Below are 144,179 nucleotides of genomic sequence, written 5' to 3' on the forward strand. Positions count from 1 at the left end.
GGACACACTTGCTGCTGGTGATGATCATCTTTGCCGTGAGGCCCGTTCTGTTTTTCTCCTGCGCCCCATGGCTCCTTGTTACACCCCTGCTTAGGTAGCCACATTTTATACAGTTAGGTCCAGAATTATTTGGACAGTGACACAGTCTTCATGATTTGGGCTCTATTTGAAATGAAACAACTGAGATGCAATTGAAGTGTAGACTTTCAGGTTTAATTCAAGGGGTTGAACAAAAATAACCTGTGAAACGTTTAGGAATTGTAACCATTTTTCTACACAACCTCCTCATTTCAAGGGCTCAAAAGTAATTGGACAAATTAACATTACCATAAATAAAATGTTTTTTATTTTTAATACTTTGTAGTGAATCCTTTGCAGGCAATGACTGCCTGAAGTCCGGAACCCATGGACATCACCACACGCTGGGTTTCCTCCTTTGTGATGCTTTGCTTGGCCTTTACTGCAGCGTCTTCAGTTGTTGCTTGTTTGTGGGTCTTTCTGCCTTAAGTTTTGTCTTAAGCAAGTGAAATGCAGCTCGATCGGGTTGAGATCTGGTGATTTACTTGGCCAATTCAGAATATTCCACTTCTTTGCCTTAAAGAACTCCTGGGTTTCTTTCGCAATATGTTTTGGGTCATTGTCCATCTGTCCTGTGAAGCGACGTCCTTGCTGCATTTGGTTGAATCTGAGCAGAAAGTAAATACCTGAACACTTCAGAATTCATCCGGCTGCTTTTGTCTTCAGTCACATCATCAATAAACACTAGTGACCCAGTGCCTTTGGCAGCCATGCATGCCCATGCCATCACACTGTCTCCACCATGTTTTACATAGGATGTTTTGTGCTTTGGATCATAAGCCGTTCCAAGCCTTCTCCATACTTTCTTCCTCCCATCATTCTGGTACAGGTTGATCTTAGTTTCATGCTGTTCCAGAACCGGGCGGCTTCTTTACATGTTGTTTGGCAAAGTCTAATCTGGCCTTTCTATTTTTGAGGCTGATTAATGGTTTGCACCTTGTGGTGAACCCTCTGTATTTGCTCTCATGAAGTCTTCTCTTTATGGTAGACTTAGATACTGTTACTCCTACTTCCAGGAGAGTGTTCTTCACTTGGGTAGATATTGTGAAAGGGTTTTTCTTCACCATGGAAAGGATTCTGTGATCATCCACCACTGTTTTCATTCGTGGACGTCCAGGCCTTTTGGAGTGCGCTCTTTCTTTTCAAGAAAGTACCAAGCAGTTTATTTGGCCACTCATAACATTTATGCTATCTCTCTGATGGATTTCTTCATTTTTTTCAGCCTAATGATGGTCTGTTTCACTTGCATTGAGAGCTCCTTTGACCTCATGTTGTGGGTTCATAGCAACAGCTTCCAAATGCAAATGCCACACCTGGAATCAACACCAGACCTTTTACCTGCTTAATTGATGATGGATTAACGAGGGAATAGCCCATGCAGCCCATTAAATAGCCATTGAGATAATTGTTCAATTACCTTTGGTCTCTTGAAAAAGAGGCAGCTACATATTAAAGAGCTATAATTCCTAAGACATTCCTCAAATTAGGATGTGAATACCCTCAAATTAAAAATGAGAGTCTGCACTTTAAGCCCATGTTGATTATATAATTGTATATTCAATATGTTTTAAAAAAAACGCTAAAATGCCAAAACTTGTGTCACTGTCCAAATAATTCCGGACCTAACTGTAACGTAAGACTTGTTAATGAATTGGAGCTCCCGTAAAGCTTGGTTCTTTATCCGAGTGCAGTATTATTCTGTAAATCCAACATTAGTGGGATCTGACAGATCCCAGATTATCAGACATTCTGTACGATTAGATGAAAAATAAACAAGTTTATAAAATGTCCTTGTAGAAGTAGCAATCCGGGAGTCTCATCATAGCTTCTCCCTCCTAAGTCTTCTGCTTCTTGTTTTCTCAGATTCCAGATTATCTTACAATTTGGGGTCGGTTAATCAGAATTTTGCGGAATACTGAATTCCAGATTAAAGGAACTTTACTCTTTTTTTGTATTACACACATAAACCAACACTCAATCACCGGTATAAAAAAAGACAAAGACGACAAGAATAAGTAGTAAACAGCGGAACCGTTTATTATAACAAATATCCACAAAAGCAGCAGAAACAGATTCAAAGATCTTACAAATATTTTATAAAGGTCCAAAACATGTAGAGAGTTTGTTATATTTCATACATTACAGGGGTTCTCTGGCCCTACTACAGCATTGTTATATGGGGGCACTCTTATACAGGACCCTTATTAGTCAGCGGGAGCCCAGAGCAGCTACAAAAGACGTCTCTATAGATAGATTATAGTAACTCACATCAGTCCCTGTCCCCAGAGGGGCTCACAATCTAATTTCCTCATCGCACTCACACACCAGGGACCCTTTCACTTCCAGCACATGGGAAGGATGCACCATTTTATAAAAAAGCGACACCCCACGCCATTGTGGCACCAAATACTAGAAAGAACATCAAATTACTCTATTAATAAAAAATACAATTTCTTTCTTATTTCTGGATAAAGCTAATTTTTCAAATCCTAAATTGACCAATGCCTATCAAATCTACACTAATTTCCTTCTTAACAGGTCAACTAGATCACTACGGACATTGTATAAAGAGGTCTATGAAGAAGAAATTTCAGAAAGATTTGTATAATTCTTCACTGATAGGAATATATTTGAGAATTTCTGCAATTTGCCTTTTCTGTTTATCAGATTCATATCATTTTGATTATTTTTATTGCTTTGTATTTTTGATTTATATCTGAATAAGTAGCTTTGTTCCTTTCTCACAGTCAGGTAGCTGCTGTAAAGGCCCATTTACATGAGGAGATTATCAGGATAATGTACTTTATATAAAGCATTCTTATAAAAAAAAATTATTATTTGTATCTGAATGTAAATATAACTGGGGATAGAATTGTCCCTTATAAATGGGCCTTTACTGATCTGCTCTTTCACTCCATGACTAAAATTATATTCACTACTGGACTTCACATATGGATTTAAGCTTATAGAAATATATAACAAATCATAAGCTGCTTTTCTCACTATATGAATATGTATCATCATCATCATTATCAGAAGTGCATGGTTTTAACCCCTTCAGGACACAGCCGTTTTGGCCTTATGGACGCAGGCAATTTTTTCAAATCTGACATGTGTCACTTTATGTGGTAATAACTCCGGAATGCTTTTACCTATCCAAGCGATTCTGAGATTATTTTCTCGTGACATATTGTACGTTACGTCTGTGAAAAAATTTGGTCGATAAATTCAATAGTTATTTGTGAAAAACACCAAAATTTATAGAAAATTTGCAAAAAATAGAATTTTTCTAAATTTGAATGTATTTGCTTGCAAAACAGATATTAATACCACACACAATAGTTACTAGTTAATATTCCCCATATGTCTACTTTATGTTGGCATCGTTTTTTGAACATCCTTTTATTTTTCTAGGACGTTACAAGGCTTAGATTTTTAGCAGCAATTTCTCATTTTCAAGAAATTTCCAAAACCTATTTTTTCATAGACCAGTTCAGTTCTGAAGTGGGTTTGAGGGCCTTATATATTAGAAACTCCCCATAATTCACCCCATTTTAAAAACTTCACCCCTCAAAGTATTCAAAACAGCATTTAGAAAGTTTCTTAACCCTTTAGGCATTTCACAGGAATTAAAGCAAAGTAGAAGTGAAATTTACAAATGTAATTTTTTTTGCAGAAATTCATTTGTAATAGAAAAATTTCTGTAACACAGAAGGTTTTACCAGAGAAACGCAACTCAATATTTATTGCCCAGATTCTGCAGTATTTAGAAATATCCCACATGTGGCCCTAGTGTGATAATGGACTGAAACACCGGCCTCAGAAGCAAAGGAGCACCTAGTGGATTTTGAAGCCTCCTTTTTATTACAATATATTTTAGGCTCCATGTCTGGTTTGAAGAGGTCTTGTGGTACCTAAACAGTAGAAACCCCCAAAAAGTGACCCCATTTTGGAAACTACACCCCTCAAGGAATTTATCTAGTTGTATAGTGAGCATTTTAACCCCACAGGTTTTTTGCTGAATTTATTGGTGTATATATTGGTGTATATATTCTGTGAAAATGAAAATCTACATTTCTTCTGAAGAAACATAGACATTTTTTAATTTTTGCAAAGAATAAAGGAGAAAAAGCGCCCCAAAATTTGTAAAGAAATTTATCCTGATTACGGCAATACCCCATATGTGGTCATAAACTTATATTTGAACACACGACAGCCCTCAGAAGGGAAGAAGCGCCATTTGGGTTTTGGAGCTCAAATTTTGCTATAACGGTTTTCGGTGCCATGTCCCATTTGCAACGCCGTGGAGGGACCAAAACAGCGAAAACCCCCCAAAAGTGACCCCATTCACTATCAGAATCCAAGAGAGCAAATGCCTCTTCAGTGGTATATAACTTGCGTGCCATTTTTTACGTATATTTTTTTTTTACTTATTTTTTGTAACACTTTTAATAAAAGTAACAAAGAAAAAAGTCCACTAATCCATTGATCAATACATTTATGAACAACCCTAAGGCCCTGTTCACACAGAGTTTTTTTAACGAGTTTTTCGGCGCGGAAACCGCTCCGCAAAACTCGTCAAAAACCGCCCGAAAATGTCTCCCATTGATTTCAATTGGAGTTGGACGAGCTTTTTTACCGTGAGCAAAAAAAACGCATTGCGGTAAAAAGAAGCGACACGACCTATCTTGAGGCGGTTTCCGCCTCCAAAACTCCATTTCAATCAGTCAGAAGAGTAAAAAAAAAACACCTCGACGAGTGTTTTGACGAGTTTTTGGCAAACCACTGTGCAAAAAACGGCTGGAGCAGTTTTTGCAGGAGGAATTTTCCTCCTGCAAAAAATTCTGTGTGAACACAGCCTAACAATGAATCAATGTATTTAGAATTTACAGACGTGTCAAATATATGAAGAGATTTATATAAGTATATGTGTGTATACATGTACGTATATATCTATTTGATGATATAGATATATAACATCCCTAATTATTAATTTTTAGTATTAACAAATTTCAAATATATGTCTACATATAATATATATTACGTGTGTGTGTATGTATATATATATATATATATATATATATATATAGACGTGCATGTGTATATATATATATATATATCTATATGATTTTATAGGTATATATATATATATATATATATATATATATATAGAGAGAGAGAGACAGATATATATATATATATATATATATATATATATATATATATATATATAAAATCATATATATATATATATATATTTATATACTGTGTGTGTATGTGTGTGTGTGTGTGTGTATATATATATATATATATATATATATACACATTCTAAGCCCTAATTGATTATTAATTAACAAATTAATTGTCCTAGTCTGAGTACTATCTACCTAAACTATAACTAGCTGCCTACACTAAACTATCTATGTGGAGGTGGTTTTTGTGTGTTTCACAGTCATTGTGTCTTTATATGAGACACACAGCAGCTGCTCGGCACAGCTTCTTCTCCCCCACTGTCTCAGAACGATCTGACAGGGAGGGAGGAGAAACCTTGTAACAAACAGCACGATAAGTTTATCATGGTGATCACGTGATCAGGACCGACACCAATCCGGTCCTGATGTCTTCTCTCAGCACTTAGGCTGCTAGTAGCAGCGTGTGCTGAGAGATTCAGAGCACAGGGAGAGCGCTGTGCACGCTGTTCTGACACCACGTGAATTAACGGACTGCAGGAGAAAAGCCCAGCACGGCAGCCCGTTAATCTACGTGGGCTGGTCGTGAAGGGGTTAAACACAAGCACAATTCTCAGCAGTGACAGAATACAGCAGGAGAGAGGCAGCGGTGCAGCTGTGGGGGATACAGAGGTCACATTCACAACTGGGCCCTGACATCTTGTGGGCCTATAGTTCACCCAACATAAAGAAGCAGAATTATTAGCAGGAGGAGCGATGATTTCCATTCACATAGTTATATAGTTACATCGCTGGGAAAAGACACATGTACATCAAGTTCAACCAAAGCATCAGAGAGGATGTGGATGAAGGTAAGAGGTAGCGGTACATTTTAGACCATTGTTTCCTCCTACTGATCAAGAGGAAGGAATAAAACAAACTCATATCTGCCCAAAAGGGAAACATTTCCATCCTGATCCTATGTGGTGATCAGACTGGAGAATTGTTCATACAAGAATTCTATACATTTAAGTAAGTGTGGATTTTGTTTGCTGTAAGAAATGATCTTTGCCTTTTTTGAAGCCATCACCTGTCCCTGCTGTGACCAGCTCCTGAGGTGACTATTCCCCAGATTCACCGCTCTTACAGTAAAGAAGACTTGTCACATCTGGAGACTGAACCTTATTTTCTCCAGATGGAGGGAGTTGCCCCTGGTCTTTTAAGGGGATTTTAAAGGGAACAGCTTTTCACCATCATTTTTTATACAGGCTATTTATATACTGATATAGATTTATTATGTCACCCTTAGACATCTCTTCCCAAGACTATAAGGCACAACTTCACACTTATCCACATGAAATCTCATTTGCCAAGTGGATGCCCAAACACTGATCAGGAGGTGATGTGCAGGCAAGCTGTGGACTGCGTACTGCTACTGAAGCTGGCAACTCTGCACTTACTTTGTACGCCACTTTGGCTGGCGGCTCCGGCAGCGGCACATGTAAGACCCCTTACAGAACAGCATTGTAGAACGCATCTAAACCCTGGAGGGCGCCGACTACAAACAAGGAACTCTTCTCCTGTTTTAGGGGTGGCTGCAGGAGGAAAACGTTTACTACTGGAAGGGGTGTCATTGAACCTTTCTTTTTTACCTAATAAGTATTGAGAACCAGTGCAACAAAGAAACTTCTCCATTCCAAAACGCAAGTTACAACTTTAAGGGAGGTTTAACTTTCTTGCTTTAAATCAGTTTACTTTCAGAATTCTCTGATGGGTGGTGGAGGGGTAAAGAAGAAGAACAATTGGGGATTTAACTAAAATAACTGATCCCACACAGAAAGTAAGTTTACAGGAGAGCACAATTTCACAGATGGCGGAAGTAATGGTGGCCTCTAGTACGGACACTCTGCAGATACCGCCAGCGCTAATAAAAAAAAACAATGGAGGTCGTGATGCAAAGGATGATGCCTGAGAAGCGCAAACAAATGAAAATGGATTTTAAAGAAGTAAAAGATGATTTGATCAGTTTGAACACTAGATCTAACCAATTGGAATATCAGACTACATGCGTTACTCACAACCTTAATGTCCTTCTAGGCCGTAACCTATTCATGGAGGAAGAGATAAAGCTATATAATAATAATAATCTTCTGGACCTAGAGAATAGGTCTTGTTAGATAACATCCGTCTATTTGGAATACCAGAAAGTAATAAAAATGATCAGCTTGAACGATATATTTGGGAATGACCTTTGCTTTTCTACCAGAGGCAAGTTTTTCGGAATAGACTTTTGAACGCACTCATAAAGTGTGGAGATCTCCAGGAGCCCCGGAGTAATCACATATCTGTATGTGTGTAATGTGTATATATGTATGTGTGTAATGTGGATATATATGTGTGTAATGTGAATATATGTATGTGTGTAATGTGGATATATGTATGTGTGTAATGTGTATATATGTGTAAGTGTGTAATGTGGATATATGTATGTGTGTAATGTGTATATATGTATGTGTGTAATGTGGATATATGTATGTGTGTAATGTGGATATATATTTAAGTGTGTAATGTGGATATATGTATGTGTGTAATGTGGATATATGTGTAAGTGTGTAATGTGGATATATGTGTAAGTGTGTAATGTGGATATATGTATGTGTGTAATGTGTATATATGTGTAAGTGTGTAATGTGGATATATGTGTAAGTGTGTAATGTGTATATATGTGTAAGTGTGTAATGTGGATATATGTAAGTGTGTAATGTGGATATATGTATGTGTGTAATGTGTATATATGTGTAAGTGTGTAATGTGGATATATGTAAGTGTGTAATGTGGATATATGTATGTGTGTAATGTGGATATATATGTGTGTAATGTGAATATATGTAAGTGTGTAATGTGTATATATGTGTAAGTGTGTAATGTGGATATATGTATGTGTGTAATGTGGATATATGTATGTGTGTAATGTGGATATCTGTAAGTGTGTAATGTGTATATATGTGTAAGTGTGTAATGTGGATATATGTATGTGTGTAATGTGGATATATGTGTAAGTGTGTAATGTGGATATATGTATGTGTGTAATGTGTATATATGTATGTGTGTAATGTGTATATATGTATGTGTGTAATGTGGATATATATGTGTGTAATGTGTATATATGTATGTGTGTAATGTGGATATATGTATGTGTGTAATGTGGATATATGTAAGTGTGTAATGTGAATATATGTAAGTGTGTAATGTGGATATATGTGTAAGTGTGTAATGTGGATATATGTATGTGTGTAATGTGTATATATGTATGTGTGTAATGTGTATATATGTATGTGTGTAATGTGGATATATATGTGTGTAATGTGAATATATGTAAGTGTGTAATGTGTATATATGTGTAAGTGTGTAATGTGGATATATGTATGTGTGTAATGTGGATATATGTATGTGTGTAATGTGGATATATGTGTAAGTGTGTAATGTGGATATATGTATGTGTGTAATGTGTATATATGTGTAAGTGTGTAATGTGGATATATGTATGTGTGTAATGTGGATATATGTATGTGTGTAATGTGGATATATGTGTAAGTGTGTAATGTGGATATATGTATGTGTGTAATGTGGATATATGTAAGTGTGTAATGTGGATATATGTATGTGTGTAATGTGGATATATGTATGTGTGTAATGTGGATATATGTGTAAGTGTGTAATGTGGATATATGTGTAAGTGTGTAATGTGGATATATGTATGTGTGTAATGTGTATATATGTAAGTGTGTAATGTGGATATATGTATGTGTGTAATGTGGATATATGTAAGTGTGTAATGTGGATATATGTATGTGTGTAATGTGGATATATGTAAGTGTGTAATGTGGATATATGTATGTGTGTAATGTGTATATATGTGTAAGTGTGTAATGTGTATATATGTATGTGTGTAATGTGTATATGTATGTAAGTGTCATGTGGATATATGTATGTGTGTAATGTGTATAGATGTATGTGTGTAATGTGAATATATGTAAGTGTGTAATGTGTATATATGTGTAAGTGTGTAATGTGGATATATGTATGTGTGTAATGTGTATATATGTGTAAGTGTGTGATGTGGATATATGTAAGTGTGTAATGTGGATATATGTATGTGTGTAATGTGTATATATGTATGTGTGTAATGTGTATATATGTATGTGTGTAATGTGGATATATGTAAGTGTGTAATGTGGATATATGTATGTGTGTAATGTGTATATATGTGTAAGTGTGTGATGTGGATATATGTATGTGTGTAATGTGGATATATGTGTAAGTGTGTAATGTGGATATATGTATGTGTGTAATGTGGATATATGTATGTGTGTAATGTGGATATATGTGTAAGTGTGTAATGTGAATATATGTGTAAGTGTGTAATGTGGATATATGTATGTGTGTAATGTGTATATATATGTGTAAGTGTGTAATGTGGATATATGTATGTGTGTAATGTGTATATATGTGTAAGTGTGTAATGTGGATATATGTGTAAGTGTGTAATGTGTATATATGTGTAAGTGTGTAATGTGGATATATGTAAGTGTGTAATGTGTATATATGTGTAAGTGTGTAATGTGAATATATGTAATTGTGTAATGTGTATATATGTGTAAGTGTGTAATGTGGATATATGTGTAAGTGTGTAATGTGGATATATGTATGTGTGTAATGTGGATATATGTATGTGTGTAATGTGTATATATGTGTAAGTGTGTAATGTGTATATATGTATGTGTGTAATGTGGATATATATGTAAGTGTGTCATGTGGATATATGTATGTGTGTAATGTGTATATATGTATGTGTGTAATGTGTATATATGTATGTGTGTAATGTGTATATATGTGTAAGTGTGTAATGTGGATATATGTATGTGTGTAATGTGTATATATGTGTAAGTGTGTGATGTGGATATATGTAAGTGTGTAATGTGGATATATGTATGTGTGTAATGTGTATATATGTATGTGTGTAATGTGGATATATGTATGTGTGTAATGTGTATATATGTATGTGTGTAATGTGGATATATGTATGTGTGTAATGTGGATATATGTAAGTGTGTAATGTGGATATATGTATGTGTGTAATGTGTATATATGTGTAAGTGTGTGATGTGAATATATGTGTAAGTGTGTAATGTGGATATATGTATGTGTGTAATGTGTATATATGTGTATGTGTGTAATGTGGATATATGTATGTGTGTAATGTGGATATATGTGTAAGTGTGTAATGTGAATATATGTGTAAGTGTGTAATGTGGATATATGTAAGTGTGTAATGTGTATATATGTGTAAGTGTGTAATGTGAATATATGTAATTGTGTAATGTGTATATATGTGTAAGTGTGTAATGTGGATATATGTGTAAGTGTGTAATGTGGATATATGTATGTGTGTAATGTGGATATATGTATGTGTGTAATGTGTATATATGTATGTGTGTAATGTGGATATATGTAAGTGTGTAATGTGGATATATGTATGTGTGTAATGTGTATATATGTGTAAGTGTGTAATGTGGATATATGTGTAAGTGTGTAATGTGGATATATGTATGTGTGTAATGTGGATATATGTAAGTGTGTAATGTGGATATATGTATGTGTGTAATGTGTATATATGTGTAAGTGTGTAATGTGGATATATGTGTAAGTGTGTAATGTGGATATATGTATGTGTGTAATGTGGATATATGTAAGTGTGTAATGTGTATATATATGTGTAAGTGTGTAATGTGGAAATATGTGTAAGTGTGTAATGTGGATATATGTATGTGTGTAATGTGGATATATGTAAGTGTGTAATGTGGATATATGTATGTGTGTAATGTGTATATATGTATTTCTGTAATGTGGATATATGTATGTGTATAATGTTGATATATGTATCTGTGTAATGTGGATATATGTATGTGTATGTATGTAAAGTGTTTAAAGTTTATATACTTGTGCCAATGTCTGTGTAATGTGTATATATGTATGTGTATAATTGTAGATATATATATATATATATATATATATATATATGTATGTATCTATGTGTAACATGTATGTGTATGTAATATGTATACATATGCATGTGTATAGTGTGTATATGCGTGTCTATGTGTGTAATGTATATATATGTATGTATCTATGTGCAACGTGTATGTGTATAGATGTAGGTGTGTGTAATATGTGTATATATTTATGTATAAGTGTGTATGTTTGTTATGTAAATATCTTTATAATGTGTATATATGTATGTGTGTATGTGTGTACAATGTGTATATATCTATGTTTATGTGAGTAATGATGGATACGTCTCCCGTAGCCCCTGGGCACAGCGCTACTTTAAGCGCTGAGCCCGGTGTATCCCCTGATGTCACTGTGCATATAAGGACAGTGACGTCAGGGGCTTTAAAATGAATGTAAGGCGCTCTGGCCTGAGACTCTTTACCCTAACTGGAACCCCTTAAGCTTAACACCTTAACCCCGTAATTCTAATCATAACTCTTACCCTAAGCCACCAACCTTCGAACCCTAACCCCCTAACCCTATTGCCTCACCCTAACCTCAACCCCTAACACCCTAAGCCGCTAATCCAAACCCTAACCCCCTAACACTAACCTAAACTTAACCCCAACCCCTAACCCAATCCCCTAATACTAGCCCCCTAAACCATAACGTTAACTCCCTAAATTTCTAACCCTAACCTGCTAACCCGCTAACACCTTACTCCAACCCTACCCCTAACCTTCACCCTATTCTTAACCCCCTAAACCTAACATCCCAACCCCCTGAACCAAAAACCATAACACTCTAACCCAAATTCCCTAGCCCTAACCCCATAACTCAAACCCCTAACCCCTTAACCCTCACATTCTAACCTTAACTCTTACTCTAACCCTATTCTTAACCCTAAACCCCAACCCTATTGCCTAACCCTAACCTCAACCCCTAACTCCCTAAGCCACTAACCCTAACACTAACCTAAACATAACCCCCTAAACCCAACCCATAAAACCTTGATGCCAAACCTAACCCTATCCCCTAATACTAAACCCCAACCCAAACCCATAATGTTAACTCCCTAACTTTCTAACCCTAACCTGCTAAACCTAACCGCAAGCCCCTAACCCTAACTTCAACCCTACCCCTAACCTTCACCCTAAAACTCTAACACCCTAATCCCCTAACCCCGCGGCCAAAAACCTAACCCCAACCCTATACTAAAACCCCCTAAACCTAAGTCCAACCCTAACACTCTCACCCTAACCCTATTCCTAACCCCAAACCCTAACCTCAAAACCTTAACTCTAACTCCCTAACCCCGACCTTTACCACAACACTACCCACTCACCCTCACGTTAACCCTATTCATAATCCCCTACCCTATTTCTAACCCCTAACAATCTAAACCCTTCTCCCAATTCCTAACCCTAACACTAAAACCCTAACACTATTCTAAATCCCCAAACCTAACTTCTAAATCCCAGCCCCTAACTCTAACCCCAATCCTACCCCCCTCATCCTAACCTTTTCCTAACCCCAAACGCTAACACCCTAACCCCCTAACCCTATTCCTAACCCATTATGGCTCTGGCTGGGGATTTTGCTCCTGGAAAAGCCTTAACCCCCAACTCTCTAACCCTAATTCTATCCCAAACTCTAACCCTAAACCCCAAACCTAACCCTTTGACCTTAACCCTATGCCTAACTCTAACCCCCAACCCTAACCTCTTAACCCTAACCATATCCCTTAATCCTATTTCTAACCCCAACCCCCTTTCCAAAACCCTAACCACTTACCCTCAACCTATTCCTAACCCCGAACCCTAATCTCAATGCCTTAACTCCCTAACCCCAACCCTAAACCCTAACACTATTCCTAAACCCATAATACTAACCCCAACCCATAACACACTAACCCTATTCCTAACCAATTACGGCTCTGGCCGGGGATTTTGTTCCCCGAAAAGCCTTAACCCACTATACCCTAACCATAATTCTAAACCAAACTCTAACCATAAATCCCTAACTACAACCCTAACAACCCAACCATAACCCCCATCCCTAACCTCTAAACCCTAACCTTTTTCCTAACCCCCTATCCGTATCACCTAACTCTAAACCATTAATCCAAACTCCAACCCCCTATCCCTCTAACTCTAATCCCAACCCAACCCTTTAGCCTTAACCCTATTCCTAACCCCCAACCCTAACCTCTAAACCCATTCCCCTAACACCAACCCTATTCCTAAAACTAATCCTAGCCCTAACCACTTACCCTCGCCCTATTCCTAAGCCCCTAAACCTAACACCCCAACCACCTAAAGCAAAAACCCTAACACTCTAACCCTAATCCCCTAGCCCTAACCCCATAACCAAACCCCTAACCCCAGAACCCTAATTCTAACACTTACCCTAACCCTCTAACCCTATTCTTAACCCTAACCTCACAACCCTATCGCCTACCCCTAACCTCAACCCCTAACTCTCTAAACCGCTAACTCAGACCCTAACACTAATACAAACATAACCCCCTAAACTCAACCCCTAACACCTTAACTCCAAATATAACCCTATCTCCTAATACTAAACCCCTAACCCAAACCCATAATGTTAACTCCCTAACTTTCTAACTCTAACCTGCTACCCCTAACTTCAACCCTACTCGCTAAACTTCACCCTATAACTAACCCACTAAACCAAAAACTCTAACTCTATTCCTACTACTAATCCCCTAACCGTATCCCTTAACTCTAACCCTAGACGGAGCCCCTGAGGTCAATGTCCACATAAAACAAAGTAACATTAGGGGCTTTAAGATGCCGGAATCCCCAACCAGAGAGTCAGCAACTCCCTGGCTGGGTATTTCTCTTCTGGAAAAGCCCTAACCCCTAACCCTAGCCCCTAACCCCAAAACCCTAGCCCCTAACCCTAACACCCCAACGCTAACCTCTAAACCCTAATGCTAACCCCCTAACCCTATCACCCTAATTCTAACTCTTAGCTTAAATTTTAACCCTCTAACCTAACCTTAACCCTAACCTTCTAACCCTATTCCTAACCCCCAAACCTATCCGCTAACTTTAACCCAAACCCTAGCCCCCATAACTCCCTAACTCTAAGAACTAAATCTAACCGAACCCTAACACTCTAACCCTTATTTCTATTCCTACCCCTAACCCACTAACCTCTACTTCAACCCCACCCCCTCATCCTAACCCTATTTCTAACCAATTATGGCTCTGGTCGGGAATTTTGCTCCCGGAAAAGACCTAACCCACTAACCCTATCCCTAATTCTAACCCAAACTCTAACGCTAAACCCCTGACTACAACTCTAACAACCCATCCCTAACCCCCAAACTTAACCACTAACCTCTAAACCCTAACCCCATTCCTAACCCTCTAACCGTATCCCCTAACTCTAACCCGTTAATCCGAACTCCAACCCCCTAACCTTTTAACTCTAACCCCCTAACCCTATAGCCTTAACCCTATTCCTAACCCCCAACCCTAAACTCCAAACCCTATCTCCTAACACCAAACCTATTCCTAAAACCAAACCTACCCCTAACCACTTACCCTCACACTATCCCTAACCCCCTAAACCTAAGACCCCCAACCCCCTAAACCAAAAACCCTAACACTCTAACCCTAATCCCATAATTTAAACCCCTAACCCCTTAACCCTAGCCACCTAACCCCCTAATTCTAACCCTGTCTTTTACCTTAAGACTCTAACCCTATTCTTAACCCTAACCCCAACCCTATAGCCTAACCTCAACCCCTAACTCCATAAGCAAATCACCCACACCCTAACACCCTAACCAAACTTATCCCCCTAACCCCAACCCCTAACACCTTCACCCCAATACTATCCCCTAATACTAACCCAAACCCTAACCCATAATGTTAACTCCCTAACTTTCTAAACCTAAACTACTAACCCTAACCGCAACCCCCTAACTCCAACCCTACCCCCTAACTTTCTCCCTAAAACCCTACCCCCTAAGCCTAACCATAACACTCTCACTCTAACCATTTTCCTAACTCCTAAACTCTAACACAACCCCTTTCCCCTAATCCCCAAACCCTAACCTCTTAACCCTAGCACCCTAACCCTCAAACCCCTAACCATTTGACCTTAAACATATTCCTAACTCTAACCCCCAACCCTAACCTATAAACCCTATCCCTAACCCTAACCCCCTATCCCAAACCCTACCCCCTAACCATTTACCCTCACCCTATTCCTAACCCTCAATCCTAACCACAAAACCCTAACTCTAACCCCAACCCTTACCCAACCCTAACCCCTCACCTTAACCCTATTCATAACCCTTATCCCTAACCCCATCCCCTATTCCTAAACCTTAACACTCTAACCCCTTCTCATTCCTAACCCCAACCCTAACACTATTCCAAACCCCCCAAAGTTAACCTTTAAACACTAGCCCATAACTCCCTAAACCCAACCCTACCCTTTCACCTAACCCTATTCCTAACCTTCTAATCCTAACCCCAAACGCTAACACCCTAACCCTATTCCTAACCCATTATGGCTCTGGCTGGGGATTTCGCTCCTGGAATAGCCCTAACCCCTTACTCCCTAAACCCTATCCCGAATTCTTCATAACCCTCAAACCTAACCGCTAACGCCAACCTGCGTTGCCCCTGACATCTGTCCATATATGGACAGTGATGTCAGGAGCAGACCTGGAATCCCAGGCAGAGTGCCAGAAGCGGCTCTGCTCCAGGACTCCAGCTCTGGGCAAGCCCCTGACATCACTGTGGCAGCACCTACAGAGGGCACTGTGGCAGCACCTACAGAGGGCACTGTGGCAGCACCTACAGAGGGCACTGTGGCAGCACCTACATAGGGCACTGTGGCAGCACCTACAGAGGGCACTGTGGCAGCACCTACAGAGGGCACTGTGGCAGCACCTACTGAGGGCACTGTGGCACTACCTACAGAGGGCACTGTGGCAGCACCTACAGAGGACACTGCGGCAGCACCTAACCCCAACCCCCTACCCTCACCCAATTCCTAACCCTTTTCCAAACTTAACCCCTAACCTCTAAACCCTAACCCCAACTCTACTCCCTCATTCAAAACACTAACACAAACCCCAATCACCAAAATCTAACCCCTTAACCTTATCACCCTAACCCCAACCCCTTAACCCCCTATCCCTTTTACCTTAACCCTTTTCTTAACTCTAACCCCTAACCTCTTAACCATAATCCTATCCCCTGACTATATTCCTAACCCCTAATCCTAGCCCCAACCCCCTATCCACAACCCTACCTCCTAACCACTTACCCTCACCCTATTCCTAATCCCAATCCTGACCCTATTCCTAACCAAAACCCCCAACCCTAACCTCAAAACCCTAACTCTCTAACAGCCTAACCCCAACCCCACCCCCTCAGCTTAACCCTATACAAAACCCCCTACCCTATTCTTAACGTAACACTCTAACTAACACTAACTAACTAACACTCTTCCCTAACACTCGAACCCCTTGACCCCATTTCTAACCCCAACCCTACAACCATAACAATATTCCTAACCCTAATCTCTATACCCTAGCCCCTAACCCCAACTCTTACCCTAACCCTACCCCCTCACCCTATCCCTAACCCTAAATCCATACCCCAACACTAACAACCCAACTCTAACCCCCAACCCTAATCACTAACCTCTAAACTATAAATCTATTCCTAACTGTATCCCCTTATTCTAACAATAACCCAAACCTTAACCCCCTAACTCCCTAACACCTAACCTCAACCCTACCCCTAACCCCAACACCCTAAACATAACCAGAATACTCTAACCCTTACCCTATTTCTAACCCCGAACCCTAACCTCTAGACTCTAACCCTATCCCCTAATCCCCTAACCCAAACCCCTCAACCCTAACTCCCTAACCCAACCCCCTAAACCTCTAACCCTAACACTGTAACCTTAACCCTATTCCTAACCCGCAACCCTAACCTCTAATCCCTATCCCCTAACGCCAACCATATTCCTAACCCCAACCCCCTCACCCAAGCGCTTTACAGCAAGCGCTCTGGCCAGGTACTCCTGTATTGACAAAGACATTGACATCACTGTTCACATATGGAGAGTGACATGAAGGGATTATTAATGCGAAAATCCCCGGCCAGACGGTAGGCAACACTCTGGCTCGGGATTACGCTCCTAGAGGAAGCCCCTGAAGTCACTGTCCATACATGTACAGTAACGTTAGGGGCTTTAAGATGCCGGAATCCCCAAATAGAGCGTCAGCAATGCTCTGGCCAGGGATTTCTCTCCTGGAAAAGCTCTATCCCCAACCCCTAAAAGCCTAACCCTAATGCCTAACCCCCTGAAACGCTAACCAAGAACTTTACAGCAAACGCTCAGGTCAAGGACTCCTGTCTTGAGAAAGACCTTGATGTCACTCTTCATATATGGAGTGTGACGGTAAGTGCCTTGTAATGCAAGCCCCTGACATCATTGTCCATATATAAACAGTGATATTGGGGAATTTAAGATGCCGGAATTCTCAGCCAGAGCGTCGGAAATGCTCTGGCTGGGGATTCCGCTTCTGGAAAAGCTGTAACCCTAAACTCAACCACTAACCTTATAACCCCCTAACACTAACCCTCTAACCCATAACCTCTACCCTCTAACCCCTTAAATCTCTAACCACCTAAACCCTCACCCTCTAACCCCCTAACTACAACCCTAAACTCCTAACCCTCTTACTCCCGAGTCCCTAACCTTAACTCCAACCCCTTTAACCCCAACTCCTAAACCCCTAACCCAAACCCTCTAACCCTAACACTATCCAAGTTCTTTACAGAAAGCGCTCTCGCCGGGGACGCCTGTCTTGAGAAAGACCTTGACGTCAATGTTCATATATGGAGAGTGATGTGAGAAGGGCTTTGTAATGCGAGATTCCTCGGCCAGAGCATTGACAAAACTTTGGCCGGGGATTTCGCTTCTAGAGGGAGCATCTGACGTTACTGTACATATATAGCCCCCTAACAACTAACCCTAACCCCCACCCTAACCCTACCCTTAACCCCCAACCCTTACCACTAACCTCTGAACCCCAACACCTAATCCTAACCCGCTAACCAATACCCCTTTAAAATAGCACCCTAGCCCCAACCCAACACCCTAACCCTAGCCCCAAACTGTAACTCCCTAACCCTATTCCTAACTCCCAACACTAGCCCGTATCCTATAAACCCTATCGCTTATCCACAACCCCATTCCTAACCCTTTAATCCCAACCCCCTACCCTCAGACTATTCCTAACCCCCTAACCCAATTCCCAACCCCCAACCTTAACCCCTGATCTCTAAATCCTAACCCCAATCTTACCCCCCTCACTAACCCTATTCTTAACCCCCTAATCCCAATACCCTAACACCTAACCCCAACACTCTTACCCTTTCCCCTAACCCTATTTCTAACCACTAACCTCTAAACCCTAACACAAACCACGTATCCCCTAATCTACAAACCCTAACCCCTTAACCCTAGCGCCCCAAACCCAACTCTCAACCCCCTAAACCTAACCCTTTAAACTTAACCCTATTCCTAATTCTACCCTCTAACCTCTAAAAACCTATGCCCTGACTCTATTCCTAACCCCTAATCCTAACGCCAACCCCCTATTTACTACCCTACCCCCTAAGCTTCACCCTATTTCTAACCCAAACCCTAAACCTATTCCTAACCCTAACCTCAAAACCCTAACTCTAACTCCTTAACCGCCTAACTCCAACCTTTACCCCAACCCTACACCATCACCTTAACCATATTCATAACCCCTAGCCCGTACCCCTACCCTATTACTAACCCCTAATACTCTAACCCACTCACCCCATTCCTAACTCCAACCCTAACACTATTCCTAACCCCTCAACCTAACCTCTAAACCCTAGCCCCTAACTCCCTGATCACAACTTACCCCAACCCTACCCCCTCAACCTAACCCTATTCTGAACCCCCTAATCCTAATCCCAACCATTAACACCCTAACCCTATTCCTAAACCATTATGGCTATGACCAAGGATTTCACTCCTGGAAAAGCCCTAACCCCTAATTCCCTAACCCACTGACCTTATCCCTAATTCTAACGCAATCTCTAACCCTAAACTCCTAACTCCAACCCTAACAACCCAACCCTAACCACTAACCTCTAAACTTAAACCTAACCTATCCCCTTACTCTAATCCCTATCTCCTAACCCCCTTACATATATGGCCCCCTAACAACTAACCTCAACCCCCACCCTAACCACTAACTTCTAACCCCCTAACCCAAACCCCTTTAAAATAGCAACCTAACCCCAAACCCCTACCATTCTATCCCTAGCCCCAACCTCTAACTCCCTAACCCTATTCCTAACCCCCAACACTAGCCCCTATCCTCTAAACCATATCTCTTAACCACAACCCCATTCCTAACCCCCACCCCTTACACTCACACTATTCCTAACCGCCTAACACAATTCCTAACCCCAAACCATAATCCGATATCTAAATCCTAACCCCAACCCTACCCCTATTCCTAACCCCCAACCCTAACCTCAAAACTCTAACTCCCTAAACCTAACCTCCTAACTCCAACCCTTACCCCAACCCTACACCATCACCCTCACCTTAACCCTATTCATAACCCCTAGTTAACCTATTACTAACCCCTAACACTCTAACCCCCCTCACCCCATTCCTAACTCCAACCCTAGCACTATTCCTAAACCCTCAACCTAACTTCTAAACCATAGCCCGTAACTCCCTAACCACAACACTTACCACAACATTACCCCATCAACCTAACCCTATTCTGAACTCATTAATCCTAACCGAAACCCCTAACACCCTAACTCCTGGAAAAGCCTTAACCCCTCATTCCCTAACCCACTGACCGTATCCCTAATTCTAAACCAATCTCTAACCCTAAACTCCTAACCCCAACCCTACCCTAACCATTAACCTCTAAACTTATTCCATATCCGTATCCCCTTACTATAATCCCTATCCCAACTCCAACCTCATATATGGCCCCTTAACAACTAACCCTAACCCCCAGCCTAACCCTATTCCTACCCTCAACCCCAACCCTAACAACTAACCCCTAATCCTAACCGCCTAACCCAAACCCCTTTAAAATAGCACCCCAACCCCCTACCACTCTAACCCTAGCCCCAACCTCTAACTCCCTAACCCTATTCCTAACCCCCAACACTAGCCCATATCCTCTAAACCCTATCCCTTAACCACAATCCCATTCCTAACCCCCACCCCCTACACTCAAACTATTCCTAACCCAATTCCTAACCCCCAACCTTAACCCTTGATATCTAAATCCTAACCCCAACCCTACCCCCTTAACCCTATTCTTAATCCCCTAACACCAACCCCCTGACACCTAAATCCAACCCTAACACTCTCTCCCTAACACTATTTCTAACCACTAACCTCTAAACCCTAACACAAACCCTATCCCCTAATCCCCAAACAACTTAACCCTAGCACCCTAAACCCAACCCCCTAAACCTAACCCTTTAACCTTAACCCTATTCCTAACTCTACCCCGTAACCTCTAAAGCCTAACCCCTGACTCTATTCCTAATCCCTACCCCTAACCCCCTAACCACTAACCTTCACCCTATTCCTAAACCCAACTCTAACCTCAAAACCCTAACTCCCTAACCCTAACCGCCTAACCCCAACACTTACCCCAACCCTACACCATCACCCTTACCTTAACCCAATTCATAACCCCTAGCCCTTACCCCCTACCCTATTACTAACCCCTAATACTCTAACCCCCTCACCCCATTCGTAACCCCAACCCTATTCCTAACCCTCAACCTAACCTCTAAATCCTAGCCCCAAACTCAATAACCACACTTACCCCAACCCTACCCCATCAACCTAACCGTATTAGAACCCCCGAATCCTAACTCAAACCCCTAACACCATAACCCTATTCCCAAGCCATTATGGCTCTGGCCAGGGATTTCACTCCTGGAAAAGCCCTAACCGTAACCCCTAATTCCCTAACCCACTAACCGTATCCATAATTCTAACCCTAAACTCCTAACCCCAACCCTAACAACCCAACCCTATCCCCAACCCTAACCCACTCACCCAAGCGCTTTACAGCATGCGCTCTGGCCAGGTACTCCTGTCTTGAGAAAGACCTTGACATCACTGTTCATTGATAGAGAGTTACATGAAGGGATTTGTAATGCGAGAATACCCGGCTAGAGGGTAGGCAACACTCTGGCTAGGGATTCCGCTCCTAGAGGGAGCCCCTGAGGTTACTGTCCACATAAAAAACAAGTAACATTAGGGGCTTTAAGATGCCGGAATCTCCAACCAAAGCATCAGCAATGCCCTGGCCAGGGATTTCGCTTCTGGAAAATCCCTAACTCTAACCCTAGCCCCTAATGCTAACCCCCAAACCCTATCACCCTAATTCTAACTCACCCTAAATCCTAACCCTCTAACCTAACCTTAACCTTCCAACTTTAGTCCTAACCCCCAACCCTATCCCCTAACTTTAACCCAAACCCTAGCCCCCCCTAACCCTAAGAACTAAACCTAACCCCCAACACCCCAACCCTAATACTCTAACCGTTGACTCTATTAATACTCCTAATCCACTAACCTCTATACCCTAACCCCTAATCCTAACCCAAACCCCTAAACAATTAAACTCCAATTAACAATTAACTCCAACCCCTTAACCCTAGCACCCTAACCCTTTAACTCTATTACTAACTCTAACCCCCAACCCTTACCCGTTACCATGTCGCCTAATTCTATACCTAATCCCAAAACCTTAGCCAAAACCCTACCCACTAATGACTTTCTCTCACCTTATTGATAACCCCAAACCTAATCCTAACCCTCAACCCTAACATCAAAACACTAACTCCCTAACCTAAACGCCTAACCTCAACATTTACCCCCCTGAAAATCATAACACTATTCTTAATCCCAAAATCTAAACTCTAACCCTAGCCCCTCACTACAGCACTTACCTCAACCCTAACCCCTCACCCTATTCCTAAGCCCATAATACTAACCCCAACCCCTAACCCTATTCCTAACCAATTATGGCTCTGGCCGGGAATCTTGCTCTCGGAAAAGCCCTAACCCACTAACCCTACCCCTAGTTCTAACCCAAACTCTAATCCTAAACGCCTAACTACAACCCTAACCCCCATCCCTAACCCCTAAACTTTACTAACCCTATTCCAAACCCCCTAACCGTATCCCCTAACTCTAACCCGTTAATCCAAACTCCAACCCCCTAACCCTTTAGCCTTAACCCTATTCCTAACCTCCAACCCTAACCCCTAAAGCCTATTCCCTAACTCAGACCCTATTCCTAAAACCAAAACTACACCTAACCACTTACCCTCACACTATTCCTAACCCCCTAAACCTAACACCCCCAACCCCCTAAACCAAAAACCCTAACACTCTAACCCTAATCCCATAACTCAAACCCCTAACCCCTTAACCCTAGCCACCTAACCCCCTAAGTCTAACCCTATTTTTTACCCTAAGCCTCTAACCCTATTCTTAACCTTAACCCCAACCCTATTGCCTAACCTCAACCCCTAACTCCTTAAGCCAATCACCCAAACCCTATTCCCCTAACACTAACCCAAATTTATCCCCCTAACCCCAACCCCTAACACCTTCACTCCAACCCTATCCACTAATACTAACCCCCCTAATACAAACCCTAACACATAACGTTAACTCCTTAACTTTCTAACCCTAACCTGCTAACCCTAACTGCAACCCTGTAACCCTACCCCCTAACCTTCGCCCTAAAACCATAACCCCCTAAACCTAAGCCCAACCATAACACTCTCACCCTATTCCTAAACCCTAACCTCTAAACTCTAACACAAACCATACCCCCTAATCCCCAAACCCTAACCCTAGCACCCTAGCCCTCAACCCCCTAACCCTTTTACCTCAAACGTATTCCTAACTCTAACCCCCAACTCTAATTTATAACCCTACCCCAACCCCTATCCAAAACCCTACCCCCTAACCACATACCCTCACCCTATTCCTAACCCCCACTCCTAACCTAAAAACCCTAACTCTAACTCATTAACCCCTCACCTTAACCTTTTCATAACCCCTAGCCCTAACCCCCTACCCTATTCCTAAACCCTAACACTCTAACCCCTTCGCCTCATTCCATACCCCAACCCTATTCCAAACCCCCCAAACCTAATCTCTAAACCCTAGCCCCTAACTCCCTAAATTCAACCCCATCCTTTCACTCTAACCCTATTCCTAACCCTAACCCCAAACGCTAACATCCTAACCCCCTAACCCTATTCCTAACCCATTATGGCTCTGGCTGGGGATTTCGCTCCTGGAGGAGCCCTAACTCCAAACCCGAATTCCATCCTGAATTCTAATCCAAACGCTAACCCTAAACCACTAATCCTAACCCCCAACCACTAGCCTCTAAACCCTAACCCTATTCCTAACCCCCTAAACCTTTGCCCAAACCCTAACATCTAACCCTACCCCTAACCCAACATCTTAACTATAAACCTAACCCTATCCCCTAAGCATAATCCCCTAACCCCAACCCCTTAGCCCTAACATCCTAACCCATACCCCAACGTCCTAACACTCTAACCCTAACCCCAACCTCTAACCCCTAACCTTTAAAAATATTCCTAACCCCGACCCTGAACTCTAAACCCTATCTGCTAACGCCAACCCTTTTACTAACCCCCTAACCCAAACCCTACCCCCTTACTCTATTCTTAACCCCAACCCTAACACCATCACAAATCGCTTTACAGCAAGGGCTCTGTCCAGGGACTCCTGGGACTGTCCTGAGGAAGACCTTGACATCCCTGTTCATATATGGAGAGTGACATTAAGGGATTTGTAATGCGAGCATCCCCGGCCAGAGCGTAGTCAACACTCTGGCCGGGGATTCCTCTCCAAGAGGGAGCCCCTGATGTCGCAGTCCATATATAAACAGTAACATTAGGGGCTTTAAGATGCCGGAATCCCTAAGCAGAGCGTCAGGAAAAGCCCTAATTCTATCCCTTAACTCTAACCATAGCCCCTAACCCCTTAACCCAAACTCTAACACCCCAACCCTAACCACACAAACCTCTAAACCCTAACAACTAACCCTATCCCCTAACCCACTAAACCTTACCACTTAACCCTAGCACCCTAACCCCATAATTCTTAGCCTAACTCTTACCCTAAATCCCAACCCTGATCTTCTAACCCTAACCACTAACCCTATTCCTACCCCTAATCCCCAACCCTAACTGCTAAACCCTAACCCTTATCCTAACCCCTTTAAAATTGCACCCCAACCCCCTAACACTGTAACCCTAACCATATTCCTAATCCCCAACCAAAGCCCCTAACCTCTAAATCCTAACACCAACCCTATTCCTAACGCTAACAACTAACCTCTAAACCCTAACGCTATCCCCTAACCCTAGCATCCTAACTCCAACTCCCTAACCCCCACCCCTTAACCCTAACACCCTACCCATTTAAACTTAACCATATTCCTAACCCTAACCCGCAACCATAGCCCCTAACCTCTAAACCCTATCCCTTAACCCCAAACCTATTCCTAACCCCAACCCACTACCCTCACCGTATTCCTAACCCTTTTCGAACCTTAACCCCTAACCCCAACCCTACACCGATTCTAACCCTGTTCCTAACCCCAACTCCTAACATTCTAATTTTCTAACCCGCTAACCCAAAACCTAACCCCAACCCCTAACCCCAATCCTACCCCAACCCTTGCCCTAACCCTATTTCTAACACTATCCTCTAAACCCTAACACAAACCCTAATCCCCCAAACCTAACCCCTTAACCCTAGCACCCTAACCCCTTAACCCTTTTACCTTAACTCTAACTCCAACCCTAAACCTAACCCTATTCCTGACCCTAACCACTAAACTCTAAATCCTAATCCTATCCCCCAATCCTAACCCCTAAACCTAGAACCCAAACCCCTTAACCCAAGCACCCTAAGCCCCTAACCCTAACACTATTCCTAACCCCCTAACTATAACCCCAACCCTAACTCAAACCACCTCACCGTAACCCCAACTCTAACCCTCTATCCCCTAACCGAGAGCTTTACAGCAAGCACTCTGGCGGTGGACTCCTTCCTGGCTTGAGAAAGAACTTGACGTCAGTATTCATATATGGAGTGTGGCGTCAAGGGCTTTGTAATGCGAGAATCCAAGGCAATGCTCTGGCCGGGGATTCCGCTCTTGAAAAAACCGTATCCCCTAAATCCCAACCCCTTAACCCTAATGCCTAACCCCCTAACCAAGCGCTTTGCAGCAAATGGTCATGTCGAGGACTCCTCTCTTGAGAAAGACATTTATGTCACTGTCCATATATAAACAGCAATGTTGGGGACTTTAAGGCTATGTTCACACAGGGTATTTTGCCGAGTTTTTTGACGCAAAACTCGTCAAAAACGGCCCGAGAACGCCTCCCATTGATTTCAATGGGAGGCGTCGGCGTCTTTTTCCCGCGAGCAGTAAAACTGCCTCGCGGGAAAAAGAAGCGTCATGCCCTATCTTCGGGCGCTTCTGCCTCTGACCTCCCATTGACTTCAATGGGAGGCAGGAGAAAGCGTATTTCTCGCTGTTTTATGCCCGCGGCGCTCAATGGCCGCGGGTGAAAAACGGCGCGATAATTGCCGCGAAAATCGGCGTGCAGGGAGAGGAATATCTGCCTCAAAGTTCCAAACGGAATTTTGAGGCAGATATTCCTCCCCCAAAATACTCCGTGTGAACATAGCCTTAGATGCCGGAAATTTCAGCCAGAGCATCGGTAAAAATGCTCTGGCTGGGGATTCCACTTCTGGAAAAGCTGTAACCCTAAACCTAACCCTATAACACTAACCCTCTAACCCTAACATCTACCCTCTAAACCCCTAACGACCCTAAACCCTTACCCTTACCCTAACCCTCTAACACCCTAACTCCAACCCTAACCCGCTAACCTCCTAACCCACTTACTCCCTAAACCCCTAACCAAGTTCTTTACAGAAAGCGCTCTCGCTTAATATATCCACCTCTGCTTCAGAGGATTAGCAGGCCTGTGTCTGCTGTCATGCAGTGATGACATGATAACTACCTACACATGATTGCTATAGCCAGTCACTGGCCTCAGCATTGACGCAGCGGTCACGTGCGTGAAGCTGAAATTTCATCACTTCAGGACAGCTAAAATGAGTGGCGAGACCACCGGAGCGGCAGGGATATACCAGGTGAATAATGTTTCCTCGTGTGTAATGGGTAAATGTATTTGTGTAATGTGCATGTGTGCGTGTTTGTATAATGTCGATATATGTTTGTGTGTAGAGTGTAATGTGGATATATGTGTTTGTATAGTGTGGATATATGTATGTGCTTAATTTGAATATATGTAAATGTATCTGTGTAATGTATTTATATGTACGTGTGTGTGTGTAGGTGTGTGTGTGTATGGAAGTATGTATGTGTGTGTGTGTGTATGGAAGTATGTAGGTGTGTGTGTATGGAAGTATGTAGGTGTGTGTGTGTGTGTGTGTGTGTGTGTGTGTGTGGAAGTATGTAGGTGTGTGTGTGTATGGAAGTATGTAGGTGTGTGTGTGTGTATGGGGGGGGTGTATGTGTGTGTGTATGGAAGTATGTATGTGTGTGTGTGTATGGAAGTATGTATGTGTGTGTGTGTATGTATGTGTGTGTATGTCGTGTGTGTGTGTATGTCGTGTGTGTGTGTCGTGTGTGTATGGAAGTATGTAGGTGTGTGTGTGTGTGTGTATGGAAGTATGTAGGTGTGTGTATGGAAGTATGTAGGTGTGTGTGTGTGTATGGAAGTATGTAGGTGTGTGCATGTATGGAAGTATGTAGGTGTGTGCGTGTATGGAAGTATGTAGGTGTGTGTGTGTGTGTGTGTGGGTGTGTGTGTATGGGGGTGTGTGTGGGGGTGTGTGTATATGTGTGTGTGTATGGAAGTATGTATGTGTGTGTGTGTATGGAAGTATGTATGTGTGTGTGTGTATGGAAGTATGTATGTGTGTGGGTGTATGTCGTGTGTGTGTCGTGTGTGTATGGAAGTATGTAGGTGTGTGTGTATGGAAGTATGTAGGTGTGTGTGTATGGAAGTATGTAGGTGTGTGTGTGTGTGTGTGTGTGTGTGTGTGTGTGTGTGTGTATGGGGGTGTGTGTGTGGGTATGGGGGTGTGTATGGGGATGTGTGTGTGTATGTATATGTGTATGGAAGTATGTAGGTGTGTGTGTATGGAAGTATGTAGGTGTGTGTGTGTGTATGGAAGTATGTGTGTGTGTGTGTGTGTGTATGGAAGTATGTAGGTGTGTGTGTGTGTGTGTGTGTGTATGGGGGTGTGTGTGTGGGTATGGGGGTGTGTATGGGGATGTGTGTGTGTGTGTGTGTGTGTGTGTGTATGTATATGTGTATGGAAGTATGTAGGTGTGTGTGTATGGAAGTATGTAGGTGTGTGTGTGTATGGAAGTATGTAGGTGTGTGTGTGTATGGGGGTGTGTATGGGTGTGTGTGTGTGTGTGTGTATGGGGGGGTGTGTGTGTGTGTATGTGTGTGTGTATGGAAGTATGTATGTGTGTGTGTGTATGTATGTGTGTGTGTGTATGTCGTGTGTGTGTGTGTGTCGTGTGTATGGAAGTATGTAGGTGTGTGTGTGTATGGAAGTATGTAGGTGTGTGTATATGGAAGTATGTAGGTGTGTGTATGGAAATATGTAGGTGTGTGTGCGTGTATGGAAGTATGTAGGTGTGTGTGTATGGAAGTGTGTGTGTGTGTGTGTGTGTATGGGGGTGTGTATGGGGGTGTGTATGTGTATATGTGTGTGTATGGAAGTATGTATGTGTGTGTGTGTGTATGTATGTGTGTGTATATCGTGTGTGTGTGTGTGTGTGTGTGTATGGAAGTATGTAGGTGTGTGTATGGAAGTATGTAGGTGTGTGTGTATGGAAGTGTGTGTGTGTGTGTGTGTGTATGGAAGTGTGTGTGTGTATGGAAGTGTGTGTGTGTGTATGGGGGGGTGTGTGTGTGTATGGGGGGGGGGTGTATGGGAGGGGGTGTGTGTGTGTGTGTGTGTGTTTTTTTGTGTGTGTGTGTGAGTGTGTGTGTGTGTGTGTGTGTGTGTGATCTTTAAAGACTAATGCTGCCCCTTCAGATTTGTATTTTTTATAAGTCCTCTTATCTTGTCATTTATTGTCTTTTTAACATTAGAAGCAAGCTTTTTCTAGTTTCATTTTAGGGTTTTTTAATACTTGTTACTTATAAGATTATATTTTACAGTGTAATTACTTAAAGTACATGTAAAGCATTCCCATGTAGTGTCTGTATATTTATTTGACAATAGTTGCTCCCAGTCTATTTCCTCTTGTGCAGCCCTCAACCGGGAGAAATTGGCCTTTTTAATATGCAGTCAGTGTTTTACCCTCCCAGCCTGTTTGCTTTTAAGGTTCTGTTCATGTGGAGTTTTTTGCAGGCAAAAAATTCTGCCTGGAAAAATCAGCTCTGCCTTTTTTTAAGTGTTTTTTTACCACACACGTTTTTTGACACAGTTTTTGATGCGTTTTCCTACGTGGTTCTTTATGCCAATTTTAAAGCGTTATTTTTATCTCCTTCTTCAACAGGCAAAGGAGAAAAAACTGCAAGCATTTTTTTTTCCCTAAAACCGCTTAGGTCGCGGCCGTTCACAGCATTTTTCCGTCTCTCATTGATTTCAATAGGGTTCTTTGAGGCGGAAAACAAATCTAGAAAGGTCATATCACATACGTAGTGGAACCATTATACCCTCATGTTTTCTCCTTCTTTAGTAGCGTACAACTCAAGTGCCAACTTCCATTACATGATAGTGTCTCAACAGGACTCTTTCTACAATAGATCTGGGGGTCGGCCAGTGAATACTTTTTCTCTACGTTCAGCTTAACAACAATACCAATGATGATGATGATGATGATGATGATGATAATATCCCTGCCTCTTTTCTATAGTAGTCTCAGTACATGTTTTAATATGATATCATTGATAAATGAATAATGAATTGAGTATTTCTCTAGCTGTGACCATCTCATGACTATCACCACATATGGAGCATCCTGCGCACTGACTATTACTAAGCCTCTCCATATTTCTCAGCATTTTCTGCTCCTTTACCCTGGGATCATATAGTCAGAAGTAACATATAAGTTCTCTCCTCACTGTTCAGACGTCATGGGTTTTCTGCTAGGATGGACACACCAGTATTTACAATGTGTCTCTTCTTCTAGATGTTTGTAGGAATCTTCTTGTAGCCAGGATCTCCTTCTCTGTGCTGGTTGGTGTCTTCTAGATGTTGAAGGTGGTCATCTTCTAGGTATATGCAGGAATCTTCTAGCTGCTAACTGGGGTCTACGTGTTGTCAGGACTCTTTAAAATCTCAAAGACTGGGATAAAGATCTCCTGAAAAAGAAACAAGAAAAATATTTTGAGACAAAAAACTACAAATATATAACCTACAAAGAAATTGATGCTACCAAAAAAAAGTGTAGAAAATGGAAAAAATCTTTTTTGGAATAACAATGAAAAGCTACATGTCAATACAATTAAATTAAAAAGACTCCACAAGACTCTACAGAAGAAAAGGACAGCTCATTGTGTGACTCACAAAGAAAATAATAATTAGATAAGACCCCATGGCTGCACAGACCTGCGTAATGTAGGTCATATAGAAATACCAAATGGTATGGAATAAACAACTATACAGTGCAAAAAAGCAGTCAGCGCATAAGTAAGAGCAAAAATGAATCAACTATTAAACAAGTATGGAGGGATATAACATACCCATAATAAGGTTGTTCAGGAGCACCAACACAGGGAGTGCCCACCCAGACGCACGTTTCAGCGCTAAATGCCTTCATCAGGGAGTGGCGCTGATAGTACACACACAGTATTTAAATGAACGCTAGCCAATGGTGCTTAAAGATATCCAGGTGATAGATATATATATATATATATGCCCATAAATCAGATCAGTGCACTCACTGTTTACTATTGGTGGCAATATGTGGTCGAGTACATGGCCGGACTCCAGAAACGGCAACAACGAGACACTGGGGCGGAAACACATCAGCGCGTCACCTGACGCGGTCACGTGTGTCAGCAACCCAGCCCGTCATGGGTGACGAATCGGAGGCCGGTCAGTCACAACCAATCAGAATGCAACCAGTGATTGAAGGCATGAAAAGCATTCAGAAGGATATTAACCCTGTACGGGCAGTCCAATAGTGATACACTTCATGTCTGCAAGTCTAAACCCAAAATACAGAGAGACAAGATAGTTATACAGATATATTGCACATGTATCATACAAATACATATAAATATATGGCCACAAAGTGATGTGTGATGAAGAGTGTCAACGTGTAGGGAGTAATCAAGTGTGGAACATTATTATCAATTATAATGTGTGAAAAAAGAGCAATATATACGTGCCAAAAGGAATAATCCAGTGCACAACCTGAACATAGTAGGTAAGTGACAGGTAAGAAATGATATTAAACACAATAAAGTGTTGTTTATATAGAACATGTGTAAGTAAAAGAGTGAAAAGGTAATAAATGTATAGTGACAAAATAAAAGAAATACAAAACGAAAAATAAAATAGTGTGAATAGGCGTGTGCGATGAAAAAAGAAGAAAAAAACAACGTGTGTATTATGCATCAAAAAATAAAATGGACTACAAGTGCCATGCACAAAGCAGATTTTAGTTACATGTCGATATATCTAATACAACAAGCCTCAAAGGTGCAGAATATAATATGCAGTGATCTGCAGACAGAGCCCGCTTTTCTATTGTTTGTGAAGATCATCAGAAGTAGGAAATCATTGTTGAGGGTGAAGATCATGACAACCCGAAAATTGCACAGTTGACATAGTCAACACAGGCAGCGTAAACCATATATCTAATCTGTATACATAAATAAAGAAATGTAGATCAAAATCAAAATAAGAACATAAAATCAAAATAAGAACATAAAATCAAAAATACCCGACTAAAAGCTTTGGTAGCAGTCAGAGAAATGCAGCAACACCAATGTTCTCATTGAGACCCCTCGGTTGTGTTGTCTTAAGCCTCCATATCCACTTGCATTCTGATTGCAAAAGCCTCTTTTTACATCTCGTCCTCGCATATCAGTATTGATGTGATCTATTCCCTTCACTCTCACAAGTCTAGAGTTACACGCATGATGTAGGTGAAAATGTTGTGGAATCGTCTTCAGCTGTTCCATATACTCTACTGTTTTGGCATTTTCAATGTCTCTAACAAGTTCTCTTACGCGAAAGCGCAATTCTCGGGTTCTCATGCCAATATACATTTTAGGGCAAGGGTAAGTTGCATGATAGATCACACCTGTAGTGCCACATGTAATTGGCCATGTGATCTTAACATTTTTCAACCCACTTGAGTCAACAAAACCTTGATAGCGTTCAATATTAGGGCAACTAATACAGTCGCCGCAAGGGTTACAACCCCACTTAGGACCAATCTTTCCAAAACATTTACCCGGTTTTTCCACTGTTCGGTAACTGAACTATTGTGTCACGTAAAGAACGCGCTCTACATGGTGCAACAGCAAGATAATTTGGTAGTACTTTCTGTAGAATTGGATCATTGAGGAGCATCGGCCAAAATGTGTTTGAGGTGTCCCTCATTTCTGACCAAATGATACGTGTTCGTAAGTCTTACCTTAGGAGAAATTCCTTATTTTTAGTTACAGTTTGTAATAGCTGTGCACGAGGGGGAGCTGTGCACGTGGTCTTCAATGGGCTTTATTAACATTGCGGCAGCGGCTGCAGCCCTGTTGAGCAAGTCTCTTTCTTAACTCAGTCGTGCGGAATTTCAAATCTTCATGAGTTGAACAAATTTTCTTAACACGCAGTAATCGTCCAGTTGGTATAGCTTCGATGGTGTGGCGGGGATGTGAAGACGTGGCGTGAAGAAATGAGTTTGTTGATGTATCTTTACGATGCAAATCTGTCTGGAGACAACCATTATGGTTCCTTTTAGTTAGTATGTCCAAAAAATCTATCTCAACATGATTCCACTTGCATGTTAATTTAATGTTACGTGTATTATAGTTAAATACACTGATGAATTCCATTAATTCATCCGAAGTCCCCTGCCAGATCATGAAGATGTCATCAATGAACGGGCCCAGAAAAGGAGCTGGTTCATTGATATCTCATGATCTGGCAGGAATAGGTCCCTCTCCCACAGCCCCAGGAACAGGTTGGCGTATGTGGGTGCACAGGCTGCCCCCATTGCCGTGCCCTGGAGTTGCAGGTAGAAGGACCCATTGAACGTGATAAAAATTGTGTTTGAGAACAAAGTCCAATAGGGTTAGCAACAACTCTGAAAAGTCTTTCCTATATTGCTCATATGCAAAAAGGTGGCCACTGCATGCAACCCATCCGAAGGCTGGATGCCGATATATAGTGACTCAATGTCACAAGTTACCAAAATATGTCTGTCATCTAAATGAATCTCTTCAATTTTAAACAACAAATCTGCAGAGTCGCACAGATATGAAGGTAGACATTCCACTAATGGTTTTAAATGGTGGTCGACCCATTTGCACACCTTCTGAGTTAACCCCCCGGTACACAATATAATTGGCCTACCTGGAGGGTCCTTATGAATTTTGGGTAGTAGAAAAGGCGTCTGTATCGTTGGCTCAGTCACAATCAGTGCCTCCATTAGGGACTTGGAGAGGACTCCGGCATCCATACCATCTTGTAGAATGTGGATCATCTTTGCTCTAAAGGATAATAAAGAATTGTATGTTAACCTTCTACAACAAGTGGAGTTTTTTTTTATTTAGTTTTTTTTTAAATTTATGTATTTTTTATTTTTCCAAACATAACAAACAAGCGAACAACAATTCAACAATATTTCCCATGGCAATAGCATCTCTGAACACATATCATTATTTTGCATATTATATAATCTACAATTTGTATAAATTACTTCAAATGATCCTAGTTGGAGCGAGGACAGAATTAGAGATTTTAGCCCAAAGACAAATTGAAAAAGTGTCAATATTCATAGGAGATGAAACACACTAAATAAATCATAAAGAAGGGGGAAGGGAAGTATAGAGGGGGAGGGGGAAGAGGATGGACACGTGTATCCCCATCGTTACCACAATTCAATACAGATATTTAAGGAATCAGATCATGATTGGTGTCACACCAGACAGCTGATGCTCCAGATACCAAGTTGTGGAGCCAAAGCATGCAATCAGTTTTTGTTTTATATGAAGTGGTAAGAGAGGTATAAAGTTCTCCCACAACTTAAAAAAGGCTTCAGTTTTGTGCTCTTTTCGATGGGAGGTTTCCACCCAATCCATTCGGAAAATAGAAGATATTTTTTCTAGGGAAATACGATGTGTGGGGTGTGTATTATTTATCCAAACCTGGAGAATGGCCTTCCTAGCACCCGCAGAGACATAGTATAACAGTTGTTTGTGATGTTTCGGGATAAAGAACATGGAAGGTGGCAGTATCCCAAAGAGACCCCACTTTTGGGTTGAGTGGCATGGTATGGACAGGGTGTTCGACACAAAATATTGTATCTTTCGCCAAAAGTCAACAATAGTTGGGCATAACCAGAGACAATGTAATTGCGGTGCTCCACACTTTAAACACGAATGGTCAGAGGAGTTACCCATGAGAAAGCCCCTATAAGGGGACACGTCAGCCCTATGGGCTATTGTAAAAGACATCTCCCAGGACATGGCTGATGGGAGGTATTTGGCAGCCATAGTTACAGATGATAGGACATCGTCATGAGTTGTTTGATCTAAGTGGTCAACCCAGTAAGATACGCCTGATCTCGATTTAGTGTAGTCCAATGGCTGTCTTAAAACGTTATAATAGGTAGTGATTAGTCTTTTTCGGCATTGATGAAATGGAGTTAAGTGACAGAAGAAGTCATCCCAGTCTTGGTCTTGTAAGTGTCTAATGACCTTGTGAGCATAGCTACAGGCCTGCATGTAATAAAATGGGTGTTGGCCCAAAAAAATCATATTGTATACGTAGTTCATTAAATGAGTATGGACGACGAGTGAGCATGTTAGTTATCTGATTAATACATGTCAACCCCTCCCCCCCAACCCATCCACGAAAAACCACATGGGGGTTGGCATTTTGGAAGTCAAAGTTATGGACCCAAGGAAGAAGTAGGAAAAATCTAGGGTTTAAACCTAAGTGTTGCCTGACCTTGGTCCATGTTTCCAGGAGGACATGACTAGGGGGTTAGCCCGTTCATCAGGTGATAGAGCCGAGTAGGGAGTGTGTAAGAGGCATGTTAAGGAAATGGGTTTTGAAAATTGTTGGTCCAATGTAGAATCAGAAAAGCAGGAGCTGCCGGTTATCCAATCTCCAATCACTCGTAGTTGAGCTGCCATATTGTATAAGTGAATCTGTGGAAAATTAATCCCTCCATTTTCATGATGTTGCTGCAATATGCATAGGCTCACTCTTGGTCTCTTTTGGTTCCAAATGTAGCCTCAAAAGAGAGTATTCAGCCGCCTAACGTCAACTGGTCTCAAGTATATAGGCAAGGATTGTAGTAAGTATAACAATTTAGGGAAGACAACCATTTTTAATAGATTAGCCCTACCTAAAAATGATAGAGTAAAGTGCCTCCAAGCCATGAGTTGGGATATTCCCCCTTCTTGGTGAAAGAGTTTCTCAAATATTCGCAATGTTTCTCGTTCCTCAACTGTCACACATAAATCGCCTTCCTCTTTAAAATACCATTTCTTAAAGATCAAAGATTGTGCAAAAAATTTACTGCTGAGAAAAGATCAAAACAGGAGGCGGGAGAAAAGGTCAAGACTTTGTCCAACAGTGTGATGTCACCTATAGATAATTGATGCATAGAAATGTTAATGACCTTCTTGTGATGTCTTGGATTTTGTTCCAATCCCTTATTCATTTTTCTCCTACTGTTGGACGACTGATTTTAGTTCCGTTTTCTTTTGTATCTTGGTAAGTCACGTGTAGAACTTACGCTACTACATAATGTCATATCATGGTGACCGCTCTGTGATGACAAAGATCACATAGAAGAGGAAAGACTCAGTGATTCACCATTTTCTCTCCGATTCCATCAATATATTTTCTTCTGTTGAAAATCATTATTATCACATATCAATTTCTTTGTTTTTCTGCTCTCCATTTCTTTTCTCCAGACGAGGCCTTGTTGATCCAATTGTGTTTTAAATGTTTCTAAGTCCTCTTTGGACATCTCTGCTTTTAATTTTTGCTGGATCTTTTCCAGCTCGTTATCCCTGTTTTCTAATGAGGTGTTATTGAGTCCAATAAGAAGCTCCATCACTTTAAATGAACACGTACTGCAGTTCTCCTCCCATTTAGATGGAAAATTCACATCTTCAGTTGGAAATGATGGGAAAACTTGTATGCGTAACCCCCTCGGTATAAGGTTCTGTTGGAGATAATTTGCTAGGAATGCTCGGTACCACCAAACTTTCATTCTTTTATTTACAAGGCTTTTGAAGGAGTTCTGCGGCTCCCTAATATTTCTCTGACTGCCAACACCTGTGGCTGTGGAGTCATCTTTAACCAGCCATGACTGTTCTCTGGCTCTAAAATCCATAGTTGGGTTTCTGGCACTATCTGTAAAAACACAGAAAACAAACTGATAAATAATCCAAAAAGACAGCGAGGATCTGAAATCCCAAATGCAGGTGCACGGCCTTTATTACTAGTAAGGGGGGATCCTAGGGTGAAGTCCTGAGCACATCAATATATATATATATGTATAGAAGATAAAAATTCGAGGCACTCACCGCTGTTTCTGTAACTTCCGACCATGTCATCAAGAAGTGACCAGGAAGCAGCATGAGCACAAAAAGCTATAACTGGGTTTGGGGGCAGAGGCGGATCATCGTTAGGAAGGCTCAGGCAGCCGACCAAGGCTCCCAGGGGGCCCATGGCTGCCAAGCCCATAACATTTATTGGCTGGGCTGCACGGGCCCCCTCAAGCCCATTGGCGCCTAGCACTGGAGGGGGCCCCGATACTAGCGACAGCCACATTCACTTGTATCTGCATCCTCAGGACGCAGATATGAATTAATGATATAGGCTTCAGGCCAAGTTAGGACTGCAGCCTATAAGGTGCTGGGAAGACTCACTGGGCAGGCCGCTGTGATGACGTAACTGCATCACGCTGATATGAGCATGCGTTCTGCCTGGAGACAGTGCAGCGCACCGTCCGTCGCGGGAACGGGGCAAGGTAAGTACAATGTTTTGTTTTGGAGGCAATATATGTGGCAATATACAGGGGGGTGATTGCTGTGTAGCACTACATACAAGGCGAGCGGGGATATGTGGCACTATAAACAAGGGGAGAAGGGGCTGTGTGGCACTATATACAAGGGGAGGGGGGATGTGTGTGAAGCTATCTACAGGGGCTGTGTGTGTGATGCTATCTACAGGGGCTGTGTGTGTGGCGCTATCGACAGGGGCTGTGTGTGGCGCTTTCTACGGGGGCTGTGTGTGTGGTGCTTTACTTTACCTTCTGTGAGTCACTAGATTTATAGAGAATCTGTCTCCTCTCCTGACATGTTTTTTATAGGAAATCCTTGTCTTTCACAAAATATCTTTGTGCAGTCCAGGACTGATAGACAATTGCGTGTTACCATTCCCCTTGTCAGGAGGATGTGTCCCTGCACAGTCTGATACTGTCAGTATGTAGGGACGCAGCCCTTTGACAAGGGGAATCGTAACATCCATCTGTTAATGCTTGCACAAAAAGGTAGTGGCAGGGCGGCGGAGGAGTAGGGGGGCCCCATGTTTGGGTAACAGCCCAGGGCCTATGGCCTACTTAATCCGCCACTGTTTAGGGGGCCTCGTTCTGGAGATAGGCGCCGGTCACAGAGGTGGGACTCCCATCTATCTGACATTTATAACATATCCTGTGGAGATGTCATAAATGTCCTTCATGGGAAAACCCATTGAAGGGGATAGACAAATCTTACCTGTCCATACAGAAGTGACATTAATACATTGGGAGGAGCTTTCAGTTGCCGGTTAGTTGTCCGTTCTATGATGGTTGGAAACCGAACAGTTTCTATGGCGATGACGTAACATGGGAGCCCTGCATGTTGTCCAGTGGGAGCGGAGTCTGTTTAGAAAGAGAGAAATCCAATATTTATTATAATATTACAGGAAAAGGTATAGTAGGGGATAATGTTTTATCCATAGCACCTTAAAAATCCTGATTAGAGAGCGGACCCTGTCCCATATATACATATAACTGAACAGTACATTATATACAGTATATATGAGGACAGTAAAGAGGGAGTACAGTATATACAGTGAGGACACGTCCCATATATACATATAAGTGAACAGTACATTATATACAGTATATATGAGGACAGTAAAGAGGGAGTACAGTATATATAGTGAGGACACGTCCCATATATACATATAACTGAACAGTACATTATATACAGTATATATGAGGACAGTAAGGAGGGAGTACAGTATATACAGTGAGGACATGCTCCATACATATATACACACGACTGAGAAGTACATTTTGTTTCCGGACAGTCTGCAGGATATTTATGTAGTGGAGCCCCCAGCAAGGCACCTCCGCCCTGAATATGTGTAGATAAGGGACTCCAGCAGATCGCTTGTTAGGTCCATGTAGAAGCTCAAACACTTCATGGTCCTTAAGAATAAGTTGGGGGTGATGCATTGTCACAGGCACAACTAGAGGTACAGGCCTGGTTATCCATATTTGTGCCCCCGAGTGGCCACTATTTTACCACTGATCTCTATAAAATGGCAATATAATAGGGATTTTCCGGTTTCATGTAACTAGATGCTTAAATTTCGTATAATGAAAAGTTCGGCAACTTACTAATTCCTCAGCATTTTTAAGATATCTGTTTGGGGTCAGTGAATGGGAATATTCTTGTTTATATTCAGGAACATGCCTGATATTTCTCGCAGCTGATAGTTTGCTACAATTGGATCCATTCTAGGTCAGGATTTTCCTCACTGTTTCTGCTATTCATGCCCTCCGGCTTACTCTCTGCTCTGTAGAAGTTCCAGATTTGGGGGTGGGTTGTTGTTAAGGGCAGATGGGTGAAATGTCCCAGGCCCGCTTGCTTCATCATCTTGGAACATACAAGCAGAGCAGCCCCAGGCTACTGCACATGCCCAGAAACGTCTTGTATTATTCCATGTGCAGCACTAGGTGGGGAGGGGGCAAGTGCCAAAAGAACGTTTACCCAACCGTGCACCACAGATAGAGGCTGCCATTGGGGTTGCATACGGTTTATTTACTTACAGACGCAAATCCTAAAAACCTAGAAATTCAAGGTACTGATGTCAGCTTTCTGTCATTTAACCACTGGGTGACATACATATACAGTGCCATGCAGTTAGCACAAAGTACCGTAAATGTACAGTACTTGGATGGTGCGGGAAATAGCGTAGATCCCGGCACGTTACCCCTCAGTTGCTGTGGTCAATAGTGGGGCATCTACGTGGGTAAACAGATGGCGGGGGCTTCTTCTGTCACCATCAGCGCAATCGCAGGTTTCTGATAGGTGCCATGGCAACCGGGGGCCTAAACAAGGCTCCCAGGTCTGCCATGTGTGAATGCTTATAAAGCCATGCCATTATGTACTCAAGGCCTTTGTTGCAGAAGTTTTGTTGTGTTACTGGTTGCCCTTGGATCCGACCATAACCCATTCCTCTGGCTATGGTCGGGAAAAGACACATCCCGACCATAGTATGGCTTTGTGGTCGCTTTCAATGTTCTCATGAACACGCTTTATTTCGTTTGCACTCCGGAACATCCAATTATTCCCGAGTGCTTGGTGTGACTACCAGCCTGTAGCTGCAACTGCGCATCCGCAACAGTAGCGCTGCCCAAGTCCCCGCCTGCACTCGGGAACTGGCAACTGTTCCCGAGTGCTTCTACTAAACTTGCATTTCAGCAAGACTGTATGTACCCAGGAACCGGCGACTGTTCCCAAGTGCTTATTCTAAACCTGTATTTCAGCGTGCGCTACTGCTCATGCGCAGTCACATCGCTGTAGAGGACGGTATGTACCCGGGAACTGGCGACTGTTCCCAAGTGCTTATTCTAAACCTGTATTTCAGCGTGCGCTACTGCTCATGCGCAGTCACATCGCTGTAGAGGACGGTATGTACCCGGGAACCGGCGACTGTTCCCAAGTGCTTATTCTAAACCTGTATTTCAGCGTGCGCTACTGCTCATGCGCAGTCACATGGCTGTAGAAGACTGTATGTACCCGGGAACCGGCGACTGTTCCCAAGTGCTTATTCTAAACCTGTATTTCAGCGTGCGCTACTGCTCATGCGCAGTCACATCGCTGTAGAGGACAGTATGTACCCGGGAACCGGCGACTGTTCCCAAGTGCTTATTCTAAACCTGTATTTCAGCATGTGCTACTGCTCATGCGCAGTCACATGGCTGTAGAAGACGGTATGTACCCGGGAACCGGCGACTGTTCCCAAGTGCTTATTCTAAACCTGTATTTCAGCGTGCGCTACTGCTCATGCGCAGTCACATCGCTGTAGAGGACGGTATGTACCCGGGAACCGGCGACTGTTCCCAAGTGCTTATTATAAACCTGTATTTCAGCGTGCACTACTGCTCATGTGCAGTCACATCGCTGTAGAAGACTGTATGTACCCGGGAACCGGCGACTGTTCCCAAGTGCTTATTCTAAACCTGTATTTCAGCGTGCGCTACTGCTCATGTGCAGTCACATCGCTGTAGAAGACTGTATGTACCCGGGAACCGGCGACTGTTCCCAAGTGCTTATTATAAACCTGTATTTCAGCGTGCACTACTGCTCATGCGCAGTCACATCGCTGTAGAAGACGGTTTGTACCCGGGAACCGGCGAATGTTCCCAAGTGCTTATTCTAAACCTGTATTTCAGTGTGCGCTACTGCTCATGCGCAGTCACATCGCTGTAGAAGACTGTATGTACCCGGGAACTGGCGACTGTTCCCAAGTGCTTATTCTAAACCTGTATTTCAGCGTGCGCTACTGCACATGCGCAGTCACATGGCTGTATAGAGGACGGTATGTACCCGGGAACCGGCGACTGTTCCCAAGTGCTTATTCTAAACCTGTATTTCAGCGTGCGCTACTGCTCATGCGCAGTCACATCGCTGTAGAAGACGGTATGTACCCGGGAATCGGCGGTTGTTTCCGAGTGATTCTAATTTACTATTTCAGCGTCTGCTACAAGTACTAGGACTGCAGTAGCTTCGCTGTTCAAATCTTAGCCGTCACTTGGGAATTACACCTCTGAGTAATCCAGAGCTAGAAACCAGCCTGATAATTATCAGTAATTAATAATAATATTAATTACCAGTCCTCTGATTCCTCCATTGCCGCTGACTGGAGGATTCTATATTTTGCTTCTCTTCACTTATAGACATCTAGAAAAGAAAGAGGTGCTATAATACGTTCCTGGTATATGCTATAGATGTACTGGATCAGTAAAGAGATGTTAGTGTGCCTGGTTTCTGATAAAGCTCAAATAATTTTTAAGGGGCAATTAAATCCGTTCTGGGGTACATTCTGCGGAGCCAAACTAGAGATCCCACCTCAAGTCTTCCTATCCAAGAGGTCACACCGACCACCCCACACTGACTATAAGCCACAAGTATCATGGAATTGTCTCTGACCACAGCCCCTAAATTATTCACCAATCACACCAAAGATCAGATGTCTAGAAGAAATAGCGCTCTCCTTCACATCTGTATAACAGAAAACCATTCTACAATCTATTCAGTGGACCATTTACATCTCATTTATAACATGGGCCTAAGTGTGGCCTAGAGAGGACACCGTATATCTAATATCATCCATCAGGAAAAATATTACACATTCAATAGAGACCTCACATGCGCCAAGTTATGACACAAAGTGATATCACTAGTAGTGAAAATAGCCGGACACTGACTTGTGACTTCTGGCCAAATCACTAGAGAGGAAAAGAAAAGGAGACGCGTCAACTAAACTGCGCCATTCACAGGAAAAATATTAAAACCCTGCCCACACAAACCCTACAAAAATGAGCCTTATTTCAGGGGAGACTTTCATGGACACAGCTGATAACCAGAAAGATTGTGTAACATACTGACAAACAAAATATACTGGGCTCGATAACGTCATTGTCATTACACATAGGGATTTCTACATCAGGAACTCCTCAAATAATGATGATATCTTGTTACTAGCCGGGATGTAAGGGGCGTCTGGCTGCAACATTTATCACCACATTCATCGCTACCTTTAAAATGGTGGATCTGACGGCAAGTAGAGTGTCCTTCCTTACCCTGCCACAAATGGAGCATTTTATAGGAGTTCTTCCCATCGTAGACATTTATGGCATACATCAGAGCTGGACCCGCCATAAATGTCTAAGATGGAAAAACCCCTTTAAGCTGCACACTCGTCTGTAAGAGATGAAACACTACTCTATGGCCAGAGGTAGACAACTGACTGTTAGAACGTCCAAATGTCCTCAAGAATATCCTCCAAGAACAAGAACTCCATAAGAAAACTCTTCTGCAAACAGCAACCAAACCGCATCTGACCGGGGAAATCCAACTCAAAATCACTTTATTACCAGAACTGTATGAATTATTTCTATCACAGCTACTTTACTTAGTCATAATACTTTCTATAGGAATTTTATCAACATTTCGGCCCCATTCACACGGCTGTGCCCATAATCACGGCCTGTGATTGTGGGCACGGCCAGCTGCCGATGGCCGCGGGCCACAGTTTCGGGCCGTGCTCTCATACAAAGTATGGGAGCACGGCCCATAAAAAACGAAAAGTAGGACATGCTCCATAATTCACGGCACGGTTCTACGGCACAGACAGCTATCGGTAGCGATACGGAAAGGTTTCTGCGGCCAATAGAACCAGGCGGTTCTGTTTTTTTACAGTCATGTGCATGGGGCCTTAAATTGTTACTAAACATAGTGACATGTCAGAAGTTTTGATCGGTGGGAGTCCTAGCACTGAGACCCCCACTTATTGCTAAAATGAAGCAGCAGAAGCGGCAGGGTGAGCGATGTACTGCTTTGTTTCTGATCGTCTTCCCTCGGAAAGTTGAGCAAACGGTGTACAGACTCAGAGTTTACATTTAGTCCGTACAACGCTCACTCAGTTTTCCGTGGAAAGCCAATCAGAAACCATGCGGCACAGCACTCACCCAAGCGCTTCTGCCGCTTCGCTGTAGCAGTCGGGGGGGGGGGGGTCTCAGTGCTGAGACCCCCACTGATCAAAACTTCTGCTATGTCACTTTGATATGTTAAAAGTTTAGTTACACTTTATCAGCCTCACACAAGACTAAAAACATACCTTTACCCAACTGCCCCATGACAATCACAATACCTAAACGGCTCCAACGCCAGACACAAAGTCCTATAAATTAATCAAATTAATCAGTTCCGCGTTTTTTTCTGCCACCCATTGATTTCAATGAGGGGTCAGAGGCGGAAACCGCTCCAGGAAAGTGATTTGGGGCATTTTTTTGGCGCTGATTCCGTTGCGGTTTCCGTGTGAACCGACCTGTGGAGCATTCACCATCTTGATTCTCTGAACTTGGAAATAGACACCTGAAAAAGAAGAAGGAGGTGTGAGAATACATTCCTGGTAAATGCTATCGATTTCTATATAACGCCGATGTCTGTAAGAAATCCATGAAATAAGATGTTACTGCAGCGTGTGATCCTACAACTACAATCTATCCGGATACTTACCAGTCGCTGATACTAATCATAAAGGGGGCAATTTATTAACACTGCTGTTTTATACACCAGTCTTAATAGAAAAAAAATTGAACGTAAAGTGCGACACATTTATTAAGAGGCAAAAGCATTTTAATAAATGTGTTGCATTTTTCTGCTGGGCCGTGCGGTAAAATTGTGCAGCAATGACCACACCATGCACCATAGCATCCCTCCCACGTCTCCCATAACATAAAAAAACACATACTCACCTCACCGCTCTTCTTCTCCCCTCCATCTCGTCATCATTTCAGCGCCGCTCATACATAGTGGATGCCGAGAAGTGTCAGAGCCATATATGCAGGAGCGGATTACAATGAGGGCAATGTGGGCACTTGCCCAGGTCCCGAGGCTGAAGGGGGACCAGTTCGCCCAGGTTTTCCCGAACTGGTTGTTAAAATTACAGCTGGTTCAGAGAACCGGGGTGAAACAGGACTTTTTACCCAATTGTATCCGTGTCCTTAGGATGCAGATACAACTGATTACTATTGCACTGGCTTTTTTTTCTGTGGGCAGCATTGGGGCAATATCTACAGGGCACTCTATTTACACTGGGCAATATCTACAGGGGGCATTTTGACTGGCGCGATCTACAGGGGGCAGTGTGACTGGCACTATTTACAGAGGGTATTGTGACTGGTGCTATCCACAGAGGTTATTGTGACTGTCATTATTTACAGAGGGCACTGTGACTGGCGCTATCTACAGGGGGCATTGTCACTGGCACTATCTACAGGGGGCATTGTTAGTGTGTGTGGTGTTTCAATGAACGCTGTGTATAGGAATAGAGACAGCAGCAGCGGCGCTGTCTCTATTCCTCCCGGTGATCATGTGACTGGTCACATGATCGCCGGGTGCCGTTAGTGACAGACTGCTGCTGGGTCTTACTAGACCCAGCACAGCCCAGTTAGTGACAATCGTCACTATGAGAGGGCTGATTTCCCCTGTAACTGGGGCTGTTGTGCAACTCCAGTTACAGTGGAAAAGATGGTGTAAAAGAAAGAAAAAATATATATAAAGTTCCCCAAAGGTCTTTTTTGACCTTTGAGGGACGGACCATAATAATAAAAAAATAGTAAAGTACAAAAAAAATAAAAATAATAAATACTCATAAAATACCCACCCCAAAAAAATACCGTTCCCCCCCGCCAATCATTGTTGTAACGCTAGCGCTGACCCAATTACCCCAATATAGACATATAATATATTAAAATTCACGGTAGACAATGACGATCACAAAAAAAAGGTCTATTTTAGGGTAAAACTATGTTATTACCAAAAAAAAAATAGCTGAAACGTAAAAAAGCTTATTTTTTTACTATTATTTTCAAACTTTATGAATGAAAATTCTAAAATGGCAAAAAGGTGTGTATAAAAACGATAAAAAAATAAACCTCCATTGTCTACGGAAAAAACGTCGCAAAAATAACGTCGTTAGCCCAACAAATAAAAACGTTATAGCCATTTAACTAACACGTGCTAAAAACGGCTAAACGGTGTCTGGTCCTGAAGGCGCAAAATAGCCCGGTCCTGAACTGGATAAGATCTTCTGGGGTCCTGTATCTAAGCCTACATTGTTAGGCTTAGATACGGGGTCTAACAAACAGTGTCACACATGGAGCCTGTATCTAAGCCTAACACAATGTAGGCTTAGATACAGGACCCCAGATGACATTCCTTTTATTCCTGTATAAGGGTATGTTCACACGGCCTATTTACGGACGTAATTCGGGCGTATTAACCCCTGAATTACGACCAAAATTACGGCTTGAAAGCGTTGGCAAACATCTGCCCATTGAAAGCAATGGGCTGACGTTTGTCTGTTCACACGAGGCGTATATTTACGCTTCGCTGTCAAAAGACGACGCGTAAATAGACGCCCGCGCCATAGAAGTGTCATGTCACTTCTTCAGACGTAAATGGAGCCGTTTTCCATGGACTACATGGAAAACCAGCTACAGTTACGTCCGTAATGGACGCGGCGTTCAAGCGCCTGCACATGCCGTTACGGCTGAAATGACGGGGCTGTTTTCTCCTGAAAACAGCCCCTTAATTTCGGCCGTTACGGACGCTGCCGTGTGAACATACCCTAAGATTAGTGTTTTGGGGCCCTGTATCTAAGCCTAACATGTGGTATTCTTAGATACATGGCCCATGTGTGACACTGTCTGCTTGGGTAATGTTACTAAGGCTACCTTGTGGTAGGCTTAGATACATGGTCTAACAGTATCACACATGAGCAGTGTATCTAAGCATCCCTCTTTTTTTTTTTCCTTAGTTATTAGGTGTTTTTTACAGGTTGGGTCCTTGGTACTACATCAAGTTCAAGGACGACTTCAATGACACCTTTTTTATTTGTAATAAAATCGTTAACCAGTGTTGTGTGTGTTATTTTATTACAATATTTTTTCTATGTCCTTCTCATTTATTTAAAAATGTATTACTAGTGCATTATTAATGGCCACTGTCTAACAGCGTCCATTAGTAAGGCTTCATGCACACTAGCGTGTGTATTTTCCGCGCGTGAAAAACTTGCGTCAATCCCATCCGTGTGTTTGCGTTAGGGCGGATTAACACGAACGTGCTATACGTCCGTGCAACCCGCGTGGTATTCACGCTTGTGGCACGGACCTATGCAAGTCTATGGGGCAGTGCAGACAGTCCGTGAATTTTACGCAGCATGAGTCCGCTGTGTAAAACTCGCGACATGTTCTATATTTCTGGGTTTTTCGAGCATCACGCACCCATTGAAGTCAATAGGTGCGTGAAAATCAGGCGCAGCACACGGAAGCACTTCCGTGTGACGTGCGTAATTCACGCAACAGCAGTAAAATAATGAATGTAAACAGAAAAGCACCACGTGCTACAAACATCCAAACGGAGTGTCATAATGATGACGGCTGCGCGAAAACCGAAGCCGCGCATCCGTATGAACATGACACGGAGCGGTCAAGTGCATTTTGCGCACGCAAAACGCCACCGTATTTGTGTGCGCAAAACGCACACGCTCGTGTAAATCCGCCCTTATGCATCAGTGTGCTTTTCGATTGTCATGTGTTATTCACGCACTCACAAAGCCAGCCCATTTTTTTCTTCTTTTTTACAACAAATTGCTGTGTAAATCACGCACCAAACACGTGTGCGGTGCGTGGTTTTCACGCATGCATTGACTTCAATGTGAGTGTAGGTGCATGATAACGCACCAATAGAGGACATGCAGTATGTTTCACGCAGCGGACTCTCGCTGCCGGAAAAGTCACGCATGTGTCAACGGCCCCATTGAAATAAATGGGTCGCGTGTGTTGTGCGTTTTTTCAAAGCACAGCACACGGACGTGATTCACACTTGTGTAAATCGTGCCTAAGGCCCCATTCACACCAGGGTGAATCTCGTCCGTGTGCTGATCGTCGAAACCACGCATAGCACACACGCGACCCATTTATTTCAATGGGGCCGTTTTCACGCAGCGAGAGTCCGCTGCGTGAAACATACTGCATGTCCTCTATTGGCGCGTTATCATGCACCTACACTCACATTAAAGTAGACGCATGCGTGAAAACCATGAACCAAACAAGCGTGTTTGCTGCGTGATTTGTTGTAACAAAAAAATGGCCTTTCTGAGTGCGTGAATAACGCATGCCACTTGCTAAGCACACTGATGCAGAACGCACACAAAGTGACCCGATTCATACGCGTTTCTCACGGGCGTCAATCTTACACGCAAGTGTGCATGAGGCATAAGACGGGGCTGGACGAACACTAAGGGTATGTTCACACGAGGGCGTCCGTTACGGCTGAAATTACGGGGATGTTTCAGCCTGAAAACATCCCCGTAATTTCAGCCGTACAGGCATGTGCAGGCGCTTGAACGCCGCGTCAATTACGGCCGTAATTAGCGCTGCTATTCATTGGAGTCAATGAATAACGGCTCCAATTACGGCCAAAGAAGTGACAGGTCACTTCTTTGACGCGGGCGTCTATTTACGCGCCGTCATTTGACAGCGGCGCGTAAATATACGCCTCGTGTGAACAGACAAACGTCTGCCCATTGCTTTCAATGGGCAGATGTTTGTCAGCGCTATTGAGGCGCTATTTTCAGACGTAATTCGGGGCAAAAACGCCCGAATTACGTCCGTAAATAGGCCGTGTGAACATACCATAACCATCACTATGACCCGGTTACCCTCCGCCACCAGGGGCACTGGGAATAGCATACCTGGGTAACATCCAGTAGCTGACCATCGCTAATACTGTGGTTGCCACAGCGCTGGCTGTTATTATTAGGGGGGATTCATACGAGCGTGTATTCGGTCCGTGCGGGCCGCGTGGTTTTCACGCTGCACTCATGGACCAATACAAGTCTATGGGGCAGTACACACAGTCCGTGTATTTTGCGCAGCGTTTGTTCGCTGCGCAAAATACGCGACAGGTTCAATAACTCTGCGTATTTCACGCATCACGCACCCATTGAAGTCAATGGGTGCGTGAAAACCAGGCAGTTCGCACGGAAGCTCTTCCGTGCGAACTGCGTGTTTGCGCAACAGCTGTCAAAAGGATGAATGTAAACAAAAAAGCACCACGTGCTTTTCTGTTTCCGAACATCCAAACGGAGTGTCTTTGCGATTAGCGAAGCCGGACAAGTGAACCGAACTTCACCAAGTTCGGCCGAACTCGTTTTGGCCGAACCCGGCAAAAAAATTATCGGTACGCGACGTCAGGAGATAGTCACTGTCCATGGTGCTGAAAGAGTTAAACTGTTTCAGCACCATGGACAGTGACTTCCGATCCCAATAAACATGAACCTGTAAAAAAAAAACGAAGTTCTGACTTACCGATAACTCCCGGCGTCTTCCTCCAGTCTGACCTCCCGGGATGACAATTCAGGCCAAGTGACAGCTCCAGCCAATCACAGGCCAAGCACAGGCTGTAGCGGTCACATGGACTGGCGCGTCATCCAGGGAGGTGGGGGCCGATGTCGAGAGGCGCGTCACCAAGGACGCGTCACCAAGGACGCGTCACCAAGGCAACGGCCGGGAAGTTCTCGGTAAGTACGAACTTATTCTTTTTTTCAACAGGTTTTTCGATATTGTGTTCGGCATTCACTGTCGAGGGTGCTGAAAGAGTTAGCTCTTTCAGCACCTTGGACAGTGACGGGCGTCGACTAGCCTCATCTCTATGATGGCGGCTGCGCGAAAATCACGCAGCCGCGCATCAGACACGGATGACACACGCAGCTGTCAAATGGTTTTTGTGCGCGCAAAACGCAGCGTTGTTTGCGCGCGCAAAAACGCAACGTTCGTCTGAATCTGTCCTTAGGGCACGTTCAGACGTGGCAGAGTTTTTATGCTTCAAATGTTGTTGCAGATTTAGGGGAAAGTACGCAACGAATCTGCACCAATATTTGCAGTTTTGACAGGTAATTCAGACGTTGCAGAAAACACAGCGGACCTGCCACTGATTTCGGTTTTTGCATTGCAAAGGCTGAAATACTTTGTGCCATTCCACTTCTCCGCAACAGACAGTGCATGCTGCGGCCTGAGATTTCTGCACCGCTGCCTATCGTCCGCAGCCGAGTTCCCATCAATGTCTGAACTAACTTGCCTAAAAATGTGTAGAAGGCCTGATTCAGATGAACGTGGCGTTTTTGCGCAGGCAAAACACGTGGCATTTTGCCTGCGCAAAAGCCACTTACCTGCTCCGTGAAGCAGCGTCATATGCGTGGTTTTTGCGCAGCCGCCATCATTATGACACGCCATTTGGATGTTTGTAAACAGAAAAGCACGTGGTGCTTTTCTGTTTACATTCATCCTTTTGACAGCTGTTGTGCAAAACAGCCAGTTCGCACGGAGGTGCTTCCGTGCGGCAATGCGTGGTTTTCACGCACCCATTGACTTCAATGGGTGCGTGATTCGCGCAAACCGCCGGAATATAGAACATGTCGTGAGTTATACGCAGCGGAATCACGCTGCGCAAAAATCAATGACAGTCTGCACTGCTCCATAGACTTGCATAGGTCCGTGCCACACGTGTGAAAAACACGCGGGTTGCACGGACGTATATGGCGTTCGTGTAAATCCGCCCTTAGGTAGACAGCGCCACTACGATTCCGGTCCACAACGGATTGCTTCATGTCTCTGCCTAGGTCTATGTCCAAGCAAAGCGTGCAGGAGCGGAATCCCCGACCATAGTGGGAATCCACTACTCCGATAAGTTACAATAGCGCTAGGTACAGGTGGGGGAGGGGTAGTGTGTCATCTATGTAATAAAATGACTCCTCCTCACAACACAAAGTGCAGGAGGAGGAATGGTACATGAAGTACAATAACGGAGGCAGCATTAGGCTAAGTTCACACAGAGTATTTTGACGAGTTTTTTTTAAGCGGAAACAGCGTTGCAAAACTCGTCAAAAACGGCCCGAAAATGCGTACCATTGATTTCAATGGGAGGCGTCGGCGTAGGCGTCGGCGAGCAGTAAAACTGCCTTGCGGGAAAAAGAAGCGACATGCTCTATCTTCGGGCGTTTACGCCTCTGACCTCCCATTGACTTCAATGGGAGGCAGAGAAAGCGTATTTCGCGTTGTTTTATGCCCGCGGCGCTCAATTGCCGCGGGTGAAAAACGCCACAAAAAACAGAAGCAAAAAACAACGCCAAAAAGGCTACGATAAAGCCGCGAAAAAAGCCGCAAACAAAGAGGCAAAGAACGCCACAAAAAACGACAGGGAAAACGCCACGAAAGACGCAACGAAAAACCCAGAAAAAAAAACGCAAACAACGACGCAAAAAAAGACGCGAAAAACGACGCAAAAAAGGCTACGATAAACGCCACGGAAAACGCTGCGAAAAAGACGCGAAAAAAGAGGCAAAGAACGCCGCGAAAAACAACTGGAAAAACGCCACGAAAGACGCAACGAAAAAAGCAGCAAAAATAACCGCAAACAACGACACAAAAAAAGAAACGATAAACCACGCGAAAAAGGCTACGATAAACGCAACGGAAAACACAGCAAAAAACATCGCAAAAAAAGACGCAAACAAACAAGCAAAAAACGCCAAGATAAACTAAGCGAAAAACGCCCCGAACAAAGCGGCAAACAAAAACGCAAACAAAGCCGCAAAAAGCGCACAAAAAACTCCGGGAAAAATTACGCAAAAATCAACGTGCAGGGAGAGGTAAATCTGCCGCAAACTTCAAGACGGAATTTTGAGGCAGATATTCTTCCTGCAAAAAAACTGTGTGTGAACATGGCCTTAGTGGAGAGAGACATGAGATAGAAGAGGGTGGGCGAGGGTGGGGGTGGACGAGGGTGAGGGTGGACGAGGGTGAGGGAGACACGAAGAGGTTTATAGACCTGAAAAGAGAAAGAAAACATAATGGGGGGAGAACGGTCACCATCCTTCAAGAATGTCAGCAAGAAGACAAGTCCAGTGAAGGATGTCAGCGGGGAGGAGCAGGGACAGCTCACGTGAACTCTTGGAAGGTACGTGCACGCTCATTGCAGCCTGCAATGAGCGTGCACGGGAAAAAAAGTTTCCTCACAAGGAAAGATCAACAAACCAGAGCTGAACTGCATGTAAACAAGCCGTGCTAAACTCAAAGCAGAAATGTGCGAAGTAGAATTATTTTTTTTAAATAATGCTTTATTTAGGTTGTCTGTATAAGGGGTAATGTATGACACAGTTTTTGAAAAAATTTTGGTATCTCGGACAACCCCTTTAAAGAGGCTCTGTCACCAGATTTTGCAACCCCTATCTGCTATTGCAGGAGATCGGCGCTGCAATGTAGATTACAGTAACGTTTTATTTTTAAAAAACGAGCATTTTTGGCCAAGTTATGACCATTTTTGTATTTATGCAAATGAGGCTTTCTAAAGTCCAACTGGGCGTGTTTACAGTAAAAGTACAACTGGGCGTGTATTGTGCGTACATCGGGGCGTGTATTATGTGTGTTACAACTGGGCGTGTATTATGTGTGTTACATCGGGGCGTGTTTACTTCTTTTACTAGCTGGGCGTTGGGAATGGGAGTGTATGATGCTGACGAATCAGCATCATCCACTTCTCTTCGTTACCACCCAGCTTCTGGCAGTGCAGACACAGCGTGTTCTCGAGAGATCACGCTGTGACGTCACTTCCTGCCCCAGGTCCTGCATCGTGTCGGCCACATCGGCACCAGAGGCTACAGTTGATTCTGCAGCAGCATTAGCGTTTGCAGGTAAGTAGCTACATCGACTTACCTGCAAACGCCGATGCTGCTGCAGAATCATCTGTAGCCTCTGGTGCCGATGTGTCCTCGCTCGTCCGACACGATGCAGGACCTGGGGCAGGAAGTGAGTGACGTCACAGCGTGATCTCTGGAGAACACGCTGTGTCTGCACTGCCAGAAGCTGGGTGTTGTGAAGAGAAGTGGATGATACTTCTCGTCAGAACGCCCAGCTGGTAAAAGAAGTAAACACGCCCCGATGTAACACACATAATACACGCCCCGATGTAACACACATAATACACGCCCCGATGTACGCACATAATACACGCCCAGTTGTACTTTTACTGTAAACACGCCCAGTTGGACTTTAGAAAGCCTCATTTGCATAAATACAAAAATGGTCATAACTTGGCCAAAAATGCTTGTTTTTTTTAAAAATAAAAACGTTACTCTTATCTACATTGCAGCGCCTATCTCCTGCAATAGCAGATAGGGGTTGCAAAATCTGGTGACAGAGCCTCTTTATGGTAAAAGTAGATGTTAAATCTACTTTTACCTTAAGAGAAGGTAAGTGTGTACAGTAAAAACTAAAAGAACTAAGTGTGCCAGGCACACTGAAAGCCAATTTCCCAACTGCTGACTAGTATTGATTAAAAAGTAACTTTTATTAATTTTGCCACTAAGAAGTCCATATGGACATGAACAATAGATACAAACAATTTAAAAATTGTAGCCAATGTTGCTGCTGCACACGCTCAAATAACACTCCGTCTGCATGTATTGCCAGACAGAGCACAAGGTGCTGGGATTAACAAGATACCAGATCTGACAGATCGGCTGCTGCAGACTGCCGCGTCGTGACAGATTCAGTGTTACTCTCAAAGTTAAATTCAAATGTGCGTGCTGGGATTGCTAGGCAAGCATGGCTGTTTAAAATAATAAATTTAGCCCCCCCGACATGTTTCGCTGTCAACACAGCGTCCTCAGGGGATCAAAACGGGGCTAGTGACTTTGAGAGTAACACTGAATCTGTCACGACGCGGCAGTATGCAGCAGCCGATCTGTCAGATCTGGTATCTTGTTAATCCCAGCACCTTGTGCTCTGTCTGGCAATACATGCAGACGGAGTGTTATTTGAGCGTGTGCAGCAGCAACATTGGCTACAATTTTTAAATTGTTTGTATCTATTGTTCATGTCCATATGGACTTCTTAGTGGCAAAATTAATAAAAGTTACTTTTTAATCAATACTAGTCAGCAGTTGGGAAATTGGCTTTCAGTGTGCCTGGCACACTTAGTTCTTTTTGTATTCATTACGTGCCTGCCAACTGCTGGGGTCTTCCCAGTACTCATACAGTAAAAACTAAACCCAAAAAACATGGAGGAAGCTCAGTTTTCTCAAATTCAACCATTACATGGTACTTTAAATGGTGCCCAAAAAACGACAACTCCTCTCGCAAAAAAATAATCCCTCACACACCACTCCATTGACGTAAAAATAAAAAAGTTATGACTCTAGGAAGGCGAGTGACAAATGAAAAATGGCTTGTATAACCTCTTCAGGCCGAAGCCATTTTAATAGACTTTGAGGGCTTATTTTTTACGGGAGGCGTTGTAGTTTCTATTAGTAGCATCTAAAGTACCATACAATGCACTGGTAAACGGAAAAAAAATTATTTGCGTGCTGAAATTGGAAAAAACTGCGATCCCTTCATGGCTTTTTGGGTTTCGTTCTTACAGATTTCACCGTGCAGTAAAAATGAAAACGGAACTACATGCTGTGGCTCAATACGATTGCGGAGATACCAATTTATATAGGTTTTCTTAAATTACACTACTTTCAAAGAAAAAAAACTTTTTGGTAAAAATTTTTTATTGGTGTAGCCACATTCTAAGAGCCATACGGTTTTTATTTTTTCATCCATTGAGCGGTGTGATGCGTATTTTTTGTGGGACGAGCTCTAGTTTTTATAGGTACCATTTTTTGGTACATGCAATTTTTTGATCACTTTTTATGACATTTTTTTAAGAGCTAAGTTGACCAAAAAACAGCAATTTTGGGGTTTTAAATATTTTTGGGTTCACCATGCGCGTTAAATAACGCTATATTTGAATAGTTCAGAAACAGCTATACCAATTTTGTTAACTTTTTTTTATTTTTTACATTACTTTAGAGGAAAACTGGGAAAAGGTGTTTTTTTTTAACTTTTAATTTGTTCTTTTTTCCTTACTAAAAACGATATTTCCCTTTTTTTTGCTAGGGGACATGACCCAGCGATTGTTAGATCGCTGGTACAATACACTGCAGTACTAATGTATTGCAGTATATTGTCATTTCCACAGGCTTCTGTTAAAGTGCAGCTAAACGTTTAACAGACTTCTGACATGTCATAGTGACATGTCAGATGTTTTGATTGGTGGAGGTCCAAGCACTGAGACCCCACCTATCGCTAAAAGTACGGAGCTGAAGCGCTCGGTACGGGCTCTTAGACTTTCTCCGATACATTGGTTTCCGGAAAAAGCCGAACAGACACGAAGCGGCTGAGCGCTCACACGAGAACTTCAGCTGCTTCATTCTAGCGATTAGTGGGGGTCTCAGTGCTCGGACCCCCACCAATCAAAACCTCTGACATGTCACTATGACATGTCAGAAGTTTCTTAAACGTTTAGCTGCACTTTAAGCCCTGCCACATGCAGGGCTTAGGAGAGGCAGAGTGAAGGCAGTCTTGGGGGCCTTCATTAGGCCCTGGGCTGCCATGACAACCATAGTGACCCAGCGATCTCATTGCGGGTGGGGGTGACAAGCTGTCAGAGGGGGCCGCCCCCTCTTTTTAACACCTCAGATGCTGCCGTCGTGATTGACCACAGCATTTGAGGGGTTAAACAGCCAGAAATCAGCGCGATCACTGTTTCTGGCCGTTAGTCCCGGGTGTCATCTGTAATACACAGCTGACAGCCGCAGCGTATGGTGCACGCACAGCGCGTGAGCGCTCCATACATCACCCCCCGCACTATGACATATCTGACACGTCATTTTGCGGGAAGCAGTTAAGGGGTTGAACAACAGGAACTGGTTCTTTAAGGTTATATTCACGCACAGAAGATGATTTTTTCTGGAAACCCAAACAATTTAAAGCTCCTGACCTCTTTAGGGTCCCAATGTATTCTGCTTTCTCTCTTCTGTAATGGCTCATTCTGCTTTTACAGAAAATTCTAAACTGTGCCAGATCTGCGAGGTCCAGCGCGGGCCTCTACCTTGCTATACCATATGGAGTGAAATATACGTTAGCGAGGAGCTGGCGTAGATTTCCACTATAATTTATGCCACTTTTCTGGGAGAATCATAATAAATTTGTTGGCTCAGTGGCCACGCCCCTTTCCCCTCGACCACGCCCTATTTCTACAAAAGTGTGGAAAGTGGCGCAAAAAAAAGGGCAAAAATTGCAATTTGCATCAAAAATGCGACTTTTAATCCCTTTTGCGACTTTTCTACGCCTGGCGTAGAAGAGTTGATAAATGCCCCCCCCCCCCCTTAGTGTCTTATGTCTCTGTGTTCTTCTCCTGCCTGTCGTCCTCGCCTTCCTTACAGCTGTACTAGTGACTGGACCGTGAAGTAACAATCATTACCAGATAGAACGTCAGGTCCGCTCATTGTATAATATTACAACAGAGGATGAGGAACGTTTCTTGGGAAGGGCCTTGTATAAACATTACAAGTTGTAGAGTCATTTACTGCTTCACATAAGCTGAGAGACTTTCCTCCGGTTCTGTCCAGATTTCATGGATTTCATGACTAGATGTCACATTATAAAAGCTCTTAGCTGCCATATTTGCGCTCACTTATATATAAATACCGTCAGGGCCGGCCTTAGGTTGGATGGCGCCCTGTGCGGGATTCTCTATTGCCGCCCTCCACAAAATTAACCACATATATAGACACATACTGGAACATATATACTGCACATACATAGAGGGACATATTTAGACAAACAGGCAAATATATATATACATATTCTGGAATATACACACACACACACACACACACACACACACACACACACACACACACACATATATACACTGTGCAGATAATGTAGTAGATGTCACCTGCAGTCCTATGTAACACTACAGATAACACAGTGATAACTCTCTGATTACAGATAATGTAGTAGATGTCACCTGCAGTCCTATGTAACACCACAGATATCACACTCTGATAACTATACCCACACATATATACACACAGAGGCACACATATATACACACTAACATAGAGACATATATACACATATATACACACACCCACATACTGGAACATATACACACACAAACACAGAGACACATACACACACATAGACACTTACATCTCTTCTTGCTGACAGGATCACAGGTTTCTTGCAGGACGGGCTGTGACGGAGCTTCCTCCTCTGCTCTTGCTCCTCGGCTCTTGTTTCCTCCGTGTGTGTAACGAGGAGGAGAGGACAGAATAGGGGCAGAGCCCAGTGTTGCCCCCTACATGCTGGGAGGGTGCAGCGCCCCGTGCACTCGTACAGGTCACACACACCTAAGACCGTCCCTAAACATCGTCTCTTACACAGATCTCAAGTCTCTCACTGTCTATTATCCGCTCAACTGACACCAACTGACACCTGCAGTTCCATGGAGACGGCTGGTGCAGAGGAGCTCTGAGGATGGGATCATTCAAAGCGTCCAATCAGAAGCTGCCAACTGGTTTGTACCACTAGGTAAACTACAAGGGTAGGCTCGGACCAAACCAATGACAGTTTTTGTGTTTGTTTTAATAAAGCAACAAGCGGTTATATGTTATACATTATATATATATATATATATATATATATATATATATATATATATATATATCCAAAAAAGAGAACGTGAAGCAGCACTCAAATAAAGTGAATTTATTCATCCAACATGGAACCACAACGTTTCACCTCCTCTATGAAGGCATTTTCAAGTCACTTTATTTGAGTGCTGCTTCACGTTCTCTTTTTTGGATATCTAACACATAAGGAGAGGTCACGCCTTTATTTTTGAAGCTTTGCACCAGCCTAGTCAGGCATTTGTTCACAGTGCTGCTCCAATCCTCTGCTTTTTTTTTATATATATATATATATATATACACACACACACACACGCACACACACACACACACACACACACACACACACACACACACACACACACACACACACACACACACACACACACACACACACACACACACACACACACACACGTGTATGGAAAGGAAATGATTTATTCCATCTCAAACAGAAAAATAGTGACATTACAGATTTAGGCCCCATGCACATGACCGTAAAAACTCCCGTAATTACGGGCCCATAGACTTCTATTGGTCACGGGTACCTCCCCGTATGCTTACGGGAAGGTGCCCGTGCTGTTGAAAAAGATAGAACATGTGCTATTTCAGGCCGTAATTACGGCACGGGCAGCCAATAGAAGTCTATGGGGCTCCCGTAATTACGGGTGACTACGTGTGTGCACCCGTAATTACGGGAGCGTTGCTAGGGGACGTCAGTAAATAGTCACTGTCCAGGGTGCTGAAAGAGTTAAACGATCGGCAGTAACTGTTTCAGCACCCTGGACAGTTGCTACCGATCACAATATAGATGAAGCTGTAAAAAAAAACAAAAAAAAGACGTTCATACTTACCCAGAACTCCCTGCTTCTTCCTCCAGTCCCGCCTCCTGGGATGACGTTACAGCCCATGTAACCGCTGCAGCCAATCACAGGCCAATCACTGGCTGCTGTGGTCACATGGACTGCCGCGTCATCCAGGGAGGTCGGACTGGATGTCAAGAAAGGGTCGCATCACCAAGACAACGGCCGGGTAAGTATGAATTTCTTTTACTTTTATTACGGAAAGGGCTGTCCCTTCTCTCTATCCTGCACTGATAGAGAGAAGGGGCTGCCGATTAGTGCAGTGCAATTTTGCAGCCAAAAACGTGCCCGTAAATACGGGTGGAATACGGGTCGAATACGTGTGACCGAGGACCCGTATTTATGCCAGTATTTACGGGTGGACAAAAATACGGTCATGTGCATGGGGCCTTATGGGGTGATTTGGTTTCTTTGAAACGGCAGCGCTTTAAGTATTTTTATTTCTGTCAGCGAGTTAATTGTAAAGATAAAGACTCGCCCAATATCCACGTTTTAATGTTCTGTTAGTGTCTTCATCATACTGGACGGGGGAGATGTGATTGATAGAAGATAAGCGGCGGTTTCCCTATTTATGGCGGTATCACAACAGTAACCACATTGGCCTCTCACATTATTAATGAATTGCTGTGAGGCCTCCCCTCATGAATAGTGGATGTATGTAACGTATAGGGTAAGGGCACACAGGGGGGATACGCTGCGTAAAAGTACACAGCGTATCCGCCATGGGAGCCGCAGGGAATTTCACCAGAAAAACTGCACAGAATTGTGGTGCAGTTTTTCGTTTGGAATCTCCACTGCGGAAATAATGCTAGAAAAATAAACACTTTTTTCAGATTCGTGATTTTTGCAGGCGGAATCGCAGCTTTTCCATTGCAAAAATCACAACATTTGCCTATTTGTTGCGAGTTTTACCCCCCATTAAATTCAATGGAAAAAACCTGAAAGAGAAGAGCAGCGATTCCGCAGCATAAAGTGACAGGATGCGGATTAAAAAAACGCACCGCAGGTCAATTTATGAAACGGTTTCTCAGCATATTTGTTAAAATTTCATCCACTCTGCGGTTACTATAATACGCAATTAAATCAGTTTTCGAAAATCAACAGTTTACTCTGAGGGTATGTTCACACGCTAAAGTAAAATCGGCTGTAAAATGCGGATGTTTTTTTAAGCTGTTTTTTTATTGACACAATGAAAAACGGCTCCAAAAAGGACTCAAGAAGTGACATGAGCTTTTTTTTTCACAAAGCGTTTTTTTTACTACAGGGTGTAATCAGGAGCGTAGCTGGGGATGGCAGGGGGGGGGGGGCATGTGCCCGGCCATCAATTGCGGATTATCATGGTACATTGTCGTTTTGACGCGATTTTGCCGCAAATCGCGGCAAAAAAACGCGATGAAACTGCATTGTGTATGTCCTGCAAAAGGACCTTTAGACATAAGGTCACATGACCTCATCTCTGAAGTTCTTACTATTGCTTAGAGACCTGCTGGTCACATGACCTCATCTCTGAAGTTCTTACTATTGCTTAGAGACCTGCTGGTCACATGACCTCATCTCTGAAGTTCTTACTATTGCTTAGAGACCTGCTGGTCACATGACCTCATCTCTGAAGTTCTTACTATTGCTTAGAGACCTGCTGGTCACATGACCGCAGGACTTCAGCAGCAACAGCGAATCCACAGAGAAGACTGACTATGTAAGTATAAGGGGATTGATTTGTTTAATGGGACTGTATTTAGGGGTCTGGTGTGGGGACTGTATTTAGGGGTCTGGTGTGGGGACTGTATTTAGGGGTCTGGTGTGGGGTCTGTATTTAGGGGGGCTGGTGTGGGGTCTGTATTTAGGGGGTCTGGTGTGGGGTCTGTATTTAGGGGGCCTGGTTTGGGGACTGTATTTAGGAGGTTTGGTGTCTATTAGTTTAAGGGGTCTGTATTTAGGGGGTCTGGTCTGGGGTCTGTATCAGATTAAGGGATTTAGGGTCTGTATATTTAGGGGTCTGTGTTAGTTTAAGTGATCTGGGGTCGGTATTTAGGGGGTCTGTTTTAGTTTAAGGTCTGTGTCGGTATTTAGGGGGTCTGTATTTGGGGGCGTGATCTGTATTTGTTTATGGGGTCTGTATTTAGGGGTCTGTATTAGTTTTGGGGTTTTTATTTAGGGGTCTGTATTAGTTTAGGGGGTCTGGTCTGAGGTCTGTATTAAGGGAGTCAGGTCTGGGGTTATTATTAGTGTAGGGGGTCAGGTCTGGTGTCCGTATTTAGGGGTCCGGTCTGAGGTCTGTATTTATTCAGGGTGCTTGTGATGGGGGTCTGTATTTGTTTAGGGGGTCTGGTCTGGGGACTGCAATAGCTTAGAAGGTCTGGGGTCTGTAGGTATTCTATAATCTAGTCTGTGGTCCAATTTTATTAGTATGAGTAAAAGGGGTTGTCCAGGCACGTGGATAGGTCATCAGTATAAAAAACGGTCTGTGCCCGCACCACCCCTTTAATGTATGGTCCTGGGCCTTGGTGTCTAAATTTGTGTGTTTCTATAGGGGCTGGAAATGGCTGCAGAAGTGATGGGCAAAGATGTCTAATCAGGAGAAGTCGCCATAACGGTCTGTGCCAGATGGAGAAGAAAAGAAAACGGCACCCATCAGAGAAGACGTCACTGGATCTATAGGGGATCTCCTCTCCTGACATGTCTGTTGCAGGTAATTCTTGTATTCTACATATTTCTGTGTACCCAGAGCTAATAGACAAATGCGTGTTACCATGATCAGGGGACTGTAGAGTGCGTACACTCCTACCGGGGGGAAGTGGCTTCACCTACTCACCTTCCCCATTAATGGCCATACCTTTTCCCAAACCCCCTGTCCCTCTAATAAGACTCAGACACTTGTTTTGGATAAATTTGGCCACAGCAGCCATTTTATTTACAAACAAACATCAAGAACAACAATTTACAAATAATAATAACAATGGAAGGGGAGTCCTTGGAGCTACAAAAGTCTGTCACGAAACAGCCCACCTGCATAGTATTTTTCTCCCAGCCGTCACCCTACTGGCTCAGGGGCACCGTTATATCTGCAGTTGGCTGACCTCAACCGCAACCACTCCCCGGGACACCACACAGCGGGAGCCAAAATTGACCACTCCTCGGGACACCACCCAGCAGGAGCCCAAATTGACCACTCCTCGGGACACCACCCAGCAGGAGCCCAAATTGAGCAGACTACCAACCATAATAAATTGGGGAGGGACCATACCCCCTATGAATCCCCCCCCCCACAGTAATTTACCACCAACTCCAAGGACCCCCAATCCGCCATACAACTGCTGCGACATTGCAAAACTGTTCCACAGCATCCTCCGGTACCTGCGGAAAAACAAAAACAACGAGCAACAAAGCGAAATACCAAAATAGTCACACAGATGAACACATCATTTTGGGAGGGAGGGTGGGACAAGCTTCCCTGTGCTGTTACTAAAGATGGCGACGCCTTTCCCTCTCCTACCCTTAAGTAAACTGACCTCGCCCCCCCTCACATCCGCCCCCTCCTAACCACACCCCTAACTCCTTAACTCCTTCCCTTCCTAACATCCCTGATCATGGTGGCCTCCCCCTATGGCATTCTGCCGGGTCCAGCCTGTACTTGATCAGGGGACTGTAGAGTGCATACACTCCTACCGGGGGGAAGTGGCTTCACCTACTCACCTTCCCCATTAATGGCCATACCTTTTCCCAAACCCCCTGTCCCTCTAATAAGACTCAGACACTTGGGTTGGATAAATTTGGCCACAGCAGCCATTTTATTTGCAAACAAACATCAAGAACAACAATTTACAAATAATAATAACAATGGAAGGGGAGTCCTTGGAGCTACAAAAGTCTGTCACGAAACAGCCCACCTGCATAGTATTTTTCTCCCAGCCGTCACCCTACTGGCTCAGGGGCACCGTTATACCTGCAGTTGGCTGACCTCAACCGCAACCACTCCCCGGGACACCACCCAGCGGGAGCCCAAATTGACCACTCCTCGGGACACCACCCAGCAGGAGCCCAAATTGACCACTCCTCGGGACACCACCCAGCAGGAGCCCAAATTGAGCAGACTACCAACCATAATAAATTGGGGAGGGACCATACCCCCTATGAATCCCCCCCCCACAGTAATTTACCACCAACTCCAAGGACCCCCAATCCGCCACACGAACATACTTAGACACCTTTAAGTATGCGAGCCCCCACCCAACGAGAGGGCCCTTTCGATACCTTCCTGCAGGCGCAGAGTCCACAGGTCGATCCCCACGGCCGTCAGGTGCACACCATCACCTAGCCAATAATTACCCTGGCCATCCTCGAAGTCATAATGACGCACGAAGACCCCCCCGTTTCTCACCACGAAACCCGAAACTGCCCGATTAACCTTAACCCTGGCTTTATTCAACCGCTGCACCGATCTAGCATGCCGCCAAACCTTCCGCGGGACAATCTCTGACCACACCACCTTAATAGCCGGGAAAACGGACCATAACCTGAGTAGATCGTATTTTATATCCCTGATCAATTCCCGAAAAGGACGACTACCCAAATCGTTACCCCCGACATGTAACACCAAGACATCCGGGGCCCTGTCCATCAGCGCAAACCGATGCACGTCCGGCAACACCCGACTCCACAGCATCCCCCTACTCCCCAGCCACCGCACGACTACATCCTCCCGCCGAAAACCCAACTGCCGCCCGTCTGGACGAACATCCGCCCGCTCCGCCCCCCAATGAACGTAGGAATGCCCGACGATCCACACCAATCGGCCCGCGGGTCCTGAAAAATAAAACCACTGATTAACAAAACGAGTAAGGATGCAAGCGAAACATGGAGGAGGAGAGAAAAACGATGAGGGGACCTGGAGGGAGTGTAGAGAAGGAGGGATTACGACTGGACTATCATATAAACTGAGGGCGCACATACAGCTGGAAGCGGCGGGAATCCCATCGACCTATCTGCTTTACCACTTCCTCACCCAACCCCCATGCCACCGCCTCCGTCGCTGCCCCAATCCGAAAAGAATGGGGGGAAAACAACGCCTGCTCCAGTCCCAACTTCCGCAGACACCTACGAAAAACCCACGTAAACTGATACCGGGACATAAAGGACCCATCCTCATGACACAACAACTGTCCCCTACGCACCGTTGAGACCTCTCTGAACCCCGCAAAGCAGGCGACTGGGCACATCCTGACCCCCTTGGCCACCCCCAACACCACTCTCTTACCCCGACCCCCTTGATCCGTCTTAGACCGCCGGATCCAGAATTCCACACTCCGATCCGTTACCAACACATCTTCCATTCTCAACCCCCCAGGTCTCCTTGTGCTGGGAGCCACCAGCTCCCCGACCCTCAGGGCCCCAAAAAATGCCCACGAGAATGCCAACCTATACAGGGTCACCTCGTAGCTGGAAAAACAAATGTCACACAACACCCCCCACAACTGTTCCAACAACATAAACGACACAGGGCGCCGCCGATCCGGCAACATCCTCCCTCTCCTGTACCCCCTCAGGGCCTGGCCAACCCAAAAACTTTTTGTAACATCTGTGTACCCCCGGACCTTAAAACCAAAAGCCAGGGCTGCCACAAAACGATTTACCTTGGACACTGACCAGCCTGCGATAGAGACTTGCCCCAGAAAAACTAACAACGCCACCACCCGATCATCATCCGTCACTACACCCTCCAGAACTGCCAACCAACTCTCCCACTCCCGCCACGCCGAATCATAAGCAGCCCAAGTACCCTGCGCAAGCGAAGCCTGAATCAAACCTCCTGCGGCTCGTAACCCAGCCCCCACAACCATTCCGGGCAAGCGATCCCGTCCTCCTCCGCGTCCGGAGCCACCATCCTGAACCGCTCCCACTGCAAGCGAGAAAGAGAATCTGCGATGTCATTTTTGATCCCTGGCACATGAACCGCCACAACCCAAGCGTTCAAAGACAAGCAACGTAAAACCAGGTGCCTCAACAGCCGGACGACCGGGGGGGATCATGCTGACACGTTGTTAATAGCCCCCACCACGCCCAAGTTGTCACAATGGAACCGTACCTTGCTGTCCCGAAACCTCTCACTCCAAATTTCCACCGCCACTACTATGGGAAACAGCTCTAGGAATGCCAGGTTCTTCACCAAACCCAACTCCGCCCATTCCTCAGGCCACCGCGCCGCGCACCACTGACCCTTGCAGTAAGCCCCAAATCCCACGCCCCCCGCAACATCTGTAAACAGCTCCCAATCTACGCTGTCAACCACCGGGGCCATGATCAAGGACCTCCCATTATAACGATGCAAAAACTCAAACCAAACTGCCAAATCTGCCCTCAGCGCCTGTGTCAGACGAATGAAATGATGAGGGGCTGTCACCCCAGCCGTCGCTCCCGACAGCCGCCTGCTGAAAATCCGGCCCATGGGCATAATCCTGCAAGCAAAGTTAAGCTTACCCAATAATGACTGTAATGCACGTAACGTGATCTTACGCAAATGTCTAGCCCGGTCCACCTCCGCCCGTAACGCTACCAATTTATCTTCCGGGAGCCGACACTCCATCCTCAAAGAATCAATGGTGATTCCTAAAAAGACCAGACAGGAGCTAGGTCCTTCCGTTTTGTCCTGGGCCAAAGGCACACCGAACCTCTTTGCCACCCACTCTATCGTGTTCAACAACGTAGCACAAACCGAAGACCCGCCTGGACCAACACACAGGAAATCATCCAAGTAATGTATTACCGATGAGACCCCCGCAACCTCACAAACCACCCACTCCAGGAAAGAACTAAAAGCCTCAAAATAGGCACAGGAAATAGAACACCCCATAGGGAGGCAGCGATCCACAAAATAAGCCCCGTCCCAATAACATCCTAACAGCCGTATGCTGTCAGGATGCACAGGGAGGAGGCGAAAGGCCGACTCAATATCCGTTTTTGCCATTAATGCACCCACACCATAGCGGCGCACCCACGCAACTGCCGCATCAAACGACGTGTAAGCCACCGAGCAAAGTTCCGGAGAAATCCCATCATTAACCGATCGCCCCCTCGGGTAAGATAAATGATGTATGAGCCTAAACTTATTCGGCTCCTTCTTAGGCACCACCCCCAGTGGTGACACCACCAGCTCCGGTAAAGGGCAACTCTCAAACGGACCTGCCATGCGCCCCAACTCCACCTCCTTCCGCAACTTATCCCCTACTTCCCCTGGATACTGCAACGCTGAACGCAAACTACGCAAGGTAAACGGCACCTTGTGAGCAGGGGCAGGGATCCGGAAACCAACCCGAAAACCATCCAACAACAAACTTGCCCTGGACCTATCAGGGTACCTATTTAGAAAGGGCTCCATGTCTTCCCACCTCACCGGTGTCCGGCCCTTGACTAGCGCCCCCGGCCCCTCGTCCTTTTCCCTTCCGAAAACATTTAACCGCTCCGTGAGAGATCCCCCCGCAGGAGGAGCAGCTATGTTTGAACTTACAACCCGATCCGAACTTACACTGGCCCTCATTAAACTGCCAGCCGAACCCGGATTTTCCTCCTGTCCCCCCTGCTCCCCCCCCCGAAGGCAATGAGGGGCCGGCCACCCCGGCCCCACCCCCTTGAAAGGACTGGCCAAAACGCACTGGAGCCATGACCCGCAACCATAACCCTATGTCTTTGTTATCCCACCTAATGTCAGGTCTCACTGCCTTCCGCTGCCGGAACTGCTCATCATAGCGCAGCCACGTCTGCCCGCCGTAAACTCGATGATCCTCTCCGATAGCATCCATATAACAGAAGAGGCCGGAACAATGTTCCGACGTCTTCTGTCCAATTACGCTTGCCAAAATAGCAAACGCCTGCAACCAATTAACAAAAGTTTGGGGAATCAATCGATACCGACGTTTTTCCTCCTTCTCCTTCTTGCTTTCCAACCACTTCCCTTTATCTAAATTGAACTTCTCCAACGGCAACAATGAAAAAATTTCCACATATTCATCCCTCCATATCTTTTCCCTTACTTCCAGTTTCAGATGCGCCCCCAATGGGCCCTCAAAACAAACATAGACCTCGCCCTTCGCCTTATCATCCAACCGCACCTCATCCACTGCCACATCCTTTTCTGTCTGCACCGACAATGCCACGCCCGATTCCCTAGACACCACCCCAGCTCCCCATAGCGTGCTATCCACCACTGCAGGCCCCGACGGCCCCACCCAAGCTGCAACCGGGGACGGAGAACCTATCGCCCCCCCTCCGCATCGCGCCAAAAGGTCACGCACACAACACAACAATTCCTGAATCTCACCCCCACCACCCGTACTTCCTGTAATCCCCCCCCCTACACCCGGGCAATCCCGTAGGCGAAAGTGAACCCCCACCCCCTACCCCTGGGGACCGAAATACAGCAGGCAATGAAAAAGTAGGAGACAGCGACTCACCGGGCTGCGCAGGTGCTGTGTCCCCACCAGCCGGGGCGAAGGATCCATCCAGACGTCCCTCTTGGTCACCGAACTCACGGTCGTCCACTTCATCCTGCCCAGACGGGCCAGGACAAGTGCCGCACGCATGACATCCCCGACCTTCTGATGGAGCGCTCCGTAACTGCGCCGATGAACTGGGCCTCTCCGCCCGTCTGTTGGGGGGCTCGACCACCCCGCGGCCCGCAGGTAGCCGCCCTCCTGCCTGCCGTGTCACCACCGACCGTGGCACACGCCTGGAATTGGTTGCATCATCCTGGGTACAGGTGGGCCGCCCGACTGGAGCATCGCCAGCACGGCCCACCGCAAGTCCTGGGTCCCGTCGTCTGGAGGCAGAGGGAGGTCCCGGATGCATGGGCGCCTGTCCTACCCCCTCCGCTGAGCCAGGCCGGCTTCCAGGATTCCTCTCAGACCAGGCCGTCCTGCTCACGGCAGCCGAGCGAGGGGCCCGGCCTGGAGAGTCCCTCGTGGGGCTCCTTACCCTGCGCCTGGCTCGTGGCATCACTTCCGGGCTCAACCTCTCCGGAGGCCTCGTGCGACGTGACCGCCGCCGGGGAGGAGAGGACGGCACAGCCTGCGCCCCAGATCCAAACACGGCCGCGTCCTCCGTACTCGCCCCTGAACCAGGGGGCTCCCCATCTTCCTCTCCTCGTCCGCTCACCGCCGAGCTCGGAGCCCCAGACAGCGGGCCGGAAAGCCCCAGCCCCTCCGCTAGCCAGGCCATGCCTCGTTCTGCTACTGCTGCCCGGAGCTGGGTAAGTAGTGCATCCATTGTAAAGTCCTGGACAAGCTTCCCGTGCTGCTACAAGCTTCCCTGTGCTGTTACTAAAGATGGCGACGCATTTCCCTCTCCTACCCTTAAGTAAACTGACCTCGCCCCCCCCTCACATCCGCCCCCTCCTAACCACACCCCTAACTCCTTAACTCCTTCCCTTCCTAACATCCCTGATCATGGTGGCCTCCCCCTATGGCATTCTGCCGGGTCCAGCCTGTACTTTCCCATTGTCAGAAGGAGGTGTCCCTACACCGTGTGATACTGTCAGCGATGGTTGGAGACTGTCAGTATGTAGGGACACAGCACTTTAACAAGGGGAATCGTAACAACCATTTGTCAATGCTCACACAAAAAGGTGGTGTTCACTATAGACACGGCAGAGCGGCGGTAGGGAAGGGGGGCCCAAGTTTGTGGAATGGCCTATGGTCTACTTAATCCACCACTGCCGGCCATTCAGCCAGCGCCTTTCTACAAGTGAAGCTGCTCGATACTTTGCGCCGCTTGCATCGTTGAAAGGCGCTGATTGGCAGAGAAGCGTTCAACCCCAGGAGACCTGCGCAGAAGAGAGCAGGTCTCCATTGCTGCCGGACGGCGTGGGAACGGGATTAAGGTGAGTTTGAATAGTTTGTTATTTTATCGTAATAAAAAAGTGTGTGGCATTATCTACGGGTGTGGATTTATCTACAGGGGGGGGCTATATACTGGTGTGGGCTATCTGTGGAGCACTATATACAGGGTGGGCTATATCTACAGGAGGCTATATCTACAGGGGGCTATCTGTGGAGCACTATATACAGGGGTGGGCTATATCTACAGGGGGGCTATATACAGGGTTGGGCTATACGTGGAGCACTATATACAGGGGTGGGCTATCTGTAGAGCACTATAGGGGGAGCTATATGTGGGACACTATACAGAGGTGGGCTATATGGGGGCACTATCTACAGGGGGCTCTATGGGGGGCACTATCTACAGGGTGCTCTATGGCAGGCACCATCTACAGGGGGCACAGTGTGTGTGTGTGGGACATGGTGTATGGTGCTATTATAATTAGAGGTGCAGTGTATGGCGCTATTATATTTAGGGGCGTAGTGTGTGGTATAATGAGAACTTTATCTTTGTTTATAGGTGTAGAAATGTAGGAAAAGTGAGAAGCTGAAGACATCTGAGAAGCAAACTGCAGAAATGGGTTGTGGCCGGGAGAAGTCATCATAGAGGTCTGGACCGGATGGAGAAAAAGATCTAGAATCTGAGACGTCACCGGTGAGTCACTTAATGTAAATGTTCATTCTGCCTCTAATCAGCACTGTAGTCACTGTATGATTTGCAGCGAGATGATGGGTGGTGTGATTTTTTTTTTATATGAAACAGCATCTCCCAGCATATCCTTACCATTGTTCGGACCATGCTGGGAGCTGGAAACAATTTAGTGTGAACCTATACGTCAGGGGTTGCACTAAATTGAGCTGTATTTGTGCTGGTGCTGTATATATGTACTGAGCTTGGTTCTGGGGCTGTATTTATGTACTGAGCACTATTCTGGTGTTGTGTATAGAACTATATTGCTTGTAAAATGTACAAATGTTTTTATGCTCGAGTTACATAAAAAGAAATGTGGAAAATAAATGACACGTCGACTGGTAGAGAAAACAAACATTGCGAGGGGGAAGGAGATGTCGGGAAAGAGGTTGGGGGGGGGCGCCAAACTGAATCTTTGCCCCGGGTACTGGAGAACCTAGCTACAACTCTGGTGTAATACTGTCTCATGCCTCCCATCCAGCAGATGGCACCGCGGGAGCGCCATGAACACTCACCCCTGCAGCCGCACCATCCTGACCTGCCTCGGGTCCCCTGGAAGAGCTCCAGGCGGGCTCTCCAGGTGAGCTTGCCGCGCTGGAGGCAGAAGAAGACGCCTCCGTCTGCTGAACCGCCAATGAAGGAAGCCTTTCTTGCCGACCGGGCCCATGTTGCTCTATCGGCCTCTTCATTCGACTGCGGTCACACAGGCCGACTGCCCACCGCACGCTGCTCTGGATGCCAGGGGCCCGACCGCTCCTTCCTGCTGCCCTCACCCGCACACCGGAAACTGCCGCCATCTCTCCCACCGGCCTCGGACCGTCCACGCCACTGCTCCCGGCCTCCGGAACCTCCACAGCAGGTAAGGGGGGGGGGGGGGGGTCACACTCCGTCTGCGCCGTGGAACCGGCGATGTAGGGCTGAGGCGCTCAGGCGGCCTGGAACGCAGAGCCCTGGGGGGACACCCACAAGGGCCCCTAACTGCTCCTGCACCCACCCTAGCCCCTTCTCCACTGCCTGTACCCTAATCCTCTCCAGCAACTGCTCTAAGCCCTCCATCTATAGTCTAGGCCCTAAACTGACACAAAAACTGATGGCTACCCTGACACTGGCTGCACACACCTCACAAACTTTTTCAAGCCATAAAATGGCTTCCTTGCCTACTACCTATATATATATATATATATATATATATATATATATATATATATTCCCTAACTCCACCCCCAATACCCCCAGCCCCCCAGTAACGTTCCTAACTTAAACCCACCCACCAATCTATAATCACAATACCCCTCTACTTGACCCCTTGCAGGCCCAGAACCATCATGACCGCCCTCTGCCCAGCTTTGCTTAGCTCTGGGCTCACAATAGTGACTGTGGCATCTGAGGTGTTAAGAACAGGGGTGACCCCCTCTAATAGTCCATCGCCCAACTCAACGGCACGATCGCAGGCTGCCGATGATTGGCATGGCAACCTGGGGCCCTAATGAGGGGCCCCAGGTCTGCCATCTCTGCACTCCTATTAAGACTTGCCTCCGGCAGGGATCACGATATACTTCAGTAGATTAGTACTGCAATAGTATCATGCAAGCGATGCAATGATTGCTGGATCAAGTCCCCTAAGGGGATGTAAAACAAAGGTTTATTTTTAAGTTAAAAAATAAATAAATTACCCTCTAAAGCAGGGGTTTCAAGCAAGCAGCCCGCATGTGGCCCCTGACGCTGTCATCTGCGGCCCGTGGGACACAGAGCCGCTAGTGCAGGCTCTGCTCCGGGATTCTGTGGAATTCCCTGACATCGATGTCCACATGAGGACAGCGATGTCTGGGGCTTCCCCAAAGCCAGAGTCCCACGCAGAGCGCTATTATAGCCTCTGCTACGGGACTCTGCGGAATTCCCTGACATCGCTGTCCATATATGCAGAGTCCCGGGCAGAGCGCTAGTATGTCTGGGGCTTCCCCAGAGCTGGAGTCCCGGGCAAAACGCTAGTATAGGCTCTGCTCCGGGACTCTGGGGAAGCCTCTGACATCGCTGTCCAGTATCTACAGACGGCACTGTGGCATTATCTACAGACGGCACTGTGGCATTATCTACAGAGGGCACTGTGGCATTATCTACAGAGAGCACTGTGGCATTATCTACAGAGGGCACTGTGGCATTATCTACAGAGGGCACTGTGGCGTTATCTACAGAGGGCACTGTGGCGTTATCTACAGAGGGCACTGTGGCGTTATCTACAGAGGGCACTGTGGCGTCATCTACAGACGGCACAGTGGCGTTATCTACGGACGGCACAGTGGCGTTATCTACGGACGGCACAGTGGCATTATCTACAGAGGGCACAGTGGCATTATCTACAGAGGGCACTGTGGCATTATCTACAGAGGGCACTGTGGCATTATCTACAGAGGGCACTGTGGCATTATCTACAGAGGGCACTGTGGCATGACCTGCCTAAGTAGAGTCGTGTATTAACCTTAGACCATACTATCCCCCCACCCCCACTTTAGTAAAGACACATGACACCGAGGTTGGATGTGAAATGGCCACAGCAGCCGTTTATTAATTTCACAGTTTTATAAAAACAATTTAAATCCGAAACATTCGGATAACTAGTTAGGAATCCACCAGAGAATTCCTCCTAATAATTCACATGACCCAACATGGGTCAGAATCGTAAATAACAATTTAACGTTAACATTAACCCGAGCACAGGAAGTCCTTGAAGCCCCTTCAGATATTCCTTTTTTAAGAACACACCGAATTAGCCATCTGCAAACCACCAATTACCTCCAGCCGTAAACCAGCTCGGAAGCACCGTTCACCTCTGCAGATGGCTCCAACCACTAGAAGTCCACTTCAAGGGGATAACACCCGATGAAGCCCTCAAGTGATATACCGACCACTAGAAGTCCACTTCAAAGGGATAACACCCGATGAAGCCTTCAAGTGATATACCTTCTACCAGAAGACCACTTCAAAGGGATAACACCCGATGAAGTCTTCAACCATGTACCTTTTTTGGGGGACGCATACCCCCGATGCGACCCCCCCACCATTTTGTACTGACTGGCCTCAAGGACTCCCCCCGCCAGCTGCCATGACAACAGAACCTACTCCGGAAAAAAGAAAAACATGTTAAATAAGCACACAAATAAAACACAACGCTCATAGACGGACGTACATAAGACCTAAGGAGTAACAAACCAAGGGTGGGAGGGTGGGAGCTTACTGTTTCTGTGTTACTCCTCCCGCTGCTTCCGGCTCAATGCCGAGAAACAGCGGGAAGCTCAGTAACGGCCCCCCGTCCCCCTTAACTCCTCCCCGTCCCCCCTCCAACTCCCTCCAACTCTCCCTCACCTAATTAACCCTTTCCCTACCAGGACGGTCATGTCGGCTTCCCTTAATCCCTGCGGGCTGCGTCCAGCCTCTTCTTGACCTGCCTAAGTAGAGTCGTGTATTAACCTTAGACCATACTATCCCCCCACCCCCACTTTAGTAAAGACACATGACACCGAGGTTGGATGTGAAATGGCCACAGCAGCCGTTTATTAATTTCACAGTTTTATAAAAACAATTTAAATCCGAAACATTCGGATAACTAGTTAGGAATCCACCAGAGAATTCCTCCTAATAATTCACATGACCCAACATGGGTCAGAATCGTAAATAACAATTTAACGTTAACATTAACCCGAGCAGAGGAAGTCCTTGAAGCCCCTTCAGATATTCCTTTTTTAAGAACACACCGAATTAGCCATCTGCAAACCACCAATTACCTCCAGCCGTAAACCAGCTCGGAAGCACCGTTCACCTCTGCAGATGGCTCCAACCACTAGAAGTCCACTTCAAGGGGATAACACCCGATGAAGCCCTCAAGTGATATACCGACCACTAGAAGTCCACTTCAAAGGGATAACACCCGATGAAGCCTTCAAGTGATATACCTTCTACCAGAAGACCACTTCAAAGGGATAACACCCGATGAAGTCTTCAACCATGTACCTTTTTTGGGGGACGCATACCCCCGATGCGACCCCCCCACCATTTTGTACTGACTGGCCTCAAGGACTCCCCCCGCCACAGCGAAACAGGCCTTGACCACCTTAAGCCTGTGAGTTCCTCCACACCACCACCGCCCTTTCTATGCCTTCTGCTATCGCCAAGCTCCATAGATCAATGCCAACCTCGGTCAGATGAACCCCGTCACTCCTCCAGAAATTCCCCACTCCTGACTCCAAATCCCTATGCCTCACGCAAATGCCCCCGTTCTTTGCCACAAAACGGGACACCGCCCGGTTAACTTTTATGCGAGCCTTATTGACTCTCTCCACCGATCTAGCTAACCGCCAATGCTTTCTTGGGACTATGTCCGACCACACTATCACCAACTTGGGATAAGATACCCACAAACACAACATATCATGTTTGATATCCCGCACCAACTCACGAAAGGGGCGGACTCCTAAGTCATTCCCACCCACGTGCAACACTAAGACCTCCGGAACCCTATCAAGCCGCGCATATGTCTGGAATTCCGCCAACACCCTGCTCCATGACATACCTCTAAAACCCAGCCAATGCACAACCGCATCCTGTCGCGGAATGCGCAACTGGCGACCATCCGGGCGGACGTCCGCCCTCAAAGCCCCCCAGTGCACGTACGAATGACCCATCAACCACACCAAACACGGAGGCGAATCTGAAACGGAAAAAACAATTAGGCACCACCATATAACATTTGTAAAGCGTAAACAACAAAAATCATAATATATGGGGGCGGACATAGGACTTAAACCTTTTAGACTCCCAACGACCAATACGCCTCACCCCCTCATCATCCAACCCCCAGCGCCCCGCTTCTGTTGCTGCGCCAATCCTGAAGGAATGAGATGAATATGAGCCTACCGCAACACCAACCGCCGTCAAACATTTTTTAAATACAGCTCCAAACTGAAACCTGGACAAAAACGACCCGTCCACATGACGTAACAAAGGCAAATCTGGAGACCCCCTGTTTTGCGTAAAACCCCGCATGCACTCTACTGGGCACATGACCGACCCCGGGAGAGCGAACAAAACTATCAGTTTACCCTTCCCTACTTGGTCAGTTTTAGACCGACGCAACCATACCTCCAGCCGATCTGCAAATAGGCTCACCTCCCCAGATCTCAGCCCCCCTGCCTGTTTGGTACTTGGCGACACCAACTCACCTATTCTAAATGCTCCAAAGAACGCTAACGAAAAAGCCAACCGAAACAAATCCATTTCATCTGAAGAACGACATACCGATGATAATGAACCGCCCAACGAGCTAAGCAAACCAAACGACACCGGCCTTCTACTATCCGCCTCCACCCTACCTCGGCGCAACCCCTTCAAAGCCGGCGATACCAGAAATTCCTTCGATACATCCCGAAAGCCCCGCAACTTAAACCCAAACGCCACCGCAGATATGAACCGGTTCACCTTCGCTACTGAAAACCCCGCCTCCCAGGCGTCCCCTAACCAGTACAAAAGTGCCACCAACCTGTCTCTATCCGTATTGACGTCACCCAACTCTCTTACCCACTCCTCCCACTGCCTCCAACAAGCAGCATAAGCACTCCACGTCGTGCGCGCCAAAGACCTTTGTAACAGCTGCTCTACGGGACCGATACCAGATCCCAAAGATGCTCCGGACAAGCCAAACCGAGACGTTCCGCTCCCGGTGCCAATTGCCGAAACCGGTCCCACTGCGAGCGAGAAAGAGCATCAGCGATACAATTCCGTACCCCCGGGACATGCACCGCCACCACCCACGCGTTCAATGACAAACACACCAACACTAAATGTCGCAACAATTGAACTACCGGAGGAGAGGACGCCGTGATGTTATTAATGGCAAGCACCACCCCCATGTTGTCGCAGTAAAAACGGACCTTCTTATCCCTGAGCCTGTCCCCCCAAATGGTAGCCGCCACCACGATGGGAAACAGCTCGAGCAGGGCCAGATTCCGCGTGAGTCCACTGGACACCCAGCTAGCCGGCCATTGACCCGCGCAACACGGACCTCCCCCGTAAGCTCCAAAACCACCCGCCCCAGCCGCATCCGTAAAAATATTCAAATCACTCGTATCCTGCGCTGGGGCCATCCATAGCGAGCGACCATTGTACTGGCCCAAGAAGTCATCCCAAACCTGAAGATCAGCTCGGTGCTCCTCCTTGAGCCGCACAAAATGATGCGGCGCACGCACTCCCGCCGTTGCCGCCGCCAACCTCCTACCAAACACCCTCCCCATCGGCATAATCCGGCAGGCGAAATTCAACTTCCCCAGCAGCGACTGAAGCTCCCTCAGCGTCATTTTCTTCATTCTACAAGCCCGTCGAACCTCCAGCCTCAAAGCACTCAACTTATCCGCCGGGAGACGACACTCCATTACCACCGAGTCTATTTCGATTCCCAAGAAACAAATCGTCGCTACCGGGCCCTCCGTTTTTTCCGGCGCCAAAGGAATCCCAAAATCCCTCGCCACCTTCTGTAGTGCATGAAGCAAATTACCGCAAACCGGCGAACCCCCCGGGCCAACGCACAAAAAATCATCTAAGTAATGGATCAACGAGTCGACCCCGGATACTCCCCTCGTTACCCACTCCACGAAGCTACTAAACGCCTCGAAGTATGCACAAGAAAGGGAACACCCCATCGGAAGGCACCGGTCCACGTAAAAGGCCCCATTCCAAAAACAACCCAACAGCCGTTGGCTTTCTGGATGGACCGGCAACAACCTGAACGCCGCCTCGATGTCGGTTTTTGCTAACAGCGCCCCTGGACCCGCAGCCCGCACTAACCCCACCGCCTTATCGAATGAGGTATAAACTACGGAGCACAACTCGTGATCAATCCCGTCATTTACCGACGAACCCTTGGGATACGATAAATGTTGAATCAAACGAAACTTTCCGGGCTCGCGTTTAGGGACAATACCCAACGGGGACACAACTAAATCTTTTACCGGCGACTCAACAAACGGCCCCGACATGCGGCCCAACGAAACTTCTTTTAACAACTTTTCCGACACGACTTTCGCATGCAAGTAAGCCGATTTTAAATTCCTCCGCGTAACCGGAACCTCATAAGGAGGCGGAGGAATAACAAAACCAACACGAAACCCTTCATAAAGCAACTTAGCCGCCGCCCTATCCGGATACTCATTTAGATAAGGGGCCATCTTTTCCACCCTCACCGGCGACACCCCCTTGACCAGCCGCGTGCTGGTTCCCTGACCTCTTTTTTCGCAGACATTTTGCCGCCCCGTGTAATGCACCATTACACTCGGAACACACGTGCTTGAACTTGCACGTGGCCCCGAACTTGCACTGACCTTCATTAAATTGCCAGCAAAACCCCGCCTTTCCCCCGCCGCTTTGTCCACCCTGACTAGACTGGCCTCCCTGGCCGACGCTCCCGGGAAAGGACTGCCTAACCGGAGCCGTAACCCGTAACCAGAGAGCAATATCCTTCTGGTCCCACCGAATCGCCGGCCGAACCGCCTTCCGCTGACGGAATTGCTCATCGTATCGCAGCCACGCCTGACCCCCATACGCCCTATGAGCCTCCCCAATGGCATCAAAATAACAAAACAACGCCGAACAATTTTCCGGCGCCTTTTCCCCTATCACACTAGCCAATATGGCGAACGCCTGCGACCAATTAACGAACGTCTGCGGGATAAGCCTATACCGCCGCCGTTCCTCCTCGTCCTTTTTACTCTCATCCCGCTTGCTCTTATCCAAATTAAATTTAGCCAGCGGCAAGAGAGAAAAAATTTCAACATATTCGTCCTTCCAGATCCTATCGCGCACCTCCTGCTTTAAATGCGCCCCCAACGGACCCTCAAAACAAACGTACACCTCCCCCCGAGCACGATCATCCATACGCACTCGATCGCCATCCTTTTGTGCCTCGGTCTGTACCGACACCGCGACCGCCTCTCTAACCGCCATCACGGGACGCGCCTGTAACGATCCCACGTCCCTGGGGCCTTCCCAAACTACCGCAGGGGACACTTCCGTTACTACCGGCGCCGCGGCCCTGTCTAGGCGCCCCACCAGCTCCCGTAAGCAACCCACTAAGTCTGCCCAACCCGCTCCGTCGCGTCCGCCCGCGCCACTACCGGCCCCCGATGCAATGCTAGCAGCCCCCCCCGCCGACACCCGACATAAAAATCGCTGGATAAGACAATGATGGAGTTATACACTCACCGGGCTGCACAGGCGCTGTGTTCCCGTCAGCCGGACCATCCTGACCTCGACGATACACGTCCAGTTCACCTTCCTCCAGCTCTTCTCTCGCCGACGACTGTCCATCCCAACGACATCTTCGGAACGGAGATGAGGACGCGCTGACCGATGGGCCGGCAACCTGCCGCCGACCGCCGGGACCCAGACTTCCGACCGGACCTGTTGCCTCGACGTCGCTGAAGATCTAGGCGTCCGTCTAGACGATCCTGACGAAGCCTGCCCCCTGGCCGGAACATCACCAGGCGGGGCGGCCGTACCTTGTCCTCCAAATCTTCCATCTGATGGGGGAGGGGTGACAGGGAGCCCAGCCTGCGACTCCCTTCTTACCGCCGGACCCCGTCGCGGCCTGGGATTCCTGCCAGGACGCAGGGCCTGGGAAGGGGCGGTCCTCCCAGCTGCCTGGCCTGCAGCGTCCGGGATCGGGCTCCCTCTGCGACGCCGTGTCCGCGGGACTGCCTCCGGACTGAGGCGCTCTGGAGGTCGGGACCGCCGAGAGGGACGGGTCGACCCGGCCTGCGTCGCCGTCACCCCCGGCAACGCTCTCTGCCTGCTCTGCGCAGGAGCGGTTGTTGCCGACTCCCCCCCGCCGCCATAGCCATGCTTGTAAGGGGGCCGGGGGAGGGGAGCCTGTCCTTTGCAACAGACCCCGAACGCCGGGCCCGACGTGGCGAAACGGCGTCCGGGATCTTCGTTATTGCAGCCACGGTCTCCTCTAGCCATCCGGGACCGTGGTGCACAGCAGCGGCACGCAGCCGCTCTAACATTAAAGAGGCTCTGTCACCAGATTTTGCAGCCCCTATCTGCTATTGCAGCAGATAGGCGCTGCAATGTAGATTACAGTAACGTTTTTATTTTTAAAAAACGAGCATTTTTGGCCAAGTTATGACCATTTTCGTATTTATGCAAATGAGGCTTGCAAAAGTACAACTGGGCGTGTTGAAAAGTAAAAGTACAACTGGGCGTGTATTATGTGCGTACATCGGGGCGTTTTTACTACTTTTACTAGCTGGGCATTCTGATGAGAAGTATCATCCACTTCTCTTCAGAACGCCCAGCTTCTGGCAGTGCAGATCTGTGACGTCACTCACAGGTCCTGCATCGTGTCGGCACCAGAGGCTACAGTTGATTCTGCAGCAGCATCAGAGTTTGCAGGTAAGTAGCTACATCGACTTACCTGCAAACGCCGATGCTGCTGCAGAATCATCTGTAGCCTCTGGTGCCGATGTGTCCTCGCTCGTCTGACACGATGCAGGACCTGTGAGTGACGACACAGCGTGATCTCTGGAGAACACGGCTGTGTCTGCACTGCCAGAAGCTGGGCGTTGTGAAGAGAAGTGGATGACACTTCTATACACAACGCCCAGCTAGTAAAAGTAGTAAACATGCCCCGATGTACGCACATAATACACGCCCAGTTGTACTTTTACTTTTCAACACGCCCAGTTGTACTTTTGCAAGCCTCATTTGCATAACTACAAAAATGGTCATAACTTGGCCAAAAATGCTCGTTTTTTATAAATAAAAACGTTACTGTAATCTACATTGCAGCGCCGATCTGCTGCAATAGCAGATAGGGGTTGCAAAATCTGGTGACAGAGCCTCTTTAAAGTCTCTGCCATCCTGAGAAGCACGGGCAACGGGGAGCTTACTGTTTCTGTGTTACTCCTCCCGCTGCTTCCGGCTCAATGCCGAGAAACAGCGGGAAGCTCAGTAACGGCCCCCCGTCCCCCTTAACTCCTCCCCGTCCCCCCTCCAACTCCCTCCAACTCTCCCTCACCTAATTAACCCTTTCCCTACCAGGACGGTCATGTCGGCTTCCCTTAATCCCTGCGGGCTGCGTCCAGCCTCTTCTTTATCTACAGAGGGCACTGTGGCATTATCTACAGAGGGCACTGTGGCATTATCTACAGAGGGCACTGTGGAATTATCTACAGAGGGCACTGTGGCATTATCTACAGAGGGCACTGTGGCATTATCTACAGAGGGCACTGTGGCATTATCTACAGAGGGCACTGTGGCATTATCTACAGAGGGCACTGTGGCATTATCTACAGAGGGCACTGTGGCATTATCTACAGAGGGCACTGTGGCATCTACAGAGGGCACTGTGGCATCTACAGAGGGCACTGTGGCATTATCTACAGAGGGCACTGTGGCACGGTCTAAAAAGGGACTGCCCAATCTTGACATGTGTCTGCCAAACGCTGCCAACTGAGCCGCCGGACTGCATTTAGCGACACAAACTGGAAAACTGGATTGTTGAAATAAGCACGTGGAGAAATATCTAAAAATTTTAAACCTAGCGGTATTATTATAGTAATGTAGTATTATTATTATAGTAATGTATTATTATTATAGTAATGTAGTATTATTATTATAGTAATGTAGTATTATTATAGTAATGTAGTATTATTATGATAGTAATATAGTGTTATAGTAGATCAAATAACTAATTGATTGACAATTTTGTATTGTATCAAATTTGAAAGTAATGCGGCCCGTCAACTTCCCATTTTTTCTATATGCGGCCCACTTACCCGGCCGAGTTTGAGACCCCTCGGATAGACAGTGAGAACAGTATACAGGGAATATAGGACATACAATGAGGCTAGTATACAGGGAATATAGGACATACAGTGAGGACATTATACAGGGAATATAGTACATATAGTGAGGACTGTATACAGGGAATGTAAGACCGACAGTGAGAACAGTATACAGGGAATATAGAACATACAGTGAGGACAGTATACAGGGAATATAGTACATATAGTGAGGACTGTATACAGGGAATGTAGGACAGACAGTGAGAACAGTATACAGGGAATATAGTACATATAGTGAGGACTGTATACAGGGAATGTAGGACAGACAGTGAGAACAGTATACAGGGAATATAGGACATACGATGAGCCTAGTATACAGGGAATATAGGACATACAGTGAGGACAGAATACTGGGAATATATGACATACAGTGAGGATAGTATACAGAAAATATAGGACATACTTGAGGAAAGTATACTGGGAATTTAGTACATGTAGTGAGGACAGTATACAAGGAATATAGTACATATAGTGAGGACAGAATACAGGGAATATAAGACATACAGAGAATACAATATAAAGAGAATATAGGACATACAGTAAGGACAGCATACAGGGAATATAGGACATACAGTGAGGACAGCATACAGGGAATATAGGACATACAGTAATGGCAGGATACTGGGAATTTAGTACATATAATGAGGACAGTATACAGGGAATATAGGACATACAGTGCAGACAGTATACAGAAAATATAGGACATACTGTGAGGAAAGTATACTGGGAATATAGTACATGTAGTGAGGACAGTATAGAGGCAATATAGGACATACAGTGGGGACAGGATACTGCGAATTTACTACATATAGTGAGGACAGTATACTGGGAATATAATACATATAGTGAGGACAGTATACTGGGAGAAAAGTACATAGCGTGAGGAAAGTATACAAGGAATATAGGACATCCAGGGAGGACAGTATACTGGGAATATAATACATATAGTGAGGACAGTATACTGGGAATATAATACATATAATGAGGACAGTATACAGGGAATATAATACATACAGTGAGGACAGTATACTGGGAAAAAAGTACATAGTGTGAGGAAAGTATACAGGGAATATAGGACATCCAGGGAGGACAGTATACTGGGAATATAGAACATACAGTAAGGATAATATACAGAGATTATACTATATACAGTGAGGAGAATATACAGAGAATATAGTACATACAGTAAGAACAATATACTGGAAATATAGGACATACAGTGGGGACAGGATAGTGGGAATTTAGTACGTATAGTGAGGACAGTATACATGGCAAAAATACATATAGTGAGTACAGTATACAGTGAATATAGGAAATACAGTGAGGATAGGATACTGGGAATATAGTACATATAGTGAGGACAGTATACAGGGAATATAGGAGATACAGTGAGGAAAGTATACTGGGAATATAGTACATGTAGTGAGGACAGGATACAGGGAATATAGGAGATACAGTGAGGACAGGATACTGGGAATTTAGTACATATAGTGAGGACAATATACAGGGAATAGAAGACATATAGTGAGGACTGTATACAGGGAATATAAGACATACAGTGAGGACAGTATACAGGGAATATAAGACATACAGTGAGGACAGTATTATGTTTTATTTTGTTTCAGCTAATTGTCAGAGAAAAGAATGTACTTAGAAACTCCTTTATCGGAGATGAAGACGGCCTGCAGGGGACTAGATCACGAGAAGTCACATTTTACTGTGTTTCCAACGAATATCAGTCTAGAAAAGTCTATAAGTCCCCATCACATCACGTTTTTAGCCTCCACTTAATGTATATGCCAGGAACAGCTCCCGACATATACGTTAAACATAGACAGTGACCGATACTAAACAGTGGCATCTGCCAAGCATAGACTACAATAGCGTACGTTAAATGTATGCGTCATTATCTCTCATGACCCCTTTCAAGACATATACGTTAAACGGATGCCATAATAGCCTATAGGTGAGGGATGACACGGTTAGGCATCTGTCACAGGCATCTGACTCCCATCGACGGATCAATTTAACATATACATGTCATGAAAATCTATTGTAAATCCTATGACGTATACATGAAACGGAGGCCTGTGACGTATACTATATAGTGGTATACGTCACCCATAGTCTTCCATGCTTAAAAACATATACCACGCATTGTACATTTCTTGAGGGATTCCGTTGTATGGAATAACGTATACCAGCCTGACTTAGGCCAAAAGGACACTTTATTTTTACCCCTGTCGGTCTAGTGGAGACCTATCGACACTTTACTGTGGAGATTGGGACAGATCAACTAAACGTTGGGCTAAAAAGTGATCAATATCATGTCAAAATCTGTCAATTACAATATATGTGTAACACCCCTTTGGGCCGACCTCTGTAGGCAGGGTGTATTGTAGTTATCACCTCACTATGGCGCAGTGCCTCCACCCAAATCTTGCTAGGAGCTCTATACGAAAGCAGGAGGGTCTTCCTCTTCTGCCAGGGGTCGACTCGGGAAACCCCCACCTGAGCTCAGTACACACTCACAAGCGGTTATGGTGAAACTACTCAACCGTTTTATTTAGGGAAAGGTAAACAAGGGCGATCTAAATAAGAATGATGCAATTAAAGAAATAAAGCACAAATGACATAACAGTTACAGTTCTGTGTGATTGACCCCCTAGTGGTGGGCATGGGCTATATGCCAGGCCTGGCTGGTACAACACATATCAATATTCCCAGAAATGTTATGGGCAGGGGCGTAGCTAGGGGGGGCAGGCGGGGCACGTGCCCCGGCCGCAGCTCAGAGGGGGGCGCCAGCGCCACCTCCTCCTGCACTATAATTGTACCTGTGTCGCAAGGACACAGGTACAATTAGAAGCAATGAATGACCGGGCACGTTCCGTGCCCGGCCATTCAGCGCCTTTCCACGAATGAAGCAACTGGTACCTTTTGTACCAGTGAAGCTTCCGTCGATGAAAGACGCTGACTGACTGACAGGGAAAGTCATCCTTCCCAGCCAATCAGCGCCTTTCATAGATGCTGTGTTCAACCCCCTGGAGACCTGCGCAGAAGAGCGCAGGTCTCCATGGCTGCCGGACGGCGTGGGAGCGGGAATAAGGTGAGTTTGAATATTTTTTATTTTTTTTTAACTGTAATAGACGTGTGTGTCTGTATCTGCGGGGGGACTATATCTACAGGGGGACTATATCTACAGGGGGGCTATATCTACAGGGGGTGGGCTATATCTACAGGGGGGCTATATACTGGGGTGGGCTATCTACAGGGGGACCATATCTACAGGGGGTGGGCTATATACAGGTGGACTATATCTACAGGGGGGCTATATACTGGAGTGGGCTATCTACAGGGGGACCATATCTACAGGGGATGGGCTATATACAGGTGGACTATATCTACAGGGGGTGGGCTATATACAGGGGGACTATATCTACAGGGGGGGCTATATACTGGGGTGGACTATCTATGGAGCACCATATACAGGGGTGGGCTATAGCTACAGGGGGGCTATATAGTATATAGCCCCCTGTAGATATAGCCCACCCCTGTAGATATAGCCCACCCCTTTAGATATAGCCCACCCCTGTAGATATAGCCCACTTCTGTAGATATAGCCCACCCCTGTGTATAACCCAGCCCTGTAGATATGGTCCCCCTGTAGATAGCCCACCCCTGTAGATATAGTCCCCCTGTAGATATAGCCCACCCCTGTAGATATAGCCCACCCCTGTAGATATAGCCCACCCCTGTAGATATAGCCCAGCCCTGTAGATATGGTCCCCCTGTAGATATGGTCCCCCTGTAGATATGGTCCCCCTGTAGATAGCCCACCCCTGTAGATATGGTCCCCCTGTAGATATAGTCCCCCTGTAGATATAGCCCACCCCTGTAGATATAGCCCACCCCTGTGTATAGCCCACCCCTGTGTATAGCCCAGCCCTGTAGATATGGTCCCCCTGTAGATATGGTGCCCCTGTAGATATGGTCCCCCTGTAGATAGCCCACCCCTGTAGATATAGTCCCCCTGTAGATATAGCCCACCCCTGTATATAGTCCCCCTGTAGATATAGCCCACCCCTGTATATAGTATCCCACAAATAGCTCCCCCTATAGTGGTCCACAGAAAGCCCACCCCTGTATATAGTGCTCCACAGATAGCCCACCCCTGTATATACTATATACAAGGGTGGGCTATCTGTGGAGCACTATATACAGGGGTGGACTATCTAGTGGAGCACTATATACAAGGGTGGACTATATGTACAAGGGGGGCTATCTGTGAAACACTATATACAGGGGTGGACTATATGTGGAGCACTATATACAGGGGTGGGCTATATCTACAGGGGGGGGGCTACATACATGGTTGGGCTATCTGTAGAGTACTATATACAGGGGTGGGCTATATCTACAGGGGGCTATATACAGGGGTGGGCTATCTGTAGAGCACTATAGGGGGAGTTATTTGTGGGACACTATATACAGGGGTGGTCTATATGGGGGCACTATCTACAAGGGCTCTATGACAGGCACTATCTACAGGGGGCTCTATGGCAGGCACTATCTACAGGGGGCACAGTGTGTGTGTGTGTGTGTGACACGGTGTATGGTGCTATTATAATTAGAGGTGCAGTGTATGGCTCTATTATATTTAGGGGCGTAGTGTGTGGTATAATGATAACTTTAGATTTATTTATAGGTGCAGAAATGTTGGAAAAGTGAGAAGCTGAAGACATGTGAGCGGCAAACTGCAGAAATGGGTTGTGACCGGGAGAAGTCATCATAGAGGTCTGGACCGGATGGAGAAAAAGAACTAGAATCTGAGACGTCACCGGTGAGTCACTTAATGTAAGTGTTTATTCTGCCTCTAATCAGTACTGTAGTCACTGTATGATCTGCAGTGAGATGATTATGATAGGATTTATTTTTTGTGAAACGGCATCTCCCAGCATATCCTTATCATTGTTTGGGCCATGCTGGGAGCTGTAGTTTTACGCCGTACACACCTATACGGCAGGGGTTGCACTAAATTGAGCTGTATTTGTGCTGGTGTTTTATTTATGTGCTGAGCTTGGTTCTGGTGTTGTGTATAGAACCATATTGCTTGTAAAATGTACAAATGTTTTTATGCTCGCGTTTGGTAGAGAAAACAAACACGGCGAGGGGGAAGGAGATGTCGGGAAAGAGGTTGGTGGGGGGGCGCCAAACTGAATCTTTGCCCCGGGTGCTGGAGAACATAGCTACGCCTCTGGTTATGGGGATAACAAATGGTTAGGATACTGTCTTCACCAAACATATACAGTATATCAGTGACCCACACAGGATAATGTTCACTCACCCACACTTATACTGCTGGAGATAGCCGGCACGCGCTTATACTGCTGGTGATAGCCGGCACGCGCACTGGCGTAGCTATAGGGGTCGCAGCGGTCGCAATTGCGACCGGGCACCGAAGCCAGGGGGGCCCATGGCCCCCCGCACAACATCAATAAAAAGTTACTATAGTAACTCGGGCCGCGGGCCCGTTACTATAGTAACATACTTTACTTACCTTCCTGGTTCCGGATCGCAGCGGAGGTCCTGACGTCAAGCGCTGTGCGCAGCGCATGACGTCACAGCGCTATGCGCCGCGCACAGCATTGAGACGACAGAACTCCCGCCGCGGCCGAAGAGGAAGGTACGGTTAGCCCTGACTGGCGGGGTCCGACTCCCGGGACCCGCCAATCAGCTGTTTTGAAGGGGCCGCAGCACTCGTACGAGAGCTGCTCCCCTTCATTCCTGTCACACTGTGAATCCGTGTCGGCGATTCACAGTGTGAGCGAGTAGTGAAATGAAGGGGAAGCAGTTCTCGTACGAGTGCTGCGGCCCCTTCAAAACAGCTGATTGGCGGGTCCCGGGAGACACATCAGCTATTGATGGCCTATCCTGAGGATAGGCCATCAATGTTTAGGGACTGCACAACCCCTAAGCCTACGATGTAGCAGGCTTAGGGGGCCCATGAGACAGGATAACAGATTGTGTGATCCTGTCTGCTGGGCCCTGTATCTAAGCCAATCACATGGTAGGCTTAGATACATGGCCCATGTGTGATCCTGTCTGATTTGCCCTGTATATAAGCCAATCACATGGTAGGCTTAGATACATGGCCCATGTGTGATCCTGTCTTATGTGCCCTGTATCTAAGCCTACCACACTGTAGGTTTAGATACAGGGCCCCAGCACACAGTAATCTTATACTGTATAAGATTACTGTCTGCTGGACCCTGTATCTAAGCCTACGTTGTGGTAGGCTTAGATACAGGGTCCCACAGACAGTATCACACATGCGCCCTGTATCTAAGCCTAACACGTGTTACTAATCGTTTTTCTTGTGTGTGTCTTCTTACAGGTTCGGTCGTTGGACTACGTCGGATTCCAGGACTACTTCGATGACAACTTTTTTTTTTATTAGCAATAAAATGGTTAATGAGGGCTGTGTGGGTTTTTTTTTTATTTCAATAAAATATTTTTTCTATGTCTTTGTGGTTTTTTTTTAAACTATATTACTACCGCCTTAGTAATGGCCGCCGGCTGATTGACAGCATCCATTGCTAAGGCGCGGCTTAGTGTTAGCCGATGCAGAGGCTAACACTAACCCCCTTTATTACCCCGGTACTCACCGCCACCAGGGGTGCTGGGAAGAGCCGGGTACCATCCAGTACTCGACCATCTGTAGTGATGGTCGGCCACTGGGGCGGCCGCAGGCTGGTAGTATCAGGAGGGGAAAGGCCAAAAACAGTGGCCCTTCCTACCCTGGTGATGCTAGGCTGCTGCTGCTTTATTGTATCTGGCTGGTTATGAAAAATGGGGGGGACCCCACGTCATTTAAAAAAATAAAAATAAATAAATAATTGGAAAGAATGATGTGGGGTCCCCCCGAATTTTCATAACCAGCAAGATACAACACAGCAGCAGCAGGCAGCATTACAAGGGTGGGAAGGGCCACTGTTTTTGGCCTTCCCCAGCCTAATACTACCAACCTGCGGCCACCCCGGTGCCTGCCCGTCACTACAGATGGTCGGGTACTGGTTCGTACCCGGCTCTTCCCAGTACTCCTGGTGGTGGTGGGTACCGGGGTAATAATGGGGGTTAGTGTAGCCTCTGCACCTGCTAACATTAAGCCTCGCCTTAGTAATGGAGGTTGTCAATCAGCCAGCGGCCATTACTAAGGCGGTGATAATAAAGTTTAAAAAGATACAAGCACATAGAAAAAATATTTTATTGAAATAAAAAAACAACCCTCATTAACCATTTTATTGAGAATAAAAAAAACGCCGTCATTGAAGTCCTCGAATCCGAAGTCCAACAACCGAACCTGTAAAAAAAACACAAACACACAAAAATAATCAGTAACACATAAAGAAGCAAAATTATTATTCTTACCTTTCCTGGGTCCAGCGCTGGAAACACAATGTCAGCGAGCTGGGCCCTGTATCTAATCCAATCATGTGTGATACTGTCTGCTGAGCTGTGTATCTAATCCAATCATGTGTGATACTGTCTGCTGGGCCCTGTATCTAATCGTATCTTGTGTGATACTGTCTGCTGGGCCCTATATCTAATCCGATCATGTGTGATACTGCCTTCTGAGCCACTGTATCTAATCCTATCATGTGTGGTACTGTCTGCTGAGCCACTGTATCTAATCCTATCATGTGTGGTACTGTCTGCTGAGCCACTGTATCTAATCCTATCATGTGTGATACTGTCTGCTGGGCCACTGTATCTAATCCTATCATGTGTGATACTGCCTTCTGAGCCACTGTATCTAATCCTATCATGTGTGATACTGCTTTCTGAGCCACTGTATCTAATCCTATTATGTGTGATACTGTCTGCTGAGCCACTGTATCTAATCCTATCCATAGTTTATAGGGTCGTAGTGCTATAGATATGCTATGCTGTCTCATATACACACTTTTTTTTGGGCGGACACATATGTATTGGGGCCATTTCCCTGACATTTTAAGCCCTGAGGGTATGTTCACACGGCAGCATCTGTTACGGCTGAAATTACGGTGCTGTTTTCAGGAGAAAACAGCACCGTAATTTCAGCCGTAATGGCATGTGCAGGCGTCTTTCGCTGCGTCCATTACGGACGTAATTGGAGCTGTTTTTCTATGGAGTCCATGGAAAACGGCTCCATTTACATATGAAGAAGTGACAGGCACTTCTTTGACGCGGGCGTCTTTTTTACGCGCCGCCTTTTGACAGCGGCGCGTAAAAAAAATGACCGTCTGCACAGAACATCGTAAGACCCATTCAAATGAATGGGCAGATGTTTGCCAACGCTTTTGAGCCGCATTTTCGGACGTAATTCAATGCTAAAACGCCCGAATTACGTCCGTAAATAGGGTGTGTGAACCCAGCCTTAGTGACGCCCCCGGCTGCTAGTGCTGCATTGTTGGGTCACTTAGGAGACCCAGCGATGCAGCTGAAAGCTGCGGACCGTCGGCCATGAGAAGTTTGCGGGGGGGGGGGGGGCAGTAAGAATTTTTGCATCGGGGCCCGTGAGTCTTTAGCTACGCCCTTGGGCACGCGCTTATACTGCTGGTGATAGTCGGCACACGCTTATACTGCTGGTGATAGCCGGCACGCGCTTATACTGCTGGTGATAGCCGGCACGCGCTTATGCTGCTGGTGATAGCCGGCACGCGCTTATACTGCTGGTGATAGCCGGCACTCGCTTATACTGCTGGTGATAGCCGGCACACGCTTATACCGCTGGCGATAGCCGACATGCGCTTATACTGCTGGTGATAGCCGGCACGCGCTTATACCGCTGGTGATAGCCGGCACTCGCTTATACTGCTGGTGATAGCCGGCACACGCTTATACCGCTGGCGATAGCCGACACGCGCTTATACTGCTGGTAATAGCCGGCACGCACTTATACTGCTGGTAATAGCCGGCACGCACTTATACTGCTGGTGATAGCCGGCACGCGATTATACTGCTGGTAATAGCCGGCACGCACTTATACTGCTGGTAATAGCCGGCACGCACTTATACTGCTGGTAATAGCCGGCACGCACTTATACTGCTGGTAATAGCCGGCACGCACTTATACTGTTACTGTCACATTAGAATATTACTAATGGCTGCAGTAATGCAATGAACACAGTCCAAACGTTGGGGCCCTGTTGCCGCGGACGTTGGTGCGCTTTTCTGTAACCGTTGGTGCACTTAATTCCTCTCAAGAACAGTTCTCTCACTAAGTCCTCAATATCAGCACAATAAGTTCCAGCAATTTGTACTCACTACTTCTTACAGCAAAGATGATATTTCCCCGGGATCCAGCTCGGGGCCGCAGCGTTCAGACGCGTGGAAGACAATGGAGTGGCAGGCAAAATCCTCCAGTGCTGCAGAGCAGGGAACCTCCCTGGAATCAGGCTGTTTTGCAGAGGGGATGCTGCTGCAGCATTTCTTCCTCTCATACAGTGAGCTGCTGGGCTGTCAGGACTGTCTCTGGGTCTCTGTGCTGTGTGCCCCAGTGCAGGACTCTCTACTCTCTGCAATGCACTCACAGTCTCCCAATCTCCTGACTATGTGTCTCTCCCAAAAATGGCCACTGTCTCTCCTCCCTGCCCAGCCTTGTCCCACAAGCCCCTGCTCAGCCAATCAGTGCTCCCCTCTCCTGCTCCTCTCCTAGGCTGCAGGGGTATAGATAAGCAAGTGTTGCTGGGACATGTAGTCCACTGCACTTCAGAAGAAGAGGTGCTAATGTCTGTTGATGTGAGTCCCTGCTTGACATTAACTGCAGCATCCTCTATACACAATGCTTTCTCTGCAGGTGTTACATATATATTGGGGAATTTATCCAGGGAGCCTTTTATCTACAGGGATCATAAGGGTGTGGAAAAGTCATAGGTGTAATAATCTGCAGAATATATCAATAAGTATCTATCAGCAGGTAGAGAGGACAGAGCAACATTCTGCAGATCTCCAGAAAGGTCATTGGTGTAATAATCTGCAGAATATATCACTGTGTATCTGTCAGGAGGTAGAGGAGCAATGTTCTGCAGATCCCTAGAGAAGTCAGTTGTGTAATAATCTGCAGAATATATCACTATGTATCTATTAACAGGTAGGGAGGACAGAGCAATATTCTGCAGATCTCCAGAGAGGTCAGTGGTGTAATAATCTGCAGAATATATCACTATATATCTATTAACAGGTAGAGAGGACAGAGCAATGTTCTGCAGATCTCCAGAGAGGTCAGTGGTGTAATAATCTGCAGAATATATCACTATTTATCTGTCAGGAGGTAGAGGAGCAATGTTCTGCAGATCTCTAGAGAGGTCAGTGGTGTAATAATCCGCAGAATATATCACTATGTATCTGTCAGGAGGTAGAGGAGCAATGTTCTGCAGATCTCTAGAGAGGTCAGTGGTGTAATAATCTGCAGAATATATCACTGTGTATCTGTCAGGAGGTAGAGGAGCGATGTTCTGCAGATCTCCAGAGAGGTCAGTGGTGTAATAATCTGCAGAATATATCACTATATATCTGTCAGGAGGTAGAGGAGCAATGTTCTGCAGATCTCTAGAGAGGTCATTGGTGTAATAATCTGCAGAATATATCACTATGTATCTGTTAGGAGGTAGAGGAGCAATGTTCTGCAGATCTCTAGAGAGGTCAGTGGTATAATAATCTGCAGAATATATCACTGTGTATCTGTCAGGAGGTAGAGGAGCAATGTTCTGCAGATCTCTAGAGAGGTCAGTGGTGTCATAATCTGCAGAATATATCACTGTGTATCTGTCAGTAGGTAGAGAGGACAGAGCAAAGTTCTGCAGATCTCCAGAGAGGTCAGTGGTGTAATAATCTGCAGAATATATCACTATGTATCTGTCAGGAGGTAGAGGAGCAATGTTCTGCAGATCTCCAGAGATGTCAGTGGTTTAATAATCTGCAGAATATATCACTATGTATCTGTCAGGAGGTAGAGGAGCAATGTTCTGCAGATCTCCAGAGATGTCAGTGGTGTAATAATCTGCAGAATATATCACTATGTATCTGTCAGGAGGTAGAGAGGACAGAGCAATGTTCTGCAGATCTCCAGAGAGGTCAGTGGTGTAATAATCTGCAGAATATATCACTATGTATCTGTCAGGAGGTAGAGAGGACAGAGCAATGTTCTGCAGCTCTCCAGAGAGGTCAGTGGTGTAATAATCTGCAGAATATATCACTATGTATCTGTCAGGAGGTAGAGGAGCAATGTTCTGCAGATCTCCAGAGAGGTCAGTGGTGTAATAATCTGCAGATTACATCACTATGTATCTGGCAGGAGGTAGAGAGGAGAGAGGAATGTTCTGCAGATCTTTAGAGAGGTCAGTGGTGTAATAATCTGCAGAATATATCACTATTTATCTGTCAGGCGGTAGAGGAATAATGTTCTGCAGATCTCCAGAGAGGTCAGTGGTGTAATATTCTGCAGAATACATAACTATGTATCTGTCAGGAGGTAGAGGAGCAATGTTCTGCAGATTTCCAGAGAAGTCAGTGGTGTAATAATCTGCAGAATATATCACTATGTATCTGGCAGGAGGTAGAGAGGAGAGAGGAATGTTCTGCAGATCTTTAGAGAGATCAGTGGTGTAATAATCTGCAGAATATATCACTATATATCTGGCAGGAGGTAGAGAGGAGAGAGGAATGTTCTGCAGATTTCTAGAGAAGTCAGTGGTGTAATAATCTGCAGAATATATCACTATGTATCTGTCAGGAGGTAGAGGAGCAATGTTCTGCAGATCTCCGGAGGGGTCAGTGGTGTAATAATCTGCAGAATATATCAATATGTATCTGTCAGGAGGTAGAGGAGCAATGTTCTGCAGATCTCTAGAGAGGTCGGTGGTGTAATAATCTGCAGAATATATCACTATGTATCTGTCAACAGGTAGAGAGGACAGCGCAATGTTCTGCAGATGTCTAGGGAGGTCAGTGGTGCAATAATCTTCAGAACATATCACTATGTATCTATCAACAGGTAGAGAGGACAGAGCAATATTCTGCAGATCTCTAGAGAGGTCGGTGGTGTAATAATCTGCAGAATATATCACTATGTATCTTTCAACAGATAGAGAGGACAGCGCAATGTTCTGCAGATGTCTAGGGAGGTCAGTGGTGCAATAATCTTCAGAACATATCATTATGTATCTATCAACAGGTAGAGAGGACAGAGCAATGTTCAGCAGATCTCCAGAGAGGTCAGTGGTGTAATAATCTGCAGAATATATCACTATGTATTTGTTAGGAGGTAGAGGAGCAATGTTCTGCAGATCTCCAGAGAGGTCAGTGGTGTAATAATCTGCAGAATATATCACTATATATCTGTCAGGAGGTAGAGGAGCAATGTTCTGCAGATCTCTAGAGAGGTCAGTGGTGTAATAATCTGCAGAATATATCACTGTGTATCTGTCAGGAGGTAGAGGAGCAATGTTCTGCAGATCTCCAGAGAGGTCAGTGGTGTAATAATCTGCAGAATATATCACTATGTATCTGTCAGGAGGTAGAGGAGCAATGTTCTGCAGATCTCTAGAGAGGTCAGTGGTGTAATAATCCGCAGAATATATCACTATGTATCTGTCAGGAGGTAGAGGAGCAATGTTCTGCAGATCTCTAGAGAGGTCATTTGTGTAATAATCCGCTAAATATATCACTATGTATCTGTCAGGAGGTAGAGGAGCAATGTTCTGCAGATCTCCAGAGAGGTCAGTGGTGTAATAATCTGCAGAATATATCACTATATATCTGTCAGGAGGTAGAGGAGCAATGTTCTGCAGATCTCTAGAGAGGTCAGTGGTGTAATAATCTGCAGAATATATATCACTGTGTATCTGTCAGGAGGTAGAGGAGCAATGTTCTGCAGATCTCCAGAGAGGTCAGTGGTGTAATAATCTGCAGAATATATCACTATATATCTGTCAGGAGGTAGAGGAGCAATGTTCTGCAGATCTCTAGAGAGGTCATTGGTGTAATAATCTGCAGAATATATCACTATGTATCTGTCAGGAGGTAGAGAGGAGAGAGCAATGTTCTTCAGATCTCTAGAGAGGTCAGTGGTGTAATAATCTGCAGAATATATCACTATGTATCTATCAACAGGTAGAGAGGACAGAGCAATGTTCTGCAGATCTCCAGAGAGGTCAGTGGTGTAATCTGCAGAATATATCACTATGTATCTGTCAGGAGGTAGAGGAGCAATGTTCTGCAGATCTCCAGAGAGGTCAGTGGTGTAATAATCTGCCGAATATATCACTATGTATCTGTCAGTAGGTAGAGGAGCAATGTTCTGCAGATCTCCAGAGAGGTCAGTGGTGTAATAATCTGCAGAATATATCACTATATATCTGTCAGGAGGTAGAGAGGACAGAGCAATGTTCTGCAGATCTCCAGAGAGGTCAGTGGTGTAATAATCTGCAGAATATATCACTATGTATCTATCAACAGGTAGAGAGGACAGAGCAATGTTCTGCAGATCTCCAGAGAGGTCAGTGGTGTAATCTGCAGAATATATCACTATGTATCTGTCAGGAGGTAGAGGAGCAATGTTCTGAAGATCTCCAGAGAGGTCAGTGGTGTAATAATCTGCAGAATATATCACTATATATCTGTCAGGAGGTAGAGGAGCAATGTTCTGCAGATCTCTAGAGAGGTCAGTGGTGTAATAATCTGCAGAATATATCACTATGTATCTATCAACAGGTAGAGAGGACAGAGCAATGTTCTGCTGATCTCCAGAGAGGTCAGTGGTGTAATAATCTGCAGAATATATCACTATGTATCGATCAACAGGTAGAGAGGACATAGCAATGTTCTGCAGATCTCTAGAGAGGTCAGTGGTGTAATAATCTGCAGAATATATCACTATGTATCTGTCAGGAGGTAGGGGAGCAATGTTCTGCAGATCTCTAGAGAGGTTAGTGGTGTAATAATCTGCAGAATATATCACTATGTATCTGTCAGGAGGTAGAGGAGCAATGTTCTGCAGATCTCCAGAGAGGTCAGTGGTGTAATAATCTGCAGAATACATAACTATGTATCTGTCAGGAGGTAGAGAGGACAGAGCAATGTTCTGCAGCTCTCCACAGAGGTCAGTGGTGTAATAATCTGCAGAATACATCACTATGTGTGGTAACGCGGGTGGCGAGTCGCGGTGGGCGGGGCTCTCTGAGCTGAAGTTGGTTTTCGCTCCCTTTGGTCACGGTGGCGCTCTTTCTCTCTCTCTCGCCCCTCGGGCCGCAGAACCAGTGAAATAAGTGGTGCTTGTGGGATACACTGTTCTCTGTCCCCTGGGATGTTATGTGGTGTACCCCGAAAATAAGGATGTTCCAAGAGACAGGGTTCAATAAACTTTCACAGTAGTTTTACTGGGCACAATATGCTTGGTGGTTACTTTTGTTACAGAGGCAATGTCTTTAAGTAGTATAAACATATCACAGGGTATTGCAAATGGTGGTACCTGCTTCACCTCCCTGACTCTGTCTGTAATTCCTCCAAGTGTGCTCTGAGTTCTGCTCCTCTTTCTAACCTATACTGTGCTGGAAGGTGTGCTGCTGACTGTCCCAATCCAGTTGCACTATCACAGAGGACTGGTGTCCCTTGAGGATTCTAGGCTGTGTGCAAGCTCCTTGCTTTGCTCTAGGCACTCTCAGTAGTGTCCAAGCTCCTTGTCTGGCTTCTGTACCACATGCAACACACACTGACATGCACTCCTTTCACTTCCACATGGCTGCTGCTGATCCTCTCACAGAATTCCTCTCAGTTCCACATGGCTGCTGCAGCATCTCACTGAATACAACTTCAGACACTGACTTGTCTGCTCTCCTCTGCCTGCACGCTGCTGCACACTTCTCCACACTGCTGCACTCCTCTGCTCCACACTGCTGCACTCCTCTGCTCCACACTGCTGCACTCCTCTGCTCCACACTGCTGCACTCCTCTGCTCCACACTGCTGCACTCCTCTGCTGCACACTGCTGCAATCAGTGAGGTTCGTTCCTGTGTCCCAGCTAGCTACACCCCTCCCCTCTTTCTGGAGAATGCATCTTAAGGTGAAACAGCCCATTTATGTTTCTGCTGAGTCATATAGGGAAGTGAATTCAGTACCAACCATGATTACAGAAAAAAGCACATTAAAACCTGCATACTAAAGCAACAGTAGAATGACCGTAAATAAACAGAAATTTTCCTGGGTATCACAATAGCTCCAAGGACTTCTCCTAGTCTATGTGTTAATGTTTGTTTGTCAGTGGTGTCTGACGTGTTTGGGTTATAATTTATGGTTCGTGCATTATTGATTTATTATTGTTTTTGTTAATAAATAATATGGATATTATTTAATTATGGTTAATTGAGTTAACTAACTTTTATATTTATTTCTTAATAAAATGGCTGCTGTGGCCACTTTATCCAAACCCTCGGAGTCGAGTCTTCTTGAGAGAAAGGTGTGGGTTATGAATGGGAACAGATATATATATAGGTAAGTGTAATTTGCATACACATACATCACTCGACTTACCCCAAGTCATGCAAAATAAAGACACAAAACATTATAATTGGGTGTTAAATGGTCAAAACTTTTATTATATTATATGACCAAACCCAAAATGGCAAACCTCCGACTCACGAAGAGTCACCCTCCAGCACGCAGGAAAGGAAAAACCCCCTGTGGGGGAAACCTCTAGGGAAACCATGGCTGGAGGATTGCCCTTCCTCTGGGCTTAGAAGGTGCCAAAATAGAATTTGTAACAGAATTTGTACATTTTCTCAGATTTTCAAGGAAAGACAATACAATGAACGAACGACATAAAACACATAAATCGGCTGATCTGGTTGGCTAGGCGGATGTCTCTCTTCCTGGGCACCCATTAAAATGAATGGGCGATGCTCGGTTGAGACGGGTCCTCCAGAGGGGTCCTCCAGATGCCTCCTTGTAGCACCTGTCTCCGCTCTGGCTAATAGGGGGGGATCTCCTCCTGGAAAACCCCCCTCTATTACAGACAACCCGTATGAAGAGGATGGCATCACTATGATGAAGAAGTGGTCTGGGGTGAAGGGTTTCCCTGCTAGAACCTACAAATTACATCAGGTCGGCATTGGTGGGGAAGTTAAGCTCAAGGTCCTCAGTCCCATCCAATATGGCGCTGAATGTGGCAGTAAAACCTTCTAATGTGGAATCTTCTTTATGTCATAAACATTTGTGTTTATGACATCAGCACATTCATCATCATTACTACAGGAGTTTCTTACCACTGCCGCCTCGTTCATTGTGACATCACCCACAGTGGTCTGAAGTGTTAACCCTTTAATGACTGGCAGTGTACTTACCACAAAGGCCATAAAGCTGAATAGAACATATCAATGGCCATAAAGGAAAAGGGATAATGCAGGGAGCATCTCCGCACAAGAACAATCCATGACAAAGAGTACTCCAGGATAAGATAACTTATCTGCTTTCTCCAAAAACCAGCACCACACCTGTCCATAGGTTGTGTGTGGTATTACAGCTCATTACCATTCACTTCAATGGAGCAAACCTGCAATACCAAATACAACCTGTGGATAGGTGTGGTGCTGTTTTTGGAAGAAAGCAGCCATATTTTTCTAATCCTGCACAGCCCCTGTTAGAAATAGTTCAAAAAAAGGGGGAGAGAAGAAATTAAAAAAAGGGAAAAAGAGGAACTCTGAGGTAAAAGAAATCAAACTAGACTGAAAGGAGTCTGCTGGAGGTGCCAGATGGAAAGACATATTTCTGCCATGGGGACCAGATTAGTTGAAAAACTATGCAGTTCATCTTCGAATGCAGCGTCACAAAAACAAATTATTTTGTAAAAAAATGAAAAAGTGTTTTTATTGTGCAAAACTAGAAAAACTTTTACATACATGTTGGTTCAGGAGTCCTGGTGGTCCTCCATGGGCTTTACCCATGGAGTGTTTGGAGACATGTTGGAGCTGTGGGGGAATGGTAGGTACGCTTACTGACATCTGATGGGATTGTAGGCACATCGCACCATTTTGGTTGGCAATAAATGCTCTCTTTGAACATGCCCTCTCCGCTCCATTCTCTCCAGATCTATTTCTTTCCAGAAGAAGGTTCTCCTCCATTTATTCAGACTAGGTTGTGCCTAGACATTGGAAGTCTACAATTCCCCGGTACAAATCTAAATGTTTGGCCACATTCACTGATATTCAGAATCCAGCAACTCTGCCGATTGTTGAAGTAAAATCTCAGGCATTTTCTGAGTAGTTGACCGCTAACTCCCTCCACTCTGCTACCTCGCTGTAGTGCCCGACCATTCAAATTGTTTTCTTCTCTCTCTGTAATTGTCGTCTGTCTATTGCTTGTTGTTTTAACCTTTCTTATTGATAAAAGTACAGATTTGGTAAAGACGACGCTTACATTGTTTCCTAATTGTCTTTTGGTGAGCTGCATTTTTTTTACATTTTGTACTGCTTTATGGTTTTAATAAAGATTGAGCAGAGTTACTGCAGTTAAGCGGTGATAAATATTCTTCTACGTTGTCACGGCGCAGGATGTGGACCCACAGGGCCGTACCGCGTAGCGGGGTAGCAGCTGGACAACAAGGTACAAAACCATGTCTATAGTTCTGAACGGGTACCTGAGGCAATGTAGACAGTGGCAGGGACACGACTTGACTTTCACAGCAGGTGACGTCGCGGATGCAGCGGGAAGACATGACTTGACTTTCACAGCAGGTGACGATAGCACGGGATACAGGGTACAGGCAGCAGGAACGGGTAACACTGGGAACTGGAAAACACTGGGAGACCTTTAGCAAGACAAACTAGGGTATACAACAACGCTCAGGCAAGGAACCAGTGGGCAGTCCATTTTAAGTCCCATCATCAACAATCCCCAAAGGGTTTACTCTTTATGAGGATATACCAGCTACATGAAGACTGGAGGGGTGGAGATAGAAATAAACTATTACTCCAAAAAGAATCCATGTGGATATACACCCTGGGGACTTTATCCCCTAGGGGGCTAAATAATGAGATCAAATGTAACATGTTCCTCTGAAATGATTGGGCTTATGTATCTGTTATGGATTCTTCTTTCTCCGAGGTTCTTTTTCTTTCTTGGATCCCTGCTCAGGACGGTGGGGACTCGGTCGATGGTCATTTTTTGGCCCTTGACCTACTCCCTGCCGACCTGCCCGGTCCCCTTTTGCGATCATTACGTAGTATACTGTATCTCTTTCTTGGTTCTTTCCTGGACTTTGTATGGGTGGGTTCGATATCCGCTCGGGGGGCTGTTTACCAGCAGCTGAGTGGTCTTGCACTCACTCATCCTTATCCATACTATAGAAATAACCTTATTTCTATTCTGAAACTGTAAAGATGGAGATACACTCTTTACCTCCTCAGTTCTTCCCTATATTGAACTAATGACCTTATTCATACATTGAAATGGAGGGAATGAAAATGTTCACTCTTGAGCATATTCAATTGATGGATTTATACATATATGGAAATGGAGAGAAAAGAGATCCTCTTCCCTATAGCCGGCTCATAATGTGTATCTACCCCCTTCTTTTTTCAGATGTATTAACCATCTCAGGACACATCTCCATCTCTCACTTACAATATTATTCTTTGGATCTAGTTGATGTCTGACCAATTTGTGACACTCTGTTTAATATATATCTCTGTGAGCTATAAAGGAAACAGAATATCGCTACTCGCAATATGTTGGGATTTTTTTGTTTCTTTCTTTATTGCCTCTTTCTCATATTTTTTCTTTCCCTCCCCTTTTTTTTTTTGTTTTCTTTTTCTTATTTTTTCTTTTTCTTGTTTCTTTATTTCTTTATTTATCTTTTTATTATTTTTCAGGGAGAGTGATGCCTCTCTCTCCAGGATAATGACATTAGCATCTTAATTAAAGTCATTAATGAGGACCTAATTTTTGGTCGTATCTGCTTTTGGCAATCCTGGTAATATTTTCTAATGAAATTATTCTTTATTATGATTACCTTTCTAAAAATGGTTTAAGATGTATTGTACATTTGTTTAATCTGTACTTGCAGTTTATTCCCAATATTCTACTGCATGTAAACGATCGAGTTATTGAAATTGACAATGTATCTTTAAATGTCTGTGCTATATAAGCAGGTACTATCGTGAACATGATTTCCTGTCTCTGATGAAGTCCCAGCTGGGATGAAACGCGTAAGACGTATGCACGGTGGTGAGAGACGTCATCACACCGTTTTCCTCAGGCGTGGTTACCTGTAAACTCCATGCCTCAAACCACGCTTGGTTTGTTACCTACTACCTTGGCTGGTATCTCCTTATTCGGTCCCTGGACTTGAGATTCTTAACCTCTACTACTTATGAGGTATGGGACATAACATCTAGAGCAGGGTTCTCAAGCACGCGGCCCCTGGGGCTGTCATCTGCGGCCCGCGGGATACAGAGCCGCTAGTATCGGCTCTGCTCCGAGACTCTGGAATTCCCTGACATCGCTGTCCACATATGAACAGCGATGTCTGGGGCTTCCCCAGAGCCGGAGTCCCGAGCAGAGCGCTGGTGTCGGCTCTGCTCCGGGACTCTGTGGAATTCCCTGACATCGCTGTCCACATATGAACAGCCATGTCTGGGGCTTCCCCAGAGCCGGAGTCCCGAGCAGAGTGCTGGTGTCGGCTCTGCTCCGGGACTCTGTGGAATTCCCTGACATCGCTGTCCATATATGAACAGCGATGTCTGGGGCTTCCCCAGAGCCGGAGTCCCGGGCAGAGCGCTAGTATCTGCTCTGCTCCGGGACTCTGGGGAAGCCTCTGACATCGCTGTCCATACATCGACAATGATGTCAGGGGCTTCCCCAGAGCAGGAGTTCCAGTGATGTCAGGAGCACAGCTGGAGTCCCAGGAAGAGCCAACTAGCGCTCTGCCTGGGACTCCAGCTCTGGGCAAGCCCCTGACATCACTGGGGCAGCCTCTACAGAGGGCACTGGGGCAGCCTCTACAGAGGGCACTGGGGCAGCCTCTACAGAGGGCACTGGGGCAGCCTCTACAGAGGGCACTGTGGCAGCCTCTACAGAGGGCACTGTGGCAGCCTCTACAGAGGGCACTGTGGCAGCCTCTACAGAGGGCACTGTGGCAGCCTCTACAGAGGGCACTGTGGCAGCCTGTACAGAGGGCACTGTGGCAGCCTGTACAGAGGGCACTGTGGCAGCCTCTGCAGAGGGCACTGTGGCAGCCTCTACAGAGGGCACTGTGGCAGCCTCTACAGAGGGCACTGTGGCAGCCTCTACAGAGGGCACTGTGGCAGCCTCTACAGAGGGCACTGTGGCGTTATCTACAAGTGGGTGTGTGGCAGTATCTGAAGAGGACTCTGGCATTATCTAGGGGTGTGTTGCATTATCTACAGAGGGCACTGCGGCAGCCTCTACAGAGGGCACTGCGGCCTTATCTACAGAGGGCACTGCGGCCTTATCTACAGAGGGCACTGTGGCAGCCTCTACAGAGGGCACTGTGGCAGCCTCTACAGAGGGCACTGTGGCAGCCTCTACAGAGGGCACTGTGGCAGCCTCTACAGAGGGCACTGTGGCAGCCTGTACAGAGGGCACTGTGGCAGCCTGTACAGAGGGCACTGTGGCAGCCTCTGCAGAGGGCACTGTGGCAGCCTCTACAGAGGGCACTGTGGCAGCCTCTACAGAGGGCACTGTGGCAGCCTCTACAGAGGGCACTGTGGCAGCCTCTACAGAGGGCACTGTGGCGTTATCTACAAGTGGGTGTGTGGCAGTATCTGAAGAGGACTCTGGCATTATCTAGGGGTGTGTTGCATTATCTACAGAGGGCACTGCGGCAGCCTCTACAGAGGGCACTGCGGCCTTATCTACAGAGGGCACTGCGGCCTTATCTACAGAGGGCACTGCGGCCTTATCTACAGAGGGCACTGCGGCCATATCTACAGAGGGCACTGCGGCCTTATCTACAGAGGGCACTGCGGCCTTATCTACAGAGGGCACGACGGCCTTATCTACAGAGGGCACGGCGGCCTTATCTACAGAGGGCACTGCGGCCTTATCTACAGAGGGCACTGCGGCCTTATCTACAGAGGGCACTGCGGCCTTATCTACAGAGGGCACTGCGGCATTATCTACAGAGGGCACTGTGGCATTATCTACAGAGGGCACTGTGGCAGCCTCTACAGAGGGCACTGCGGCCTTATCTACAGAGGGCACTGCGGCCTTATCTACAGAGGGCACTGCGGCCTTATCTACAGAGGGCACTGTGGCAGCCTCTACAGAGGGCACTGCGGCCTTATCTACAGAGGGCACTGCGGCCTTATCTACAGAGGGCACTGCGGCCTTATCTACAGAGGGCACTGCGGCCTTATCTACAGAGGGCACTGCGGCCTTATCTACAGATGGCACTGCGGTCTTATCTACCGAGGGCACTGCGGCCTTATCTACCGAGGGCACTGCGGCCTTATATACCGAGGGCACTGCGGCCTTATCTACAGAGGGCACTGCGGCCTTATCTACCGAGGGCACTGCGTCCTTATCTACCGAGGGCACTGCGGCAGCATCTGGCACTGCGGCCTTATCTACCGAGGGCACTGCGGCCTTATATACCGAGGGCACTGCGGCCTTATCTACAGAGGGCACTGCGGCCTTATCTACCGAGGGCACTGCGTCCTTATCTACCGAGGGCACTGCGGCAGCATCTACCGAGGGCACTGCGGCAGCATCTACCGAGGGCACTGCGGCAGCATCCACAGAGGACACTGCGGCACTATCTAAAAAGGGGCTGCCCAATCTTGACATGTGTGCTAACAGCCGCCGGACTGCATTTAGCGACACTTAAACTGGAAAGCTGGATTGTTGAAATAAGCACGTGGAGAAATATCTAAAATTTTAAACCTAGCGCTATTATTATAGTAATGTAGTATTATTATTCTAGTAATGTAGTGTTATTATTCTAGTAATATAGTGTTATAGTCGTTCAAATAACTAATTGATTAACAATAATTTTGTATTGTATCAAATTTGAAAGTAATGCGGCCCGTCAACTTCCCATTTTTTCTATATGCGGCCCACTTACCCGGCCGAGTTTGAGACCCCTGATCTAGAGGATATCAATTGGCTGTTTCAAACTTGAAGCAAGAACTTTGCATGCACGCTACAACAGCCCTTAAATTCACCTGTACCCGGAAATTAACCCATCCTGTTACGGACAAGGAAGCAAGGGAGAAATCCACTCTGTGTATAATCAGGAATCCGCCTTCTAGAAGGAATCGAAGTGACCAAGAATACGATTCTAAGGTCAGATACATGTGGCTGTTAAGTTGCACTGAAACTTCAAGAATGATAAAGACCATCTATGGACTGATGTACACACAATAGATGAGTATGCGGAAAATCATTGTGGATCATTTATATTCTCTTTGCTCACTCTACTTTACCGTACTTATATTGGTTCCTGGATGTGCTTAACAATTTTGCCGTTCTGACAGGTTTGAATTGACTGTCCCTCCTAGGCTGTAACTTGTTATATGTACCTTGCCGAAATATCTTTTTGTATCTCATTTAGCATATTTATGCTTATATCGATATATACCCATAATTATCCCTGGCCAGGTCGTTTTTAAATTGTATTCTATTATTGTATATGAATTTTGTGGGAATTTGTTTGCTACTTTTCCCTTTTTTCTATGAATTAAACTAATTTTATATCACAATATCTATAGATATTTTTATTTTTTATATATCAATATCTGAATTCTCTTACCCAGATGAGTGCTTGTTTTGTCCTGGATAGTTTTTTGGTTCATTGTTTTTGGTTTAGTTACTAGGACGGCACCGTGTGGCCCCCCAACCACAATATTCTGGGATTCTGGATATTCTCTTCTATTTTTTGTCCCCTTATTATAGTCCAGCAGCCATTTGGGCTGATAATTGATGTAAGGCAGCTTGATGCATACTGGCCCTTTAAGGCCGTGCACGCGTGGGCGCCCTGCGGTACACAGTCTGAGGACCCGGAAGAGAGTGCCGGCGTCTCCCTGGAGGGAGTACACGCCGAGAAGAGAAGCGTCCATGGCCGGGATCGTCAAGAGGTAAGTCAGAACGACGACCCCCGGCCATGGGCGTAACATACCTCCTGCTCCTGAGGTGACCTCAGGGAGGACAGAAACCTCCCATGGAACAGAAGAGACTGGGGTGGTGGACATTGTTAGGTAAATGTTAAATTATAGACTTACCATCAGGGGTGCTCAGGGATATGCCGCTAATCCCCAAGTCAAGACCAGCTAGGAGGTCAAGGCTTCCTGAGCCCTGCTCACACCATAGTCAGGAGCACCCCAGCTTGACTGTGTCTGATTTGGGACAGGTAGTGGCTCAATTACTGGCTGGTGTTAGAGAGGCTTTGGTGCAGCGTGAGGTCCCACCACCTGTGGTCCCCGTTGCTCCTTCTCCTGTGGCGGCGTGGTACGGTTCGGTATCTGGGGCTGTTGCGCTAGGTTGTAAAGTCAGTGGAGTTTTGCCATAGCAGTTTCATCTGGGGCCAGTGTGAGGAATGGGGGGAACCACTTTGTCTATTTTGCTGCAGGTGGAGAGAGACTTTTTCTGGGACTATTTCTGTTATTTGCCCCTTGTCCTGAGCTCAGGTGGTTTTTAATTCAAATGAGACAAGCAGCCGATCAAACTGGGAAACCAGTGAACCAGTCCAAACCAGTGTAGAAGTGTCTGAAAATAATCCTCTCCACTGTCACCTTCAGACTGTCCGACCACAATGGTGAGGATATGCGTAGCAGCCGCAGGTGGGCATGGATTACAAATTGATAGTTGATGTGTTTATGTTTCTTTTGATGTGTTTTTATTTAGAAATTTAGCACCAAGCGTGCCGCCTATGTAAACATGTATGCCGCCTATGTAAACATGTATGTGTATATCATTTTAGTGCTTTGCTGCCATCTAGTGACCAAACTGCATAGATAGTTTGTGTAGTGCTGTTGAGTTATGTGTGCAGGACCTGTGATCACATGACCAGAGAGGCAAATTCTCAAGTTCTTGCAGGTGCTGCACAGCTACTCAAGTAGGGGAGAAGCTGAATCTTTATTTAACAGGAGTTTAGCACCATATTTAAATATGCAATATTTTAAAAACAAATCGCCATCTTAAAGTCGTCAAGCTGCATATTATGAGAGGAAAATTACTGTTATGCTATGTCGTTGATATATAAATTGTGTAGTAAGTGTTATTCCACTTAAGTAAACATATAACAGATCATTCCTCCAATTAAGACCATTCGGGAATCTTGTATGAAGCTACAGATCGAAGAACGCCTCCCTATTCAGGAAGTGTCTTCTCCAATATCCACCCGTCTTTGGTTTCTTCACTTCTTCAAGGCCATAAAAACATTGGGGGGAATTTATTAAGATGGCATTTCATATGCCAGTCTTAATATAAAGAAAGTTGGAGTAAGATGCAACACATTTATTAAATGTGTCACATCTTTCGGCCGTTCGTGCGCCACAATCGTTATGTAGCGACCGCGGCCATGCTCCATTCATTCCCCCTACCCATCCGACATAATGTAAAATAAAAAATAAGTATAATCTTTTCTCTGCTTCTTTACTTCCCCCTTGATCCCCTAAGGCTCCCTGCTGCCCATACAATGCACTGACACCGAGCAGCGTCAGGTCCTTTATATGTGACACAGCACTCAACGTCATCAGTGCATTGTATGAGCCGCAGGCTGCGGAGAGAACATGAGGGGACCAGAAGAGGAGTGGTGAGGTGAGCATTCATTTTTTATTTAATTGTCCGATAGAGGGGACGGAGAGGAGCCTGGCATGGGCCTCTACCTTGCTACGCTGCACATAGTGACATTTTTGACAATTATTAGCAGGCGTAGATTTCCACTATAGTTTACGCCAGGTCTAAATTATTATAAATTTGTTGGGGTGCTGTCACCCTGCCAGCTTTTGGAAAGCCCTCTTTTAGAAAACTGGCGTAGAAAGGTTAATACATTTCCCCATAAGCTTTAAAAATTACCATTATGTGTTTCTAAGAAGTGTTTTTCTGCATCGGGAGGCATTAGTGGTTTTTTGTTTTTGTATCTGAAATGTGTTCTGCAATACGCATTAAATACACAGTGTCAGTGTTTTTTCAATGACTTTTTAATGACTTTTGTTGTGTGATATCACGCTGCAGCAAGTTATCCGAGTCAAGATAAAGATGGCTACATCCGTTCATACACGCAATCACATTGTTTGCATTTAAAGGCATCAATTACATGATGCTTAGTACAATTTTTATAAACGCATCGATATCGTAAGTACTTTTTAAAAAATAAAAACTTTTTGGGAAAATCAAGTTATGTTGTTAGTGACACTGTAGAAAAGACTTGGTGGCATCATGTAACCATACCTCCCAACCGTCCCAGATTCAGCGGGATAGTCCCGGATTCAGGGCGGTGTCCCGCTGTCCCGGGCGGCCGGGGGTATGTCCCGCTGTCAAAATAATTCTAAAGCAGGGAACCATCAGCTCCCTGCTTCAGAATTGGTTCATAGCGGAGGAGCAGAGGGAGCTCCTCCGCTCGCCGAGTGCTCCCCGGGCACAGTGCAACTTTGCGGGTGGATTGAGTATCCGACTCACCAGCCACAGCCGCGCTTGTAGCTTTCATGTGCTTAATTATCGTGGGAAAGCTACAAGCGGGGCTGTGACTGGTGAGTCTCACAGTCACTCCGTTCGCTAGGTTTCCGTTCTTTTGAACGGAAATAAAAGTTCGGCCGACTGCACTTTTGTTTCCTTTAAAAAAAACGGAAACTTAGAGAACGGAGACAAACGGAAAGCAACTGATATAAAAGAATTACCATTAAAAGCAATGGTAATTCTAATGGAACCGTTGCTTTCCGTTTAACATATCGATCCTCTCTTCCTCTGACGGAAGAGAGGTAAACGTATAGAAACGCTAGTGTGAAAGAAGCCTTAGGGCCTGTTCACATCAGCGTTGGCTTTCCGTTCCGGGGTTCCATCGGAGGTTTCCGTCGGGTGAACCCCGCAATGGAAAGTCAAACGGAAACCACAGTTTCCGTTTCCGTCCCCATTGATATCGATGGTGATGGAAACATTGCTAATGGTTTCCGTTCGTCACAATTATGGCAGGTTTCCGTTTTTCCAACGGAATCAATAGCGCAGTCAACTGAAACGTAAGCTGTAATTTCAGTTTGACTTTCCGTTGCGGGGTTCACCCGACTGAAACCTCTGACGGACCCCGGAATGGACAGCCAGTACTGATGTGAACAGGCCCTTACTTTAATCGTTTTTGAATTCAACTTCAGTTGTGACCGTACTCTTCTTCCTATTATCCCACTCGTGTGATCACTTATAAAAGGTGTTAGTTATGCTCTTTATTATCACTGAGGCCCCATGCACACGACCGTTCCCGTGATTACGCCCAAGCATGGCTGCGGACAGTCATCCGCATTTGCGGACCATGTTCCCATTATAAAGTATAGGACCATGGCCTATTTTTTACGGAAGGTTTCTATGGCCATAGAAAGGAATGGGTCCTTAATTACGGACGAAATCTACGGTCGTGAGCATGGGGCCTTACTCTTGATTTTGTAATGTGTCCGTAAAACTTTTGGTCTGTTCATGATTTTTAGCTCAGTAGTCCAGAAATTTCTGAAGTGGAGGTTGGCAACGATGCTGGGGAGCCATTGGCGAGCGGAGGAGCTCCCTCCGCTCTGAACTAATTCTAAAGCAGGGAGCTGATAGTTTCCTGCTTCAGAATTAGTGGCTACTCCTTGAGCAGAATCCCCGTTGCCAATGATCAGTTGCCGATTGACATTAGTGGCTCCTCCTGGAGCGGAATCCCTGGCCAGAGTCGGCAACGGGGGTTCGCTCAAGGAGTATCCACTGACGTTATTGTCCATATATGGACAGTAACATCAGGGCTTCCCTCTAGGAGCTGAATCCCCGGCCTATGCTCTGGCTGGGGATTCCGCTTCTAGAGGTAGTCGCAATGGTGCTGTCTACCTTTCTACAGGGTGGTGGCACTATCAACATGGAAACTGTGGCACTATATAGGGGCACTATCTACATGGGCACTGTGGCACTATTGAGAGGGCACTGGCACTTTATATATGGGCACTGGCACTAGGGGCAGCTATGGGGGTATTATACTGTATAAGGGCAGCTAGGGGGGCATTATACTGTATGAAGCAGCTATGGGGTCATTATACTGTATGGGGAGGCTATTGAGGCATTATGCTGTAGGGGGGCTTTATGCTGTATGGGGGAAGCTATGTGGCGTTATGCTGTATGGAGAAATTTGTTTGGGCATTATACTGCATGGGAGCATGTGTATGGGCATTATACTGTATGGTGGCAGGTAGAGGGCATTATACTGTGTAGGGGCAGCTATTTGGTATTATACTGTGTGGGAGGCACTATGGGAGCATGATACTGTGTGAGCTGAATCGTGTGTTTATGGGCAGGGATTGGGTGGGATTAGAGGCGTGGCTTAAAAGAAAAATATTGTCCCTCTTTGTGATACTTGAAAGTTGGGAGGTATGATGTAACTAAGAGATCTCATCCTCTAGGTGACCCAAGGGCGGCCTTTACCCACAATTTCTCCAAACTTTTGGCTCTATGCCATTGAAGAAACTGGTAATTGATCTCTCGTGCTTCAGTATTTATTATTAAACAAGATGGATTCTTGTGTCCTTTGTTTTGATGCCCTTCTTAACCTCTTAACGCCGAAGGACAGATATATCCGTCCTCTGCAGCTGGTAGTTCGCGCAGGAGGACGGATATATCCGAAGTGTGATCGCACGGGTACTGACACTGTACCCACGTGATCAGCGGCAGGAGCACGACCGTTATACACAGCCTGGCTTCTGCTGCAACTGCCGGAATTGAAGCGCGCTCCGATTCAGGCAGTTTAACCCATTAAATGTCGCTGTCAATAGTGACAGCGACATGTAATGTGTTTGACAGAGGGAGGGAGCTCCCTCTGTCACCCCATCGGCGGTCGGGAAATCGCAGGTCGCCGTCGGGTTTCCATGGCAGCCGGCGGCCCAACAAAGACCCCCAGGTCTGCCTTCAGCAAATGCCTGTTAGGCCATGCCGGAGGCATGACCTAATTGATTGCCTGTCAGTTTTACACTGACAGGCAATAAAGCTTTGGTATACAAAGTATACCAAAGCATTATATATGCGATCAGTAGATCGCATAGTGAAGTCCCCTGGTGGGACAAAAAAAAAAAAAGTGAATCAGTTAAATAAAGTTTGTGAAAAAAAAAAATTACAGTCAAAATCAAATAAAACCAAAAAGTGGTTTTATTTAGTAAAAGTGTCAAAACAAATAACACATGCACATATATGTTATCCCCGCAATCGTAACGACTTGAACAATAAAATGAACACATTAATTAAACGGCGTCCAAAAAAACTGCAAAAAACAACGGCAAAATTCTCTCTTTTCTCCCATTCCCCCCATAAAAAATTTAATAAAAGTTAATCTATAAGTCCTATGTACTCCAAAATAGTACTAATGAAAACTACACATTGGCCCGCAAAAATCAAGCCCACATACGGCCACATTGAAGGAAAAAATAATAATTACGTCTCTTGGAATGCGGTGATGCAAAAACAAGTAATTTTTTTCTAAAAGGCTTTTTATTGTGCAAACCTTTACATATTTGGTATCCCCGTAATCGTGCCAACCCATAGAATAAAGTTAACATGTTATTTACACTTCATAGTAAACGGCGTACATTTATAACGTGAAAATCAATTCTGGAATAGCTGCTTATTTTCAATTCTCTCCTAAAATAAAGTTAATAAAAGTTAATCAATATATTATAATCATCTAAAAATGGTACAATTACAAAATACAACTCGTCCCACAAAAAACAAGCCCTAATACGGCTATGTCGACGGAATAAAAAAAAAGTTACGACTCTTGGAATGCAACCGTGAAAAAACAAGAAGTAATCCTTGGTCATTAACGCGCAAAATGGCCTGGTCATTAAGGGGTTAACATCCATTGTTAATATCCTGTAAAATGTAATCCACAGTCAATATTTATACATTGGTTGTGAAATGTCTTGTCATTTGAGCAGGCTATCCTAGATCTTATAAATTCCCTTGTAGGTATTGCCTAGATGGTGTGAGCTGGGTGACTGTAGTGCCCGAAGAGGGTTCACAAAATGTTTCCTTTTCTGTATTACAATTCCCCTGTAAGGTAATCTCGAAGAAGGTAACAGAATCCATGGATGCCGAGCCTGTAACATTGTAAATTAAATGTATTGGTATTATTGTATTCCATAAATGGGGGTACAGACACCACATCATGACCCCTAAACAAAAAAAAGATCATCGATGTAGCGTCCATCCCACACAATCCACTTGTAAAAGGGATTATTGGCTGAAAAAATGTTGTTCTCCCACCATGTCATAAACAAATTGTCCATGGAGAGGGATAATTTTGACCCCATCAGGGCGTCTTCTGTCTGCAATAAAATAAAACTATCAAGGCACAAGTAATTATGTGAGCGCAGATACTCCACTGACATTAAAATAAATTCTTGTAGACATTTGGAATACCTGGTGTATTTCCTCAAATGGAATTCCACTGCCTTGATTGCCGGAATATGTGGTATGCAGGTAGGGCCACCATCAGAAATTTCTGGGCCTCATACAGTCAGTGGAATTCCATTTGAGGAAATACATCTGGGTCCCCCATTATTAGGGGATTTGGAGAGGTGGCAATGGAAAGTTGTGGGAGGGGAGCAGGATGCAAAGTGTCAGGGACTCTGTGAGCGGGCGGAGGAGTAGGCTAAGAGAACAGGAGGTGGCCGAGGCGGGAGTTGGGCCAGAATGGATATGACGCTTGACCGGCATCTGAGGAGGGGAAGGGGAGGGAGAGCGGTGGGAAGGTGGGAGAGAAGGGGCAATATAAAAAAAATTATTAAACTGAATCTACTGCTTTAAAACAGAGTCACTCACCAAGTTGCAGAGCAGGCCGCTGCTTCTGGCCCCTGCATGGGTCCCATTCCTTTCTACAAACCAATTACCTCTGATCATAACCTTGATGAGCGGCGGCTGCCCAGTTTATTTTACTTTTGTGGCCAGGCCCCTGACAGTAGTACCAGCAAGCGTGTTTGCAGAGGTACTAGCCACCTACGTCACAGATAACCCAAGACCATGCAAAGTTATGGATTTTTGGCATCCCATGGAATATGGGAATAATAGGGAATTCTATCAGTAAGTATTCCGCCTGTTTCTTGGCTAATACTCCTAATCCAATTCCTTCTTCTAGCAGATTTTTTAAAGATACTTTAAATGCGGTGCTTGGTTTCACCACAAGTTTGCGATATGTGGATTCATTGTCTAAAATGGTATGAACGTATCTGGACTATAAACAGGAATCTAGAACAACTCCTGCTCCGTAAGATTTGGAGGACACAGTTATACGCTGGATATATGGTGAGCACCTCTGTGTTTTCACCTTTAGCCCTTATGTGTATGTATGAACCTTTTAGATGGTTAATCTTTACCCGCTAAGGTGGGAGGGTTGGTTCCAATGCCTAGTTATGGTGGTGTCTGTAGACTGGAGTGTGGTGTCTGAGGAAGTAAAGGTCCTTTTAGACGGCCCGATACTGACCATGAAAACAAGCGCCGATTGACGATACATCGTGTTACAAAGAGCAATCGTCGGTAATGTATGGGGGCAAACAATCGTTACTACACCCAGACACCGCACCGATACGCCAGTCCAGCTGCCTCCGGGCACTGGACAATATTGCCGGAAGCAGATGGCTCCGACTACTTCATAGCGGCCGTTCGGCAGAACTGCACCTCGGCCTCTATTCTTTGACCTGAGCCATCTGCTTCCGTCAGTGTTGTTCGGTGCCCGGAGGCAGCTGGAGTGGCGGATCGGTGCGAGGTCCGGGTGTCGGGCACGCACAGATCATATACTGATGACCTATCCAGTGGATAGGTCATTAATTGTCATAACGTGGAAAACCCCTTTAATACTGGCGTTTCATACACCAGTCCTATTAAACAGTTTGCTGGAGTAAAATGCAACACATTTATTAACAGGCAAACGACTCTTAATAAATGTGTCGCATCCTTTAGCTGCAACGCGGCCTGTCATCAGTACTTTCTACATGCTGCGGCCTGCTGTAAGAGCCTGAGGGAATCCGGGAGGGAGAATCGGAGTGGTGAGGTAAGTAAATTTTTAAAATGTATTTTATTGTCTGATTGGGGGGGCATACAGTCTGATTGGGGGGAGGTATGGGTCTGGCACGGACCTTTGCCTTGTTACGCCCCCAGAGATAAATCTGGGCCGCACTATACATATAGATTTCTGCTATAATTTACATCAGTTATTGGTGTAAATTATAGTAAAATTGTTGGCCATTTCTGCTAAGCCCCGCCCATTTTTTTGCCCCCAAAAATGTCGACATTTGTGCATTTTGTGAATTTTCTACGCTAGTAAACTGTTGTAGAAAGGTTAATATATTCCCCCCAAAGGCTACAGACCGTAATACAATATCTTAACCCCTTCCCTCTATAGCCACTTTTGACCTTCCTGACAGAGCCTCATTTTTCAAATCTGACATGTGTCACTTTATGTGGTAATAACGTCGGAATGCTTTTAGCTATCCAAGCGATTCTGAGATTGTTTTCTCGTGACACATTGGACTTGATGATACTGGCAAAATTTGCTCGATATGTTCAGTATTTAATTGTGAAAAAATAAAAAACATTTGCATTTTTCTCAACTTAAATGTATCTGCTTGTAAGACAGGCAGTTATAACAAACAAAATTGTTGCTAACTAACATCCCCCATATGTCTACTTTAGATTGGAATCATTTTTTGAACATCCTTTTATTTTTCTAGGACGTTACAAGGCTTTCAACTTTAGCAGCAATTTCTCACATTTTCAAGAAAATTTCAAAAAGCTATTTTTACAGGGGCCAGTTCACTTGTGAAGTGGCTTTGAGGGCCTTATATATTAGAAACCCAAAAAAAGTCACCCCATTTTGAAAACTTCACCCCTCAAAGTATTCATAACAGCATTTAGAAAATGTCTTAACCCTTTAAACTTTTCACAGGAATTAAAGAAAAGTAGGGGTGAAATTTACAAATGTCATATTTTTTGCAGAAATTAATTTTTAATCCAATTTTCTTTATAACACAGAAAGTTTTACCATAGAAATGCAACTCAATGTTTATTGCCCAGATTCTGCAGTTTTAGGAAATATCCCACATGTGGCCGTAGCGTGCTACTGGACTGAAGCACCGGCCTCAGAATCAAAGTAGCACCTAGTGGATTTTGGGGCCTTATTTTTATTCGAATATATTTTAGGCACCATGTGAGGTTTGAAGGGCTCTTGCGGTGCCAAAACAGGGGAAATCCCCCAAAAGTGATCCCATTTGGGAAACTACACACCTCAAGGAAATTATCTAGGGGTATATTGAGCATTTTGACCGCACAGGTTTTTTACAGAAATGATTGGAAGCAGGTCGTGAAAATTAAATCTAAATTTTTTCAAAGAAAATGTGGGCTTAGCTAATTTTTTCTCATTTCCACAAGGACTAAAGGAGACATGTGGTAATAAACGGCTGTTTGGACACATGGCAGGGATGGAGCACCATTTGGCTTTTGGAGTTCACATTTAGCAGGAATGGTTTGCGGAGGCCATGTCACATTTACAAAGCCCCTGAGGGGAGAAAACAGTGGAAGTCCCCCACAAGTGACCCCATTTTGGAAACTACACCAATTGAGGAAATTATCTAGGGGTATACTGAGCGTTTTGACTCCCCAGGTTTTTTGAAGAAATTATTGGAAGTAGGCCCTGAAAATAAAAATCTACATTTTTTCAAAGAAAATGTAGGTAAAGCTAATTTTTTCTCATTTCCACAAGGACTGAAGGAGAAAAAGCACCACAATATTTGTAAAGCAATTTCTCCCGAGTAAAACAATACCCCACATGCGGTAATAAGTGGCTGTTTGGACACACGGTAAGGCTTAGAAAGGATGGAGCACCATTTGGCTTTTGGAGTTCACATTTAGCAGGAATGGTTTGCGGAGGCCATGTCACATTTACAAAGCCCCTGAGGGGATAAAACAGTGGAAACCCCCCACACGTGACCCCATTTTGGAAACTATACCCATTGAGGAAATTATCTAGGGGTATACTGAGCATTTTGACTCCCCAGGTTTTTTGCAGAAATTATTGGAAGTAGGCCCTGAAAATAAAAATCTACATTTTTTCAAAGAAAATGTAGTTTTAGCTAATTTTTTCTCATTTCCACAAACACTGAAGGAGAAAAGGTACCGCAAAATTTGTAAAGCAATTTCTCCCGAATTAAACAGTACCCCACATGTGGTAATAAACGGCTGTTTGGACACACGGCAGGGCTTAGAATGGAAAGAGCGCTATTTGGCTTTTGGAGATCACATTTAGGAGGAATGGTTTGAGGAGGCAATGTCGCATTTGCAAAGCCCCTGAGGGGACAAAACAATGAAAATGCCAAAAAGTGACTCCATTTAGGAAACTACACCCCTTGAGAAATCCATCTAGGAGTATTGTGAGCTTTTTGACCCCATAGATGTTTCATAGAATTTATTATAATTGGTCAGTGAAAATAAAAACAATCCTTTTTCTTCAAAAAGATGTAGCTTTACCGCAAATTTTTTTGTTTTCTCAACAAATAAAGGGAAAAAAGAACCCAACATTTGTAAAGGAATTTCTCCCGAGTACGGCAATACCCGGCAATATGTGGTCATAAACTGCTGTTTGGGCACACGGCAAGGCTCAGAAAGGAAGGAGCGCCATTTGGAGTGAAGATTTTGCTGGATTGGTTTCTGGGCGCCTGTGGGACCAAAACTGTGGAAACCCCCCAGAAGTGACCACATTTTGGAAACGACATCCCTCAGTGCATTTACCTAGGGGTGTAGTAAGCATGTTAACCCTGCAGGTGTTTTGTAGAAATTAGTGTGCACTTGATGTTGCAGAGTGAAAATTAGATTTTTTTTTCCATAGATATGCCAATATGTGGTGCCCAGCTTGTGCCACCATAACAAGACAGCTCTCTAATTATTATGGTGGGTTTCCTGGTTTTAAAACACCCTTCATGTGGCCCTAATCTTTTGCCTGGACATTCGACCAGGCTCAGGAGTGAAAGCGTACCATGCGAAATTGAGGCCTAATTTGGTGATTTATAAAGTATTGGATCACAATTGCAAAGTCTCAGATGTGAAATAATAAAAAGAAACCCCTGAGAAGTGACCCCATTTGGAAACTGCACCCCTCAAGGCATTTATTAAGGGGTGTAGTGAGCATTTTCACCCCACAGGTCTTTTCCATAAATTATTGTGCTTTCGGATGGTGCAAAGTAAAAATTTATATTTTTCCCTAGATATGCCATTTCAGTGGCAAATATGTCATGCCCAGCTTATGCCACTGGAGACACACACCCCAAAAATTATTAAAAGGGTTCTCCCGGGTATGATGATGCCATATATGTGGAAGGAAACTGTTGTTTGGGCACACTGTAGGGTTCAGATGGGTGGGAGCGCCATTTGGCTTTTGGAGCGTGGAATTTGGTTGGTAATAGTTTTGTTTGGAGTCTTACTGGTGTTTCCGTTTATAATGTGGGGCATATGTGAGCTGGGCAGAGTACATCAGGGGCATAGTCAGGGGGTATAATAATGGGGTAAAAAAACAATAAAATAATCCATAGATGTGTGTTACGCTGTGAAGCAAACTGCACAGGCCAGTGTCGCACTGATATATGGCGTCCTTTCTTATGCCCCTTTTGGTCCACACTCCGGACCTTTGCAGTTTGGGGAATTTTGCTGTGAAGTGTTGTCCTGGTCTAATACGGGCACCCTCGCTTCCAGCAGATATGTTTGGGCCCTCCCCTTCCTGGTTCCCTAATTTTAGATCCTTGATAAATCGCCTCTTGAAACAGAGAAATGTTCCCCTCGGGCACAACTGCATATTTTTTATTTCCTGACTTATTGGAGCCATAACTAATTTTATTTTTTCATAGACGTAGTGGTATGAGGGCTGTTTTTTTTGCGGGACGCGCTGTAGCGATTATTGGTACCATTTTGGGGTGCATGCAACTTTTTGATCACCTTTTATCCTATTTTTTGGGAGGCCAGGTAAACAAAAAAACGAAATTCTGGCACAGCTTTTTTAGATTTTTTTTATACAGTGTTCACCATGCGTTATAAATTACATGTTACCTTTATTCTGAGGGTCAGTACGATTCCGGCGATACCTAATTTACAGAACTTTTTTATGTTTTACAACTTTTTGCACAATAAAACTGCTTTTGTAAAACGAATGTATTTTTTCTGTCGCCAAGTTGTGAGAACCATAACTTTTTAATTTTTTTGTCGACGGAGCTGTATGAGGGCTTGTTTTTTGCGAGACAAGCTATAGTTTTTATAGGTACCATTTTTGGATACGTGCGACTTTTTGATCACTTTTTATTCCAATATTTGTAGGGCAAAGTGACCAAAAAACAGAAACTCAGGTATAGTTTTTTACGGGTTTTTTTTACGCTGTTCCCCGCGTGCAATAAATAATATAATATTTTGATACCTCAGTTCGTTACGGTCGCGCCGATACCAAATACGTATGGTTTATTATTTTTTTTCAATAATAAAGGACTTGATAAGTGAAAAAGGGCGATTGTGTTTTATTTTATTACTTGAAACTTTTATTGTTTTCAAACTTTTCACTTTTTTTTACACTTTTTAATACTTTCTTTTACACTTTTTTACCTACGTAGTGCAATGTATTTGATCGGAAAGTTATTTACTGACAGCTTCGCCTTCTGGTGGGGCCTAATCGGCTTCCGTAATGGCAGAGCAGTAGGCCATTGTGTCTCCTGTTGCCATAGCAGCAGTCGCCAGTCATGATTGCCTGTCAGGGCTGGTGATCTGCTAGTAAACACTACGATGCAGCAATTGCTTTCGATTGCTGCATCGAAGGGGTTAATGGCAGGGATCGGAGCTTGCTCTGGTTCCTGCCATTACAGGTGGATGTCAGCTGTAACATCCAGCTGACTTCCACCGCTGATGACGCCGGATCAGCTCCTGCGCCATCTTGCCGGCGGCTACGGAAGCCGATCAGGCTCCGCCGCCGGCTGGATCTTGACATGTTTCCGTGCTAGGCAGACAGGGAGGCCAGTATTGGGCCTCCGGTTGCCATTGCAGCCACCGGAACCCTGGCAATTTCATTGCTGGGGTTCCGATGAGCTGCAAACACCTTAAGTGCAGCACTCGCGTTTGAGCGCTGCACTTAAGGGGTTAATGGCGGGGACCGAAGCTAATTTCGGTCCCCACCATTACAGCCGGATGTCAGCTGTAAGATACAGCTGAGATCCGGCGATGATGACTTCGACTCAGCTTCAGAGCCGGTGGCAAACATTTGGCGTATGGATACGGCAATTTGTGGGAAGTCATAGCTTTCCATGGCGTACCCATATGGCAAATGTCGGGAAGGGGTTAATGTAAGGATGTGTACACTTAATTGTGCAGCAACGCTTGTTGTCTCCATTCTATGTCAGTGTGGGAAGTAGATGTCCGGCCTTATGATTTTGTGATATGTGATAGACCCAGAATCCCAATCACCAAACAAAAGAATGCAAAATAAAGACACAAAGCATTATAATTGGGTGTTAAATGGTCAAAACTTTTATTATATTCTATGACCAAACCCAAAATGGCAAACCTCCGACTCACGAAGAGTCACCCTCCAGCACGCAGGAAAGGAAAAACCCCCTGTGGGGGAAACCTCTAGGGAAACCATGGCTGGAGGATTGCCCTTCCTCTGGGCTTAGCAGGTGCCAAAATATAATTTTTAACATAATTTGTACGTTTTCTCAGATTTTCAATGAAAGACATTACAATGAACGAACAACATAAAACACATAAATCGGCTGATCTGGTTGGCTAGGCAGATGTCTCTCTTCCTGGTCTCCCATTAAAATGAATGGGTGATCCACGGATGAGACGGGTCCTCCAGATGCCTCCTTGTAGCACCTGTCTCCGCTCCGGCTAATAGAGGGGGATCTCCTGCTGGAAACCCCCCTCTACTACAGACAACCCGTATGAAGAGGATGGCATCACTGTGATGAAGAAGTTGTCTTGGGTGAAGGGTTTCCCTGCTAGAACCTACAAATTACATCAGGTCAGCATTGGTGGGGAAGTCAAGCTCAAGGTCCTCAGTCCCATCCAATATGGCGCTGAATGTGGCAGTAAAACCTTCTAATGTGGAATCTTCTTTATGTCATAAACATTTGTATTTATGACATCAGCACCTTCATCATCATTACTACAGGAATGTATTACCACTGCACAACTCATACATTGTGACGTTACCCACAGTGGTCTGAAGTGTTAACCCTTTAATGACTGGCAATGTACTTAGTACAGATGCCATAAAGCTGAATAGAACATATCAGCGGCCATAAAGGAAAAGGGATAATGCAGGGAGCATCTCCGCACAAGAATAATCCATGACAAAGGGTTTTCCAGGATAAGATAACTTGTCTGCTTTCTCCAAAAACCAGCACCACACCTGTCCATAGGTTGTGTGTGGTATTACAGCTCATTACCATTCACTTCAATGGAGCAAACCTGCAATACCAGATAAAACCTGTGGATAGGTGTGGTGCTGTTTTTGGTAGAAAGCAGCCATATTTTTCTAATCCTGCACAGCCCCTGTTAGAAATAGTTTAAAAAAAAGGGGGGAGAAAATAAATTTAAAAAACGGTAAAAAGAGGAACTCTGAGGTAAAAGAAATCAAACTAGACTGAAAGGAGTCTGCTGGAGGTGCCAGATGGAAAGACATATTTCTGCCATGGGGACCAGATTAGTTGAAATGTATCTTGAAGGGGGGCTTCAGAGAGTGGGTTTTAACCCCTTCCCGCCCTATGAAGTGCTGTTGCATTGAAAAGCTATGCAGTTCATCTTCGAATGCAGCATCACAAAAACAAATTATTTTGTAAAAAATAAAATATATAAATTTGGTATCGCCATAATCGTATTGACCCGCAGAGTCAAGTTATCATGCAATTCATGCTGCCCGATAAACACTGTAAAATCAAAACAGAAATGGCGGAATTACAGGTTTTTTTTCAATTCACCCCACAAAATGTAGGTTTTTTTACATTTTTTTTAATACATTATATGGTACATTAGGCCGCAGGGTAAATTCCACATAAACAGCGCCATTCATCAGTTAACTATTTAAATGATACCAGTTCAAGTTACTTTTATCGAAAAACACCATAATAAATTTTTTCACAATTAACCTTCTAATTGGGCCTAGCATGTGTGATACTGTCTGCTAAGCCGTTGTATCTAAGCATATTATATGTGATACTGTCTGCTGAGCCGCTGTCTCCTATCAAGTAGCAGAGCTATCAGGTGTCATAGTGTAATGAAACGGGGTAGGGAGACGGACAGGTGAGCCCTAATCTACCCGAAACTCAGTCCCTGCCTACTTGCATGGCCCGTCCTAAGTGACGGCATACAACTGGGCGACGGTCTTTACGCTCAATAAGTGCAAGACAGACAACACAAGACAAGGGCACACAGAAGAAAAAGGGGGAGATAGGGGCAGTTGCCCATGGAAACACAGTGAGCAACAGGCAGTGGTGAACGAGACGAGACAAACCAGGAGAGTATGAAGTAGCAAATCAGAGCAGGAGAATAGTCAGTCAAGCCAGGGTTAATAAGTAACAGCGGTCAATAAGGTAAATAGCAAGAATCGCAGAGCCAGGTAACAAGACAATCACAGGCAAGGAACATGCTGCAAGTGAGGGTGAAAATAGACCAAGGGCGGGAGCTAGAACCGTCAGGCCAGGCTGTGATAGGTTCTCCCTCTCCTCAGCCTGCCAGTCTGAGTGGTAACAGATCGCGTCACTCTAGCAGACCTTGGAGCTGATGAAGGCTGATTAACCCCGGGCGTCGACATAGAACCTGTGTCTGGCAAACCCTTTACAGTACACCCCGTTTTATGAGGGGCAACTGGACCCTTCCTAGGTGGGCCTGGCTTGTTGGGGAAACGAAGATGGAACTTCCTGAGCAATATACCGGCGTGAACATCCCGGGCGGTTACCCAAGTCCTCTCCTCAGGCCCGTATCCTCTCCAATAGACCAGGTACTGGAGGGAGCCTTGGACCATCCTGCTGTCGACAATCTTGGCTACCTCAAATTCTACCCCATCCGGAGTGTGAACAGGGACCGGAGGTTTCCTCGATGTAGCCAATGATGGGGAGCAGCTTTTCAAAAGGGAGGCATGGAACACGTGTATCTGAAAAGACGGGGGTAACTCCAGCCGGAAGGAGACAGGGTTGAGGACCTCAATGATTTTGTACGGCCCTATATACCGGGGAGCAGACTTCTTGGATGGAACTTTAAGGTGCAAATTTTTAGAAGACAGACACGCAAGATCCCCGACCACAAACAGAGGGTTAGTTGAATGTCTTTTATCTGCCTGAGTCTTTTGGATGCTCTGGGACGCCTCAAGGTTCTTCTGAACATGGGCCCTGACTGTGCACAGTTCCGATGAACGACATCTACCTTGGGATTGTTGGAACCACCAGGTGAAATGGAGGACAACCGTAGATTAAACCCAAAATTACAGAAGAAGGGGGAAACCCCCGAAGAGTTACTGACCGGGTTATTAAGGGAAAACTTGGTGAGGGGAATGAAGGAGACCCAATCATCTTGACAGTCTGAGATAAAAACACCTTAAGTATTGTTCTAGAGACTGATTAGTCCTCTCAGTTTGTCCATTAGTTTCAGGATGGAAGGCCGAGGAAAAGGACAGATCAATCTCCAGCTTCTTACAGAAAGCTCTCCAAAACAATGAAACAAATTGTACCCCTCTGTCAGAAACAATATTGACCGGAACCCCATGGAGACGCAGGATGTGTTTGACAAACAAGGTAGCTAACGTCTTGGCATTGGGTAGTTTCTTGAGGGGTACAAAGTGGCACATCTTACTGAAGCGTTCTACTACAACCCACACCACCGACTTGCCTTGGGACGGAGGCAGATCGATGATAAAATCCATGGAGGTATGGGCAGGGCCGCCATCAGGGGGGTATTAGGGGTAATACTGTAGGGGGCCCGGCCAAACGTAATTGAAGGGGGGCCCGGCAACTGCCGCGACTTGCCTTTGGTAGAAAAAAACAGGCCCCTGCAATGGGGCCTGTTCTTTTCACCAAAACAATGTCGTGAGCTGCGGGCCCCCCTCTCGTCAAACACCACCGTGAAACACCGCCCGCTTGCCCCCGCGCGAACGACCGGGTGTGTCGGCGCGCAACCCGCTCGTGCCCGCCGGCAAGAGGGAAGCGGTGCGCCCGCACCACAAGAACATCGCCGAACTACTGGCAAGGACAGCCACACAGGGAGAACGGCGCACAGACTAGTTACCTGCTGGCCCGCCTCCTCCTCCGCCGCCTCCGCCGCCTCCGCCTCCTCCGCCTCCGCCGCCGCCTCCTCCACTGCCTCCTCCTCTACCTCCTCCTCCAGAGCGTAGCTGCGTAAGGAGAGGGGGAGAAGTCCAGTTGTTGCGCGGCGGCAGGAGTTCTACGATCCCCGCCATTTTCTGGAGCCTGGAGGTGAAGGACTGGACATCTGGACCGAAGACATCGCCTGACGAGGACTGGAGTGGGAGCAAGCAGCTCTTCTGGCAGTGAGTAAAGTGTCTCAAAGTGCTGATCATGTATGGCCCTGTTCACACAGAGTATTTTGCAGGCCGAAAAAATCTGCCTCAAAATTCCTTTAAGAATTTTGAGGCAGATTTTGACTTGCCCACACTATCTTGCCGCGTTTTTTGCTGCAGACAAAAAACGCAGGAACGGCATGAACACTGCGCATTTTATGCAACACATTTTATTGTGGAAAATCCGCATCGTATTACAGTCGCAGCCGAGTGGATGAGATATAGGTGACACGATCCTCTATTCTTAGCGCAGCCCGGCCTCCTGTCATGACGTTTCATCCCATGTGACTGCTGCAGCGGTCACATGGTCTACAGCGTCATCCCAGGAGGCGGGGCTACGTTCAGAAGAGAGAGATGCGTCACCTAAACTATGGCCGGGGTAAGTCTAAACTTTTTTATAAATTTAAAAAAGTGCCTTTTTTTTTTCTCATTTGTGATTTTTGCGGCAGAACCGCAGCATTGCCGCAACAGAGGAGCAGCGATTCCACAGAATAAATGGACATGCTGCAGCTTAAAAAGCCACACTGCAGGTCAATTTTTTTTGCAGCGTGTGGATGAGATTTGTTCAAATCTCATCCACTCGGCTGCGACTGTAATACGCTGCGGATTTTCCACAATAAAATGTGTTGCATAAAATCCACAGTGTTCATGCCTAGTGTGTTCCTACCCTAAGGGGGGATTCACACGAGCGTGATTTGGCAGCGTGTAGACCGCGTGGTTTTCGCGCGGCACGCAATGCCCTATAGAAGTCTATGGGGCAGTACACACAGTCCGTGTATTTTGCGCAGCGTTTGTTCGCTGCGCAAAATACGCGACAGGTTCAATAACTCTGCGTATTTCACGCATCACGCACCCATTGAAGTCAATGGGTGCGTGAAAACCAGGCAGTTCGCACGGAAGCTCTTCCGTGCGAACTGCGTGTTTGCGCAACAGCTGTCAAAAGGATGAATGTAAACAAAAAAGCACCACGTGCTTTTCTGTTTCCGAACATCCAAACGGAGTGTCTTTGCGATAAGCGAACACCAACAAACGAAGCTAACGAGTTTGGCCGAACCCGGCAAAAAAATTTCCGGTCCGCGACGTCGGAAGACATTCACTGTGCATGGTGCTGAAAGAGTTAAACTGTTTCAGCACCATGGACAGTGACTTGCGATCCCAAAATACATGAACCTGTAAAAAAAACCGAAGTTCTAACTTACCGATTACTCCTGTCTCCTTCCTGCAGTCCGACCTCCCGGGATGACACTTCAGTTCAAGTGACAGCTCCAGCCAATCACAGGCCAAGCACAGGCTGCAGCCAATCACAGGCTGCAGCGGTCACTTGGACTGCCGCGTCATCCAGGGAGGTGGGGCCCGATGTCAAGAGAGGCGCGTCACCAAGGACGCGTCACCAAGGACGCGTCACCAAGGCAACGGCCGGGAAGTTCTCGGTAAGTAGGAACTTTATCTTTTTTTTTTACAGGTTTTTCGCTGTTGTGTTCGGCATTCACTGTCGAGGGTGCTGAAAGAGTTAGCTCTTTCAGCACCTTGGACAGTGACGGGCGTCGACAAGCCTCATCTCTATGATGGCGGCTGCGCGAAAATCACGCAGCCGCGCATCAGACACGCATGACACACGCAGCTGTCAAATGGTTTTTGCGCTCGCAAAACGCTGCGTTGTTTGCGCGCGCAAAAACGCAACGCTCTTGTGAATCTGCCCTAAGGCCGGATTTACACAAGCGTGTGCTTTTTGCACGCGCAAAAAAGTGGCGTTTTGTGCATGCAAAAGGTCCATAACAGCTCCGTGTGGCAGCAGCGTATGATGCGCGGCTGCGTGATTTTCGCGCAGCCGCCATCATTATGACACTCTGTTTGTATGTTTGTAAACAGAAAAGCACGTGGTGCTTTTCTGTTTTCATTCATAGTTTATACTGCTGCGGAAATGCTGGGCGTGATTCTCACGGACCCATTGACTTCAATGGGTGCGTGATGCGCGAACAATGCACAAATATAGGACATGTTGTGAGTTTTACGCAGAGGACACACGCTGCGTGAAAATCACTGACAGTCTGAACGGCCCCATAGAGTAACATAGGTCCGTGCGAGACGCGTTAAAATCACGCGCGTTGCACGGATGTATTACACGTTCGTCTGAATAAGCCCTAACAATAAGGCCCAGTTCACAGAGTTTTTGGGCCTTGATATTGACTCAGACACTGCGTCAGAATCAGCACCAAACAACTTCCAAAACCGCCTCCCATTGATTTAATCTGAATTCAATGGAAAAAAGAAAAAGCAGCACGTCCTTCCTTGCCGCTGTTCCGCCCCTGACCTCCCATCGAAATCAATGGGAGGCAGAAAATTCATTTTCCGGTGCGTTTTTTTGTCTGCTGTCCTCAATTGGCGCAGGCAAAAAACGTGGCAAGATAGTGTGGGCAGGTCAAAATCTGCCTCAAAATTCGGTGCGCCGTTCCAGGCGGTCGCGGGTGCGTGCGGTTTCGGGTGCGTGCGGTCACGGGTGCGCGCTCGCGGACGCTCGCGAGTGCGCACGCGCGGGAGTTTGCGGGTGCGCGCGATCGGTCGCGCGGGCAGGCGGTGTTTGACGGCCCCCATGACGAGTGGGGGGGCCCGCAGCTCACGACATTCTTTTGGTGAAAAAAACGGGCCCCATTGCAGGGGCCTGTGTTTTTTCTACCAAAGGCAAGTCGCAGCAGTTGCCGGGCCCCCCTTTCAATTAGGTTTGGCCGGGCCCCTCACATCAGTACCCTTAATACCCCCCCTGATGGCGGCCCTTGGTAGCATGATATAGTGCTGGACGGAGAACCGTTAACAGGCGGTGCCACGGTAGGGGGGCCCAGAAAATTTAGCTGTATGGGGCCCTGAAATTCCTGGATATGGGTCCAAGGTCTCTGGGGAATGGGCAAAGAACATAGTAAGCCCACAGGTCGGGACCTGGGAGTCTTGGACCTATCACAAATTTCACAAGCGTTGACGTAGGCCTTAATGTCTTTAAGCAACCCAGGCCACCAATAGGTTCTAGAAATGAGGTGCTTGGTACCCAGGATGCCTGGATGGCCAGATAGTGCGGAGTCATGATTCTCCCTGAGCAACCTTAGCCGGAATTGCAGGTGAACAAATAGCTTGTTCGCAGGAAGGTTCTCGGGAGCAGAAGCTTGATCAGCCGCAAATTTCGGAGAATAAGTCTGAATCCACAGAGGATATGATTATACCTGGGGGCAAAATACAAACGGGATCCTCCTCAGGAGGGGAGGGCTGGCCATGAAGCTACGCGACAGAGCATCAGCTTTAATATTTTTTGACCCAGCCCTATAGGTAACCACAAAGTTTAATCTCGTAAAAAACAACGCCCATCGAGCTTGTCTCGGGTTTAGCCTCTGGGCAGATTCTAGGAAAACCAGATTCTTGTGGTCAGTAAGGACTGTTACCTGGTGCCTAGCCCCCTCCAGGAAGTGACGTCACTCTTCAAATGCCCATTTAATGGCTAAGAGTTCGCGGTTGCCAACGTCATAGTTTCTCTCAGTGGAGGAGAACTTCCTGGAGAAGTAGGCACAGGGACGGAGATGGGTGAGAGACCTAGTACCCTGGGACAAGACAGCACCCACTGCCACCTCGGAGGCGTCAACCTCCATGATAAATGGCTCCATTTGGTTAGGCTGAATCAGCACTGGGACAGAGACAAAGCACCTCTTAAGGACCTCAAATGGCTGGACCGCCTCCGGAGGCCAGTGGAGGAGATCAGCACCTTTACGAGTGAGGTCCGTAAGAGGCTTAGCGATGACCGAGAAGTTAGCAATAAATCTCCTGTAATAATTATCAAACCCCAGGAAACACTTTAAGGCCTTCAAGAAGGCAGGGCGGATCCATTCTGCCACGGCCTGAACCTTGACAGGGTCCATGCGGAATTCGTTAGGAGTGAGGATTTGACCCAAAGATGGTATCTCCTGCACCCCAAACACACATTTTTCGGTTTTTGCAAAGAGTTTGCTTTTCCGAAGGGCCTGGAGCACCTTCCTAACATGCTCAATGTGGGAGGACCAGTCCTTGGAAAACACAAGTATATCATCAGGGTACACTACAAGAAATACCCCCAGATAGTCTCTTAAAATCTCATTTATGAAATTCTGGAAGACCGCAGGAGCATTACACAACCCAAAGGGCATAACGAGATATTTGAAATGACCTTTGGGTGTATTAAACGCAGTCTTCCATTCATCCCCCTCTCTTATCCGGATAAGGTTATAAGCCCCCCGAAGATCGAACTTAGAGAACCAATGGGCCCCCTGAACCTGATTGAAGAGATCAGGAATCAAAGGAAGGGGATATTGGTTCCTTACAGGGATCTTATTTAAATCTCGGAAATCGATGCACCGCCTAAGACCACCATCCTTCTTCCCCACGAAGAAGAAGCCAGCACCTACCGGAGAAGTATAGGGGGACGAATGTAACCCTTGGCCAGGCTTTCCTGGATATATTCTCTCATGGCTTCACGTTCAGGCCAAGAGAGATTAAATATCCTACCTTAGGGAGCTTAGCTCCTGGTACCAAATCGATTGCACAATCGTACTCTCTATGAGGAGGTAACTCTTCGTAGGCCCTTTTAGAAAAGACATCAGCGAAGTCCTAAATAAACTCAGGTAGAGTGTTCACCTCCTCAACGAGAGAATCCAAATTAATAGAAATGATATGTGATAGACCCAGAATCCCAATCACCAAACCAAAGAATGCAAAATAAAGACACAAAACATTATAATTGGGTGTTAAATGGTCAAAACTTTTATTATATTATATGACCAAACCCAACATGGCAAACCTCCGACTCACGAAGAGTCACCCTCCAGCACGCAGGAAAGGAAAAACCCCCTGTGGGGGAAACCTCTAGGGAAACCATGGCTGGAGGATTGCCCTTCCTCTGGGCTTAGCAGGTGCCAAAATATAATTTTTAACAGAATTTGTACATTTTTTCAGATTTTCAAGGAAAGACATTACAATGAACGAACGACATAAAACACATAAATTGGCTGATCTGGTTGGCTAGGTGGATGTCTGTCTTCCTGGGCACCCATTAAAATTAATGGGCGATCCACGGATGAGACTGGTCCTCCAGATGCCTCCTTGTAGCACCTGTCTCCGCTCTGGCTAATAGAGGGGTATCTCCTGCTGGAAACCCCCCTCTATTACAGACAACCCGTATGAAGAGGATGGCATCACTGTGATGAAGAAGTGCTCTGGGGTGAAGGGTTACCCTGCTAGAACCTCCAAATTACATCAGGTCGGTATTGGTGGGGAAGTCAAGCTCAAGGTCCTCAGTCCCATCCAATATGGCGCTGAAAGTGGCAGTAAAACCTTCTAATATGGAATCTTCTTTATGTCATAAACATTTGTATTTATGACATCAGCACCTTCATCATCATTACTACAGGAATTTATTACCACTGCACAACTCATACATTGTGACGTCACCCACAGTGGTCTGAAGTGTTAACCCTTTAGTGACTGGCAATGTACTTAGTACAGATGCCATATAGCTGAATAGAACATATCAGCAGCCATAAAGGAAAAGGGATAATGCAGGGAGCATCTCCGCACAAGAACAATCCATGACAAAGGGTTGTCCAGGATGAGATAACTTATCTGCTTTCTCTAAAAACAAGCACCACACCTGTCCATAGGTTGTGTGTGGTATTACAGCTCATTACCATTCACTTCAATGGAGCTAACCTGCAATACCAGATACAACCTGTGGATAGGTGTGGTGCTGTTTTTGGAAGAAAGCAGCCATATTTTTCTAATCCTGCACAGCTCCTGTTAGAAATAGTTAAAAAAAATGTGGGGGGAGAAGGAGAAGAAGGGGAGAGGGAAAGAAGAAATTAAAAAAAGTGAAAATGAGGAACTCTGAGGTAAAATAAATCAAACTAGACTGAAAGGAGTCTGCTGGAGGTGCCAGATGGAAAGACATATTTCTGCCATGGGGACCAGATTAGTTGAAATGTATCTTTAAGGGGGGCTTCAGAGAGTCGGTTTTAACCCCTTCCCGTCCTATGAAGTGCTGTTGCTTTGAAAAACTATGCAGTTCATCTTCGAATGCAGCGTTACAAAAACAAATTATTTTGTAAAAAATAAAACTATATAAATTTGGTATCGCCATAATCGTAACGACCCACAGAATCAAGTTGTCATGCAATTCATGGCGCCCGATGAACACTGTAAAATCAAAACAGAAATGGCGGAATTACAGGATTTTTTCAATTCACCCCACAAAATGTAGGTTTTTTTAAAAAAAAAAATTAATACATTATATGGTACATTAGGCCGCAGGGTAAATTCCACGTAAACAGCGCCATTCATCGGTTAACTGTTTAAATTATACCAGTTCAAGTGACCTTTATCGAAAAACACTATAAGACATTTTTTCCCAATTAACTTTTTAATTGGGCCTAGCATGTGTGATACTGTCTGCTAAGCCGTTGTATCTCAGCATATTATATGTGATACTGTCTGCTGAGCCGCTGTCTCCTATCAAGTAGCAGAGCTATCAGGTTTCATAGTCTTAGGGTTCACACGCAAAGTAAAAAATGGCTGAAAATTACAGAGCTGTTTTCAGAGAACACAGACTTTGATTTACAGCCGTTTTTGAAGCTGGAAACGTTTTTTGAGGTGTTTTTTCTAGATATTTTTGGAGCTGTTTTTCCATTGACAGAATGAAAAACATCTCCAAAAACGGCTCATGAAGTGACATGCTCCTTCTTTTTACGTGCCTTTTTAAAATACAATAGGCAGATGTTTGTAGGCATTGGGCTACCGATTTTTCAGTCGTATTTGAAGGCTTTTACGCCCCGAAATACGACTGAAAACACAGCGTGTGAATATACCCTTATAGATACGCTGTCTCAGATATATATATCTTTTTTTTTTTTTTTAGGGGGTGGGCAAAACACATGTCTTGTGGAACAAGACAGTCTGATTAGTGGGGGTGATACGGAGTCTGGCTTTGGCCTTTTGTTACACACTCAATGTAAAATTGTACACTAACTCGGAGCTGACGTTGATTTCTGCTTTACATTACGCCCGTTACTGGCGTAAATGATAGTAAAATTTTCTATGCCAGATAAGAGGCTTAGCAAGGGTAATAAATTCTCCTCTAGGGCTACAGACAGTTATACAATATCTTAATGCAAGGATCTGTACACTCAGTGTCTGACTGAGGTACTTTGGACCCACCAAAGGAAATAATTCTTGGGGGTCTACCGTTCAACTATATAGAAATAATTTGAACACTCTAGATTGTGTACTAAAAACATGTGTAGTAAAACAAAGACCAATATTCCCACCATATTGTGACAGATATCAGTCCTACACAGGCATTCTGCAAACCATATAAGTGAATACAGTGCAATGAAATTCAGTGACTCACAGGTGACATCTTCTCAGATTGGAGTCGTTCACGTTCTCTTTTCTTCTTCATCCGGCCCAGAACGCCATGATGACTTCTTCCAGTCTTCTTCATCTCCAATGCCCAAGCGCGAACCACAAGTTACGTCATGAAAGTGTTGATGTAACCAAGATACCACGTGTAATGACGGGGTAGGGAGACAGACAGGTGAGCCCTAATCTACCCGCTACTCAGTCCCTGCCTACTTGCAAGGCGCGTCCTAGGCGACGGCATACAACTGGGCGACGGTCCCTACGCTCAATATGTGCACGACAGACAAACAGACAAGGCCCACGGCAACACAGTGAGCAACAGGCGTAGTGAACGAGCTGAGTCAAACCAGGAGTGTACGAGGTACCAAACACAGAGCAGGAGCGTAGTCAGTAAAGCCAGGGTCAAAATGAAGCAAGGTCAATAATAATAGCAGGAGCAGCAGAGCCAGGAAACAGGAAAGAATCACAGGCAAAGACAAGCAGGAAATGAAGGTATAAATAGACTGAGGGCGGGAGCTAGAACCATCTGGCCAGGCTGTGATAGGTTCTCCCACTCCTGAGCCTACCACCCCTAGTGATAGCAGATCGAGTCACTCTATCAGACATAGGAGCAGGTGCAGACTGATTAACCACGGGCGTCGACACAGAAGCTGTGTCTAGCAGATCCTTTACAGTACCCCCCTTTTATGAGGGGCCACTGGACCCTTTCTAGGTGGACCTGGCTTATTGGAGAACCGAAGATGGAACCTCCTGAGCAATACCCCAGCGTGAACATCCCGGGCAGGTACCCAAGTGCTCTCCTCAGGCCCATATTCTCTCCAGTGGACCAGGTACTGGAGGGAGCCTTGGACCATCCTGCTGTCCACAATCTTGGCCACCTCGAATTCTACCCCTTCAGGGGTGAGAACAGGGACCGGAGGTTTCCTCGAGGTAGCCAAGGATGGGGTGCAGCGTTTCAGGAGGGAGGCATGAAACACGTCGTGTATTCGAGAAGACGGGGGTAACTCCAGTCGGAAGGAGACAGGGTTAAGGACCTCAATGACCTTGTACGGCCCTATATACTGGGGAGCAAATTTTTTGGACGGAACTTTAAGGCGCAAATTTTTTGAAGACAGCCACACCAGATTCCCGAACACAAACAAGGGGTTAGCAGAACGTCTTCTATCTGCCTGAGTATTTTGTATGCTCTGGAACGCCTCTAGGTTCTTCTGAACCTGGGCCCAGACTGTGCACAGTTCCCGATGAACGACATCTACCTCGGGATTGTTGGAACCACCAGGTGAAACGGAGGAGAACCGAGGATTAAACCCAAAATTACAGAAAAAGGGGGAGACCCCTCACATGTTACAGACCCGGTTATTAAGGGAAAATTCAGCGAGGGAAATGAAGGAGACCCAATCATATAGACAGTCAGAGATAAAACACCTTAAATATTGTTCTAGAGACTGATTAGCCCTCTCGGTTTGGCCATTAGTAGAGATGAGCGAACCGGGACAACCGAACCCGGTTTCGGTCCGAACATCCGGAAAAGTTCGGTTTGCAGCAAATCCGAACCCGGTCAAAAATATTATACAAATCGGCAGCCACTTGTCTCTATCAATCACTGATAGAGAAAAGAGGCTGCTGATTAAAAATAAAATAAAAAGCGTTTCATACGTACCCGGTCGTTGTCTTCGTGACGAGTCCCTCTTCTTCCTCCAGTCCGACCTTCTTTTCTGACGTGGCAGCCTGTGATTGGCTGCAGAGGCCTCTGCAGCCTGTGATTGGCTGCAGAGGCCTCTGCAGCCTGTGATTGGCTGCAGCGGTCACATGGGCTGTAACGTCACCCAGGAATGTCGGGCCGGATGTCGAGAGGGACGCGTCACCAAGGCAACGGCCAGGAGACCGGACTGGAGGAAGCAGAAAGTTCTCGGTAAGTATGAACGTCTTTTTTTTTTACAGGTTACTCTATATTGTGATCGGTAGTCACTGTCCAGGGTGCTGAAACAGTTACTGCCGATCAGTTAACTCTTTCAGCACCCTGGACTGTGACTATTTACTGACGTCGCCTAGCAACACTGCCGTAATGACGGGTGCACACATGTAGCCTCCCGCCATTACGGGGCCTCATGCACACGACCGTAAAAACACCCGTTATTACGGGTCGTAATTACGACCCGAAATAGCGGGCCCATAGACTTCTGTTAGCCACGGGTACCTTCCCGTTTTCTCACGGGAAGGTGCTTGTGCCGTTAAAAAGATAGAACATGTTCTATTTTTTTATTTTACGGGCCGTGCTCCTATACTTTATAATGGGAGTAGGGCTCGGAAAAACGACCGGCTGCCCGTGGCCGGCCGTGCTCATCTCCTGAAATACTCTGTGCTGCCTTAAACTCTGTGGACAGGTCAGGATCCTGTTTCTTTTAAATTCTGCTAGGGAACCCGCTCGATCCACTATATAAGGCTGCGCTACAGTGCAGCATTTAAAAGAAACAGGATCCTGACCTGTCCACAGAGTTTAAGGCAGCACAGAGTATTTCAGGAGATGAGCGTGCAGATTTAGTGCTGCTGTGAACTCTGCTCTTACCATTACGTAGCTCTCAGTCTGTTACCTCTCCTCCACTCCTCTCCTCTATAACACCTTCATGATTGGCAAGTCACCACGTAATGGTAAGAGCAGAGTTCACAGCAGCACAGAGTATTTCAGGAGATGAGCGTGCGGATCTTGTGCGGGGTAGTGACTTGCCAATCATGTGAAGGTGTTATTGAGGACAGGAGTGGAGGAGAGGTAACAGACTGAGAGCTACGTAATGGTAAGAGCAGAGTTCACAGCAGCACAGAATCTGCACGCTCCTCTCCTGAAATACTCTGTGCTGCTGTGAACTCTGCTCTTACCATTACGTAGCTCAGTCTGTTACCTCTCCTCCACTCCTGTCCTCAATAACACCTTCACATGATTGGCAAGTCACCACCCCGCACAAGATCCGCACGCTCATCTCCTGAAATACTCTGTGCTGCTGTTAACTCTGCTCTTACCATTACGTGGTGACTTGCCAATCATATGAAGGTGTTATAGAGGACAGGAGTGGAGGAGAGGTAACAGACTGAGAGCTACGTAATGGTAAGAGCAGAGTTCACAGCAGCACTAAATCTGCACGCTCATCTCCAGAAATACTCTGTGCTGCCTTAAACTCTGTGGACAGGTCAGGATCCTGTTTCTTTTAAATGCTGCACTGTAGCGCAGCCTTATATAGTGGATGGAGCGGGTTCCCCAGCAGCATTTAAAAGAAACAGGATACTGACCTGTCCACAGAGTTTAAGGCAGCGCAGCACAGAGTATTTCAAGAGAGGAGCGCGTGATTGGCTGCAGAGGCTGGTGCAGCCTGTGATTGGCTGCAGAGGCCACTGCAGCCTGTGATTCGCTGCAGAGGCGGTCACGTGGGATGAAGCGTCATCCCTGGAGGCCGGCCTTCTGACGTCATCCTGACGTGCGTGACCGCCACTACAGCCTGTGATTGGCTGCAGCGGCGACATGGATGAAACGTCATCGCTGGAGGCCAGACAGGAGGAATGTAAGTATGAACGTATTTTTTTTATTTTTTTATTACATTAAAATTTTATTTTCCGCGCGCCGAGCATGTACTGTCAAGGTTGCTGAAAGAGTTAGTGCAGCCCATTAACTCTATCAGCACCCTGGACAGTACCATGCTCGCCGCACGGAAATTACAGGTTCGATCCGAACAAGTTCGGTCCGAATCGAGCTTTTTTGTGAAATTCGGCGAACTAGCCGAACCGAACTTTTCATAAGTTCGCTCATCTCTAGCCATTCGTTTCAGGATGGAAGGCCGAGGAGAAGGACAGATCAATCTCCAACTTTTTACAGAAAGCTCTCCAAAACAATGAAACAAATTGGACCCCTGTGTCTCCCATGGAGACGCAGGATGTGTTTGACAAACAAGGTAGCTAACGTCTTAGCATTGGGTAGTTTCTTGAGGGGCACAAAGTGGAACATCTTACTGAAGCGGTCTACTACAACCCACACCACCGACTTGCCTTGAGATGGAGGCAGATCGGTGATAAAATCTATGGAGATATGGGTCCAAGGTCTCTGGGGAATGGGCAAAGAGCATAGTAAGCCCGCTGGTCGGGACCTGGGAGTCTTGGACTTAGCACAAATTTCACAAGCGGCGACGTATGCCTTAACGTCTTTAGGCAACCCAGGCCACCAATAGTTTCTGGCAATGAGGTGCTTGGTACCCAGGATGCCTGGATGCCCAGATAGTGCAGAGTCATGATTTTCCCTGAGTACCCTTAGCCGGAATTGCAGGGGAACAAACAGCTTGTTCTCAGGAAGGTTCACGGGAGCTGAACCTTGATCAGCCGCAATTTCGGAGACTAAGTCAGAATCAACAGAGGAAATGATTATACCTGGGGGCAAAACACAAGCAGGATCTTCCTCCGAAGGAGGGCTGGCCATGAAGCTACGCGACAGAGCATCATCTTTAATATTTTTAGACCCAGCCCTATAGGTGACCAAAAAGTTGAATCTAGTAAAAAACAACGCCCATCGAGCTTGTGTCGGGCTTAGCCTCCGGGCAGATTCTAGGAAAACCAGCTTCTTGTGGTCGGTAAGGACCGTTACCTGGTGCCTAGCCCCCTCCAGGAAGTGGCGCCACTCTTCAAATGCCCATTTAATGGCTAAGAGTTTGCGGTTGCCAATGTCATACTTACTCTCAGTGGGCGAGAACTTCCTGGAGAAGTAGGCACAGGGACGGAGATGGGTGAGGGACCTGGTACCCTGGGACAAGACAGCACCCACTCCCATCTCGGAGGCGTCAACTTCCACGATGAATGGCTCCATTTGGTTAGGCTGAATCAGCACTGGGGTCGACATAAAGCTCTTCTTAAGGACCTCAAAAGCCTGGACGGCCTCCGGAGGCCAGTGGAGGAGATCAGCACCTTTGCGAGTAAGATCCGTAAGAGGCTTAGCGATGACCGAGAAGTTAGCAATAAATATCCTGTAATGATTAGCAAACCCCAGGAAGCACTGTAACGCCTTCAGGGAGGCAGGTTGGACCCATTCAGCCACAGCCTGAACCTTGGCAGGGTCCATGCGGAATTCATTAGGAGTGAGGATTTGACCCAAAAATGGTATCTCCTGCACCCCAAACACACATTTTTCGGTTTTAGCAAAGAGTTTGTTTTCCCGAAGGGCCTGGAGCATCTTCCTGACATGCTCAATGTGGGAGGAACAGTCCTTGGAAAACACAAGTATGTCATCAAGGTACACTACAAGAAATACCCCCAGGTAGTCTCTTAAAATCTCATTTATGAAATTCTGGAAGACCGCGAGAGCATTACACACAGTGCCGCACCTACCATGAGGCGAGGTGAGCCGACAGCCTCAGGCGGCGCAGCCTAGCTGAAAGTGTGGCATTTTGAGCCAAAGACGGACTGGACCGGGGGAAGGGGATTATTTAACTTAGCAGACGTGGCCGTCTGTGAGAACACTCCTGCTCCTCTCTGACGCTGTATGCAGCACGCGCCACCAGAGAGGAGCAGGTCTGCAGGAGGAGCTGTCCTCTCCTCAAGCAAGTTACGAGATGCATGAGGTGAGCGGTGGACTGCTGTGAATACAAGCTATGTCCTCTCCCTCTCTCTCCCTTTCGTCTGAAGCAGTCGGGGCAGAGAAGAGGGGGAGGGGAGAGTTCACAGCCTCAGCGTCTGCAGAGAGGAAGCTCCGTGTCTAGTCCTCCCCTGTGTCCCCTTGCTTCCCTCTCCTATGCCCTCCTCCTCTCCTGTGTCACTCTCCTGTGTCCCCTTGCTTCCCTCTCCTCTGCCCCCCCACCTCTCGTGTGCTGTGTCCCCCTATTCTTCTAACAGACCAGCTACTTCTGCAGCCTGTTATATCTGCTGTCCTGGGATGGGGCATGTTGTAAAGCCCCTGCTGCTTCAAGAGTGTGTGTATGAGTGTGTAAATGTGTTTGTGTGTTTGTGTGTGTGTGTGTGTGTGTGTGTAAATGTGTGTAAATGTGTGTGTATATATATATATATATATATATATATATATATATATATATATATATATATATGATTCTCGTCTATATATGAGACTGTCTGCATTAGAGATCCTACATAGAAGGTAGGTGTATGTATGAGTGTGTAAATGTGTGTGTGTGTGTGTGTGTGTGTGTGTGTGTGTGTGTGTGTGTGTGTGTATATGTGTGTCTGTGTGTATTTGGATATATATGATTCTTGTGTCCATATGATACTGTATGGACATTCACACATTGTAGTTTTGCAGCAATAATTTTGAAACTGTTTTTGCTGTGCTTTTGTGTAAATAGTGGGAAAACTGATGTGTAGAGTATATAGTGTATATACTGGTATTGTGTGTGTAGACTGTGTAGCAGTATTGTGCGTAGTGTATGTTGCAATATTATAGGCAGTGGCGTAGCTATAGGGGTCGCAATTGCGACCGGGCCCAGAAGCCAGGGGGGCCCGCAGCCCCCCGCACCACATCAATAAAAAGTTACTATAGTAACTCGGGCCGCGGGCCCCTGTTACTATAATAACTGACAGTACTTACCCTCCTGGTTCCGGAGCGCAGTGGAGGTCCTGACGTCACAGCGCTATGCGCCGCGCACAACATCGTGATCCTGGATAGAGTTAGGACAGAGCTTCCGCCGCGGCTGAAGAGGAGGGTAAGATTAATATCCCTGTCTGCTGAAGCTGATTGGCGGGGTCCGACTCTCGGGATCCGCCAATCAACTGTTTTGAAGGGGCCGCAGTGTTCGTACGAGAGCTGCTTCCCCTTCATTACGGTCACTTGATTGAGGTCACACAGTGAATCTGTGTCGGCGATTCACAGTGTGAGCGAGTAAGGGAAATGAAGGGGAAGCAGCTCTCGTACAAGTGCTGCGGCCCCTTCAAAACAGCTGATTGGCGGGTCCCGGGAGACAAACCCTGACACATCAGCTATTGATGGCCTATCCTGAGGATAGGCCATCAATGTTTAGGGACTGGACAAGTCCTTTAAGCCTACGATGTAGCAGGCTTAGAGGGCCCATGAGACAGGATCACAGATTGTGTGATGCTGTCTGCTGGGCTCTGTATCTAAGCCAATCACATTGTAGGCTTAGATACATGGCCCATGTGTGATCCTGTCTGATGGGCCCTGTATTACTGTATAAGATTACTGTCTGCTTGACCCTGTATCTAAGCCTACCTTGTGGTAGGCTTAGATACAGGGTCCCACAGACAGTATCACACATGGGCCCTGTATCTAAGCCTAACACATGTGTTACTAATCATTTTTTGTGTGTTTTCTTACACAAGATTTTAGATTCAAGGACTACTTAGATGACGGCTTTTTTTATTATCAATAAAATGGTTAATGATGGTTGTGTGGTTTATTTTTATTTCAATAAAATATTTTTTCTATGTCTTTGTGTTTTTTTTTAAACTTTATTACTACCGCCTTCGTAATGGCCGCCGGCTGAATGACCGCGTCCATTGCTAAGGCGGGGCTTAGTGTTAGCGGTGGCGGTGGGTACCGGGCTAATAATGGGGGTTAGTATTAGCCTCTGCACCTGCTAAAATAAAGCCCCGCCTTAGTAATGGAGGTTGTCAATCATCCAGCGGCCATTACTAAGGCGGTAATAATAAAGGTTAAAAAAGTACAAGCACATAGAAAAAATATTTTATTGAAACAAAAAAACACAACCCCCATTAACCATTTTATTGAGAATAAAAAAATGCTGTCATTGAAGTTGTCCTCGAATCCGACGTAGTCCAACAACCGAACTTGTAAAAAAACACAAACACACAAAAATAATTAGTAACACATAAAAAAGCAAAACAATTATTATTCTTACCTTTCCTGGGTCCAGCACTGGAGCCACAATGTCAGCGTGCAGGGCCATGTATCTAATCCAATCATGTGTGATATTGTCTGTTGAGCCACTGTATCTAATCCTATCATGTGTGATACTGCCTGTTGAGCCACAGTATCTAAGGCTGGGTTCACACGACCTATTTTCAGACGTAAACGAGGCGTATTATGCCTCGTTTTACGTCTGAAAATAGGGCTACAATACGTCGGCAAACATCTGCCCATTCGTTTGAATGGGTTTGCCGACGTACTGTGCAGACAACCTGTCATTTACGCGTCATCATTTGACAGCTGTCAAACGACGACGCGTAAAAATACAGCCTCGTCAAAAGAAGTGCAGGACACTTCTTTCAGACGTAATTTGAGCCGTTCTTCATTGAAGTTAATGAAGCACAGCTCAAAATTTACGGCTGTCAGAGAAGCCTCGCAAAATGCTAGGAGGAGCAATTATGGCTGAAACGAGGCAGCTGTTTTCTCCTTGAAAACAGTCTGTCATTTCAGACGTAAAAGCCTGCTACCGTGTGCACATACCCTTATCCTATCATGTGTGATACTGTCTGCTGAGCCGCTGTATCTAAATCTATCATGTGTGATACTGTCTGCTGAGCTGCTGTATCTAATCCTATCATGTGTGATACCGTCTACTGAACCACTGTATCTAATCCTATCATGTGTGATACTGTCAGCTGAGCCACTGTATCTAATCCTATCATGTGTGATACTGTCTGCTGAGCTGTGTATCTAATCCTATCATGTGTGATACTGTCTGCTCAGCTACTGTATCTAATCCCATCATGTGTGATACTGTCTGCTGAGCTGTGTATCTAATCCCAACATGTGTGAAACTCTGCTGGGCCTTAGGGTATGTGCACACACACTATTTACGTCCGTAATTGACGGACGTATTTCGGCCACAAGTACCGGACCGAACACAGTGCAGGGATCCGGGCTCCTATCATCATACTTATGTACGACGCTAGGAGTCCCTGCCTCTCTGCAGGACAACTGTCCCGTACTGTAATCATGTTTTCAGTACGGGACAGTAGTTCCACGGAGAGGCAGGGACTCCTAGCATCGTACATAACTATGATGCTAGGAGCCCGGCTCCCTGCACTGAGTTCGGTCCGGTACCTGCGGCCGAAATACGTCCGTCCATTACGGACGTAAATAGTGTGTGTGCACATACCCTTATATCTAATCCTATCATGTGTGATACTGTCTGCTGAGCCACTGTATCTAATCCTATCATGTGTGATACTGTCTGCTGAGCTGTGTATCTAATCCTATCATGTGTGATACTGTCTGCTCAGCTACTGTATCTAATCCCATCATGTGTGATACTGTCTGCTGAGCTGTGTATCTAATCCCAACATGTGTGAAACTCTGCTGGGCCTTATATCTAATCCCATCATGTGTGATACTGTCTGCTGGGCCCTATATCTAATCCTATCATGTGTGATACTGTCTTCCGAGCCACTGTATCTAATCCTATCATGTGTGATACTGTCTGCTGAGCCACTGTATCTAATCCTATCATGTGTGATACTGTCTGCTGAGCCACTGTATCTAATCCTATCATGTGTGATACTGTCTGCTGAGCCAATGTATCCTATCCATAGTTTATAGGGTCGTAGTTCTATAGATTTGCTGTCTCCTATACACACACACACATTTTTTTGGGTGGACACATATATATTGGGGCTTTTTCCCCTGACATTTTAAGTCCTTAGTGACGCCCCCGGCTGCTAGTGCGCATTGTCGGGTCACTTAGGAGACCCAGCGATGCAGCTGAAAGCTGCAGACTGTCGCCCATGAGAAGTTTGCGGGTGGGGGGGACCCAATAAGAACTTTTGCATCGGGGCCCATGAGCCTTTAGCTATGCCCCTGATTATAGGTGTATGCAGTATATAGCGGTATTATATGTGAGTGTAGTATATAGCAGTATAATAGGTGTGCTGTGAATATAATGGTACTATATGTCTACGGTTATAGCAGTATTTTTTATACAAACAATATGTAGTGGTATTATATGTGTACACACCTATAACACCGCTACATAATGTACAGAGTATAAAGTGATTTGATTAATTATACTTGCAGCATATGTTGGACTCTATATGTACAATATATGGCAGCATTATATATATATATATATATATATATATATATATATATATATACAGTACATGGGGGTATTATTCAGTCACTATGTGGTTATGGTGTGGCGGTATTATTCAGTAACTGTATGGGGGTATTATTCAGTCACTATGTGGTTATGGTGTGGAGGTATTATTCAGTAACTGTATGGGGGTATTATTCAGTCACTATGTGGTTATGGTGTGGCGGTATTATTCAGTAACTGTATGGGGGTATTATTCAGTCACTATGTGGTTATGGTGTGGAGGTATTATTCAGTAACAGTATGGAGGTGTTATTCAGTAACAGTATGGGGGTATTATTCAGTCACTATGTGGTCATGGTGTGGCGGTATTATTCAGTAACTGTATGGGGGTATTATTCAGTCACTATGTGGTTATGGTGTGGAGGTATTATTCAGTAACAGTATGGTGGTATTATTCAGTCACTATGTGGTTATGGTGTGGTGGTGTTATTCAGTAACAGTATGGTGGTATTATTCAGTCACTATGTGGTTATGTTGTGGCAGTATTATTCAGTAACTGTATAGTGGTATTATTCAGTCACTATGTGGTTATGGTGTGGTGGTATTATTCAGTAACTGTATGGGGGTATTATTCAGTCACTATGTGGTTATGGTGTGGAGGTATTATTCAGAAACAGTATGAGGGTATTATTCAGTCACTATGTGGTTATGGTGTGGGGGTATGATTCAGTAACAGTATGGGGGTATTATTCAGTCACTATGTGATTATACTGTGGTGGTATTACTCAGTAACAGTATGGGGGTATTATTCAGTAACAGTATGGGGGTATTATTCAGTAACAGTATGGAGGTATTATTCAGTATCAGTATGGGGGTATTATTCAGTCACTATGTGGTTATGGTGTGGGGGTATTATTCAGTAACAGTATGGGGGTATTATTCAGTCACTATGTGGTTATGGTGTGGTGGTATTATTCAGTAACAGTATGGGGGTATTATTCAGTCACTATGTGGTTATGGTGTGGTGGTGGCCTAAGACCACCATCCTTCTTCCCTACGAAGAAGAAGCCAGCACCTACCGGAGAAGTAGAGGGGCGAATGTAAACCTTGGCTAGGCATTCCTGGATATACTCTTTCATGGCTTCACGTTCGGGACAAGAGAGATTAAATATCCTACCCTTAGGGAGCTTAGCTCCTGGTACCAAATCGATTGCGCAATCGTATTCTCTATGAGGAGGTAACACTTCGGAGGCTTTTTTAGAAAAAACATCAGCGAAGTCCTGAATAAACTCAGGTAGAGTGTTCACCTCCTCAGGGAGAGAAATAAAATTAACAGAAAAACATGACGTCATGCATTCATTACCCCATTTGGGAAGATCCCCAGTATTCCAGTTAAACGTGGGATTATGCATCTGCAACCAGGGAAGGCCTAAAACCAAATCAGACGATAATCCCTGCATCACCAGTACAGAGCACTGCTCCAAATGCATGGAGCCAACAATGAGTTCAAAAACAGGGGTATGCTGCGTAAAATAACCATTAGCAAGTGGAGTGGAGTCGATACCCACTACCGGGACAGGTTTAGACAAATCAATCAATGGCATAGCTAGAGACATAGCAAATTCCACAGACATAATATTAGCAGAAGACCCTGAATCCACGAAGGCACTGCCGGTAGCAGACCTACTCTCAAAAGAGACCTGAAAGGGAAGCAAGATCTTATTAGGTTTCATATTTACGGGAAATACCTGTGCGCCCAAGTAACCTCCCCGATGGTCACTTAGGCGCGGAAGTTCTTCTGGCTGCTTATTCTTACGCCTAGGACAGTTGTTTGTCATACCCACAGTAGAAGCAGAGACCATTCTTCCTGCGGAGCTCTCTACGTTGTTGGGGAGACACGGAGGCCCCGAGTTGCATTGGTTCATCCAAGTTTTCCGTGGAAGAGCGAAGCAACGGAACCTCGGGTGCCATCATGGGGGAGCCAGAGGAGAAAGCACAAAAGCATTCAAGTCGTCGTTCCCTGAGAAGTCGGTCAAGACGTACCGCTAAAGCCATAACCTGATCTAGAGAGTCTGAAGAGGGATAGCTAACTAACAGGTCTTTCAGGGCGTCGACAGACCCAATCTAAACTGGCACCTCAAGGCAGGGTCATTCCACCGAGAAGCTACACACCACTTCCTAAAGTCAGAACAGTACTCCTCAACGGGTCTCTTACCCTGACGTAAGGTCACCAGCTGACTCTCGGCAAAGGCACTCTTGTCAGTCTCGTCATATATGAGCCCGAGAGCAGAAAAAAAAAGATCAACAGAGGAAAGTTCAGGGCCGTCAGGAGCCAAGGAGAAGGCCCATTTTTGGGGCCCGTCCTGGAGCCGGGACATAATTATACCCACTCGCTGGCTCTCAGAACCTGAGGAGTGGGGCCTTAGACGGAAATAGAGCCTACAACTCTCCCGAAAGGAGAAAAAAGACTTCCGATCCCCTGAGAATCGGTCAAGCAACTTGAGGTGGGGTTCAATAGGTGAGGTGGGGGGCACTACCAGGGTAGCATCACGCTGGATGCCCCTCTGAGCCAGGGCTTGGACCTGTAGGGAGAGGCCCTGCATTTGCTGAGCCAGGGTCTCAAGGGGGTCCATAGTTGTGTCAAGGAACCAGGGTAGAAAAGGTATATGGGTGTTAGGGATCTGCCATGTACTACGTCTAGGTATACTCCTGGGATTAATCAATCCACACCTGAGGCCAGACCTCTTAGACTGACACCGGCTCCCACCAACCAGGGTGGCAGGCTCAGGAGTGGGAGAGCCTATCGCGGCCTGGTCAGTCGGAGTTAGCTCCGCCCCCTGTCCATTATTACCTGCCGTGTTCTCTTCCTCAGTGCTTGTAATTCTTCTGGATTCCTGGCCCCACTGCTGCTTGCTCCAGACTGCTTCTGCCGTGCTTCTGCCTTGCTGCAGTTCCGCTTAACCTGCTTCGCTTTGCCCCTGGCTTGCTTCCTTCTCCGTGCTCACGTTGGTATACTCCACTTCATCCTGGTCCTGACTACTCATTCACCGCTCCGTTTCCTCGCGGCGTTCCGTGGGCTACTGCCCCTTCCCTTGCGTGTTCCCTGTTTGTTCTCCCGTGCACTTAGACAGCGTAGGGACCGCCGCCCAGTTGTACCCCGTCGCCTAGGGCGGGTCGTTGCAAGTAGGCAGGGACAGGGCGGTGGGTAGATTAGGGCTCACTTTCCCTTCACCTCCTTCCTGCCATTACATAATTACAAGCCCATACCTAGTCTACCATTTCTCCTACGCTGACGCTATCATGGACCCCCTTGATACCCTGACCCAGCAGATGCAGGGCCTCTCCCTACAGGTCCAGGCCCTGGCCCAGAGGGTCAACCAGGGTGACGCTGCCTTAGTAGTACCCCTCACCTCACCTCTAGAACCCGACCTCAAGTTACCTGACTGGTTCTCAGGGGACCGTAAGACGTTTCTCTCCTTCCGGGAGAGTTGCAGACTGTATTTCCGCCTAAAACCCCACTCCTCAGGTTCTGAGAACCAGCGGGTGGGTATCAAAATATCCCGACTCCAGGAAGGGCCCCAAGAGTGGGCCTTCTCCTTGGCTCCTGACGCCCCTGAACTTTCCTCTGTTGATCGTTTTTTCTCTGCCCTCGGACTCATTTACGACGAGACTGACAGGACTGCTTTAGCCGAGAGTCAGCTGGTGACCTTACGTCAGGGTAGGAGACCGGTTGAGGAATACTGTTCTGATTTTAGAAAGTGGTGCGTAGCTTCTCGGTGGAACGATCCGGCCCTAAGGTGCCAGTTTAGGTTAGGATTATCTGACGCCCTGAAGGATCTGCTGGTTAGCTACCCCTCTTCTGACTCCCTTGACCAGGTTATGGCCCTAGCAGTACGACTTGACCGACGTCTCAGGGAACATCAGCTTGAACGTTTCAATGTGCTCCCCTCTGACTTTTCTGCGATCCCCCCCGAGGTCCCGTCTCCTCGCCCCTCCACGGAGGACTCGGAGGTACCTATGCAACTCGGGGCCTCCATGTCCCCTCGACAACGTAGGGAGTTTCGCAGAATGAATGGTCTCTGCTTCTACTGTGGGGACGACAAGCATCTACTGAACACCTGTCCCAGGCGCAAGAATAAAAAGCCGGAAAACTTCCGCGCCTAAGTGATCATCGGGGAGGTCACTTGGGCGCACAGGTATTTCCCGTTAATGTGAAACGCAATAAAATTTGGCTTCCCTTTCAGGTCTCGTTTGCTGACCGGTCTGCCACGGGCAGTGCTTTCGTGGATTCTGGCTCATCTGCTAATATCATGTCTGTGGAATTTGCTATGTCTCTAGAAATGCCTTTTATTGATTTACCTTATCCTATCCCTGTAGTAGGTATCGACTCCACTCCCCTTGCTAATGGTTATTTTACTCAGCATACTCCTGTTTTTGAACTCCTGGTTGGCTCCATGCATTTGGAGCAATGCTCTGTACTGGTGATACAGGGATTATCGTCTGATCTGGTATTAGGTCTTCCCTGGTTGCAGTTGCATAATCCCACATTCGATTGGAATACTGGGGATCTCACCAAATGGGGTAATGAATGTCTGATGTCATGTCTTTCTGTTAACTCTATTTCTCCCCGGGAGGAGGTAAACACGCTTCCTGAGTTTGTTCAGGACTTCGCCGATGTGTTTTCTAAGGAGGCCTCCGAGGTGTTGCCCCCCCCATAGAGATTACGATTGCGCCATCGATTTGGTGCCTGGTGCCAAGCTTCCTAAGGGTAGGATATTTAATCTTTCATGTCCTGAACGTGAAGCTATGAGGGTGTATATCCAAGAATGCCTGGCCAAGGGTTTCATTCGCCCCTCGACTTCTCCTGTAGGTGCTGGCTTCTTCTTCGTGGGGAAGAAGGATGGTGGTCTTAGGCCGTGCATTGATTATCGTAACCTGAATAAGGTCACCGTAAGGAACCAGTACCCACTTCCTTTGATTCCGGATCTTTTTAATCAGGTTCAGGGAGCCCAATGGTTTTCTAAGTTCGATCTACGGGGGGCATATAACCTTATCCGCATCAAAGAGGGGGATGAGTGGAAAACTGCGTTCAACACACCCGAGGGTCATTTCGAATACCTGGTCATGCCCTTTGGGTTGCGTAATGCCCCTGCTGTCTTCCAGAATTTTATTAATGAAATCCTGAGAGATTACCTGGGTAATTTTCTTGTTGTGTACCTTGATGACATACTGGTGTTTTCCAAGGACTGGTCCTCCCACGTGGAGCATGTCAGGAAGGTGCTCCAGGTCCTTCGGGAGAATAATCTATTTGCTAAGACTGAAAAATGTGTCTTTGGGGTACAGGAGATACCATTTTTAGGGCAAATCCTCACTCCTCATGAATTCCGCATGGACCCTGCCAAGGTTCAGGCTGTGGCGGAATGGGTCCAACCTGCCTCCCTTAAGGCGTTACAGTGTTTTTTAGGGTTCGCCAACTATTACAGGAGATTTATTGCCAACTTCTCGGTCGTCGCTAAGCCTCTTACGGACCTTACTCGCAAGGGTGCTGATGTCCTCCATTGGCCCCCTGAGGACGTCCAGGCCTTTGAGACCCTCAAGAAGTGCTTTATCTCGGCCCCCGTGCTGATTCAGCCCAACCAAGAGGAGCCATTTATTGTGGAGGTTGACGCATCCGAGGTGGGAGTGGGGGCCGTCTTGTCCCAGGGTACCAGCTCCCTCACCCATCTCCGCCCCTGTGCTTACTTCTCTAGGAAGTTTTCGCCCACGGAGAGTAACTATGATATTGGCAACCGCAAACTTCTAGCCATTAAATGGGCTTTTGAAGAGTGGCGGCACTTCCTGGAGGGGGCCAGACACCAGGTAACGGTCCTTACGGATCACAAGAATCTGGTTTTCCTAGAATCGGCCCGGAGGCTTAATCCTAGACAAGCTCGGTGGGCACTATTCTTTACCAGATTTAATTTCTTGATTACCTATAGGGCTGGGTCCAAGAATATTAAGGCTGATGCTCTGTCACGTAGTTTCATGGCCAATCCTCCTTCTGAGGAGGATCCTGCTTGTATTTTACCCCCTGGTATAATCGTTTCTGCCACTGATTCTGATTTAGCCTCTGACATTGCGGCTGATCAAGGTTCAGCTCCCGGGAACCTCCCTGGGGACAAGCTGTTTGTCCCCCTGCAATACCGGCTAAGGGTACTCAGGTAAAACCATGACTCCGCTCTATCCGGTCATCCTGGCATCTTGGGCACCAAACACCTCATTACCAGAAACTATTGGCGGCCTGGGTTGCCTAAAGACGTTAGGGCTTACGTCGCCGCTTGTGAGGTTTGCGCTAGGTCCAAAACCCCTAGGTCCCGACCTGCGGGCCTACTACGTTCCTTGCCCATTCCCCAGAGACCTTGGACCCACATCTCCATGGATTTTATCACCGATTTGCCCCCATCTCAGGGCAAGTCGGTGGTGTGGGTGGTAGTAGACCGCTTCAGCAAGATGTGCCACTTTGTGCCCCTTAAGAAGCTACCTAACGCCAAGACGTTAGCTTCTTTGTTTGTGAAACACATCCTGCGTCTCCATGGGGCCCCAGTCAATATCGTTTCTGACAGAGGGGTACAATTTGTTTCCTTATTTTGGAGAGCTTTTTGTAAAAAGTTGGAGACTGATCTGTCCTTCTCCTCCGCCTTCCATCCCGAAACTAATGGCCAAACGGAAAGGACAAACCAATCCCTGGAACAATATTTAAGGTGTTTCATCTCTGACTGTCAATTCGATTGGGTCTCATTCCTTCCCCTTGCTTAATTTTCCCTGAATAACCGGGTCAGTAACTCGTCAAGGGTCTCCCCGTTTTTCTGTAATTTCGGGTTTAACCCAAGGTTCTCCTCCGTTTCCCCTGGTTGTTCCAATAATCCTGAGGTAGAGGATGTTCATCGGGAACTGTGCACAGTCTGGGCCCAGGTTCAGAAGAACCTAGAGGCGTCCCAGAGCGCACAAAAGATTCAGGCTGATAGTAGACGTTCTGCTAACCCCCGGTTTGTCGTCGGGGATTTGGTCTGGTTGTCGTCCAGGAACTTGCGCCTTAAGGTCCCGTCCAGGAAGTTTGCTCCCCGATTTATTGGACCTTATAAGATCATTGAAGTCCTCAACCCTGTATCCTTCCGTCTGGAGCTGCCCCCATCCTTTCGCATACATGACGTCTTCCATGCCTCCCTCCTTAAACGCTGCTCCCCGTCCTGGTCCCCCTCGAGGAAACCTCCTGTTCCCGTTCTCACCCCTGAGGGGGTGGAATTCGAGGTGGCCAAGATTATGGACAGTAGGATGGTCCAGGGCTCCCTTCAGTACCTGGT

General features: G+C 45.8%; 2 long non-coding RNA genes across 2 annotated transcripts; one reads left to right on the forward strand and one right to left on the reverse strand.

Annotated features, from left to right (window-relative positions):
• Positions 1-32,177: 32,177 nt before the first annotated feature.
• LOC142697922 (uncharacterized) lies at positions 32,178-56,185 on the reverse strand. Its single transcript, XR_012865612.1, has 6 exons — positions 55,834-56,185; positions 43,050-43,096; positions 37,439-37,584; positions 35,056-36,074; positions 33,054-33,190; positions 32,178-32,410 (listed from the first exon to the last, which is right to left on the reverse strand). It is a non-coding gene; the product is annotated as an uncharacterized LOC142697922 (long non-coding RNA).
• A 2,623-nt stretch (positions 56,186-58,808) lies between these two features.
• LOC142697926 (uncharacterized) lies at positions 58,809-83,455 on the forward strand. The gene is made up of 4 exons (XR_012865615.1): positions 58,809-58,871; positions 59,706-59,864; positions 67,562-67,696; positions 83,327-83,455. It is a non-coding gene; the product is annotated as an uncharacterized LOC142697926 (long non-coding RNA).
• Positions 83,456-144,179: the final 60,724 nt, after the last annotated feature.

Source organism: Rhinoderma darwinii (genome assembly GCF_050947455.1).
Source record: "Rhinoderma darwinii isolate aRhiDar2 chromosome 9 unlocalized genomic scaffold, aRhiDar2.hap1 SUPER_9_unloc_1, whole genome shotgun sequence".
NCBI classification, from domain to species: domain Eukaryota; kingdom Metazoa; phylum Chordata; class Amphibia; order Anura; family Rhinodermatidae; genus Rhinoderma; species Rhinoderma darwinii.